Source organism: Rhopalosiphum padi, chromosome 4, assembly GCF_020882245.1.
Source record: "Rhopalosiphum padi isolate XX-2018 chromosome 4, ASM2088224v1, whole genome shotgun sequence".
In the NCBI taxonomy this organism is placed as follows: domain Eukaryota; kingdom Metazoa; phylum Arthropoda; class Insecta; order Hemiptera; family Aphididae; genus Rhopalosiphum; species Rhopalosiphum padi.
The window spans coordinates 11,066,205-11,174,961 of record NC_083600.1 but is presented as its reverse complement, the minus strand read 5'-3'; the positions used below and the strand labels follow the sequence as shown (position 1 = coordinate 11,174,961).

The 108,757-nt window shown below is 27.7% G+C and overlaps 10 protein-coding genes and 1 long non-coding RNA gene across 18 annotated transcripts; 5 read left to right on the top strand and 6 right to left on the bottom strand.

The window, feature by feature from the left end:
- Window positions 1-2,208: 2,208 nt before the first annotated feature.
- LOC132928660 (uncharacterized) lies at window positions 2,209-12,718 on the bottom strand. Of its 2 annotated transcripts, none has more exons than XM_060993474.1 (19): window positions 12,265-12,718; window positions 9,988-10,377; window positions 9,690-9,886; window positions 9,387-9,613; window positions 9,086-9,312; window positions 7,965-9,019; window positions 7,397-7,597; window positions 7,091-7,320; window positions 6,693-7,024; window positions 6,447-6,621; window positions 6,144-6,371; window positions 5,014-5,765; window positions 4,857-4,956; window positions 4,255-4,787; window positions 3,407-3,608; window positions 3,225-3,340; window positions 3,034-3,156; window positions 2,611-2,785; window positions 2,209-2,548 (listed from the first exon to the last, which is right to left on the bottom strand). In XM_060993474.1, exons 2-19 carry the CDS (start codon window positions 10,348-10,350, stop codon window positions 2,433-2,435), a joined length of 5,352 nt encoding a protein of 1,783 aa, XP_060849457.1. In that variant the 5' UTR covers window positions 10,351-10,377; window positions 12,265-12,718; the 3' UTR covers window positions 2,209-2,432. The 2 variants fall into 2 exon arrangements, with proteins under 2 accessions (XP_060849457.1, XP_060849456.1); XM_060993473.1 differs by having other exon boundaries at window positions 12,302-12,718.
- A 2,919-nt stretch (window positions 12,719-15,637) lies between these two features.
- On the bottom strand, window positions 15,638-20,886 carry LOC132928209 (uncharacterized). Of its 2 annotated transcripts, XM_060992722.1 has the most exons (9): window positions 20,652-20,886; window positions 20,407-20,576; window positions 19,355-19,575; window positions 18,943-19,131; window positions 18,620-18,883; window positions 17,583-17,787; window positions 17,359-17,514; window positions 16,782-17,290; window positions 15,638-15,890 (listed from the first exon to the last, which is right to left on the bottom strand). In XM_060992722.1, the coding sequence occupies exons 1-9, from the start codon at window positions 20,757-20,759 to the stop codon at window positions 15,832-15,834; spliced, it is 1,881 nt and encodes a 626-aa protein (XP_060848705.1). In that variant the 5' UTR covers window positions 20,760-20,886; the 3' UTR covers window positions 15,638-15,831. The 2 variants fall into 2 exon arrangements, with proteins under 2 accessions (XP_060848705.1, XP_060848706.1); XM_060992723.1 differs by lacking the exon at window positions 20,652-20,886 and having other exon boundaries at window positions 20,399-20,530.
- Window positions 20,887-22,215: 1,329 nt separating this feature from the next.
- Window positions 22,216-32,247, top strand: LOC132930678 (zinc finger MYM-type protein 1-like). Its single transcript, XM_060996676.1, has 7 exons — window positions 22,216-23,050; window positions 23,203-23,308; window positions 23,919-24,029; window positions 24,111-25,720; window positions 25,824-25,827; window positions 31,382-31,962; window positions 32,034-32,247. Exons 3-7 carry the CDS (start codon window positions 23,954-23,956, stop codon window positions 32,196-32,198), a joined length of 2,436 nt encoding a protein of 811 aa, XP_060852659.1. The 5' UTR covers window positions 22,216-23,050; window positions 23,203-23,308; window positions 23,919-23,953; the 3' UTR covers window positions 32,199-32,247.
- Window positions 25,724-29,348, bottom strand: LOC132930677 (uncharacterized). The gene is made up of 2 exons (XM_060996675.1): window positions 26,742-29,348; window positions 25,724-26,353 (listed from the first exon to the last, which is right to left on the bottom strand). Exons 1-2 carry the CDS (start codon window positions 28,732-28,734, stop codon window positions 26,211-26,213), a joined length of 2,136 nt encoding a protein of 711 aa, XP_060852658.1. The 5' UTR covers window positions 28,735-29,348; the 3' UTR covers window positions 25,724-26,210.
- Window positions 30,298-31,353, bottom strand: LOC132930679 (uncharacterized). The gene is made up of 2 exons (XR_009662266.1): window positions 30,595-31,353; window positions 30,298-30,428 (listed from the first exon to the last, which is right to left on the bottom strand). It is a non-coding gene; the product is annotated as an uncharacterized LOC132930679 (long non-coding RNA).
- Window positions 32,248-37,411: 5,164 nt separating the features above from the next.
- LOC132929620 (uncharacterized) lies at window positions 37,412-48,494 on the top strand. The gene is made up of 6 exons (XM_060995101.1): window positions 37,412-37,774; window positions 38,114-38,216; window positions 45,817-45,884; window positions 46,467-46,647; window positions 46,716-46,981; window positions 47,047-48,494. The coding sequence occupies exons 2-6, from the start codon at window positions 38,157-38,159 to the stop codon at window positions 47,696-47,698; spliced, it is 1,227 nt and encodes a 408-aa protein (XP_060851084.1). The 5' UTR covers window positions 37,412-37,774; window positions 38,114-38,156; the 3' UTR covers window positions 47,699-48,494.
- Window positions 48,495-49,656: 1,162 nt separating this feature from the next.
- LOC132929082 (iron-sulfur clusters transporter ABCB7, mitochondrial) lies at window positions 49,657-62,573 on the top strand. 2 transcript variants are annotated; one of them, XM_060994162.1, is made up of 12 exons: window positions 49,657-49,929; window positions 52,321-52,524; window positions 52,588-52,792; window positions 53,537-53,703; window positions 54,085-54,186; window positions 54,252-54,428; window positions 55,157-55,331; window positions 55,432-55,589; window positions 55,822-55,985; window positions 57,558-57,687; window positions 57,954-58,229; window positions 61,960-62,573. In XM_060994162.1, the coding sequence occupies exons 1-12, from the start codon at window positions 49,855-49,857 to the stop codon at window positions 62,176-62,178; spliced, it is 2,052 nt and encodes a 683-aa protein (XP_060850145.1). In that variant the 5' UTR covers window positions 49,657-49,854; the 3' UTR covers window positions 62,179-62,573. The 2 variants fall into 2 exon arrangements, with proteins under 2 accessions (XP_060850145.1, XP_060850146.1); XM_060994163.1 differs by lacking the exon at window positions 49,657-49,929 and adding an exon at window positions 51,152-51,285.
- Window positions 62,574-67,404: 4,831 nt separating this feature from the next.
- Window positions 67,405-78,857, bottom strand: LOC132930096 (histone acetyltransferase p300). 2 transcript variants are annotated; one of them, XM_060995767.1, is made up of 4 exons: window positions 78,061-78,857; window positions 75,822-75,906; window positions 75,397-75,555; window positions 67,405-74,824 (listed from the first exon to the last, which is right to left on the bottom strand). In XM_060995767.1, the coding sequence occupies exon 4, from the start codon at window positions 74,511-74,513 to the stop codon at window positions 68,301-68,303; it is 6,213 nt and encodes a 2,070-aa protein (XP_060851750.1). In that variant the 5' UTR covers window positions 74,514-74,824; window positions 75,397-75,555; window positions 75,822-75,906; window positions 78,061-78,857; the 3' UTR covers window positions 67,405-68,300. The 2 variants fall into 2 exon arrangements, with proteins under 2 accessions (XP_060851750.1, XP_060851749.1); XM_060995766.1 differs by lacking the exon at window positions 75,397-75,555.
- Window positions 78,858-85,228: 6,371 nt separating this feature from the next.
- On the top strand, window positions 85,229-89,479 carry LOC132930248 (protein odr-4 homolog). 3 transcript variants are annotated; one of them, XM_060996014.1, is made up of 11 exons: window positions 85,229-85,644; window positions 85,809-85,898; window positions 85,975-86,112; window positions 86,208-86,357; window positions 86,459-86,652; window positions 86,900-87,086; window positions 87,177-87,329; window positions 87,415-87,546; window positions 88,454-88,544; window positions 88,618-88,803; window positions 88,982-89,479. In XM_060996014.1, the coding sequence occupies exons 3-11, from the start codon at window positions 86,017-86,019 to the stop codon at window positions 89,134-89,136; spliced, it is 1,344 nt and encodes a 447-aa protein (XP_060851997.1). In that variant the 5' UTR covers window positions 85,229-85,644; window positions 85,809-85,898; window positions 85,975-86,016; the 3' UTR covers window positions 89,137-89,479. The 3 variants fall into 3 exon arrangements, with proteins under 3 accessions (XP_060851997.1, XP_060851996.1, XP_060851995.1); XM_060996013.1 differs by lacking the exon at window positions 85,809-85,898 and having other exon boundaries at window positions 85,960-86,112; XM_060996012.1 differs by lacking the exon at window positions 85,809-85,898 and having other exon boundaries at window positions 85,230-85,644.
- Window positions 89,480-95,200: 5,721 nt separating this feature from the next.
- On the top strand, window positions 95,201-100,159 carry LOC132929289 (coiled-coil domain-containing protein 6). 2 transcript variants are annotated; one of them, XM_060994542.1, is made up of 8 exons: window positions 95,201-95,359; window positions 95,516-95,747; window positions 96,908-97,057; window positions 97,137-97,369; window positions 97,444-97,610; window positions 98,436-98,708; window positions 99,205-99,335; window positions 99,414-100,159. In XM_060994542.1, the coding sequence occupies exons 2-8, from the start codon at window positions 95,532-95,534 to the stop codon at window positions 99,597-99,599; spliced, it is 1,356 nt and encodes a 451-aa protein (XP_060850525.1). In that variant the 5' UTR covers window positions 95,201-95,359; window positions 95,516-95,531; the 3' UTR covers window positions 99,600-100,159. The 2 variants fall into 2 exon arrangements, with proteins under 2 accessions (XP_060850525.1, XP_060850526.1); XM_060994543.1 differs by lacking the exon at window positions 99,414-100,159 and adding an exon at window positions 98,860-98,962.
- Window positions 100,160-101,550: 1,391 nt separating this feature from the next.
- On the bottom strand, window positions 101,551-105,441 carry LOC132929288 (protein downstream neighbor of son homolog). The gene is made up of 9 exons (XM_060994541.1): window positions 105,071-105,441; window positions 104,732-104,966; window positions 104,536-104,672; window positions 104,238-104,481; window positions 102,835-102,985; window positions 102,576-102,742; window positions 102,308-102,511; window positions 102,007-102,193; window positions 101,551-101,941 (listed from the first exon to the last, which is right to left on the bottom strand). Exons 1-9 carry the CDS (start codon window positions 105,265-105,267, stop codon window positions 101,772-101,774), a joined length of 1,692 nt encoding a protein of 563 aa, XP_060850524.1. The 5' UTR covers window positions 105,268-105,441; the 3' UTR covers window positions 101,551-101,771.
- Window positions 105,442-108,757: the final 3,316 nt, after the last annotated feature.

Genomic DNA, 108,757 nt, shown 5'->3' with positions numbered 1-108,757 from the left:
AGTTTATAAAAGTTCTATTTTCTTTTCGTCTTTGAAGAAGCTAACTTTAATTAATAAAATTGTTTAAGGTAGAGATAAACGTATTGTACTCGGCTATTATAAGCACTTATATTAATTTTATTCTTTTAATTAACGAAAACATTTTAAACGGGGCATTAAATAGGCAATTTAAGGGTATTAAAGCATAGAATTCAAATTATACGTATCTTACGGGTGTTGCAAAAATCTAGACTAATGAAATGAAATTTCTAAACTTAAATTTAAGAATATAGATTAGAGAATATATAATGTAGGCGTTTATTTTAAAAGTGATTTGTTAATTTTATATTATGCTGCTATCATTATTAACGTAAACTTCACAACGCATAAGTTCAAATTAATTTTTTGGCGAAAATAACGTTTAACAAATGTTAAAAATTGTCTAACAATAACCTAGAAAAAGATGTTTAGTATTTTATTTTTATATTAGTACCTATATTTACATAACCTGAGCCTTTATTACATAAATGTGTACAGTTTATAATTAAATTAAACAAAAAATGAGCGTAGAACGGTGGTAACACTATTATATAAAATAAATTCGTATAATTTAAAAATCATTAATATTTAAAATTTAATTAACATTGATATTTTACATTAAGTGCCTTAATGACTCATTTGCTAAATAATTATAATGCTATCAAGTGAAACCATTGGTGGTCATCGAGGGGGGCTATCATGTAAATACCTAAAATTATACTACAATATTGATTCATAAACGACAATATAATTATTAATATATTATTTTATATTTATATTTAGTGGATAATGGATGTGTCCAAAGAATATCTTAATCCAGAGATGACAATGGCAAAACATGTTGTAAACTTTCAACTAAAGCCACTAAAGGTCTAAAAAATATAGGACAAGTTTATAATAACTATTGGAGTAATATAATTATATGGTGAACAAAGAATGTTTACTATGCGACGAGCATAACGCGAAACCTTACATTGAACTCGCTCAAGCTGCCATGATTGTTAGTACCTAATGTGGGGATCTCGGACACAACACATGATATAATATACCTAGTCTTTTGCCAATATCATAAAGAAACAGAGTTTTGAACGCATCATAGTATGTATATATATATGTATTAATATTTATGCAGGTTACCTAATACTTAGAAAAAAAATTCAACAAGCTATCCAGTGCCACGGTCGTAGTGCGAGCTAAGTAAAAAAAATATAGTTTCGGCACAACAGTGGTAGGTATATTATCTCGAAGCAGGAAGTTAGTTTAGTTAGGAGTTAAACAATGTAAATTTTGGTTGTTTTATATTTAACCGAACCTAACTAATTATCTACTGTATCAATTAATACCTAATAAATTGGAAAAAAATCAGAAAAATTGTGCAGACGATCCTTTTTCAAAAACCATCTAAATTGTACGGTTAGAAATTAAGTTATTAAAGAAAACGTGCAACATTTTTAATGAGAAATTATAATGAAACTGGAATCACGGCGACCGTATCTCGCGTTGTCGTGCTGACCGTTTCCTCCACTCCATTACAACGCATTTCATCTCTCATATCTCACATTTGCTTATTTATTTTTTATTATTGAATTTTGTTTCATTTTGTTATCGACTATCGCTTCGTTGCGTCCCGCGTTGTTGATGTATACTAAATACTAATAAAGAGAGATGGCCTTGTGGTGATAAAGACGTTTAAATAATAATAAAATAAAATTGGTGAAATCACAATAAATGAATAAAAACAATTTGTCAAACAACGTGTAAAAAACGGCTAAGTAAAAAAAAATAATAGATCTTTAAACACTATAAAGATGTGATATCATAAATAAATGCTAAGTAAATTGATTTAAAGTACACTTATTTTGTGTCAATAATTTATTTACTTGGCAAGATATTCTATTTTTGAGTAGAAATGTCCATTATAATATTTTAAATTATTATGAACTTCTAATGCGTTTTGTTTATTTTGATTGCGTGATTTTGTATGCCATTTCATATAAAGTATTCAATTTCTCGCCAAATAAATAAATTATTGACACAAAATAAATTTACTTTAAATCTATTTATTTAGCATTTATTTATGATATATTTTTACAGTGCTTAAAGATCTGTTTTTTTTTTTTTATACTTAGCTGTGTTTTATACAGTTTGACAAAATGTTTTGTTATATTTATGTTTTTTAACAACAACCAATACTTAAATTAAAGTTTATTGAAATCCTTCAAATAAAGTTTATTGAAGCAAACAAATATAAAACAAAATAGTAGGTAACAATCAGACTACATACACAAAGTAGACATTTAAGTCATATTTAAACCTTATTATGGTTTATAATAAATCATGTCATTATAATATATTGTATAACGAATGTATATAAATAAAAAAATAATTAATAAGGAACTGTTATCCCACAAAGGTTAAGTATTTGATTCATTTGGTCCTTGGCTGCAAGTGTCTTGATTGGACTGTTGGTGAATAAACACAGGTCTCACACTATCAGAATTTAATATTCGAGCAAACATTTGTGATCGTCCTGTAACAATTTTTTATTTTAGTCAAATTTATGCAGTTTGTAACTAATGCAAAAATATAAACCTTTAAGATTGTGTTGTGATATTGGTATAACTTTTAACCCTTGAAAAGATTTTAAAGAACTTGCAGGTACAAGTATTTGTTGAGAACCTTGTTGCACCACAGTATAAGTGTTGGCGGTAGAACTAACTACTGGTGATGATGTTGATATACCCGTAATAGCTGATGAAATCTGTGCCTGTGAAAATGAATTATAATTAATATTTGTATCTAGTTAATGTTTCAATGGTTTTTAATATAATTCCTATCATAGTATCTCGTGAACATAATTTTTATATCATAAACTAAAGAACCAAGTGTGAAGTGTCAGAAAACAAAATTTACCTAAGTTTCATTTTTAAAGAAGAAATATATCCACAATTAGAGGACTATGCAAGAAAATAGTTTTCATCACTAAACTTAATACTTTTAAAAATATAAACTTACTTTATTAGTGACTAATAAAGGTTTTCCACCAATTTGTGATTGAACCACACGTACAGTTTGTGGTTGATTGGTATCACCGGATTTTAAACGATCATTTATAGTTGATATTCGTGTAGGTGTTTTCTATAAGAAAAAAAAACATAAATTTAAGTACATAAAAATACAGTTAAAAATAATTTTAAATTAATAACCTGTCCAATATTTGGTTGATTTGATGGCATAAGTTTTGGTTGAGCAACAGTCACCACTGTATAGTGTGGTTGACCACTTTTAGAAGTTTGTACTCCAGAAATTCGTAATGGAGTGCCTAAATAATAAACATAAAATAATTAATAAATAATAATAAACTAGTATATATTTTTAATTATCTAACCTGGAATACCAGATAATTTTCTATTAGCAAGAACTGAATCAACAGGTAATTGTGCTCTTTGATTAGACATAAACTTGCCAACAAGAGGTTTAGTAATTTTTCGCTGTACATTTGGAGTGGCTTGTCTTGCTTGTACTAACAAATTAGCAGTTTTTGCTGGAGTTTGTTGAATTTTTGTACCACGGAGTGATGTCAATATTGGCTAGATTAGAACAAAATATTACAGCAATTATTAAAAATTCTATAGATGACACATACTTTTAAAAATACATTTTATATATTCTTAGAATTCTCTGATAGAAAACTTTAAGGAACCAAACAAATTTATTTATATTTTGGTATAATCAATATTGAAAAAAATTTACACAAACTTGTTAATTGATTTCAATTTATTATCAATATTATTAAGATAAGAATTAAAACTAACCTAAGGAAAAAAAAATAGTCAAAACTACAAGTGGTCATTCATAGCATCACATCCACATGTATTGTATTAAAATATTAATTATTAATTTTAAATCGATAAAATATTATTACATACAAAAATATATTATGTATGGAAAAGTCAAGATTATTTTCATAAGAAATGTGCTTGTTTTATATTTTCACAGTACTATTATTTTATACTAATGAGAAAATTAAGATGAGGCCACATAAAAATAATATGGACAATTTTCAACAAATTAAAAATACTAAAAATACCCCGCAATCAGTGTAAACCCAGGGTTCTACACACGATCAAAAACTAAATCATAACTTCGCTTATAAATTATAGAAGATAATAATATGTAATGTATGTATTTTAAGATATAAATTTTAATATAAATATAAAGAAAAATACAACAAACCTTAAGTGCAATAGATTTCTGATCATTTCCTTGTTGTTTAACCATGACAACCTGAGCCTGTTGTCCTGCCTGTTGCTGTGGCCTTAACATCAATAACTGTTGTAATTGTTGTTGTGTTATTTGTTGTGCCTCCTGCTGTTGGACATTCCTTGGACCCTGTTTTAAGAATATAACTTGAGGCTGTTCGGTGTCTACTGCTTCTGTTTTATCATCCCCATCAGTCTTTCTGATAATGACTTGCTGTTTATTTTGTTGTAAAGTTTGCTGTTGAATCTGTTTATGTTGCAAGAGTTTCAGTTGCATATTTTGTTGTTGTTTCTGCAACTTTTGTTGATTCTGTAGTTGAATAAAATGTTGAACAGTTTGTGGTTTTATAGTATCAGTTTGGTTAACAACAGTTGTATTTTGTTCAGAACTAGAAATTGAATGATCAGATCGCTTTTGTTTTAAAACTAATATCTGGCGTTGTTGTTCTTTAATTTGAGGTGATTTGGTAATATTAAGATGATGATCATGTTGATAATTTGTAAGTCCTAAAATGAAAAGTAATTATGTAATATATATTATGTAATTTTAAAAGATAAATAACAAATAAAATATACCAGAAGATTGTCCAATAGAAACTGGTTGAGCAATTTGTACATGTTTTGTTTTCTTTCTAGAACCAATTGCTAACAGATCTCCAGATGATAACACTTGTTTCTAAAAATAAATTTTAACTTAAAAATGATGATAAATAAAAAAATAAAAATTACATACATTTGAAGATATATTGTTTACAACCATTTTATTGTTATTGATAAATGTTTGATTATTGCTGTTCATAGTTTGGGAAATGTTGATCATCTGTCCATTATTGGATACAGCTTGACTGCTAACTACTTTTAAGCTGTTAACAGCCTTTGACTGACTTAAAATATTACCAGCAATTGATTGACTACTTATATTATTGGCAATTGATTGACAGGTAAAACTATTAGCAATTGATTGACTATTACTACTTATAATTGAATGGCTAGTAATGTTGCCAGAAAATGATTGATTGGGAATATTATTAGAAGAAATAATTGAGCTATTAGTAGCTGTAACTGTTGAAATATGGTTTGAAACAGGGATGGAAAATATTTGGGAAGAAACTGTACTATTTTGATCAATTAATGTTGGACAATCTATGTTTAGCTCAACTGCGTTATCTGTCATTTGCATGGTTTGTATTGGTACTTTTCGATTCTTAGTAACCCTAGGTGTTTTTATTGATTGTTTTGAATGATCTATCCCAGTCATTTCTTGAGTGACACGCATATCAGGCAATACAGGTGATGTGCTTGAACTTGGCAAAGAGTCTGAAGTTGAACTTGTAGGTAAATCTAACATTGATAAAGATTCTAAAAGAACGTTTGATGTTAATTTTCTAGTTGGTGTACGTTTTGGTTCTAATGGTTTTTTTTGTGCTTTATTTCTTCGCCAGCATTTCATTTTGACTGCCCCTTGTTGTTCCAAATGCAAACGTTCTGAAACATAATACAGATATTTCTAGTAGAAAAAGTTAAACATATTAATTTATAATTTGTTAAAATATATCCTATTTTATATCATTCATATCTTCTACTTAAATATAATTAAACGTATTAAAACCTTGATAAATTCTCATCAACAATTTTTTTAATTTTTTATTTTGTTTTAAACTTTGTAACTATATTTAATGAAAATATAAATACAATTATAGTAGAATATTAATACCATTTTATACGATAAAAATTTTAAAAAGCACATATAAATTACTTTTATTATTTAAGCGTTATTTCTCTACACAATTTCTTTGAAAATACCGTGAAAAAATATGTTATGACATTAATACAAGAATATAATATGTATTGTCGTGTACATACCAAATTCTTCCAATTTTCGTCCTCTGTGTAAATAAATCCATATTTTACGTTTTGGATCATATTTAACACATGGATCATGTTCATAATGCAATCTATCCAATGCTCCACTAACAGCATTATGTAATTCAGTTAGATTTGCTTCCATCAAGTATTGAGAATCTTTAAGTAAGGTACAAATGTCACTACGAGTTCCCATTCCATTTGGTAATCTAGCTGTTGCATCACGTACTGAAATTACATAATAATAATTAATATAATGTATTATTTTATTCTATTACAAGAGCATAAATAATAATAACTTACCTAATACTAATATTGATATGAAATGAGGTCTATTTTCAATCAACAAGGAATGACCACGAGCTGCTTTGTGAATATTAGATGAATTATAAATACCGCGCACAGGACCCACAACCGACTCATAACCATGCATTTGATAAATAAATGAACGATGTGGTTTTAAAAATCGTTGCTTTTCCTAATTTTTAATAAAAATGTTATAGTAATCAAAACATTTTTGTTTTATATTTATTATATAATTGAATTTACTTGAGCCTGAAAAATTGCACGTTCTTCATCACTAGAAGGAGTCACTATCCATGTGTCTAATAACGGTAAAGGTATAGGAATTGTTGAATCAGTTTCAGACATTTCAATTGTTGAAATAATATCTGTTGTAGATGGAATTGGTACATTTTTAATACCAATCACATCATCATTAATACTTTTCAATTTTGAGCTAATATTATTCAAGTTATGTAACCAGCACTTGCATAAATCTCCAAGTCGAGTGTCTGAATCTCTACCAGCACCAATCCATTGATAAATATCTAAACTAGGCTTATATTCAATATAAGGAACAAAATCTTCAGGCTGCCATTCTAAAAAAAACAGTATATTACATGATTTATTATACAATTTATATAAACAAAAAATATCAAATTTACCAGGGAAATGTCCTGCTAAGAAACCTATAGCTGACTGTAGTGATTTTGGCCAAGTTTTTAATGTTAAGCTGTGGTACCAATCTGGATTTGTTCTGTTATTAAATGTTGAAATCACCCAATCATTAACTCGTTCATTCAGTGCAGTCATATCCATACGGTAATCCCAGTTGGCACAGATTATATCCCTTATAAGTGCAAAGAAACTAGAAACCATTTTTCTCATTTGAGGACTAAAATGTAAACATAAAAATAAATAAAATATTTTGTACATAATTTAAATATAATTAAAAATATATTTTAACATACGTTTTCAGATCTAAATCCTCATTGCACATAGTTTTAATATCTAAAACATGAAAACCCTCTAACTCTGATAATGATCCAACATAATTAGAATCTGTTATGACTTTACTAGGAGTAGACACTGGTGATAATGATAGCTGTTTAGAACCATAATCACTAGGAGTTAGAGAGTGTAAACAAGGATGTATTATCCTAGGTGGAGATCTAAATAATTCAAAAAATTTATTAAAATTTCAATAATATAATGCACGGCAAAATTTTAATAATTAGTTACCAAATAATATAACAAGGGATCAGAAGTCATAGGAGCTAAATAGGCAAAATATTCACAAAAAAAAAATATTTTTAGAGTATATCATATATGCTTAATATGTGTGAGAAAATCAAAAAAATATTATGCCCTTTTTCCCTAAAATTGACTAAATATATATTTTAAATTTTCTATTTTTTAACTTACATTTGGATAATTCGGATTTCTAACCTGATCTATCATACATCAAGAGTATATAGAACATTATGTAACTCCTACAACCTCCAAACCTTGATGATAACATAATAAAATAATACTTACTCTGTATTTATGGTTTGCATTGTACTAGTTAACATGTCTTCTGGATGAAACTCTCTCTGAATATAGTTAGGTGGACTGAACTTAGAATCTGAAATATTTTCAGGTAGTGGTGGTGGTGATAGTCTCGATGATGAAGGTGGTGGTGATGATAGAGGTGGTGATGGAGATGGCGATGGTGGAGGTGACGGAAGTGGTGGTGAAGGAATTAATGGTGGATTGTACTTCTCTTCGACATCACTCATTTGTTCTAATAACATAGCTGCAGCAGCTTGACCTTCTTCTGCTTTACGTATTTCTTCAGCTGTTAAACTAATAGGTTCTAGTTTAATAGCATCATTTAAAGTTATTTCTTCTTCCATTTTTAAAAAATCTGTTAGAATAGGAGTACAAGAATCTAATTTAATGGCATTCAAATTAGTCTTGATTGATTCTTCTTCAGCCATATTTGATAAAGAAATCGATGGTGATGATGGTGAAAGAAGTGGAGGTGAAACTACATTTTGGAGTGTCTCTTCTTTAGTATATGAAGTACTACACTTTTCTGATAGAGTCCTCTCTTCTTGTTTTGATAAAATATTGTGCGATTCATCTAACTGCATATTAGGTTGCACATCTAACTGCATAGTAGGTTGTACATCTAACTGCACATGAGGTTGATCATCTAGCTGCACTTGAGATTGTGCATCTATCTGTTTATGAGATTGTACGTCTAACTGTACTTGAGGTTGTACATCTAACTGTACTTGAGGTTGTACATCTAACTGTACTTGAGGTTGTGCATTTAACTGCACAGGAGATTGTGCATCTAATTGGACAGGAAGTTTTGCATCTAGTGGCACAGGAATTTGTACAGGTGATTGTACATCTAACTGCAAAGGAGGTTGTACATCTAATTGAAGTGGTGTTGGAATTGACTGGTTTTGATGTTTGACAGGTTTTGTACGCTTCAACCGAGGCCGATCACTATTTGCTGATTTCTTTTTCTCTGCTGTGCTTAATGACACTACTGGTTTAATATGTTCTTTGATTTGTTCATATTTCATACGTTTATGTTCCTTAAATAAATATAAATATATTATTATTATTATTATAACTACATACATTGTATTAGAATAACATACCTGTTCAATTTTCTTTTTTTTTCTCTTGTGAGATATTAACATTTCTTTATACATTTCATCAGAGGGCTCAAATGGATTACTTAATGGCAAAGCAACTTTACACAAATCTAGTCTATCAGGAAAACTTGACAAGGTAGAAGTAATAATTTCTAGCTCAGGTTCAAGTGAATCTTGTATAATACTTAAATTACGTCGCTGTTTTTTAGCCAAACGAGTAGGTGGTCGTTCTAAATATTTAAAAAAAATAAAATAATTATAATTATAAACTGATAACCAAAAAGTATGTAAGCTTGCTTTTAACCTTGATAATTGCTATCTGAACTATCTTCAGAGGCATCCCCAACTAATTGTTTAATATCAGAAACTTCTTCGAAATATCTTCTTTTAACTTGCTGATGCATATCATTATCATTCATACCGTCATTGTTTGTCATAGATGTAGTAGAACTATTTAAATCATCAATAACCTTTTTACGCCCAGAAATTAATTTTTTTAACATATTGTAATTATATATACGTTGACTTTTTCTAAAATATTGTTAAAAACACATTATTAAAATAAAAATTAAAACTCAAGTAAAAAAGTTTGTTTCAATAATATTACCTATACTCTCTCTTGAGCGATCGTCGTAAAAGTGATTTCATTTTGACAATATCAGGTCGAAAATGTCCATTTTTTAATTTATCATGAAAATCATCGATTGGATTAACACCGAATCGAAAACTTTTTCCACCAAAAAGCATTCTTAAAGTAATTTCTTTTTCCATTAGATCATTTTCAGAAAATGTAGGAAGAAAATTCTATATGACAAAATTGTATTATTTTTTTTATAAATTATTATATATCTAAGCTAAAAATGTTATTATTCTGTATTTGATACAAATTTGTACATATTATTTACCTTTAAATGTTGCTTTTGTAGATCACTAAGGCACACCCAAGAGTTAACAGAAAATAATTGTTTGAAAACTTCTTCATCTTCACACATTCCAGCTGGTAAACTAAGCTCAGTTTTATTGGCTATCACAGTTTCAGTTTTCAATGATATAGTTTCATCTTCATCGGCAGTGCTAGTACTTTCAGAATCTGAACCTGACTGACTGCTACCACTACTACTTGTACCAGAAGTACTAGTACTAGATGTAGATGACTCAGTATCATCATCACTATCGTCCTGCTCAATTTCAGGAGATGACAATTCATCTTCATCTGAATTTGATGTGGACTCTTGGGGCCAATGTTGATAGTCATTATAACTCGACATGGTGATGATTTTAAATCAAAAATGTTACTAAAACAAATATGATTATAAAATCAAAAATTGATACATAAAAAGCTAATACGCTATTTTATTTAATGTCTAAATTATAATTTAAGTTAAAATTGTTAACTTAAACTCATTATTAAAAAATTAGCTTATATTTTAGTTTATATAGAATTTTAATATGAAAATAACTTATTTTTAAATTGGTGACTATAAAATAAACTATATTTACATTCTATAGGGATAAAAACTTGACCAGTTATGTATGATTTATTAAAATAGAATATATAACAACTTCTAAAACATATTTTATTTCCTCTTATTGTTCAACAACAAACACTCAAAATTAAACATTAAATTACTTCTCTATAAATATCTAATAAAACCAATTTGGACCTTGGACCTACGGATTACAGTTATGAGGTAATGCAAAAACCTTCAGTCTAAATAAAATACAAAGATTCCAAAATATTATACTGAAGAAAATAACCAATTTTCCTCCATACTTATTTAATCACACCCTACATAAATACTTGCACATAAACATGAAAAGGCCAAAAGTTACTATAAACAGTTTTACCTACACCTTAACCCTCACCTAAATCCACTCATAAAAAACTTTAGCCATCCCAAGAAATCCTCCTCGTCGCCTTGAGAAAAAATGGTGTAGACACCTGTTAGATAACAATTCTTAACACAAAATAAATAGAATATGAAAACTAAAAATAAATGAATAAAAGACGAAGTATCATCAATAAATGGTTTCTTCAATCAAATTGTTCATGTTTTCTTTTTTTCACATAGCTCATACTCTTATTGTGCCTACTGGTACAGATTGTGTATAAATTGTAACAAATAAAAAAAAATATATTTTTTATTTTTAACTTATATCAAATTTAATTTTTACATTTCCATAAATGCTAAAGTTACTAATAAATGTTAGAAATTATGAGTAAATGTCAAGGTCATCACTCATCAGTTTCAATAATGATGGTTATGGGTACTGAATTTCTGTAACATTTATGTATTATCTACTATTTAAATACAGTAAATAAATTTTACAATAAAATATAATGTTAATACTTGTTATTTGTTAAAAAATAAATTATAGCTACTTGCTTAACCGAATAGATATTTAACAAACATGAAAATCATTTATACCTACACATATTATTTATAAATATATACTTTTATTTGCATTTTATTTCAATCAGCCAAATTGGTTTTTATTCCATTTATTCTAGAAATAATTTTTCATATTAGATAATTATAAAATAATAGTATTTGAAAGTAGGTACATCTAAAGCGTAACTGGTATAGTGACTTACTAGTCGACTAACCACGATATGAAATATTATTAGTGGATAATTTCTTCAATCAAGCCAACCAAGCCCTCTTGTCTAACCTCTATCTATTGCGCTTTTTGTTAATATTTTTTTAAACAGATGGTACAAATTAAAATAAATATGATGAAAAAAAATTTGAAAGTAAAATTAAATTCTATCGGTTGTTAGACATATTATATTTATATACTATAACAAAAAATTATATTTTTATTAAATACAAGTATTGTTAGTTTATTTATGATTAAAAACCACCACTTCAAAACATTTTTGGATACTTAGGTACCCAAATTAAATCATAAAAAATAGGTTTGATTAGGTATTTCTATATCATAAGGGTGTCTTTATCAACTTACATGAATATTGAATTTATAATATTATTTTTATAACTTATCTTAGATCTAATTCTAATTGATTTAAGAAAATCTAGTGAACTTGTGTCTGATAAAACTGTCATCGGGCAAATGGTATTGCATAAATATTCCAAACCACAGTATATCCGTCGCGGACATAGACACATCATAATGAAGTCAAAACACAAAAGTAATGGATAATGCAGTAAGCAACTTACTGTGTAGGTAAGCACACAGTCTAAATGTTATGCTCACCAAAGTTTGATAAGCCTGTAGTCCGAGTAGGAGAACAAATTGGACTGTGGTAGCAACAGGATTTGATTGAATTCGGCCAACGGGCGGCAGACGACCAAGCAGTCAGAATCGCGAAGTTACTGGGCGAAGACAGGTGACAACCGGTTCCGCTCACAGTTCTTGTTGCCGAACGTTAGATAGAGACAAACGACGACGAACGGTCAGTGGGTACGACGGATTGAAGCCGCTGTCGTACCGTGTACACGCATTTCGGACATAACGTTACTATTGTTCGTGTTGTTCCGGCCGACATAATATTAGTAAATAAATCGGAATGGGTAGGTTAGGTGTAGTTGTTGCATTGGATTTCCTCTCGGCGCCGAACGTCACGAGAGGAGCCTGAGCTGTTGTGGTGCTAAGTATAATTTGTTTACAATAATACAAATGTACAAACTATCGTCGTCGCGACACTGATAACGTCGCCCGCCAAACAGCTTGGAAGAACAAACTCGTTTTTCGCTTACGCCATGACACACGAACGTTTATAAAAATAGGTATTCTATATGTTCGACCGGGTAAATACTAAATGTAAATTTACTTAATTCCCCTAAACCAGGAACCTACACAGGGGAGTGTTTTGGGTGTTCAAACACCTAACAAAATACTTGGGTTTTTGTATGATTATTTACTATTATTCAATTTTAATGTTAATTTTGTTATATCAATGTTTGTATTTCAAAAAATTATTTTAAGTATACCTAATTGGTAATTTTCATAAATTTTTTTTGTTTATTTATTAAAAAAAGTTCTACTTTTTAATAACTGATTTTCAAAAACACCCCCCAAAACTTTTTTCTGCGTACGTCACTGTCCTATACGCATATCTAGAGACTAGAATCTGGATGTTAGGTAAATAAACTTCCTTTAAAAGAATAAAGAAGCAATAACTAATAAGGATAATTAAAATGTATTTGTTCATATTTTCTATTCTATAAGATTCATATACTTCAATAAATAATAATAGACAGTTGCCATACATTATTAATTTAAAAAGTGACAACAATTATTATTAAACCGGCTAATACAAAATTATAAAAAAACAATTTCACTACATTTCGTTATATAAAAATAATTTCACATTATTACTCAATCAAAAAATAACCTGCATAACGAAATCAATAATTTTAAAAAATATAAATAAAATATGAATAAAGAAATATAAACATAAATATAAGTGCAATTAAAAAAAGGGTGGGCAAGTGGGTATTGCTTCGCTGTATAGTAGAGATGGAGAGTAGGTCACTATAATGGATGTGTTAAATTTGAATGCAATGACAGGACTGACAGGTATCATACTATCATTGTATACGAAAAACAATTCTGAAGGGACACGATTTGTCAGTTTAGTATAATTCGTAAGATATATTATATTTGGTATAAGATATATTTAAATTTTAATATATCATCGTTATTTTACGCGATTTTGTAAAAAATTAAATTTCATACGCTCATAAATTTTTTTCTATATTAACGTTAGATTTTTTTTTTTTTACAGTTACTTGAAGGAAAACTTTTTTATAACTTTGTATTGAATTTTATAATCTTAGGTATAAATCACAAATTCACAAACATTTTACGAATTTTCAACTTCAAAATTCCTTGCAAATTTTCGCAATTTTGATATATTTCATAAACATTTGAACTTTAAATGCTTATCTATAGGGAACGGATTTTATTGTAATAAAAAAATCAATATGTTATGAACATCAATTTTTCTTAAAATATGGAATGAAAAATCTAAAATATGTAAAAATTGAAAAAATGCGTTAGTATAGAAAATTACAAAAAAATAAATATTTTATAATTATAAATATTAAAAGAAAGTAATACAAATGATATAAGTATATAAAATTATGAATATTATTCCGGAACAAAGCAATGAGAAACAACATATTGTTATAAGTTTGCAAATTTAAAAAATTACGACGGTTTGGTCGGAGAATACTTTTGGCTAAAAGACCGTTTCACATCAACAGATGTGATACATAATATATAATAATTCTTATCCACTATAGCAGAAGGAGTGTATTCAATTTCCAGAAATCTTTGTTGAATTTTTCCTATTAAAATATCTCTGTCAAAAATTATATATCTTGTTATTTTAGACGAAGCAGATGATGTTAAACGTCGGCGAAAATCAATGAAAAAATCAAAAATGACTAATATATACAAAATATGAACTTATTTACCAAATATGCAAAAATATATAAAATAAATTTAGGTTTATTTCAATTAGAACGATCTAAATCGTATATATTATTTATCAGATTTAAAATATCTCATTCCAATAAATATATGTATTTACAATAAAATCCGTTTCCTAGGTAGATTTAGGTAGATTTAGGTTTATAAGTTATAAATTCGTAATAAGTAATAAGTTTTTTACTTTGATGAGTACATACAACTCATAATAAACTTTGTATTACATTTTAAAGATTTTTTTGTTTGCCAAATTTTTTTTATAGTCATTTCAAAAATAAAAACTTAGAAAAATCGAAATTTTAAATTGTCTATAAATAGCTTAAACAAAGTCAAAATATTTTAAAAATTGTATTGTAAATAGATAACGCTATAACATAAACATATGGTAAAAATTTCAAGTATTTACAATGATTCGTTTTTGAGTTACAGCAAAATAAAAAAATCGATTTTGTCAAAAACTGATTATGCGTAAAATTCCCGTTTTTCAGTTACCTTTTTAGGGTTTTTTCTGACGCTTTTGAAATCTTAAATCTAAACTTTTGACGACACAGTTAGTAGCTGGTGTTGAGACAAATATTTGAAGGATAATTTCAATAGTATATTTAATTTATATTTTATAACGTATAGTGTATTGTATCTTTATTCAGATATTGTATAAACAACTACCTAGATAAGCTATGATAAAATACAATCATCGTCATCATCGAAGAGAAGTTTAATTTAGTAACCTGGAGATCATTTTAAAATCAATACATTTATCACTCTGTTCAAAATATTAACTGCATAACTGTCCATTGCCTAAACTATATAATCAAAGATGGTTAAACATAACTATTGTCTATTTCTCAATAATAGCTTTCTTAAACTATTTACTACAGATTCACCAAGTAAGCAAGCAAGTGCCCAATACCAGGTATCAATAGGAATATTTTTAGTTATAATGCATATTTTTCAAATAATACTTTAATAGTTGTTCAATATGATTAGCAAGAAATTGGGAATGTAGCAATTACACTACAATACAGACACACTTCAAAAATGTATGATTGAGAATACAAGTTGTGATAAAATTGTATTTTCACTTTTCAGTCTAGATTATATATTTATCATATTTTATTGTAACATACAAATGACATTTACAGAGTAAAAAAATAATATTATATATCTAACAAAACCAAATATTATGTAAATATAATATTATTAACAATATTTAAAAATAAAATAATAATTGTACAGGTATAAAATTAATCAATCAACACAGTATTTTGTAATTTACATTGATTTGTAACTTAAAATAATAGTTTGTTAGGTACATATTTTCCAAAACACCAAACACAACTTTGATTTTCTGTAAAAATTGTAAAACTTAATTAATATTGCTAATAAATTATATTTTAGGACAAAACATAATATTACTAATTAGTAATTTACTATGTTTTAACAGTAAAACATAGTAAATGTTTGTACAGACAAACGTTACAAATACAATTTTTTTTTTTAATTTATTAGTTATTTTTAAAAATATACTGAATACTTCGTTCTTAAAAAAATTTAAAAAGTATTTTTTGTATAGAGAGACAATTCTATAAGAATACATATACATTATACATACCATTATATAATATAATAATATATGCCTAACAGTACTTAGATAATATACATAGCAATTTTAATACAATTTAAAAAGTGAATGAAGGGTTGACATTTGTTATGGACAATATGAGTATAATAGATTCATTCACCATATAATTTGTGGCAGTGGCAGATAATAGAATGAGAGATAGAACTCAATATACATAATAGGTATACATAAAATCACAAAAGATACTATTCTTCAGGAGGGAGCAATCAGCAAGAACAACTTTAGGAATATAAAGTGTGTGGCTAACAGTCGAGCAGTAATAGATTTAGAACTTCATTACACAATATCATTATACCATGATATACCACTAGTCAGAAACAATTTAATATATAGTTATATAAAGTTTATGTTTTTCAAGTAAAAATTAGGGGTATCAAAATTTGGAAGTAATTTATATTTATAGATTAAGTTTTTAAAAAATATCAAAAAGTATTTAATTTATGGCATAGTTATTTAAAATAATAGGTATTTTTATTACTTATTTATTTTAATTTTTGATTATATGGTCAATCAAAATGTTTACAAATTTTACTATAATAACATTTAAATATAAAACATTTTTCAAAAAATTAAAAAAACTATGAATTAAATGTTTACCTGCATTAATATTAGCCATTGTAAAACACATTGAACACACTAGACTTGGCATACCGAGCGGTCCTAAAGTAACTGGACATCTGAGTTCTTTGTGTTCTTGTTCACAAATAAACATTCTGAAATCTGTAAACGATAGCAAAATTCGTTCACACGTGTTGCAAAAGTATGTATGCTTAGCATCAATAAAATAATGAATCAAATTAGCAGCATCCGCATTAACTTGAACATATTCTATTGGTAGTTTATTCATATAAAATGATAGCATTGTTCGACAATAATATTTGTCTTCATTTCTAAATTCTTTTTTTTTATTGGAAAAATAACTTATCATATGACGCATATGAAGTAACATTTGTAACTCTTGTAAAATATTTTTGTCATATTCGTTTTTTTTAATTTTGAAGGCTACATTCCAATAAGTAAGCTTAAGATGTTGGATGGATAATTTGTCTAATAATTTTCTATCTAACTGGCATACTTTATCTGATTTATCATGCATTCTATTTATTCTGAAAACACAAACCAAATAATATTAATAGGTAAAAATTGTAATAATTTTATATTTTCAGCTTAGTACCTTAAAGTCTCAATACAATCAATAACACTATCATAATCATAATCCTTTATTGATAAAATTTTTTTCTCAAGTTCCACTAAATTTTCAGGAATTGTACAAAATAGTAATTTATTTTTAACATGGCCATCATTTTTACTATACTTGGCTATGTTGCACCTAAAATATAATATAACTTATTATTAAATAAAATTAAATGTTTTTATTATAAAATTGCTTAAACTTACTGAAATGCGAGAACACAAATACACTCATTTTTTGAAAATACTACTGATGTACAAGTATAATTTTGTACTTGTTCACTAAAATTGTTATTTACTATTTTTAAAGTATAAGTTACTTCTGAATTTATAGTAGAAAAATACATACAAATAATTTTACCAACATCTGTCACTAGTAATAACAAATTTTTTTCTAGTACAATTGTAAAACCTAAACATATAAACATGACTATATTAAGTATAGTTGTACGAGTATTCCACTTTAAAAAAAATTTTGAGTTAACTTCAAGAACTAGATTCAATTACACATATTTTCTATTCATAATGTAATTGACTGCTTTAATGGAATAATGAATGAAAAAAACTGTAAACATCTCGAGACTAATGATGTCAAAAATCTAGATTTTCCAAATCCAAAATTTAAAATCCAAATAATTCAAATGTTCACATAAAAATAAGATTAAAATTACATTGCAAAAACGAATTGAATATGTTTGAGATAATATAATATTCTCATCAATAAATAATTGCTTATTATGATAAAATTATAACTTTACTAATATTTTTAAACCAAACAATTATTTTTAAATTTCAAGTCTTACCGATTTAAATAAAACAGACTAAATCCTATAAATTAAATAACATATATTTAAATTTTAAATAATTAAGCGACAAGTTTAAAATATTCAGATCATTCAGATAATTCGGATTTATTCATAGATAACCAAATTATTCTAATAGTATTACAATCCAGATATAAGTGACCACTACTTGAAACCTTGATGTTTCTGATGTGAACACAATTAAATAAAGATTAAAAGTCTGCAATTTTTATATGCAAAAAAACTTTTTAAATACTTGATTGATTTTGAGTTTTTGGATAATTTTCAATAATTGAGAATTAATGAGTACTCGAACAATTTCGTGTAGTTAGTTTGGAACTTGCCAAAAAAATTAATGCTGATTCAACACATTTTCAATAAAATAATACTCGCACAACTCATAATCAGTAAAATTAAATTAATAACAAAAAATTAAATTACCAGGTATAATAGCAGTCTTAGGAATCATTTCTTTTTTTGTTGACAAAATTTGTTTTTTAGTTAGTGAATACAACATCACCAATACAAATGACATTTTTGTAAAAAATATAAGACATTCGTCATTAGAAATACTTTCTACTCTAATGTTTTTCACACAGGCAAAATCTTCATCCGGCCACAAAATAAATGTATTATTTACATTAGGATAGTTCAATATTTCATGAACATAAACTTGGCCATTTGTCAAAGAAACTACTAACCAAACTGATTAAAAAATTCTAATTAAAGAATGTAAAAAATATTATTTATATAAATTTACATACATAATTCATGTGATATATGAAACCATTTAATATGTTTTATAGAAACACTATGAAATTCAAACTCTGTCAATAAAAATGATTTTTCTGACGAAGTTGACCAAAATGTCAACATATTATTTAAATGACAGCATATTGTTCCATAAACTTCTATTTCATTTTCATATTTCAAGGTATCAGTAAAAACAAAATCTGAAATTTAAAAAAATCATTAAGTAAAAATAAATAGAATAAAAAATTCTGATTTGATTATGTCATAATTAATCAAATATAATGTGTGACAATGATATTAAAAAAAAAAAATTTATATACTCATAAAATTAAAATTAATAAAAGTCATATTTATATTTTATAATATATTACCTAATACAAATTTAGTGTTAATAATAAATTTGCTGTTGTAATGAAATCTTACTTTTAATTTGTAGAGACTTTTCTTTTTCACGGCAATAAGAAAGAATTCTGTTTTCAGTTTTAAAAACACTAAGATTTTTTTTATCAATTAAGAAACAAGGTTTCTTAGATACTATAAAAAACCATTTTTGTGGTATGTCACTCAATTTTTCTATCCATTTATTATTATTTTTTTCTAAAAACACTATATTACTGTTGTTTCCCATATAAATGATATTCCAGCTGAAAAATAAAACAATTAATAGATGTAGGTTTTAACATAATTAATTTAATTATTTTAACTATATCATAACATATAATATTATTTAGATAAATATAGGCATATTTAATAATTAATTTGTTTTAAACTACAAATACATTTTAATCTCATGCTTATATAACTTAAGACAAACATTTTAATCCTCTTATTATAAATAATGACTGTTTAACATATTTTTTCTGATTACTAATACTACTTGTTTTTTTAAATAATATTATCTGAACTTAATATAGCTTATAAAAAGATAATAACTATGCATTGTTTGCAGCTTTACATTTTTTATATTATGTAGGAAACACTATTGATTTTTTCAAATAATATTAGATCCTTAAAATTTTATTTTAATTTATTTTTAAAGTATTTTCTAAACTAATGAAAAATCATAAATGGACTTAAATATTTACACACATCTAAAAAATAAAAATAAATAAGAACATAAATCCTTTGATACAGGGGTTACATTTTATGTGAAAAAAAAATTAAAAAAATAATCTATTAAACATTTTAATCCTAAGTTTATGGGATAATCTGATAATATTATTATTGTTAATTTATTCGGTATAAAAAGCCACTAAATTTAATGACACCAGAAAATATATTAATCAACCTTACATTATTTTTTATATCCTATTAATATCTACTTAATACTTATTTTATAACCATAGTTTTCAATAAATCCTTTAAGTTATTAAACTTCATGTGTAGAAAACATTTGTATTTACTGATTTACTTGAATACAACTTTGACAATGCATTAAAACAATTGGAAACAAACCTATCCATATACCTACTTACTTCCTGTTATTGGGGTATATTGTTAAATTGTGTTCTTGACACACTACTGGTCTTTGAAAACGTATTTCTTTGAAATTTTTATCTTCAAATGGTTTTTCCTTTGAGAATGGGATTGACGTTCTAAATACCTTGAGGTCTGCAGACGGTCTGAACAGGTCCGACTGGATATCCTATAAAAAAATATATATTAAACCCAACGTATTGATATCGAAATAATACTAAGTACAAATCGTCGAAACACATACAATGATCAACAGACCATCGTCCGTTGAGAAGACAAACGAATTGTCGACGGATACGCACGAGATGAACTTGCTCGTGTATTCGAACTCCTGGACCAGATTGATGGTCATCTTCCTTTCCAAAAACTGATATTCTATCCACTATAATTTGAATGTTTTGACTTCGATATTGCAGAATTCAAAATTTTCTTTATTTAGTTTATTTTAAAAAGTTATCTTAAATAATATTTGAAATTGTAATCAATCTTATCACGGATTTGCCGGCGCGGCAGCGTTGCCAGTTTGCATTTTATTTTGTTTTAGCTTGCACTTGGCGGCGTTGAATGTTCCGTCAGAGATGGAGTCAATTCTTCCAAAGTATTAATTTGAAATTTATAAGAAGAGTTCTCTCCATGAAGTCTTCATGGTTCTCTCTATAATATAGTATGTAAAAAAAAAAATCTGCTAGAACGTCAAATAAATTTTTTATGAATATGTCATGTTAAAATAATAAAATATTTACGATATTCGACATTTACCGGTAAATCATGATACAATTATTTTTCGTCAAACAATTTTTGAATTTTTTTTGTATTTAAAAAAATAACAATAGATACTTGAAATTTTCACGAAATGTTTATAGTATCATTTTCTCTATACGATAAAAATTAAACATTTTTTAACTGTTTTTAAGTTATTTATAGACGTGAGAAATATTCAAGTTTTTTAAATTTCATTTTAAAAATACCGATTAAATATTATTTTTTAGCGATAGATATGCTTGAAAATTCAATAACAAACCAATATGATATTGAATATTAGAACCATATAATATTTTTTAGATATAATATGTTATATTACTTATATTTCTAAATAAATAATCAAAATATATACCTACTATATTATTATCACAAAAGTACTACAGTAATACTTCAAATTTCCTCTAATTTGAATATAACAGTCAAACTTAATAAAATAATATAACTTAAGTCTAAAAACTCTTTAAATTAATTAATTTCTTTATTAATACTTACATATTTTTAACATTAAATTATAGGGAGGCAAAAGAGAAGCAAAATCAATTTTTTTTAGGAGGGGGCGCCTGTAAATATTAAATAATATTATTGTATTAATTAAATATATTAATAATATAATAATAAATACAATATTTTCGAAAAAAAATTCAACTTATACCGTGTAATATTAAAAGTAAAATATTAAATAGTTAAGCCTTTAATAGCTATATTAAAAAACATATAAAATATAGGCACAGATTGCGGCATCTTTCAAAGCATTTGTGGATTTTATGACATATGTGACATTACCTATTATACTATCGGTTATTTTATTGTGATATGGTATTTAATGTAATGATGATTGGAGTATTTAACCATAGTATTCTATGATTTAACTGTATTGATAATTTTATAGTATTTAATTTATAAGTCCAAATGTCATTTAATAAATATGTAAAATTAAATGTAATTTATATAATAATATATTATTTTAATGCAGTGGCGGGGTGAAGAGGTTTTTGAGAGGCCATGGCCTCTGAATTTTTGTGGGTGGGTGGGTAGTATAGGTAGCCGGTGGTTTAGGACTTTCAATTGTATATAACCCATAATAATTATTCAGGGATTTTAAATGCCTATACGGCTATACGTCATTCCATTTTATCGTTAAAACGGTTTAAATAGACAGTAAAAACTAAGAACAATAAATAGATTAAGTTACTATGAAATATGAATATGATTGTTGTCAGCTAATAAACAACACGAATACCAGAATACACGATAACACTAATAATTATTTTCATACTGGTTTCTCTACTTGGTCATTCTATAAATACATTTTAGGAATAACCCTAGTATCATACTTAATACTACTTACCACCACCCGCAAATCGATAAACACGATAATAATAAGAATTGTTTGCCATTATGGCATTATGTAATATGTATTTATTTAATTCCATGATGCATTCTCGTCGTGGTCTCGTGGAATAATCATTATTTACCATATTATTTCAGTTAATTTAAGTTTCTGTGATTTGTATTTAGTAGTTACGTACTCGAAGTCACTATGGCTTATTCCACTATTGTTTAAGTATGAGTTGTATTTGTGTAAAGTGTAAATTAAATTGTTAAATTTTCATTAGCTAGTTTTTACCTCAATTTATGAAATTATTGTTTCGTTAATATTGTTATATATAATCAAGTTTTTAATTGGACATTTTAAACCATATTTTATTATTAAAATGTCAAATGAAATATGTAATGTATGTAAAAGAAAACGAGAAACCCTAAATGCGACCAATTGGACTCGACATATTATGTCTTGTAAAAAAAAGAGACTTTCATCAGGTCAAAGTATAATGTCATTCTTCAAACAGAAGCCTTCTACGTCTACTGATATAGTTATTGGTAAGTTATAACTGTTAAAATTTTTAAATGTATACTGTAGTGTTAAACTCAGAATTTATTTACTTTTTAGTTTTGTTATAATTATTATTAATTATTGCCTATTATAAATGTTTACAATTATTAAAAGGCAATTTTTAAATTAATTTTTATAGTTGAACAAGAAACATTAAACACCAAATTCCGTGGCATCACCAAATCAAACTTTTGATGAAGTCATTAAAAACATTGAAGTTATACATGATAATTACATAACTGCAGGTGCTTAAAAAAATTGATTTAATTTAATATTTAGTATTATATTATATTGTAAATATAGATTTTAAAAAAACAGAATGAACAAATTATTAAAATTATTTTTTAATATAGACAATATTATAATAAATTGTATCATGATAAAAACTATATTAGCACAGAATATAACAATAGCCTAAAAAATAATATAATAATAATAATATTAGCCTTGTATATCTATGATTAATAGATACTATTTATTATCCACTTTAAATCTAAAGATATTTTTTAATTACCTTAATTTTCCCTTTTTGATTATTTTTTTATGTAGAATATATTATGCATAATATATTGATATGTTACCTAGAGCTGTAAGCATGAACATTTTTTTTTATTGCAGTTTTCAATTTTTTTATTTTTGTATAGGAGTTAGATATACCGTATACGAATAGGTAGTGGTAGGTGTATGCTGTAGCCACGTTTTCAACTTTGTTATTAATCAACATAAACATTCAATTATAGCTTGTGTTTTGTTACATATAACCAATATTAAATTAATATGTTTCATATAAAATTTTAATGTTTTTAAAGTGAAATAATTTAACATAATTTGTTTTTAATATTGTGAAATATTTAGGGTTTAATGAAAAAATTCAAACTGACAACTCAGATATGATGGAAATTGAAAATAATTTATTGCCAAGTTCAAGTATTGCAGTACATGTAGATGATGCACCCAAAACAGAGGGTATTTGTAATATTTTTACTAGTTATTTTATTATAAAAATTGTAAATTAATTGTTGTATATTTATACAATTATTATTTTAGTATTTGCAAATGATCCAGCGTCTATACCATTAGTTATATCGGATGAAATGTTGCATTATTATATGTCCCTTGGTCCTTGTCAGCCAAATGCTAATGATTTATTAAATAATACATTTACCAAGACATATGAAGAAAGTGGTCATATTAGGTCATTTAATGAATGCTATTATTATAAAAAAAATACTGATGGACAGCTTATACATAGGTATTGGCTATCATATTCACCATCTTTAAATCGAATATTTTGTCTAACCTGTAAGCTTTTTGGTTTACCTGATACAAAAAAATTGTTTTTAGTAAAAAATGGATCTAATGATTTTAAAAATATTACACGGACTTTGTCAAACCACGAATCTTCACCAGATCATATGCAAAGTGTAATAGCACATGGATTATATATAAGAAATGACCGAATTGATCTGAAACTCATTGAAAATGCAAATCGTCAGGTGGCTGACAATCGAGAACTTTTAAGACAGATTATTGATGCCCTTATTTATATTGGAAGACAAAATATATCTTTAAGAGGTCATCGTGAAGGCATTGATTCAAATAACAGAGGAAATTTTTTGGAATTAGTTAAACTTTTATCAAACAATCATGGTCCTTTGAAACGCCATATAGAACAAATTGAAGGTAAAAAAAAAAATCGACTAACTTTTTTGTCTAATGTCACCCAAAATCATTTATTAAACATTATATCAGAAGTAATAAGATTTAAAATATTAAATGAAGTTAAAAGATCTGGACAGTTTGCTGTGATAATTGATACAACGACTGATGTTAGTAATTTAGAACAATTCACATTTATTCTTAGGTATGTAAACGAAGAAGGTCTTGTTCAAGAACGACTGGTTTCATTAGTAACTGCATCAGATGCAACTGGACTGGGTATGTTTGAAGTATTTTGTGAAATAACTAACAAATATAATATTGAGTGGAAGACACAATTGATAGCTCAAGCATATGATGGTGCTGCATCTATGCAGGGACAGTATTCTGGTTTGAAAACCAGAATACAAAATGAAAATCCAAATGCCATATATATTTGGTGTTGTGCGCATTTATTCAATCTAGTAGTGGTTGATACATGTGACTGTTGTATTGTCTCAAAACGTTTTTTTGGTGATATTGGATGTTTTGTTGAGTTTATGAGGGCTAGAAAACGAACAGCTATTTTTGTTAAATGGCAAGAACAATTATATCCTAATGATCGTTTACGTCGAATGAAGCGATTTTCCACTACACGATGGACATCTCATGACAGGGTATTAATTGTTATTAATGAAAAATATTCTGCACTATTGGAGACATTAGAAGAAATTTCTGATGCAAATAATTCAGACCGCGAAGCTGCCTCAACTGCTGAAAATCTTTTAAGTAAAATAACATCATTTCAATTTATTTTAATGATGTTATTTTTTAGAAAATTATTTGCCATCACGTCTGAAGTGTCAAGATATCTACAATCAAAGGAAATTGATTTTGTGCAGGCAATTAATTTAATAGATATTGCAAAAAATCGTTTAATAGATATGAGAACAGAACAAGACTGTAAAGATTTAATTGACCAGGCAAAATTATTTTCAAATAAAAATGATCTTAAGGCGGCTCTTAGTGACTATTATTTAAGGGGAAAAATTTAGGCAATTTCTTATTTAATCGTCGCCACTCGTGATCTTTGTGTTAGTCGTAAATGATTATTAGTGTGAGTGTGGTTCTATATATGTACCACCACTTCCGCTCCATTGATCAGGTAGTTCGGACATTCCGATTGCGTCGCGTACTTGCGAGTTGCGTGTCTTATCGTTATCGTAAAACCATTGTTGGGATTTTACAATTATAATTTATCAGATAATGAATTATGATTAATTATGACAATACACAAGTAAACAACCTGGATTTAATTTTATTACATATAGTATAGGAAATAGGTCAAATAGGAATATGTATATACTATATAGAACATATTAAACAGGTTTGTACATTTATTTAAAATCACTTACTTTTTTGTCATGGATATAAATACAGAATATATAACACATAATAATAATACTGTAGTCGTTGTTGTATGTAAAATTATTAAAAAATAGGTAATAACTAATCTCTGATAGGTAAACCACGATGAAAACGGGAGTCTAATATTTCAAGTAACAAATGGTCATGATAAAATGAAATTAATTGTTGCTGCATTCGTTGTTCAAAAAAAGCATCATCTCGTAATATCTTTTGGTACAGCATGCCTGAAAATGTAAATGAGAATGATAAATTAAATATTTAGTAAGGAATGCAATATCGTATTTTTATAAAATTGGTTTCTCGTCGAAATGTGGCGGTAATAATGTAACTAATGTAAGAATTATGTGTAAATTGTAAATCAATAATTGTAGCTTGAAATTTTTTCATAGTTATTAGCTACTTCAGAATACCCAGTACAAAATATAATCATTCTTTTTATCGGAAATACCAATTGTTTTACCAAGTGTAATAAAGAATACCTAATACCAATAATTATTGTTTATTGTACACCATCTATATCGATAACATTAAATTAATATTAAAAAAATATAAATTCCACTTCCACAATATTTTGACGAGATACCTATAAAATTATATACATAATTTACATACCTTTGGATGACCACAAGACGAAATAACAGTAAGATCTTTGTGTTACATATAGTTGTCCTTGTATTTGATAGTAGTAATTATCATTTGTTTTTAAATTTAATTTTCCATCGATGAGTGTCGCAAATTTCAATTTTCCACATTGAATAGCATCTTCGGGTGTAAGATCTTTTATAGTGTATGGACATTTAATTTCTATGATACCATCGTCGTCGATTAACCCATCAGGACTTGCAGCCAAAAAATTATATGTTTTATCAACAAATAAACCAGCGGGTTTAATTTTTAAGTTGATCTCTTTTTCAAAAGAAATTCTTGCTATAGGTTCATTTTCAATACCATAGTTTGTAGATGAGTTACCGGAAAATGCATTATATAATATAGTTTTAACAGTGTTTTTTCTTGAAGTTGTTACTCGTAATTTACAAACCTTTCCAAAATTTGAGGCTGTCAATCGTATACTTCTCTCAGCTTTCCATAGGTCACTTTCCGACTGATTTTTTGTAGATTTTTCTAATATTTTAATTTCTTCATTGGTCTTTGATAAGCGCTCTAAAAATTGTAATTTTTTAATATTAAATTCCTTTGGTTCTATATCTAATATTTGAGATTCTTCTTGAATACATCCATAGTCTCTGTCCGGGCCAATATACGTTTTTTTACTAGGCTTGATATTTCCAAACAATTGTCGTCGTTTTAATTTAGTGTTATTTTTGTTTGAACGTTGTTCTATAAAACGCTTAGTAAATACACCTGGACTTGATTTTGTCATTTTTTTGTGTAATATACTTATATGTGATGGACCTGTATTTAAGGAAGTTAGAGCAATATGACACCGTGTTTGGTAAGACCCTTTTAAAGAAAAATTAATACGCTTTCCACCCACGTATTTGGCGACTACGCTATTATAATTTTCGACACAGTTATTATTAACATTGTGAATTAAACTTGAAGAATGGTGTGCCAACAAATTTCTTGCTGCTAAAATGTCATTCCAAAGACCGGATTTTTCCAAATCGGGCACTAAATTATTTTCACCGTCTTTTGGACCCATACAAAAATACTGGGCACAATGTGTATGGTGTCCAAATACATGGTAAGGTCCATTCAAAATATCTGATTTAAGTAATTTGACTTTTTCGATAATATTTTTTTTCATTTTACTACGAAATTTTATGGCTTCCGTAACAGCATATCGAAGACGGAGTAAATTATTTTTTAAAAAAGTTCTTTGAACACCTGGAACAATATTTCCATTTGTACACTTGCGTCGACTAGCTGTTTCACGAAGTCGGTTTATATAATTTCTGAGTAAATGATTTGTACACTCTATTTTTTTTACATTCAAATCCGGTCCATATGGTTTAGTTAAATTTAAGTTCTTTATCACGCTACTATCACCATCTCCGATTAACTTGTCATATATTAAGTTATGCATTGGAATACTCTCCTTGAATCCTTCCACTATTATACTTGATTCCATCGAAGTAGAGGTACTATCCCAATTCTTATAGCATATGTGAGACCTGGTTTGTTCATTCTGTTGGGAAGCTCGATGACAAATAATACAATATTTATTTTTTACGCCAACAAATAAACATTTTTTTGTATTCCATCCAAATATGGAAGCGACACCAGATAAAGCATTATAATTGCTTTTATATGATCTCTTGGACCACGCACCATCAGCAATTACGGTTATTAACGGACGACCTTGTTCATCTACGTCTCCGTTTTCAATTGCAATTTTCGATTCTTCTTGTCCAGCTTTTTTCATCTCTTCCAAACTTACATTAAATATATTTTGACTTACTTCCTCGTGAATATTTTGATAAGTGGGAAATGACATACAATACATATCAAGTATACCGCAAAATTCTTCCAATTGGGAATACCCTTGTCCCGTGTTTAATACGGCAGAGGTAACTGCTGTATTAATGTTGAATCCTTTTCGTTCAGGATCTTCCGAGTAAATATTTTCCAACGTACCACACATATTACATTTAAAAACAAATGTGCTAAAAAACCCATTTTTTTTTTCATTTATAATTGTTAAGTTAGAAAATGTACAGTCAAACTTGTGTTGAATACTTTGAATGGCCTTGAATAAGTACGCTATATCAACAATTCTTCTGCCTTGTAATATATATCTATTTCAAAAAAATATTATTATTATACGTCACGACGAGAATATTTCGCGCGTAGAGGCGAGTTAAAATTGTGAGTGTAATATCAAAAAATTATTTTAAATTTAAAATCAATTCAAAACTTAAGTATAATTTATATAATTTACAAAATAATGTTTATATTTTTTAGATTTTGTCAAAATTCTAACTTTAAACGACTAAAAAAATATATTGTGACTATAGATTTTTAATATTTTTAATTATCAGTATAAATAGCTCAAAAAAAGTACTTAGAATTTTGAGTTCTCTAAAAGTCTAAAGCACAAACTACTAACTACATACATTTTTTATACAAAACAACCCTCAAAGTTAAAATCGAAGCAAAAAAAAAATGTGTAGTTATTGAAATAAAAACTAAAAAATATTGAACTTATATATATTCTAATAAATATTAAATACTTACTCTTCTGCGTTTTTTTCTTGTTTATCAGATACTACTAATCTGTACGTAGAATGAAATATATTATTATTTATACGTGACATATCTGCGTCGTCCTTATTACTTCTAAATAATAATAGAAATATTAAAAAAAAAAGCTATGGTAGGAAAGTGGGTATCACTCTGTTCTATTATAGAAATGGAAAGAGCAGGTCACTATAATGGATGTGTTAAATTTGAATGCAAAGGCAGATATCATTGTACATAAAAAATGATTCTGAACGGAGATGATTTATCAGTCTAGGATAATTAGTAGGATATATGATATTATTACCTATATTTAAATTGTAATATTTCGTATTTTACGTGATTTCATAAAAAATTAAATTTCATAGGCTCATAAAATGTTTTCTATATTGACGTTATAATTTTTACAGTTATTTGAATAAAGGGTTTTTTAACCTTAGGTAAAAATTACAAAAATGTTATGAATTTTAAACTTCAAAATTCCTTGCAAGTTTTCGCGATTTTGACATATTTTGTAAACATTTGAAGTTTAAATATTTATAAACCAAAATTGTGACCAACGGTTTTTGATTTTTTTTACTATGATAAGTACAACGTATAATAAATCTTGTATTAAATTTTAAAAAATTTTTGGATTGCCAAATTTTTTTTATCGCATTTCAAAAAAAAAAATCGAAAACTTCAATTGCCTATAAATACTCGTAGCTTAAAAAAGTCAAAATATTTTAAAAATTTAACCGTAAATAGTTAACGCTAAAATTTCAAGTATTTACAATGATTCGTTTTTCCGTTATTTTTTTAGGGTTTTCCTGACACTTTTGAAAGCTACTTTTTCTCTTTTGTTTTGACCTTCTAAGTACCAATTAGATTCATTTTCCTTTTAAAGAAGATCTGTAGTCAAAAATTAAAGCAGTATCATACTACTCCAAAACGTGATGGTGACAGACACACACAAAAAAACACATCATATCATTGTAAAATCAATATATTCATATTAATAAATATAAAAGAATAATTACAAATTAGTAATTACCTGCTATCAGTTTCATCATGAGTTTGGTCATCATTTTCATTTGAAACATTAGAATGATCCAAAATCTATTACAAAAAATAATGAATAATATATTATATAATGGTATACCTATCAAGTGCGAACGCAGGAAACATTTCGAGGGGAGGGGAGTAAAAAAATTTATATAAATATTATACTATTCATTTGTAGGTCAGGTAATTTATATAAACAAAATAACTCGTAGATACCTACCTGAATATCGTTGTCCTCTAAAGTTTTAGAATTTTTAGACTGTAAATTTTTCAAATTGTGTCTTAATTTTTTCCGTGGTGCAGTCAATTTTGGACGCATCTTTTTACTATATCGCCAATCACTCATTTTTATAAACTTTTTATTATTTGCAAATGCATAAAATCAACACAAACTGCACTGATGGTAATAACTTACTAATAGCATTGATTTTAAATACTAGTATTTATAATAAATGCAATTACTTTATATAATATAAAATATAAAATTAGTATTTCGAAGAAATTCGAATCGATAACAATAGATTTCATATCGCCCGGATGTGGGCGAACGGAATGATTACGTTCCATAGCATACGTACGCGCATGCACAAGTCATCGTACGAATATTCGAAAAATATTTTTGTACATACACAACAATGAATAATTCTAATAAGCTGGCGAAAAATTAACATACTTCTAGTAATCCTATTTTAATTTTGAAAAATTATTTGAACTTATTACCCTCTACTCTATGTTTTGTAGGAAATAGATTTTGGATATTTTGGATAATTTACGTAGTACGGTTCTAAATAACTAAATTAATTTTTCAAAATTAACATGCACTTTAATGTGCTAACAAAACAAAAAAATAAAAAAGTATTTCCTACAAAACATAGAGAAGAAGGTAACAAGTTCAAAACTTTTTTCAAAATTAAAATTGGACTACTAGAAGTCTATTTATTTTTCGCCAGCTTATTGGTCTAAATGTATGAAAATTGTATTCGCTTAGAGCCGCCTTAATGAAACAGATTTTCCTCAGGTAAGACCGAGGAGAAAAAAAATTATGGCTGGAGAACAAGCTAGAGATGAGCTTTTATCTTCACCTGTAGATAATTTTAGGACTGGGGTTTTTTATAGAATTTTGGATACAGTAATTTCATCTATTGAAAATCGATTTTCTGAATCTAGAAATATACTTAAAGATTTTACATTACTTTCACCTGAACGTTTAAGGTTGATAAAGAATGAAAACGATTTACCTAGTGATGCCTTTAAAGCCATTTCCAACTGGATTTCAATAGATCTCACTCAACTAAAAATTGAATATGTTACATTTAGTAAAAGTTTAGATAAATTGCTTAATGGTATGAATATAAACATGATGTATCAAAACCTTAACAATCATACAAGTGATTTTGATTCGGAGAATGATAGCGAAAACAGTGAAAATGATGTTGAAACTTCAGAAAATAAAATAACTTGCCTGCAAATCCTGAAAATTTTATCCAGTTATGACCTTAGAAATGCATTTCCAAATTTGTTTAAAACATATAAAGCACTTGGAACCATTCCTGTATCTTCAGCATCTGCAGAAAGAAGCTTTTCTAAGGTGAATTATTTGAACTAATTAAAATTCAACAAATTATTCAATAATAAATTATATATTGTGTATTATTTTAGGTAAAGCTTATTAAGACTAGACTTCGGTCAACAACTGGTCAGAATCGGTTGGAAAGTTTGTTAATGTTAAGCATGGAGAGAGATGTGCCAATAAATCACCAAGAAGTTATTGATAAGTTTGCTCAAACATCAACTTTGTTAAAAAAAAATTTAATGTTTAAATAACAAACTTATATACTTTGCTGTTATATATACTTAGATAATTTTCATCTTACATTTTTTTTTTTTTTTTTAAATAATTTATATCCTATATACTTAACCTCATTAATTTTTCTTTAGTTGTATGAATAAAAGCAATTTAGGAAATAATATTAGTGAGGCTGAATATTTCTAAAGAATTTACTATAGAAATTACTTTTACTTAAGTATTAAATTTTGAGTGTCCATGATTTTTTAGATGGGTTTGACACCCCCTCCCCCATCCTGTGATGAGGTTTTTATTTTACAGGTGGTGGGTGTCCCAAATCTTGTTGGCCTCATTGGTAAAAAAAGTTCACCACGCCACTGTTTTAATGTATACTATAGCTGAATGACCCAACTTTGTTCGTGTGTTAAATAATCGATTCGTATATAAATTGATTTTTTTATTATAATTAAACTATTTAAAGCCTAGCCATGTATACATAATATATTTTATAATCTAACTTAATTTATAATATTTATAACTAAAATGACAAATAAAATTAAATTGAAAATAATAAGAGTGATTTACTCGTAGATTCATTTGGTACAACCATGTGAAAAAAATCGTTAAATTATTTAAATAACATGCTAAAAATTTGTAATTTTTAAATATAAACCCCCTCTCCCTCCCCTCAGACAAAAAATAATGAAAAATTGGGTGACGTAGTGGAACTCAGAAGTGTATTTATTTCTGTAAAAAAAAATTGGTAAAAAGTTAAATACCTAATTAGTTTATTTTCTTTTTTATTTTTGGTAGTATTATATTTACAGTGTGTGCCCCCCTGAAAAAATTCTGGATACGCCACTGATTAAGCAAATAATATTTTATCGTCATTCACTGTCTTGCAGAAAAAAATAAAAGTTTCAAATTTTAAATTGTTAAATACTTATAAATAGCTCAAAAAGAGTCAATTTATTGAGAAAATTATAGTACACCTATAATGTGTAAGAAATGTTAATTTATACATTTCAACATTTGATAAAAGTTCTAAATATCTACGGTTATTAACGTTTTTTAATTACAACAAAATATACATAAATAGTTAAAAGGGTGAATTACCAATTATTATGTCGTAAAGATTTTATTTTAAGACAATTAAATACTGTTTTTACTTAAAAATTCACGTATTTCTTGATTTTTTTTCTGTTATTCCCGGTTACTTTGAAAAGTATTTGGAATTTTTTACTTTTGACTCCCCGATGTACTAACTAAATCTTATTTGATACCATGAGCCATCCCCAAAGTTAAAATCCAAAGCATATTTATTGCCCTAAAAGTTGATGACAAACACAAAAATAACACATTTTAAGATGAATATACATTCATCGTTACGCTCAAAATCTGAAATATAAAATACAATAAAAATAAAATTAAAAATGGATGATATTTTTAACAAAGAAACGTTATAACTTTTTTTTATAAAGTACATGATAACAAATGTTGTCAAGGTCAAGGAAATATTACTTTGGTTCAATCACGATGTAATCGATGATGTATTATGAGTTATGACTATTATGTATATAAAATAAGATATATCGTGATTTCAATTGAACATAATATGACCAATATTACAATAATATAACATTATAACAAATAACAATGATGATATAAAAAGTATTATTTGAACTACAATATATAATAATTAATGATTCGGATGGTTTATGGCGGCATATAAAAATATATAATGTTGAATGACACTGAAAGGTATTGCCATAATATGTTGGCGTAGTACTTATTTAATATATCAAATACTTTATTAATACTTAATACCTAATAGTATAATCTTAAGAAAACAATATATGCTATATGTATTATTATACATTTTAGTAAATTGTATTTGTGTTGCAAACAAATAACAATTGGCACATTCAATTCAATTAATATGTTAAATTTACAAAATAATAATAGTTTTAAAATGGTCTTCCTTCCCCTTTTATAAAATGCAATTATTTTACAGTATTCGAAAATCAAAAAGTTGTTAAAAACATTTTTAAACAAATAAATAAATGATTAAATTACAAAATTGTTTTGCTAAAACTAAAATTGAATTTGATATCTGAAAGTAATTTAGACTAATTATCAGAATGTTTAGGGATATTAAAAGATTAATTCAACATTTTTAAAATCACCCATAAATCCAGAAATATAAGATATAATATGCATAATATTATAGTGTCTGCTAGGGAATATTGGATATTAAATTAAGTATTTATTTATGAATGTATGATATTTATTTAATACTTAAACTACAAATTTATGAATACAAATATAGGTAGGTACATACCTAATTCTACTCATTAAAGCAAAATATTTTACTGCTACTTTGTGTACCTAATTAGTAATTACGATATAAAATTACTTGTTAATAGTTAAAATTAGTTGTATAGTATAATGGTTTCGATAAACAAATTATTAAACTATTATAAGTTATAACCAAGAAAAAATTAATTAAGAAACTTATAAGTTATAAGTAGTTGTTCTAGTTTTAGATGAAATTTTCCTCAGAGAAACCCTTGGCGTCAATTCTAGGTCATTGATATACTTAGGAATTATGATTAAAGGATTTTGAAAATGCAAACAATTATGATTCAGTTCTTAATTCTTATGATTCTAAGTCTAGCTGATAACATTTATCAATCAGCCCACAGCAGTATTCCTATTTCCTTATTGAAAAGACCTGCAGCGAAAGATAATATTACTAAAAATATAAATCCTGTTAAATAATTTGATATTCATGATGTTCAATTTGTATAGAAAATTACTTACTATGGGCTTAAGGTATTATTAAATAGTTTTTATAACTTGAAAACTGTGGCATAAATGTAATAAATAATAAATATAACAAACAAGCCACAAGGGTGGATTTAGCTATTAAGTTGGTCCTTGGACGGGGTATATTATGGAACTCCAAATAAATAAAGACATAAAACAATACATTTATGGATTATAAAATAATTTTTCCATTTGCAAATTTGTAGAAACCCGATAACACTATTCACTAAATAATAATAACAGTTATATAATATAATTTTTACTAACAACCTGTATAGTGTGCAAGTCCGGATTAAGGTGGCAGGGGGGTATGGTCTCGGGCCCACAACGGATAACAAACCTGGCGAATGGTGCGTTTTTTTTTTTATTAAATCAGAAATATTTAGATATAATAATAATAAAATTGTAGTATATTTTGTATATCAAAAGAAACACGTACAATTATTTATACAAATAAATTTTTTATTTTGTGTTTAAAAAAGTAAGAAATAAATTTATAAATATCATTTTTTTTTTTTTAAATATTTTTATTTGTGGATCACCAATATTTTGATTATGATTTATGGTTATGGGCTCCTAAAATTCTTTAGCTCCGGGCCTAAAATGATCTTAATTTGGGCTTGGTAGTGTGTACTTTTAACTTTGTAAGGTGTAAACATTCATTTTTGATTGTACTGTACCAATACGTTTGAACAGTGACGTAGCGGAATAAAAATTTTCCAGAGGCAAGTTACAAATACCCCAAGTACCCACCCATAATTATTAATATTATTATAATAGCAAGTAGCAGAGGAGGGGGGCCTTCAAAAAAACCCTGTAAAGCATCCTTTAAATGTTTAAGTTACTATTTCATTAATACATAAATGCATTATAAATTAATATAATACAACTAATTATATCTTATATGATTTCAGATCATTATTGACTACCTATTGGCTATTTAGTATATTCAGGCGGTCTGAACATAATATTACCTATTATGGTTGATAATTGTTTTTGAAATAGAATTCATCGTTGACCGTCATATTAATATATAATTTTGTAAATAGAAAAAAACTTTTTATACAAAAAGCGTTTAAAAAATAAATAATCTATCCGAATATGTAAAAAAAATTGGTGTTTCCATTTAAAAAAATGTAAATTGTATTGCGCATGCGCACACCAAACGTGTAAAAAAATTGAAAATCATACATAAATGTGTATTTAGGTACCCCTTAGGCCCTCTAAAATATTTACTTTAATACAAGGTCATCCACCTGAGATATTTAATGGTACCTTAAATCGTGATTACACTATATATTTTAAATATTTTAATACGTGTAAATTTAAGATTATTTAAATCCAATTTTCAGTTAAATAATTAAAAAACTATGAGGACCATTGGTCTACAGCTCAATCAATCTCACTTAAATCCGACTTTGATGCAAGTTATAGAAGGCACTTCAACAAAAATTTAAATGTGAAATAGGTATGTTAGAAATAAGTGCAAAACTAAAAGAAAGTTTTAAAAATTATTTTGTAAACCCTTTTGAAAGTGAATACTGAAGACTGAAGTTATATTTTTGTGTGTTCCGACAAGTCAAAATGCCATATTATATTTACATAATTAGCATTTTGGTCTTTTTCATTTGTGTATTTTTCTTTTGTTGTATAATTATAATACTCTTAATATCATATTTTATCTTTGTTCTTATAATAATTTCATATATTTTTTGTATATTTTTCTTTTTTTTTGTAATCCATATTAACACCTGTTATTCTTACGTTCGTTGTAAAAAAAATATTATTTTTTTTTTGTATTTATTATTTATTATTATTATTATTATTTAATGCTGATGCCTGAAAATTTCAGACAGGAATGTTAATAACATAGTTATTAGTTTTAATTTAATACCTATAGATGATGAATTTATGATTTATTTACAATAGTTAATAGTTATTTGGCTCTGAATGCTAGATGGCGCAAGTTGGCAGACAATTGTTGATTGCATTTTAAAGTCCATAATATTAATTAAAAACAAAATATTGATATTATTAAACTTTTTATAATATACCATTAAATCGTATAGATAATACCATGATGGCATGATATAATTGGTATCAATCGGTCAAGACCGCGGATAATAAATTTTATTATTAATTATATCCGACTATAATATCACAGACATATAATACAAATTAAAAATTAAAAAATTAACAATAAATTATTGTTTTTTTTTACCCGCGGTGTTAATAGTACTTAATACTTAATATCGACTTAAAGTCCGTGTTTACAAAGTTTACATATTATAATCTAAGTTTTTTATACTCTACCGACGACAAGAACGCGGCACAGTGACGTCAACCACAACTATATGTCTACATCACGGAGAGATGGTTGGTACGGTGCCGCAGCCCCGGCCCGCGATGCCGCGGCACCTCGCGAGTTGCGACTCGGTCGCCGCTCAGTCGTGCTTGCTCGGCCGCTCTCGCTGCCGTAGTGCCGTCTATTCGCTGCGGCCGTTCCATCATTATTTCCCGTTTTTGTTCGATATCGATATACGATTTCTTTGTGTGGCAGTGCTGCGTGTCGTGTTGTGCGCGCGCCACGAACTTTGTTCCTCGGCGCTCAGCGACCGCATTGCCACCGCTCCACACGGCACACGCTCTTGGGTCTAGCGCGCTGACAGGATACGTTGAACCTGTCGGAAGACGGCGACATGAGCATTGCGATCTTCGTGGCGTTGCGGTCGTCGTCCGGACAGAACGTCGTGTCTGCGACTTGTATCTGGGCCAGTGCACTCGGGTATGTACCCTTGTACGCCGTCGATCGTTGTTTGATGGTTTTTTGTTCGCCGCTGTTACACGTAGTTCTTTGTACTTATAATAATCATATACGTAGTTGTGGCGTCAAACACTATTAATAATATTATTTATGAAATATGAATACAAATGTATTGCCCATCATCGGTATTACGGTTTACAAATTATTATTACCACTGTTATTGTTGTTAATTGTTATTCCACTCGAGAAGGACACTATTAGTTATGTGTACCTAGTGTACCTAGTGTAGATTACACGGTTTTCTTTCTCATTACTATGCATTTGGTACTGCTCAACAATTTGTTGTTTTTTTTTTTACAGTAGTCAGTAATCAATTGGAGACCTATGAGTTAACGTCTCAGTCATGCAAGAAAAATTACCCATATCTGACCCTACAGATGTGCAAGTCGTTTCGCAGTATCCAGTAAGCATTTTATTTTTAGTTTGTCCTTTTAATAACAGATAATGTATTATGTTACATATTATAATGTGTTCAATTTTTATGACTTTATGACATGTCCATACTTTGTTTTAAAAGAAAACTTTCATTTTCTACACATCACAACTAACAACTTGTTAAAACTTTGCGCTAACTTGCTCAAAGTGTTAAGACAACAAAACAAATTTGTTTGATTTGTTACTAGACACCGGGTCACCAGTGAGAGATGTAAAATGTAAAGTACCGTTTGAATACTAGTCGGGCAATCTGGGTAATCTCTTTTTAATAGTATAGACCAGAGGTCTCCAATTTTTTTCAAACAAGTGAGCTATATTTTAAGTCCCTGGTGATCGATATCTAGGAGAATTTAGGTCTTTCTTTAGAAAGAGATTTGTTTAATGTTAAAATAAAATAAAGATCTAAGCTTCAAAGAATAATTATTTGAGAATATTCCACATTATCTGATTTTTTATTATGCGACTGACCGATAATGGTAAAATTAATTTTTATAACGATCGACCTATATTCCTATAAAGATCGACTGCTTGGCAACCCTTGGTATAGACAGTATTATGAGTTTTTATGTGCGCTGAACCCTCTAGTGAAGTTGACAATTATAATTAACAAATGATGTACATTTTTTTTATATTTTAAACAAATTAATTTGTATTAAAAAAAAAATTTTAAATGTGAATAATACACATTATTGAATACTTTAATTACAGCTAATTATTTATTCAAGCTTATTAATAATTAAAAATAGGAATCTCAATATAATTTATAAAGAAATTAGTATTTATACATTTTTGTTTTAAAGAGTATTTTTTCTTGTAGGTTATCTTATTTTTTAAATGATTACCTACAACTTTTATAAAAGTATAAATGTTGCATGATTTAAAATTGTAATTTAAGTTTGTCAATTTCCTGACTAGCCATAGCATTTCTGTAATATTTTATAAATTAAACAATGGTGGTTTATTATAATATAATTGTATCATTAGGTATACTTCTAAAAGTTTCCTAGAAATTAAGAATGACAAGATTAATGTTTATTGTGTATTATTTTTACTAACATATGATTAAATAAGATATTTTAAAAATTCAACTTCAAGCCAATAGTCTCCAGTTTACATAAACTCATAGCTCCATGTCTTATCTCCTACTTCAAAGGAATCAATTTAAATTACCGGTATCTCCATTGATTTCTCTTCTCGCAACCAACACCAGAACCCAATTTATGGAGTGGGGCTAGTTGGGTTGCAGCCCGGGCCCCTATTGATAATTATAAATATTAAAGTGGCACTGTGAAATTTTATGATATTATTGCTTTCGTTAGACATTTACATGATGTATAACAGTGAACATTAATTAATATTTTTCATTTGTACTTTATTATAACAATCTATAGATACTTAGTTAATAATTATATTTAAATATTTTACAAGTATTAGAAATTTATTTATGTTCTGTAAATAAATATTTTGTACGCTAATACAATTATGTTATTTTAATGTTCACTATCTTTTTTAAATTACATTTAACAAATAGGTATTAAATTCTCCAAAAGTTATATTTCCTAAATTGGGCTCTGACCAATACTTACAAACAAAATATTCAGTCTTAAAGAAAAAGCAACCATAAAAGACCTTATCAATAGTCTCATTAAAAAATGGTTGTTAATCTATTAAGATGCCTGGAAGTTAACTGGTGCAGGACAAAGAACCTTAAAAAATTTCATTTAAGGATGTTTTCACCAGGTAACTTTTCTTCTCTGGTTCAGATTAATCCAACATTCCACACACATCATACTTATATCTATTGTACCGATTCTAAATATTATTTATATTTAAAAACTATATACAGGGATAGGTAATTGTACAGATAACCTGTATATTATAATATTTATAAAATTAAAAATTTTATACTTACGCCAATTGAATGTAATATTTTGTACAATTTGTGTAATGTAAATTTTGGGAGTTTGTAGTTTGTATTCATTATACTTAATTGATATAAATTGATATTTTAATAATAAAAATATTTAATCCATTTAATTACTAAAGAGAGGTATATTTATTTAACTTATATAGTAATATCTATTATGAATTTTTTATTTAAAATTCAAAAGCTGACACATTGTCTTGTAATTTATCCATGAAAAATTTAAATTATGTAATATTACCTAGGAAAAGTTTAAAAAAAAAGAATGATAATATAGCTTACAAATTACATTTAGTGATAAACAAACGAGTTTCATTACATGAGTATATTTTGTGTATAACCATTTTTACTTATATATACTGTCTTATTTTTCATTTTTTGTATACCTAATACAATATCTAGGTCATTTTAAGGTCATTGTGTCTTTAGCCCTACTAATAATTAATAACTGAACACTGACAATGACTTTAATCTAAGTTAAATATTATAGTGACTTTATGTCTACTTATTGGTTAATACTTTTTTGATGTTATGCGGTTACTATACCAGTTTTGGTAAACTAATACCTATAATTATTACTTGATCAAACATTCATGACATAATTTTCTCATTTACCTCTTTTTTATAAAGTATGTAAATAGTATGTCATACATGTATATTAGTATATTAAAATTTAAGCATATAGTTTTTTTTATTACCTAATAGTTTTTTAGTGTTTGCGTACAACTAGTATATAGTATATACTAATATTAAATAAGTAGAATTAGTTTAAAAATAAAATATGAATGCCTGAATGATTTTAACTTAAACTAGTATAAAACAATCATACTATGAACTTAATCTATATGTTGGTTCATAGACATTTATTTTCTGTATTTAAATTACATTGTCAGTTTAGTAAAATTCTTACTGTTCAAAATTATTAATATTTGTATTTTGAGCACATAAATATATTTGAGAGCAATAAAAAAGTATTATGTAGGTATTTTACATAGTTTTTATATTGTGCAATGGTTATTAAATAAAAGTTATTAGTATATTTATAAAAAATACATCAATTTGCAATTAATCACTTTAACAATATTCTAACTTAAATTTGTACACCCATATCCCTGTATAATATACATAAAGACAATATACAATTTCTTGCATTATTTATCATAAGTTTTTTTTTTTTATCAAGAACTGAAGGTTAATAAACTTAGATTAAACTTAGATTTGTAATAAGTATTAACTGTATATCAAAAAAATAAAAATCTATGAAACCAACCTTATCATTCTTGATTTATTACCTACACTTTAAATTATTTATTTGTATTTAGTAACCTCTATGACCTAAAAAAAATTGAATACATAATAACAACTCAATTTTAAATATAAAAATATAAATTTTATAACTATTAAAATTATTTCTTTATAATTTCTATTAAAACAAGTTAAAAATATATATATTTATTTAGTGAAAGTAACATATTTGGGAGCTATATTTATGTGATAAACAATGAATGGAATAATAAAAGATGAAAAAAATATGGGAGTATAGAAGTTATTACTTACATATTTTATATGATCTATATATTTATATATTTACAAGAATAAATGCTATTCTATTATTTAATATAAGAATTAAATATACTTACATTTTTTCTATAAATTGACTATTATATTGTTCTAAGCCTATTTTTTTTCAAACTAATTTTTTATCTCAAAACACCTTATTAAAAAATGACAGCAAAATTATTAGGTAGGTTCACAGCCTTTTATTTATTAACTTCAGTCATTACATTTTCAGAAAATTTTCGTCTTTTATTTTTAATTTGTTATATATAATACTACCCATGTTATTTTAACAATATCTTTCTTTTTACTGCAAATCATATATTTCACCATTTAGGTACTTACTTATTCTGAAATAAAGACATTTTAATGAAAAGTTGATTTATAAAAATTGAATATTACACTATTTAAATCTCTATTATTAAGAAAACATTAATTTGGGAAGTATTAAACTTTGCAGTGTTATTCTCTGTGTCCTCTCTTCTTATCTAAACGTTAAAAATGATTTTTAATACTTAATTAACTTTGCATTGATTCAATATTTATACATTAAAATATTCTGTCTGAATGTATGAACATTGCTATTTAAAAAAGTTAAAGTAATTTTAAAAATAAATAATACTAATTTTATAAAATTGTTTCTTTCTAAAATAAAATTGTATGTTTTGAAATCATATTTTGATTATATGATTTTTGAATATAAGTATGTTAATAATACATATTTAATTAAACTAATATATTTTTTTTTCGTTAAATCAGCTTGCATTAATATAAGTATTAATTATGGTACTGTATATAGCTAATCGTATATAACCTATAACTTACCTCAAAAATAAAAAAATAAAATCTTAACTTAGATTTTCCAAAATTTTATAAATAAGTTAACAATTAAAATTGTTATTACAATTATTTTAATTGTCTTATGAAAGAAAAAATGATGTATCAGCATAAAACAAAGTTGTTTTGGTTCACAGTATAATAAATATCTATAATGAAACAAATATTAAATGTGTAATACCTACTCATATATAAATTAAATTCCACAGAATGTTGATTTTATTATAATAAAAAAATATATACTAAGCATTATTAATTAAAAATACATTTAAATAAAAAAATATTATGAATTACAGTATTTAGCAAACATTTATTCATCTATACATATAACATAACAACTTTTTTAAATGTTACATAAAAAATAATATATATTTATGAACTGATTCATAATAATTGTATATTATTATTAATTTAGACCAGCGATTCCCAATTTATAGTTTGAAAAGGTCTTAGAAAAAAATGACTCACTGCCAAGTTTTTAGGTTGAAACAATATATTTTATGTAATTTATAAATTTCCATTATTGGTGACTTGCTCAAATTAAACAGGACAAAAATATGTAAAGTGTCTTACATAAAAAAGTTAGGACACCATAATTTAGATCTTGTCTTTTGGTTTTAATTATTTATTTATTATTTTTCCGTGTACAACTAGTTACTAAAACAAACCTTTGTCACACTTTACTAATAATGTCAATAATTTACAACAAAATAAATTAATAAATGATTCTGCTTTTTGATTTTCTAGTTGGTATTTTTACTTTATTTAATTACTAAATTGTTATAATAACTCATTAAATATCTAGTTATTATTTACTGTTCTAACACATTTATTAATTAATAAAAGTGTTTATTGATAACTGATTATCTTTATGATATATACTTAATATGATTTATTTATCAACTATAACATAGCATATTTGTAATTGACGCATATTTTCTTTGTTTGCCTATTTAATAATCATATGTTATATGATATTAGTTATGTGCAATATTATTTCTTTTTACTTATCCTAAATAATCTATTATTTTTCACACTAGTTTTTTTTTTTTTTATCATCAATTGGATTTTCATTGGATTATTATTTTGTATAAACTCTATAGATAACTTAGAGCTGCGTATAGTGTTAAAAAATAATAACCCATAAGTTAGTGTTTCAATTATTGATTAGGCTAATGATTTATTACTCTACAATATGACGTTAGGTCAGTATTTTATTAAATATTGTTTATAATTCTACATTTTTGTCTAGGGAACTTGCATAATTTATCATAAAAAATTTTATGTGTACAAACTAACAATTTCATAAGTAATAACATTATTTGTAATATAACATTTATTAATTTTTAAGTTTTATTTCTATAATATTCTATTATTGAGTCGTTATCACATAAAATAAAATCATAATTTCATAAAATTTAAAGTTTTCCACTATTTATTTGTAAATTACTTCATGAATGTATTTATTTATTTATATATTATTTATAAATATATATTATACACACTTATTTTAAATTTGAGTTTAAATTACTTAATAAGGCTAATTAGTTATAACCAAGGCCGTACCTGGGGGTTCAACCCCCCCCCCCCCTCAAAAATTGTTCGTGTTATATTATGTGGTAGTAAAATAACTATTTTAATCTCTGTTTTAATCTAAACACAATTTTTTTAACTCCCCCCCCTAAATTAATTTCCAGTTACGGCCTTGGTTATAACCATTCAAAAAGTGGTATATCATCATAATTAATTTTAAATTCTGAATGAAACGGTGAATATATTAATTTTACAAAGATGTATATTTATTTTTTATTTATTTTAAAGGTAATAAGTAGTTGGAGAATGCCTTGACCATTTTAAAAAAATGAAAAAATGTCAATTTTAAAAAAAAGTAATAAAAAAAAAAATTAAAGAATAACTGCAAATTGTATAAAAAACTAATTTTTGACTATATTTTTTAGTATAACTCAAAAACAAATATGTTTATATCAACATTTTGTATACACGTTAAAATTTTCAATTATTTTGACTTTTTTTAGATATTTATTGATATGAGCAATGTTTGATATATTTTATACATTAATTAAATATTATTTGCTGAGTAAAAATTCTCAAAAATTGATTATAAGATTTCTTATAACCTGCTTAAATTATGTTAATTAAAAACTATCAAAAAGACATAGTCGTGACAATACTTTTTTATAAGTTTTGATGTTAAAACTTTTCCAATATCTTGAAAATTTGCAAATTATATTGCAGTTACAATTTATAAAAATGTTCAATTTTTATAGCTAGGATTTGAAAATTTAGTATAATATATACTCTATTTAAAATGAGATTGTGACTTGGCGGCGACCAATTTTCGTCAAGCGGGGAGTCAGGCAACACTCGTTTGTCAACCTCACCGAGTCAACTATCTGTACGCCCGCTGTGTAGTAAAGCCACACCCATGCGCACAAGTGGGTCGCCAAGTCACAATCTCATTTTGAACAGAGTATAGGTAGCTTACTAAAAAATCTTAAACATATATATAAACAATTTTTTCTATAGACATTTGAAGTTAAAATTTGAAAAAAAATTCATATTTAAACAAAGAATAACAACTTTTATTATATTTACAATTTCAAAAATGTTATTTGTTTGAATTTAAATCTGTTACGTATACATTTTACTATATGCAATGATATTGTCAAAACATGTAGATTAATTTTAATTTATTACCTATATATACCATGAACATATTCACACTGTTTTATGGTATTGTCGACTTAAAAGTTAATAACAATAATATAATATGCTAAATGTGTTTATGCTATTATAATAATTAAATATTAATAATACAATAAATTTAATGTTTTTTGCAAAAATGTAATCAAACTACCATAATATTTGTAGTAAAATAAATTACTTTAATAGCAATATCATAAAATATACTTAATAATATAGACTGACTATCTCTCCTCAGAATCGTTTTACTTGTATAATGATATATCATTGGATTCAAATTTTATGCATTCATTACAGTAACTCTCTCAATACCTACCTAGTGTACAATATCATATTTTTACTATAAATAAAATATAGATATAGGTTCTCATTTTTTATATTACATAATATGTATATTATATATTGTAATATATAAAATAGTTATAAGTTATAACTAATTTAATTATTTTCTGTAAGTTCTGACCTAAATTCGTGTCAAATTGTTTTGGTCTATATAGTTAAATGATTTTATCAATTTTTTTTTCAGAAGATGAAGAATGATGAAGGATTTTCTAGAAACACAAGTTTTTCATCCATGAATTTTGACATTTGCAGGTATATATTTAAAGTAAACTACATTTTATTTACTCAGAAAATTTAGTTATATATTATATAATAATATATCCAGTTGTCAATTTTTGTGATCTTTTAAAAAAAAATTGTATTTCTAAATAGGGATTGCTTATTATATCTTTTCTTCCCAATTTAGTGTTAATACTAGTTAATAATATGATGACTTTCATGATTAATCACTACAATATTAAATATTAAATGAATCAATAGTTAGCCCTTTAAGTATGATTGATTTGTTATATTTTAGTGAACCATTAAATTAATCAATTGATTATGCAACTCGACATTAATGTGGTAGATATACATAGATTGACAATGATAATACTACCTATAGAACAAAATAATACTACAAACTGGTAATAGTGGTAATTGTAGTAATCATAATCTTTTGTACTGCTTGCTACCTATCAAATTGTTTGAAATGTTTACAAATCGATCAACATTTAAAATAAAATATACCAACAATACTGCATAAAAACAAAAACTTTAAAACTAAGTATAAATTGTTTAAGAAAAACAAAAATAATTGCATTGATGCTTATATTTTGATTATGTTTTATTTAGAATATGTCACTGTGAAGGTGACATTGACACACCCTTAATAGCACCATGTTATTGTGCTGGTTCTTTACGATTCGTGCATCAATTGTGTTTACAACAATGGATTAAATCATCTAATATACGATGCTGTGAACTTTGTAAATTTCAATTCATTATGCAAACCAGAACCAAACCTTTTAGTCAAGTAAATTTGTTTTGTCATAAATTATGTAATTGAATTAAAGTTATGTATCTTAAATTTTGTATTTTCAGTGGGAACATTTAGAAATGTCTGGCATGGAGCGTAAAAAGTTGGTATGTGCAATGCTGTTTCATATAATTGCCATGACGTGTGTTTGCTGGTCACTCTATGTCCTTATGGATCGAACATTAGAGGAAGTTGAACGTGGACAATTGGACTGGCCATTTTGGACAAAACTTATTGTTGTGGGCATCGGCTTTACAGGTGGTGTTGTTTTCATGTACATACAGTGCAAGTCATATTTTATGCTTTGCCAAAGATGGAAAGCATATAATAGGTAACTTATTAATACAAATATTTGCATTTCAAATGTGTATTTTCAAATTTATTACTATATTTTAGGGTAATATATGTACAAAATGCACCAGAAAAACCACGAAAAAATCAAACTATACTTATTGATGTTGCTGAGAGTAGTTCAGTTGAAACTAATGCAGTTGCATCAATTGTGCCTTTTAAACCACCTATTGACCAAAATGATGAAACCAGTATCGATCTCAAAGGTGTTCGTAATGTTCATATATTTTTTAATAATGAAGATAATCCCATTAGATTTCAAGAGGTTGACAATCGAGAACAAGAAGATGTTGAAAAACCGATTTCAAGTGATACTGGAACCTCATGGCATATACAGATAGGAAAAACTCAAGGGGAAAATCCTGAAGGTGAATGTAACCAGGCAGCTGTATGTCAAAGTAATCAGTCAGATCCATCTTTTTTAAAATTGCAAATTAAAACAGCAGAAATAGTAATCAAATTTGGACAAAATGAAACGATTCCTAACGAGAACGAGTTTGACAACAAAAACGTTAACATTCAAATTGAAGAATCAAAATCTAAAAATGACGTGCCTGATACTACCAATCCAGTTCAAATACGATTGGATTTTGGAAGAGATAAGAATTACGAAGACATAGAAGAAGCCCATGGGTCTCCTTCTCAATCGCCATTATTATCATCTAGAAGACTCTCTAACTATAGAGATGATAAATAACAACTTTATACACTTATAATAAGCTAATCTGTGATTTAACAGAAAATAAAACATCATAGAATTTATTTTCTTCCCACTTAGTTTAATACAATATTTTTTTTTGAGCATTTATTTCAAATATATTCATTCATAGTTTATTTTAACACTGACAACAAATATAATTTCTTCTTTTTGTAAACCTATTTTGTGTTAATATTTAAGTTTTTATGGATTTATTTATGTTTAGAAGCTCAATATGTATTAAGTGTGGTTATTATTAGGATATATTATTTTTTATTCACAATTATTAATAATTACTTTTTGATGATGAATGATAATGATTATGTAAATTTTTGACCCGGCAAAGACTGAGTTACAAATATGTAATGTTGATAAATTTCAAACTTTTTTTTTTGTATTTCATTTTTGAACCAATATATTATATATTATATATATACCAATGTCTTATTAAAATCATTATTGATGTTATACATAAAAAATATTAAATGTTTTTTCAAGTCATTTTTGATTTTTTTTTTTTAATTTTAATGTTAAATAATTCTGTTTTAATTTTTTTTTCTTTAATTATTATTAATAACTGTATATGATGCTAATGAATGTGATTCGTTATACAGAAAAAATTAAAACATGTAATGCCACTTAACATAGAGTTATTGCTTATTGTAGATGTATGTAAAAGATTGAATGATATATTATATATTACATTAGTAATTAATAATTACACATATTGTTCATACTTGATTCTGTTTCTGATAAACATAAGGTATACATTAAAATAAAGTTATGTTTTATTTTATTTTATGTTAAATACACTATACAACTGTTTTACTCCTTAAACAATGATATTGATTAAAATATATTATAGTCTATATTTACAAATAAACTATTATTTTTCTGTGTTAAACGATCAAATCTAAGGTAAGTATGATTCCATTTTACCTACAGGTGTCAGATGTTTATTGCAGGGAAAAGACAAAATTAAAAATAATGATTTTCATTATAGCTAATGCGAGTGTTGTGACTACCAATAATTCAGATTGTATTGTATTTTCTACTTGTAAAATATGATATGCTAGTTGTTTTTGCTAGAATATATTCTAAAACTATGTTAGTTGCTTATAGAGACATCAAAGTTAATCATCAAAATGTAGTGGATGATATTTCAAAAGACAAGGCCAAGGAAAAACTAGATCCAAGTTATAGAAACTTAGATGTCAATTTCACATTGTATTATATTATTAACGTATTAATATCTTTAGCAATACAGTGCTCTATTTGTTTTCTCTGTATAGCCCACACAATCATATAAAATCATTTTTTTAAATTTATCTTGGTAATCTAAGAGTAAAATCACCCTTTAAAAAATTATAAATTATAATATTTAAGTTCAAAACATTTGATGCAAAAGATGATAATTGATGACAGACACACGCAAATAAAAATATTGAATCTTAACTTGTTAGGTTTATTATATAAAACACGTTAACAAATAACAGATTAATTTTAACAAATCATTACTTAATTGTTCAAGCTTGTTGAAAATTAATTCATAAAATTATAACATACAAATATTAAATGTATTAATGAATAACAATAAAACAAAATTTACATTTATTAATTTTTTTTTGAATTTTGAATAATTTGACCTAGACAAGATCTTTTATCATGACCGTGGTCCATGCTTACAGTATAAATAGTATAATAAATATTAAATAGGTATATAAATGTGTAACATGAATTAAGATAAATTGATTAATTTCAAAAATAATTAATTATCTTAATATTCATGATGTATAATGTTCATGGTCTACCAAGGTTTATACTTTTATAGATAATCTATAAACCTTGCCTTGTCTATTCCTTAGAGTAATTTTAGTAAAGATCTACTCTAATTTCTAATATCATCACAGACCAATATAGAACATAAAAGTGATATCATAGATAAAATTTAATGTGTGATAATAATTTGGCGACATTGCTGATTAAACGAATTATATTATTGTACATAGAAAAAATATAGAATACCTATTATACATATTATTTTTGATTTTGATAAAAGATCAAGTGTCAATAGTGTCATCGTTGTTAAACATGTTAATCTGAGTGTCTGTTTTATTATTTTAAATAGTTTTTCGAACCACGCAACATTCAAAGGCATGGCGATTGTTTTTGGCCTGCCGAAATTGTGTAGCCGACACGTTGCGCTCTGTTTGCTGAGAAACCATTACAAGGTGAGTCCTGAGTAAAGTCTACCGATTCTCCGTACTTACCAATGGGTCGCACGGCCCGCCGCCGCTGCAAACCCACTTCTGACCGCCCTTCCACCGGCTACCAGTTCGAAGTCGTCTCGTTGACTACATGGATGAAATCTTATGGATGGAAGCCTACCTGCCGGTTAGCGCCTGCCTGTTTTTCTGACACAGGACGAGGGCTGATGGCGGCCCAAAATATTGAAGCAGGACAACCACTTGCCATTGTACCCGGTCGTCTGGTGATCACTGTCGACTCTGTGTCTGTATCACCATTTGGCAAACATTTTACCACTGTGTACAAGACACAACAAGTGTTAGCCACATACTTGATGTTTGAACAACACAAAGGATCTGAATCATTTTGGTATAACTATATTATCTCGTTGCCCACAGTTCTGTCAAATTCAGCATACTGCCCTGCTGAACATTTGCCCAAAGATCTGTCAATCAAAGTACTAGATCATCAAAACACAATATTGACAACTTTCAATCAAATCATGTACGAAATGTCTTCTGTTGTATGTCCACACTGTTTAGACACTTGCAAAAATATATTTACATTTGAAGTTTATAAATGGGCATGGTCGATTGTAAATACTAGAGCTGTTTATATGAGTCCAGACTGTAGTTTAAAAAATAAAATAAAATTGTCAGATGTCAACAATCTAGCACTTACTCCATATATTGATATGTTTAACCACTCTCCTTTGGCTTGCGTTCGAGCCACAGTCAATCATTTAAATGGCGCATACACTATTATTACTGAAAAATTATTTAAAAAACATTCTGAAGTGTTTATTAACTACGGACCACATTCCAACACTAAATTATTTTTAGAATATGGATTCATTGTTCCATCAAATCCACAAGATTCTGTTCATTTGTCAGCTAATGAGATCATTTCAAAAACAGGCAAAGGTTTAAATAAAAATCGAATGGATAAACTTAAAACTTATGATTTATTAGATGGTCATTATTGTACATCTGAAGGCTTATCTTGGTCAACAAGAGTCTTAACATACCTATTAATTTATTCTGATCGATTTAATGATGAAGAATTAAAAAACCGAGTGTTTGCAAATTTATTTGACCAAAGTGAGATTGAAGCTGTATCTAAAATTGGAGCAATAGTTGTTAAAACCAAGCTAGAAGAGGTAAAACAATGGGAATCAAATATGTTGACTATATTAGAAAGCAATCAGGCTGAGAAGACAACTGGTTTTGTGGTTGCTACGGAGCTGGTAAAGGAGAATCGGAGATTACTTGAGAAATGTTTGCAATCATTAATTGTTAAATAATAATCTATTAATCTGTTGGAAATAAATATATGTTAAGGTAAATTTGTTGATTTTTTTTTAGTTGGTTTCTTTACTTAGTCTATTTTAGAGATAGTGAGCCTATGACATGCATAACTGTATAAAAAAATATTATTTGTAGGGATTTTCTAGGTTTAATAAGAAAAAAATTGAATTAGTTGACATGCAAAAAAAATAAAATCTAACCAAAACTTTTTATATGACAAAAGGTTCATCATTCCTAGACTATTAAATACAAAATATTAAAATGTTCTTTAAATAAAATAAAATAAATCTTATGAACATAATAATATGAGTACCTGAAACATATTTCAATATCTACCTATTAAAAGACAAAGATTACATATTAACTATCATTATTCATTACAAATTAATCACATTAAAAAATGTATTTTTCATTATTATAACTGATAAATTATTTTTGCACTGAACAGCCATGAATTCTGAATTATTATATATGAATTTCATACTTTTATTTTAGTTCTAACAGAAGTATAACCTTGATTTAAATACCTTATTCAAATTATTAACAATAATTTGTATAAAATTAAAGTAGTTACTAATCTGTATTTATGACTATAATATTTAAAGATAAATTAAGTATGCATTTGTATGTAATAATTAAATCTGGTGGTTCATTATTATTTCCTATTTTTAATTATATTTTATTTAAATATAATTAGATGTACCACCTTAATAATAATATATATTTAAGTTATTATGTTATAAGTTATAACATTTGCATAGATTAAAATATAAATGCGTTTTATAGAGATATTTTTAAACACAATTTCAGTTCTTAATAAAAGTATAATTTACAAACTATTAAAATATTTAATTAGGATCAGAAATATTTTTTCAAATCAACAATAGGTATATTTATATAAATAATATTATTAATATATAACATAATATTTGTATGTATTATCTTATAAAATATAGTCAAAATATGTACTAATTAATAGACAATCACTATAATAAAAAAAAAGTTTTTGCAAGGTCTAATACTTTTTCCAAATTTTTCAAAAGTTTTATATCATAATAATTTTTTCAGGCTATTTCTACTTATACTGTACATCATAACAATGTCCTCTGCAATCGCCATAAAAAGTTACAAATTTCAAACAGACTAGCAACACTTCCAACATGTTATCATATTGGCGGGGCTCATGTTAAAGAAAACTTGTCCGTAATAGAAGCCAACACTATTACAGGCAAAGATATGATTTTGGGTATGTTGCAGTACATTTGGCCAAAGGTTGGTTTTCATATTAATTAGTAGTTAATTAAAGTATAGTTACAAAATTTAAGAAATATATAGGATGATGTGACTATTCGAAAACGAGTTACATTGGCACTCGGATTATTGGCTGCTGCCAAAATGTTAAATGTTTCTGTCCCATTCTTGCTTAAATATGCAATTGACGATCTCAATGAAAAACTTGGTACTAGTGGGGATGCATTGTTAACTATGGATTCAGCACCCGAAACTGTGTTAACTGTTGCGGCGACACTGTTAATATCGTGTGAGTATGAGTAAGTTTCAAGTAGATTATAAGTATGACTTGATATTTTAAATACATATTATAATCGGCATAATTGTAAGGGGGAAATTTGTCTCCATCACTGGAATTTTTGAGAAAGGTATCAAACTATCAACTCTCCTCTAGATATACCAATAGTAGATATTTTTAAAACATTTTTTTAATTATAAAAAGAATACAATATACTTATTGCAGAATAAAAATATTTTTTCCTCAAATTATTGCATTAAGGCAATTAAGGCACATTTATCTTAGTTTCTCCTGTTGTAATGTTATATATTATATTGCTAATTGTATTGCATTACCTAAATTACAAAAAAAAAAAACTTATTTATTTGTATTAAGCGCTTACCTTAGAATATAATAAATTGTATTTTCTTGATATCAATTAGATTATAGCTAGTGATTTTTGTAGTATTTTAGTAAATATACTAATTTTGTTTGTTTATGTCAACTGTAGTAGTACTGCACTATTTACTGTATAAAAAATGCTAATATTATATTCAAGTTCTCTTAAATATTCAAAAATATATAAATAACATTTTGTGTCATAAATATTTTCACATCATATTTTCATTCCAATTCTATTAGTTGTGTTAACAAATAATGTTAGTATGTAGAATAAATAAATAGAAAATTAAATTTTAAATCAAATTATTGTTTCTATAATAATAATACTAAATTTAATAACTAAAAACCAATACTAATGATTTGTCATATTTTTAGATGGTGTTTGTAGAACTGCTGCTGCTGGTATGAATGAACTACGAAATGCAGTATTTGCTAGTGTGGCACAACAATCTATAAGAAAAATTGCCAGAAATGTGTTCTTACATCTTCACAGTTTAGATCTTAGTTTCCATTTATCCAGACAAACTGGTGCATTATCTAAGGTATGATTTTATACTTCTATTAGTTATTGATCAAAAAGGCTCAATAATATCAATTTTTAAAGAGTTACATTCTTTTAGAGTCAATTATGTTAAAATTTAAAAATAAAAATATCTTGTGAAGTATTTAATAGTAGTTTAAGTTTTATTATTTATTTTCACTTTAAATGTTTAGCTTTGTTTTAGAAAGTTAATTAATGAAGTCAGATGTAGTATATTTTAAAGTGTGGCATACCTATGTGAAATTCGTTACTTATTTACAAATTTTGTTACCACTGTGGCTTCTACTATGAAATCTATAAAAATATATATCGAACATCCAGTAATAGTGATTATACCAATTAGATAAAACTTGTTTTGAATAATTTATTTTTTTTTTTCTAGGTTATAGATCGTGGAAGCAGGGGAATAAATTTTGTACTTACTGCTATGGTATTTAATATTGTACCTACTGTATTTGAATTGGCACTAGTTAGCACTATTTTGGTATGTTTATATAAATAAAAAGTTAACAAATTTTTTATGGTTATTACTTATTAATATATTTTTAGGGATTAAATTGTGGTTATAAATTTGCTGCTTTATCCTTTGGTTGCGTTTCCATTTATACAGCTTATACATTATTGATAACCCAATGGAGGACAAAATTCCGAATTTTTATGAATCAAGCTGAAAATGAAGCTGGAAATAAAGCTATGGACTCATTAATAAATTATGAAACTGTTAAGGTATATGTTTAATGATAAAATTATTATTTTAACTCAAAAAGGTAAATTATTAATTACTTTTAAATAATTTTTTGTACTAAGCAGTACCAATATTGCATTTAATACTTATTTATCGTTTATATTTTGGTAGCTAATTTTTGGTTATCAATTTTAAACATTCTTAATTTAACCATTTTTTAAATATTTTATGATATTTCATCTTCTTCTTTTATAAAAGCGGAATAGTGACATTTTGCAGGGTTTCTTTGTGCCACTCCTATCTGATCATCTAAACTTTAAATACTTAAAATACATATTAAGTTAAAACTAGTTGACCTCTAATTCAAAATTTAGTATTTATATTATATCAAAATATATTAATATATATTATTTACTTATTCTAAATAAGATGTTTCTAAATTAATTTCTATCTTCATCTATGAATAGATAAGTTAAACATTAAAACTAATAATCAAGAGTTATATTATACACTTTTTTTATACTAAACTTTATTATATATCTAGATTGTTTAATAGACAAGAAATAAATAATTTAAATAAAATCATTCAAATATATTATGAATCTTTTAGTATATACATAATTGACATTTTAATATTTGAGAGATTGAATAATATTTTAATTTTAAGTAAAATTGTAATTGTATACCTATGTTTGATATTTTACCCTTTTTAATTAGTTCAGCTTTACAGAACTTAAAACATTCAAATATTTTTTTTCCTCAATTATAGTATTTCAACAACGAATTGTACGAAGCTAACAGATATGACCGTGTCTTACAAAAATTTGAACTGGCTTCACTTAAGACTAGCTCAAGTTTAGCACTTTTGAATTTTGGTCAAAATGCCATTTTCAGTGTAACAATGAGCGCAGCAATGATATTAGCTGCAAAACAAATAGTTGAAGGTAATATAAATAGATTAGATTTTTATTTATTGGTTTTATGTTATGTATAATTAAGCAATAACACATCAAAAAATCAGATATAAATATAAATAAACATTAGGTAACATGACAATTGGTGATCTGGCGATGGTGAATGGTCTCCTTTTCCAGCTGGCCATGCCACTAGGATTCCTAGGATCTGTTTACCGTGAAGTTCGACAAGCATTGCTTGACATGCAGTCCATGTTTGCAATCATGGCATGTGACCCGTCTGTTAAGGTATGCATCTATTATACAAAGCAATTCTTTAATCAATGAACTCTATCAATTGGTCAAAACTTCAAATATTTTTAACTCAAATTTTTAAAAATGTAATCACATTTTTACAATTTTCTATGTTTTTTATATCATAAGCTATTAAGCTAAAGTAGTAAATTGTTATTCTATTCTAAAAATGACTATACTCTGTTCTATTTATGTTTTGTATTTTATTTTTGCCAATCTTAATTAGAACCGATCTGATGCTGTCCCCTTGTCAATCAGTAAAGAAAACGCGTCCATCGAATTCAGAAATGTTAACTTCGGATATCAAAACGGCAAACCTATTTTGAATGACCTGTCCTTTATTGTTCCAGCTGGCAAGAAGGTCGCAATTGTTGGAGGTTCTGGTAGTGGGTAAGCATATCAGCCAAATATTATAAAAAATGTTATCTATGCGTTGGCAACATGATTGTCCTCATTGTTATTTTTTTCAGTATATTTTCCTACTGACTCTTTTTTTTTAAATTGTACTAAAATATAAAAACAAAACTTATGTTTTGGTACTTATCTGTACATGAATATACCACTTGATTTTTTTATTTGATTTATGTTGATAAAAATTGTCTTATTTATTAATATTATTTTGGAATTAAACAACTAAAAATTTAAATGCTTGATAATGGAAAAATGTCACTTAGGACAGTTAGAAGTTAGAAGCTGTGAACAAAAGGTTCACAAATATTCTGATCCAGAGATGTGACAACATCCGAGTTTCTTATAATAATAAAAATAGTATTATAACTTCGTAAACAAAAAATATATATTATAACCAGGCCTGTGATTTGTAATATACTATAAAAAAAAAACTGTAAAATAAACATTTTAAAATTTTAAATTACCTTCTTTTTTTAAAAGTAAAATTACAATTATTATTGAATAAAAAATATAGTGTATTCTTTCTACAATGCCATATAAAATTAATTTGCATAGGTAATAGTATTAGTATATATATTATATACTAAACTATTTATTATAATTTATTGAATTTGTATTATAAACTTATTTAAGATTAACGATACAGATGTTTATTTTAGATTTTGAGCAACTAAGAGGAGTGATGAATGTATTGATTTTACAATGTTGTTGTTTTTTTTTTGTTATCATTTTTTAATTTTTATGGCATTAAAAATATTTGATGTTTAATTATGATTTCTGGTGGCAAATTAGATATAATTAGTAAATAGTACACTAGGATCAAAATTATAAAATGTTCAGTACTTTTCAAAAACTACAAAAAAAAAAATGAAAATCAATATATACACAAAACAAGATTTTCAATAAAATTGATTTCTTTATTTTATCATATTCTAAAGACAAATAATTATAGAAACTTTTAATTGTTGGCAATTGTTTATATTATCATTTTCTTTATAAAATATTTTGAATTTTTTTGAATTATAATTGAAATATCAATAGAGTATTTATGGTTGGTCTGCCAAAAGTTTGAAAGTTTAATATAAGATTCCTGACAACTTGTTATTATACAAAAACATTACAAAAAATGTATTGGAAATTCACAAAAAAAAAAAAAATTGTTCAAGCATTTAAACTTCTTATTATTTTGTAATTAAAATTTCATAAATTTTTTAATATTAATACCTAAAATTTAAAAATTTAACTCAATAAATTTTTTATACTGAAACTGATAAATCTAAAAAATATACTAAACAATTAATTTGTATAGACATTTTAAGTTCAAATTCAGACGAAACTATTTATTTCAATGACAATTAACGTTAATTCTTTTGTTATGATTAAGAAATATTATTAGTGGGAACAAAGCTTTTTAGTTTATTATTATGAATTTTATTTTATAAAATAAATTTATTATTAATATTTTCAAACACTATGAAATTTATTTAATTATAAATTAAACCCTAAAAATAATAATAATAATTAAATGGTGTTGATACATGAATGTTTCAGCAAATCAACAATAATCAGATTGCTATTCAGGTTTTTTGAACCGACGTCGGGCGAAATACTCATTGGAGGCAAGAACATTAAGGATGTTGATATCGATAGTCTTCGGAAATGCATGGCTGTAGTTCCTCAGGTACCTATAATTAATTATTGCAATATAATAAATTATCTTACATGGATTAGGAGTTAGGACGATTAGGTAATGATCAGTAGTGTCAGTTTAAGTAAGCCTATTTTTGTAGATTGTAGATAATTTTTATTTTTACGCTGCGGTATTTCTTTAAAAAACAACTTACATTTATTTATATGTTTTAGGGTAGGTGTGTTAAGAAATTGTTTAAATTATCTCTAGGGTGAGAAATTATAGTAATATTATTTTGTTTTATCCCGTCTATGTAGGATTCGGTTTTGTTTCACGACACGATCATGTACAACCTTCACTACGGCGACATGAGCAAGTCCGAGTCCGAAGTCGTCGAGGCGGCAAAGCTCGCGGAACTTCACAACTCTGTATCCAAGCTTCCCAACGGGTATTTGACTCAAGTTGGTGAACGAGGCCTAATGATATCTGGCGGTGAAAAGCAACGGGTGTCTATTGCCAGGGCTATACTCAAGGGCAGTCCCATTCTGATATTCGACGAAGCGACGTCATCTTTGGACTCGATAACTGAACAGGTATATATATATCCTATAATCTTTAACAATATGACTAGATATTTATTTTACTCCGGGTCAACTATTCCATTATATCAAATCCTCGGACAAAGTGGTAAATATCTGAATTTAATATATCATTATATTATATTAACTATTAAGTACTTTTATAATATGTATTCTTAAAAGTATATTATAATATAACATTTTATGGTCTATAATTGCAATAGATTTTGCATATTTTAGAAACCAGTAAATGACCATACTTTAAGTTACTAAAGTTACGTATATTATTCAGCCACCAATAAAAATATATAATTTTACTTTTAGATGACATAAACTTAAAAATAAAATAAACATTCCCTGTTGTGTTGTTTTATGACCGTATTATACGAGCGCATAATGTTATACATATAAATAGTAGTATTTTTGTCTACAGGCAGTTATATAGAGCAAACCCTAAGTACATAATTTTATTTAAATATGTAAATATGTTCAACGTTTCTACATTCGTACGATGACTGTCAACCAGATGAAATTACGATCCAAGTCGGTTATAAGACGTGTCGGTAAAATATATTAGTAATGTTATAATTATAAATATTATATAAAAATAAAAGATAAAACACTCGCGTTACGGAATGCAGTGAATTTACATTAACGCAATTTACAATATACCCGTATAGAATTACAGTATGTATAGCCGAATAAATAATATAAAGTATAATGAAGATATTATCATGTGCATGGCGGCAAACACGTCGTTTATTTAATAATAATTTCACTTTCACGACCTGTATCAATCTTAAAATCAAATAGAAACCTATAGAAAATCGTCATCTCATCATCACCTCTTTATATCGGGAATCAGGATGGTACTAATACATGAATATTGAGATTGGCGCCAATAAATCTGTTCTTCATAGTATCGTATTCGTATAACTAGTGGTGACTAGGTTTTTCAGTAGCTATAGTAAATTTTTCTGGACCCCTTTTCAATAAGTAAATATACAATAAAATAATATTAATTTAAAAGTTATAATATTTTACGCCCATACATACATAAAATAATAAAATAGTATTTTATGCATTGTTTTTTTTTTTTTACCTTGATAACTAAATTTTGGCTTCGACAATTAGAGGCCATTAGCCAGAAATGCCTAACCAAGTTAGATAGAGAGTAATAGTCTTACTGTTGCTCAGGCTTTCTAAAACTGCTCTGCTAAACTATGAAAATAATGACTTAAAAAAAATCTATTTAGGCATTGTAAAATATACTCATAAAATGATTATAAATGTGAGTTGTCACAAATTAACAATAATGAAAATATAAATTAAATCAACCCGTCACGATTCTTTACAACTTTTCATAAACAAGATTATAAGGATGATTTCACTGAGAGGGGGCGAGGTAATAATAGTTTTATATGAGCCAAGCCCCCTCCATGATATAATTTAATTATATTAATTGCATCATGTCCCCTCCAGTCCACCTCTAGGCTCTAGTTGACCCCGTAACCCTGCAGCTTTCCAACCGGACCGGACACCTATAGATTGTCTCTAGCCGTTAGCCTTACATAGGTATACATTTTCTTAAATTGTTAAAGTTATTATCATCATGTTTGTCTTGTATAACCTACAAAATACAATCGTTAAGACTAAAATAGATATACATATATAATGCAAATGATTTTTTCTATAATAAAATTGTAATTGTTTCATTACACAAAAAATAATGAAACTTGCATAGGTAAATCAATGTTCAACGCAAATTTCGTTACAGTTCAAAAGCGGTTTAACTGCTCAAGATTTGGCTGTGGTTAACAACTCAAATGATAGTTGATAGGTGTTAAGTGTAAGTGTGTAACCAATATAGGTTCCCATTAAACAGGTATTATAGGTAGACTTAAAAACCGAACCCCGCTTTTGCGATTCGGTGACGGCACGTGATTTAACACAGCCACCCTAAATTTTTTTATTTTTTTTCTATTTTTTACGTGATTTTTTTAAAATTAAAAATTATTTTGAATCATCATTGTAATTGTTACAATAAATACATATTTAAATGTACTTAGAGCAAAGCCTCCCACGACTATATGTTTACCCAATAAATTATATATCCCCACAGGCCACAGAATAGAATCATAACCACTACTACTGTGAGGTTTAGTTTCATTTAAATTAATTTTCACCGGTCATCACTATAACTACACTTAACACACAAATGCAGCATTAAACTTTGACCTTTTTTGCGTACAAAACAGCTTTGGGCGGCTATCAACGATAGGAGTTATGGCGATTGGCCGTAGGTAGATCGTCCAGCCGGGTATCGATTTACACCACGTGACGACTGCAGGTGGCTATTGACACGCAATTACCATTTTTATTTGTTTACATAAAAAAAAGCACCAGAAAAGCGAAAGGACAAAGTATTACTGGGTGATGACTGATTGGTAGACACTCAAACATGGCAATCGGCTTTATCCTATTGTTTTTTTACAAACAAAAAAAACAAACCCAAAAAGGCTTGCAAACGCCGGGATTGGGTTATACCAGCTCCTATTAATAATAATAATTTTATTTATAACGTATTGGTTAAAGTAAATCAAATATTTGGATTTAATTAAAAAATTTGGTGGTATATATACATTTCTTAGATTTAGCCCTAAACTCGTCATAAATTATATGACTTCATTTGAATTTTTCTCTGTCAGAGATTCATTCCTCTAAAATGTATATTTAATTTTAAAATTGGTGATACATGGACATATAGTTGACATATACTAGAGAGTAATTTTAAGCCTTCAAAAGTCCATAGATTTGTATGAGTCAATTTTATATGTCTAATTTTGACCCGATTCCATTCTTTTAACGTTTGAGATTATGCTTGGATTACAAGAGTCTAAATTGTTGTTTTAACTAATTGTTTTATTTGATTTAATTGATGTTTATTGTGTTGTATACGGGGAATATTGTTTCTTATGCATATTATGTGAACAATATATATATTACATAGCTACGAATGTGTTGACTCGGGGAAGTGTCGGGAAGGCGCATGTGAGAACCATCCGGTTCGGGTGACGATACAGCTATAGAACTTGTTTAGTTTGTTTATCTGCAATATTATTGTTAGTTTGCCAATGTATCTAGGTATCTAAATTAGAAATATATTTTTTGCTATTTTTTTTTATCGTTTCTTCCAGTTTATTTTGAATTTGTATTAATTATATCACAAGGAATTTTGTTTTAACTTATAAGTGAGCACAGCGAGTCCTTTAAAATAATAGATTTATGGATGTATTTTTTGTTTATACATTTAATAGCCAGATAGCCAGTAAAATATAGCAGTTGCATCAACTGAATTGTCTGAATATATTGAGTATGTTTATTGTTTATATAAGTTTGTAACTAATCAATTTAATATTATAATATATTATCTATTATAGGTATTATAATGGAAACCTATTGCCTTAGTATTTAGTATAATTAATAATTATATTTTATAAGGATCACGTCGATAATAATGTTCAAAAAAATTACTATTTAGTGTTTCATTATAGATTAGTAAAAAATAAACTTATAAAGTTATAAAATTTCTTTAAAAAAATAATAATATCAATAAAAACCAAATAAAATTGGAAATACTTTATCAAATTTTAAAACCAGTTATACTTTTTATTATTACAATATTAGTAATATTACCTATTGAGCCGGGGTTTAGATTTTCATTTTTTCATTTTCTTATTTATAGAACATACTGAAGGCATTGCGACGAGCTACTAAGGATAAGACGAGTGTGTGCATTGCCCATCGGTTGTCGACCATTAAAGATGCTGACGACATATTGATATTGCGTAACGGGAAAGTCGTTGAACGCGGCAGTCACCAATTCTTGATGGAAAAAGGCGCATCCGAGTATTCCGAGATGTGGAACATTCAACAAGACACTACTACAGAAAAGGACCCGTAAACTCACGACGATCTACATTATAATATATTATTATTATTATTATTAGTTTCGTTTTTATTCACATGGTATTTACATCGAAAGTTACGTTTCCGCGTTTGTTGTACACCGATTTATGCGATTTATGTACAAATTATTATAATTACTATGTCCACGTTTAAGAGATGTTATTATAATATTAGGCTATACCTAGCTAAATATTATGTGTAGGCTCCTGCAAAATGTTACAAATGACGACATTTTTCGAAATTAATGAAAAAATATGTATTTAGGCGTCTGCTGTTACCTGTTATACAGTTAGGTAATTTATATACGTGAATAACATTATATGTAATCGTACCCGCTGTACTGTTGTACATTATTTGTTTTCTTAATAAATTTAATTGTTTTTTTCGGAACACCTTTGGTTTTATTTCAAAAAAGTCCTAGTAAATATTGTAGGCGGCCGGTGGCCGCTGACTGTTTTATTTTTAATTTTTAATGAATATAAGTTTATATTATACCTATAAATAGCTATACTAGCTCGAATAGTTCAATATTTCATGGGTAAGAACAATATATAATAACCTTAATAAAATAGATTAATGGGAAAATATCAAAAAACGATTTTGAACGAAAACTGTCTATTAGCCAACATTACTAAGTATTAAAGCTCTTAAAATATACTAAATATACATGCATTTTTTCTGATTAAAAATATAGAAAAGTACAATCAAGCCCACATAGTTTAAATTCTTAGGAAAGTTATGTATACATGATATAAATATGGTTGTGTTTTTTAGCCAGCAGAGACCAGTAATTTATTATCGTTCAGACTAAGCTATTGTCTATATACTTTGTGAACTTTTTTTTAGTTGTATGCTTCAACGCTTCTACAGTTGTGCATAAGCATAATATGGTTAATAAATTTAAGGTGTAATAAGTAAAAATAATCTATTAAGTATAAACGTATAATATACCCTAAATTTTATAAGTGTTGTACTTGTAAATTAGGTATGTACTTTAGTCTTTATATATACTAAATAATTAATAAACCGATATAACGTTTGATTTAAAAAAAGGAATTTATAATTTAAAAAATCGGCTAAATGAAATTTGTCTCGTCTATATTTTCTAACTAGTCTTTTCACTAGTCAGGAAAAAAATGCAGATTAAAGAAAAAGTATAAAAACTTTATTTATTAATCGAACCCCATTCCGAGTACGCCATCGAAAATAGACTTTACTATCAGTGTATACGGCTATTTAAGCTATTATAAAACCAATTTGGACTAATAGCATTGTACTGTGACCTGTGGCAATGTACTTAAGTTACGCGCTGTCAAAACATGTTTTTTCGACTTTTTAGTCCATCACTGCAGCCTAGTGGTTCGAAAGAAACAACGCATTTCGCCGTGATATTAATATATTATTATAATGATATATAGGTACCTAGAACCTAGTATCTACAATAGTAGATGAAAGTTCAAAAGTTTATTCACGAACACGGAAGAAAGCTAGATTACAATGTCAATCCATTGGCTTTCGAATTATTAGTCAACTCATACTACTCCAAGGACATCAGATACTCAAACGTACGCAGTGGCGCTGAACCCTATGTCCAAATGTTGTGACCGCAACACATGCTTTGTGGCATATTTTTAATGTTGTACTTTAAGATAATACCTAGGTCCAAATAAAGTATTTTTTTAATTCAAGCTATCATAAATACATGAATACATTACACTTATATAAATGGCTTAACTCTCCAAAATCTAAAGCAATAATATCATGCAATCCAAGGTCAACAGTTTTAGCTTGTCCGTCTAGCTATAATTTGTAAATATATGAAGATGTTGTATATATGTAGGTCTATAAAACAAATTTAGGTGGTAAGTGTCTATAATGTGTCTATATAAAAATGTATAATTTCGCAACATGATTTGAAATTTTGAAATGAATATCGATAACAATTAACAAATTTTTATACTGTATAGTATCAGCTAGCCACCTACCTATATAGGTATAGTATCTATTACCTTCCACCCCAGCCCACCAGATTCATTAACTTCCATTTTATAAATAATTATAAGCACATTTTCGAGTCTCTGGTGACATGGTAGTTCGAAACCTAGTTTTTACAAATTTCAAGCCCGAGATGTCTACAAACCCATTTAAGTCTTAAAATTTAAATTACTTACAACACATTTGTTACAGTTGCAGAATCATAAGATCGACGCTATTTGGGTATGTGAGTGTGATAAATCGCAAATAGTTTAGTGATCGACTACCATCACTCATGCTTTAACTATATAATAATCCGACTTCCCTAATTGATGTATCATACTATCATGTAATTCATAAATTTGCAGTAATGCATTTATATTTAATTATTATAAATTATAATAGGTATACAATTAATATATTTATCATAGACAGTGGCGGATCTAGGATTTTTTTATGGTGGGTGCTATTTTGTTAATAATAATAGTCATAAAGTACTTATTATATACAATTTGGGGAAAAAAATTAATAATTTGGTACTTAAACATATTTAAGCAATATAAAAATTGCAAACAATTTAACATACCTATATTATTTTTTTTAAATTGGCGATTTATTAGTAATTTTTAATAAAAATACGCGGAACGGAGGGTGCTTCAGCTCTCAAGCACCTCCCCTAAATCCGCCACTGATCATAGACGGCTAGATACATGTGTCATCTTACCTACATTCATTCTGCATGTATTGATATATATTATCACAGAGTCCGACCAATGACCAAATAGGTATAACTATATTTATTAGTTAATACAAAATGTATAATAACATAATCTTCTTCGGACCGCGGCTGCTACATATATTCATACGCCGAAGTAGTCTTGATGTTTCATCGCGCGCTTGCTTCGTGTAATGCTATCAAGCTATCGGCAAAGAAAAATATTTTATATTTCAATATACGCTAAATGACTATAAAGTGTCTTGTCTGATATAATTAGCATCTAAATTCTCTCATATTTTCCCGTTTGCAGTGGCGTGTTTATGGAGGGGGGGGGGCAATCGCCCCAGACGCCAAATAGTAAGTATCTTAAAGTGGCGCCACGCTTTTTTTTAGGGGGAAAAAGAGCGCCAAAATCGAAAATACGTCTCTGCCCGTTTGGTATTAATCTGTCTCTGCAGTTAGAGATCGTACCAGGAATAGATGATAGATATGTTTTTTTAATTGTTACATACCACGTAACAATTCCTTTCTTGACATTTCCCCGAATGGCTGTTGGAAACTTGGAACAAAACTAATAGGTAAGTTAGAAGTGTTAACGTGATCTACTATCAATGAATATACTGGTCGTCCGACTCTGCTGCAGAATGTAGATCGTCCGCTAGTTCTCTATTTGTATATTTTATGCGAATATAAATATTAAATATAGTACGTAAATAATACCTGGATACTATTGACTGTCGAGTATTTTAGTAAAATTATCAAATTTTTTTTCAAATCAAGAAGGTATACGTATACCTTACATATATCATATATGTAAGTAAATTAATTAATTAATAGAAGTTAGTATTGAGTTTTTTCTGAGCGGAGCAATAACTATATATTGGTTTACACCAGCTAGGGCTCAGGCCGCTCAGTAGTTGTAACACTAAAAATTGGTAAGTATCCAAAATAAAATAAATTGTCATTTTTTTTAACAATACAAATATATTTTTTTTTTATAAATTAACTTAAGTATTTGACCAGCTTTGGAGCTTAAATAGGTATGATAAATCCGATAATTGAAGTACAATGCGTCTATCAAACATTTTAAAAATACATAAATTATTGGAAATTAATAAAATAATTAAAATAATTATATAAATTGTCCGATGTCATTGATGATAATCGATAACGTACCTACTTATTTATTTTATTTTCACACATTTTTATACTTGAATGGAGTCTATTATACATAACATCAGAAAAGTGTGAAACAAATTTGTATTTTACTTTCAATAGTCTATGAATTAAAAAAAAATATTGGTTTGCTAGAACCTCTGAGCCTGATTTTTACAATGTATTTTTTTTTAATTTTGTAACTGCGTATATTTCTATTTCGATTTTCAACTTAGATACTTAGATGCTTATTAATGGTAACAAACTGGACATATTTAACGCTTTAAAGAGGTCAAAAATGAAAATGTTCAATACTTTTCATAGAAATAGGAAAAACATAAAAATAGGGAAATGGAATATTATTTGTTGTCTATACATACACAATAAGTATAGCAAATAGAATGTTTCAATTTTTAACTCTGAAGGTGGTTTTGGAAAGTAAATTGGATCTAGTTTATATACCTACTTTTAATTCAAAATTACCATTATATTTTTTAATAATCGGGAAAAATAATACAAAAATGAGGAAAACCGGAAATCTGCTTCTTATTGACAAAATTAATTTGTTATTTTGGGGTAATTCAAAAACATAATAGCTGTAGATAAATGAAATTTTCACAAAATACAAAAGCATAGTTTTTTTCTTATAAACATTTTAAGTTGAAATTTGGATGAAATTATAATTACTATTTACTATTAATAACGAAATTCATTATTTTATTCTATACACAATGCCACAATGGTATTTTCAAATGCAACAGTTTTAGCAAAAATTAATTCAACCTACTGTATTACTATTTAGTATTTACTAATGAATAATAATAAATGTATTACTATACCTACACTAGCAATATTAAAAAACATAAAATAAAGTATAGTTAGTGATTTAGACTGATAGATCGTCTCTGCTCAAATCATTTTACGTATACCTATTTACAATGAATCATTATAAAAGATATATCATTAAATTCACAATTAACACATTCATCACAGTAATCCACTAGACACCTACTGCACAACATATCGGTATCCACTTACTCATCTTTATAATATGAAACTGAAAAATATTATTTGAGGTGTTTCAAATGTACTTTCTTAGGTATTCTTTTATATACTGAATACCTTTAGTATTAAAAGTACCAACGAACATTTCATATTCAAATTTATATTTTTCAATAAATAATTAAATATTTTTTTTCATGTTTCAAATAATTTATGTGGTTAATTAGGCTGAATTTTTCAAAAATGCCCACTTGGTACTTATACTTAAATCATTCAATAACGACACCACCAGCACTTGTTACATGTGAACATTATAATTATAAATGTCACAATGAGTTTAGAGGATAGTAAGTGAAATGAAAACAATAAGGGTTAAAATCAATTTGTATAATAATTGTCTTACTTTATGGTTTCAATTTATTTACAAAGTCAATAATATATGTATATGTTTTTTCTTTTCATTTTTATGCAACTATGTATAACATATTTATATCAATTTCTTACATTTATTTATTACAGTATCGATTCTAAATTAATAAACATTATATGCAGTCTGACTAAGCAGACACATTCCGTACATAAATAAATATATACCTATATATTTATAATTTTTAATTGGACACAAATGTCCCTCAATGTCTTTAAATGTATAACTTACATTATATAATATAATAAAAAAACTTAAGTTACATTATTTAAAGACTAAGGACAAACAAGAAGCCTTACACGGCTATCTTATAAAAAGCTGTTAAGGATTAAATTATTATGTGTATAAAAAAAATTGAATAAATAAGTTGGATAAGACCATCTAGTTGTCAACTCCCCATTTTATAAATTATATAATATATCCCTTAAAAATAATATTTCTATATAATAATAATAATAATAATAATAATAATAATAATAATTATAATAATATAATAACAGAATGTCTAGGAGTAAAAAATTGTAAATAAAATATTACACATTAATATTATTATTATTCCTGTACAGAAGGAAAAATCAACAAATATTATTTTACTAAAGTAGGAAATTATAAATGATTTTCTTATGGTTAATGTTAAGGAGGACATCCTTAATTACATTTCTCTAACTAAATAACAACAACGAATAGCAAAACAAATGTACACAAGTCATATAAGTCAACACGGCCGTTCAAATTCCTATACAAAATTATTATTTTGTACTTTAAGCTGCCATATTTACATTCATAAATGTACACAACAGAAACAATACCAAAATATTAAATAAGCTCAAAAATGTTCACTTTATAAGTGCATTCGGTTTTGCATATTTGATTGAGGCTGGTTAGGACCCTGTGGTCCTGGTTGCGGTTGCCCTTGCATCTGTTGAGGATACATTGGAGGAGCAATGGCACCGCCCTGTTGCTGTTGCTGTTGTTGGAACATTTGCCTTTGTCGTTGATTCCTGATGAATTGGGCTAACAGCTGTGGATTGCTCCTCAGAATCTCTCTTAGGCGTTGCTGCTGTTCAGGTGGACTGTCAGTGTTGGTGCGCAATGCATTTAATAACTGTTGTAATGATTGATTCGGTACTTGATTAGGATTTTGTTGATAACCTTGAGGCCTAGAGGCCATAACTTGTTGCTGTTGAAGCATTGGATTTTGTTGGTTATTGAGTATCATTTGTTGTTGTTGAGGTTGTATGTTCATCTGCCTTTGCTGCTGCTGTTGAACTTGTTGTTGCTGCTGCTGTTGTTGTTGCTGTTGCTGTTGAACTTGTTGTTGTTGTTGCTGCTGCTGCTGCTGCTGCTGTTGTTGCTGCTGCTGTTGCTGCATCATCATTTGATTGTAATTAGGTTCAGAAACCCATTGATTAACTTGTTGTTGAACAGGAGGGGCAATCTGCATATGTGGTCGCTGCATCTGTTGTTGAGGGCCACCTTTTCCGTAGCCCACATTATCATGTTGACGCGCTGCTTCTTCTTGTACTTGCTTAACTACTTGTAACACATTTGCAGGTGGTGTTTGTTTCCCTGGGACCATAACTGGTCCTTTGTGAGGTATCATTTTAGGTTGATTAGACATATGTTGTGTTGCTACAACAGGAGCGGTATTTTCTGTACCTAAAGTACCGGTATTCATAATGGCCATACGTCTTCTTAATAGTTGTGCTTGTTGCAGTCTTTGTTGTAGTTGTTGCTGTTTGATCTTGTGTTTCATATTTGGACAGAACAAAACTGGACACTTGGCTTCAGTACAATACTTGGCATGATGGAAGCAAAGTGCAATATATTGTTTACAAATCGGACAGTTGCCATTAGATTTGACTTTACATAATTTAACATGTTGAACCACCCTTTTCATACGTTGACAACTTGCCAAACGACAATTTGCATCTCTACACTGGCAAGCGTGTACAAGTGACAATATACACCGCCGGATGGACAATTTTCTAGCTTCTTGAGGATCTGCTTGTTTTTGGTCACCAGGAGATGATCCATCATCCAAATCAAGACCCAGTTTCTCCATAGTGTGTGGATGTTTTTCTTTTTCGTAACAGGTAATACATAAATCAAAGTCATCACAAACAGTACAGTGGTATCTGGTTTCCACATGTGACTTACAACTGTTACATGTGTAAACAAATTTGTCTTGTCCTTGATTATGAAGTTCATACAACATTGCCATTGAAGAAAACTTAGCTCGCCTAAGTGATGAAAATTCATAATGCTTTTCTCGAGCCATAGTTAAAAATGCATCTCTACCGTCCATTAAATCACAACTGATTAAAGGATCTGGGTCTTGTATAGCTCCTAATGCAGCCGCTGATTGTACACTATGCAATCTAATTACAAAAAATACTTCTTTATGTTTATCCATGTTGTCAAAAATTTTAGCAGAAAGATCACTGCTAGTTTGAGGTAACATTGTTTTCTTCGAACTGCTTTTTCTCTGGCTAGACTTAGATTTGTTTGATTTTTTGGCCTTTTGCAGGCCTTTCTTCTTTCCGTCAGGCCCAATTTCAACTTCATCACTTACACACATTTCAACAGATTCTTCAGCTTCAGCTAATTTTCGTTTCTGTTCTTCTTCTTGGTCAAGTTCTTTAATACTATCCTCTAAAGCATTTGGCCAAAAATCACCTTCAAAATAGGGTAATTCTGCGGCTGAACTTAATTTGTCTTCAACAGCTTGCTTTAAAATATCTTTATAGTCTAGAATAATACGTTCAATAATACCTTTATCTAGCATTTTCTTATACCATTCTTGTAATCGTTTTGGTTTTGGTATTTTTTGTTCAGGTGGATGACAATGAAATATATAATCGTCACCTTCAGATGGAGGGCATGCCCAGATATGAGCCATAGTATATCCTAATTGTTTTACATAATCAAGATAACCCAATAATATTTCATGATAAACATATGTTCTGTACTGTTTAGGTCTGAAAAAGTTGACAGAATCTAAATACGCAATATAAACTCTTCTTGTGTTTGGTGACGGAGATTCAGACCCATATTCTTGGACATGCATACCAAAGAAACAAACATCAGTTCCATCAATTTCTTCAAATGCATAAAGTGCTTTAGCTCTGTAAGGAAATTCACCTATCATTTCTCCACTTTCGACAAAACGATTTCGCATTCCAGGTTTCACTTCAACTATTTTATCTGAACTGGACACAACACGTATAGCAACTTCACCAGCACCGGCTTCTTTTTTCTTAAGGAAATTGTTCACTCTTGTTTCAATGTATGTGCCTAATTTTGTAATAGCCAATTTTTTAGCATTGAATTTATGATCTTTTCGTTTTTCACCCCGCTTCTTCAAACAGTTATCACAAACATATCCTTGTGGATTAATATTCTCATTATGGAGCACACAGATTTGATGGAGTTTTCTTCCACAGTGTGTACACATTATGAACGGTTCTAATTCTAGATGATCATTTTTCATTTCCATAAATTGTTCTTTTTTAATTACTTGTTGGGCTTGGGTAGGGTCTTCACCTAATGTTACAGCATCTCCAGGTATATCATTAAAACATTTAACACAATAAATATATCTATTTTCAAAACTGAAATATTTGGCATCTCTTGGAATAGTACACAATTGTTTTCCAAAGCAACAAAGCACTTGTGGATTAAATGTATACTTACGACCACAACAGTAACCAAGACTTCTCATAACAGGATAAATTTCTTGTTCAAAAACTTCTGAAAGTTTTGTACAAGATTTATAAACTTTTGTAGACTTTTTATTATAATGCCAAGCATTTTCAAACATCAACCAAACATCATCAACGTAACTCCAAGGGTCAGTAAATTGACCTGTATTCAGTTTTTCTCGAATAGTTGATAAATCCATCGGTTTTTTTATGATAATAAAATAATCTGGTATATTAAGCGCTTGAGGATCAACAGGCTGTTTAAACGGATCTGATTCAGGTTCTTGTTTGTATAATTTTTCAAGAGTAGGCATTAATGCTTGTCTAAGTTCATCAGGCCTAAATATACATTTCTTAATGGCTGTTTTACTGTCAGATGTAGTTGGTTCAAATGGTTTAATATCTGTAGTGATATTTGGTTTAGGACTCATAGGTTCATCTTTAATTTTAACTTCCATTTTCTTTGAACTTGAAGCATCATCACGTTCTTGTTTAATTTCAGTTTTTACAGACACTGACGGTGTTTCGGAATTCATTTTACCTTTTCCATATGCACCTTTTCCATCATTACTATCATCATATTCATCTTTTACCTCCCCTTTAATATCCTTAGGAGAGTCATCTTGTGCTAAAGCAGAAGCAATAGCATTCATCTGACTTGAATGACTAATTGATGAAGGTTCTGATCTAGGATAACCTTTACCCATACTGTTGGGCATCATTGATGGAACACTTGTAGTTGATGGTACAGTGTTATTGGCTATCAAACTAGGTCCATTAACCATTTTTTCCATATTCATTTGATTAAGTCTGTTTGGTTGTAACATTTGATTGTTTAAGTGTTGTTGTTGTTGTTGTTGTTGTTGAACTTGTTGTACTTGTTGTACTTGCTGCTGCTGTTGCACTTGTTGTTGTTGCACTTGTTGTTGCTGTTGAACTTGTTGTTGTTGCTGTTGTACTTGCTGTTGTAAATGTATTTGTTGTGGTATTTGATTCATTGATTGATTTGGAAATTGAGGTTGAGCGAACGAACCTTGAGATATGTTTGGCATCATAGGCGAGTTAGATGGGAACTGACTAGTATTGATTGGACTTTGGGCAGGTGGCTGTGTTAAACCAAAAGTAGTTTGAGGTAAATTTGTATTTGGACTTGGTCCAGGCACAGGTGAAGTAATTGGAAAATGCACCCTGTCTGGCATTTGTGTTTTCATAATACCAGATGTTGTTACTACTTGTTGTGGCAAATTTTGCTGATTGGGCTGAATTGAAGTATGATGTAAAGGTGGTTGCTGTTGCTGTTGCTGTTGTGGTTGTGGTGCTTGCTGTTGAGTAGGTAATCCTTGTGTAGACGCAGTTGGGAAGCATTGGGCATTGATATTATTAGTTGGTTGCGGAGTCCCCATTTGCTGCTGTTGCATTTGTTGTTGTTCTTTTCGCTTTTGCATTTTTTCTTCCAACTCTTTCTGGATTTTATAAAATGTTTGGGCTAACCTATGATAATATTCTGACCTAGAGTTAGCAACATTGTACATATCACCTTCAACTTTTCTAGCATAAGCCACTAAATTATTCATACGTTTATCAAGCATTGCTTTAGGATCATATGTTGGGAAAATTGCTTGTACTAACTTATGCACTAAATGATTTCGTAGTTCAGGTGTAATAGACTCATGCCATTCTTTACTTTCAATATGATTTCCTGGCATTGATTGACTTGGTTGTGCTTGATTGTTCATCTGAGTAGTCATTGTATCAGTACTAGTTGTCATTATGAAAGAATTAGGTATATTTGTCACAGATTGTTGAATGCTAGACGGAACTGGTACAGTTGTGTTCGAAACAGACTGCAGCATTTCATTTACAGAACTTGTACTAGGATCTGCTGCACTCATTGTAGTTGTTACCTGAGGTTGTGAATGTGGAACTAATACTCTTGTGTTTTGATTAGGCGTCAGCACATTATTATTAGGAGGATGTGGCATTTGAGATTGCAAAGCCGTTCGTATACCAACATTGTTAGGGACTCCCTGTACTTGGTTTACTTGATTATTAACAGTGTTATAACAATTCATATCGTTCATTCCGGTAGTATTTTGAGTAGTATTATTTGCTAAAGCATTGCGATTATTTGATGCTTTTAATGGTTGACAAATAGGACAATCTGGTCTAGTGCATTGTTTCCAATGTGATATTATTTGTCTAGATGACGAACAGTGAGCTACATTACAATTTCGTCCAGCTAAGCAATTTGTCATATGAGCTAAAACCCCTTTCATTGTATTACAGTGTTGCAAACGACATTGTCTCACTTCACCATTAGCTTGTTGATTATCTCGTCTTTGACATTGATGTGCATGTAATAATAGCACAAGCTGTTGGGTTATCATTTTTCGTTTTTCTGGATTTGCTTGACTACGGTCGGCAGGGACTCCTTGAGGTGGTACAACCACATTTTGATTGACCATACTAACTTGCTGTGGTCCAAGACGGACATTTGCTTGAGACTGGGGAGGAACCGGAGTATCCACTAACATTCCATTAGTGTTGGTATTAAATCTCGGTACTTGCTGTCGTACAATACCAATAGGTTGTTGTTGGACAACATTAATTTGTTGATTATTTTGGTTGTATGCATTGAAATTATTCACTGGACTCATTGCACCCATTGGAGCTTGTAACCTATGAGAATTAATTGGCAAATTATGAAGTTGATGAGGAGTTTGGTTGCGAATTTGCTGTTGATGATGCATTGCTATGTTCCTTCCCATCATAGGTCCATTTTGTTGTTGCTGGGGAATCCCATGATGAGGATTGTGCATTGAATTACTAACCAAATTATTCCCCATCATAATATTCACATTTGCCACATTTATTCCACTAATACTGTTTTGTAATTGATTGGAATTAATGCCTGCATTTCCCATATTTACAACCATTGGTTCTCCAGTTTTACTAACCAAAACATTTGGTGATGGCATATTTGGATTAATTGGTTTATTATTCATAGATATTCCAGCCCCAGACACAAGATGTTTAGTAGAACCCATAAAATGATGGGCTAACTGATGTTGACTGACTACTAATCGTTGTTGAATTGGTTGCTGAAGCTGTTGAGGGTTATTTTGCTGAACAATCATACCATTTTGCAATGGTACTTGAGGACCAAGATTTGGCTTGATATCAGGTTGCTGGTTCCAAGGCGTAGCGCTAATAAGCTCATCGGGGAGATCATTCTCGAGATCAAACATCTCATTACTAGAATAGACACCAGATGAGTCAGAAGACCCTTGAAATGGATCTTCCAACTTTGGCCTCTTGTTCGGAGGGCTATCCACCAATAGGTCTGACATATTTAGTTTTAAAATTCAAAACAGATAAGACCTAGTATAAAGTTACTAGTATCAATAATCACATATTAAAATTGCACAATGACCTAAACCTATTTTACATATGTCAAATTTTTAAAAACTCAAATTGAGAAAAAAAATAGTTAAACATAGTTAAGTCACATAATTAAGCAGTATGTGATATCACCATACAGTAATATGGGCCATTTTATGCTATGTCGAAGGCTGATAATTGAAGATTTCATTTGTAGTTATCTATTTTCAGTTTGATTCTTGCATGTTTGAAATTCTTTATGATTGATTAATGGTTCAACCTAAAATAAATATTATCAATTAATAATTAATATATATTATAGTTAAGGTAAGTGTTATTTGTATGTTTATAATATAAAAATTATTGCTCAATATAACCTAACCTAATATGAACAAGAAGTATTTATCATAAACAATAAGTCAGTACAATAGCAATAGCCATATTTGAATATTATTTTATGATAACAATAATCTTAGAAACTTGCAATTCAACTCCAGGTTTAACTTAATGGTAAATAACAAAACTAATTTTTTATTCAAATAAAATATGATTGGTGTCAACTTAATTTTAAATTTTTAAATCATTGATGCTTTATTTTTATAAAAATATATGAATAAATATTTAGAAAGATTTATTTTATTAGAATTAGTGTTCAAAATAATTATCAACGTTAAAACGTATAAATTAATTAATACACTTTATTAAGAAATTAGACAAGTTTTTAAACTATTTTCTTTATAACATTATACAATACATAATTATTATTTATTAGTACTACAACTAATTTATAATAATAAATAATAGTTATGTACTGATCAAAAATTATAAGTTCCTAAATATAGATTTATATACCTGGGTCACAAAAGAAGTTACTCATATCGAACATCCAGACTGATGGTAGCGAATGATGTCAACTGGCACCAACATAATTGGTATATAAAATGGAGGGGACATCAACTCGGATATACTTTGATACTTTATTTCAATAGTGGACCGGAGTATAGCATGTACCTATATTGTATATATTTATATAATATGTTAGCCATTTTGAATAATGGTAATCATAAACAATATAAATGATGATCATGGATATTTTTAAATAGAAATTTGAAGAAATATAGGTATTATAATATACAGTGAACATGTAAGAAACATAACGAGACATATTAATATTTTATCATTTATAAAACAGGTTGTACATGTTTTATAAGAAATATTTACCATTAAAAATAATTTTCTCAAATATTAAAGGTATAAAAATATCCTAGGTTACTTACAATAAATAATATTTGAAGCTGGATAGTAAATTCAAGTCATAACAAAGTTGTATGAATAACATGGGCAGCCATAAGCAGAACCGACCTAAAAATAGTAATTTATATAATTAAAAATCTTATTAAATTTGTAAAACAAACAAAACAGTTTAATTAAATAAATAATTATTTTAAAATAAATGAATAAAAAAATGTTGAATGTTAATAATATTTTAGTTAGGAGTTTTATGTTTATAATATGTACATATTTTAATAAAAGTAAGGTTAAAAGGAAAATCTTTAATTATTTAAGAAAATATAACTTTTGTTAGATACCTAAGCGATCAAAACTCCAATAAAAATTATGTACTAAACGAAATTAATGTTATTGTAAAATTTGAAACAATAATTTGTTTAAATACTAAAAGGGATAGACGTTTGACAAATAAATTGGTAATAATACCTTTAAACATAATTTTTGAAATAAATTAAAATCAATTTAGATGGGTAGTAAACACATATAACAAATAAATGTAAAAATAATTTAACTTGAGTACTTATAATGTAATTTGTGTACAAATGTACAATTTAAAAAAAAAAATTCATTAAGTACCTTAATTATTGTATTAGGATTTAGGACCATAGTCAATTTTAACATAATTTAGTAAATTACTATGTTTTGGGATGTATAATATTTTTAACCCATAGTAGATATCTCAAGCCAATAATATCCCAATAACAATATCAATATTAAAATACATGTAATAAGTACCTAACCTATTTTTATAATAAAAATAAATTTTTTTTTTTTTATTTAATTAGATTTTATAATCAATCAAAATAGTTTAAATGTAAATAATACGATGGTTAATATATATGTGTTAATCTACATTAAGGCAGTTAAAAATTAGCTCACTTTTTTTTTAATTAAGTTAATTTATTTTTATTGTTAAAATTATTATTAATCTTCATTTTAAGTTCATTTCAATTGTGATACTATAATTAATATAAAAAAATAAAGTAAATATAAATAAATAAATAAATAAACTTTAATAAGAATATTAATAGATTATATTTTTAATAATACAACTAATAACGATAAGACTATAAAACAGTGTATCACATTAAAATCCACTAATAATAAAATTACTAAAATATTTTTTTAGAAATCAGTATAAACACTACAAACGGTAACAAAAATTTGTTGAACTTTAAAAATTTAAAAATAGATAAAATCTAAAAATTAATAGGTAATTCATACTAATTATTAAGACAAATAAAATTAAGTGAACTTAACAATTAATACAAAATTATTATACTATACATGTCATAATGTCAAAATGTTGTAAACAAAATAGGTACTGATCAAGCATGAAAGCATATACAAAAACCAATGTGCGTGAACATACATTGTTATTATTATTGTTTACATTAATATATTATATTGCTATATGTATTTATTAAAACCTAATCAAAATGTTCTATATACCTAATACATTCAATCATCTTATAATAAATGACTTGTTGAAAATAGATAAACCATAGATCTATTATCATTCACCAAAATTTTTTTTTTTTTGTTGTTTTACTAACAGAATTACTTGTAGTATACAATTTCATATACTTAAGAAATAGTATAGATAGTAAATGTTTTTAATGTGAAACTAAATTGTAGTATTTGAGTAGTATCATAACAAAATTGTAAGATCTTTAAGCAAACTAGTTGATAAAGACAAAAAATCGACGAATTTCAAAGACAAAATTAAAAAGCAAATTGTTTTGAAGGATATTTAGTGTATGAGAAGGCATTAAAAATATTTAAAATCAACAAAAAAATTAAGAAAACTTGGGACAATGAACACTATCAGAATGAAGTGATAGTGGGAAAATTAAGAAAAACTTCGAAATTAACATAAAAAGGTGTTTTAACGATGGGTGCAGCGTAAATACTTGCAATTCAAGCAAAGGGGGGCCTAACCCGGGGTTCGGAACCAGAGGGGTACAATTTAGACGTTGATAATTGATTTCGGGGGCGCCACGGCAAAGGTGATAAATACCAGTGGGGACCGCGAAAAAACGGTCGGGCCGTGTAAAAATACGACGGAAAACGTCGAAAACGAGCCGGAAAAGCCGGCGGCGGCGGTAGTACAACCGCCGTTGCGGTGGGGTCAAAGGAAAAAAAATTTCGGTACGCAATGTAAACACGGGCCGTCGACGAGATTGTTAAAAAGTAGGCTGCCGCGGCCGCTGACCGTGTACTCACCGTGTCCGAGATTGACGTGATCCGAGCCGATGATTGCGGCCGATAAGCGCCGTCGCTATGGACCTCGGCGGTCCGTCTGAAAGCGTTCCTGGACACGTTGCGCGGTACGCCGACGATCTGCGACGGTTCGATGCGGTAAACGCGACGGATTAACAACGAATTCGGACACTGGAAATATATTTTTCGACAACAAAACTAGATGTAAATAAAGCACTCACGGGACATGATAGACATACGGGGAACGGGGGCAGCCATCGGCAGTCGGGTCAACGATTGTTCGGAGCGCTCAACTATCGATAGTTGAGCCGGGCTGTCACCGTTGACGCGAAATCGGTAAAAAAACTCGTCGGACGTCGGGAATTACTGAAATTCGTTCGGCCAACGGCTTTATGCAATTTTTTGTCAAAAATTCATCGCGAAACGCACAAAAAAACTAAATTTTTGCAAAGAATTTTATCAAAAATTTCGGTCCTTTATCGACGTAACGCACCCAGTGTGACCGGCGTCCGGGGAATTCACGGTCCAAGGTCGGCCTGGGTCGGTGTTGCCAACACGATTGCCGTCGGCGCTCGCGGTCTACCGTCAAATGTAACGAGCGCGCCAGCGCAAAACGCAGAAACAATAACAATAATAATAATAATCGCGACGCGTACTACAATTCCGTGTGTGTGCTGCGTACGTACCCCGCGCGCCCGTCGTAACTGTAACGCCGACACGCCGTGCGTGCACTGTACTCGACGTGTGTACTGCGTACAACGTTACGCTCGCGTTGCGCAGAGGCGGCCGTCGTTGTCGTCGACGTGACGTCTCGACGCGGGTGACTCGCGTACGCGCACGCACCCGTCCGATTTCGAGCGAGTGAACGACACCGCGGCGGCAGCGGCGATGATAGCTACTGCCGCGGCCTGAGCACCCCCCCTACCCCACCGACCGTTCGACCGTTGTAATATCGCTGCACCCTGGACTCGCGATTACTATAACGTCTAATAATAATATTGTCGTATACTCGTAAATTGTAATCTATAATATTATAATATATTATTAAGATTATCGTGTGACCATTAATACGGGCACGTGTGTGAGATGCGACACCGACACGACCGCGTGTACGTTCATTTTCCCGCGGAGAGGAGAACACGCTCCCCTCCCCTTAATGACCGCCTAAAACCAGGCCCCCTCCAAACAAGACTTTCGAAAGTCTCCTTCGTCGGCTGTCGGATCACTACTGACGGATGTTGTTAATGTTATATTTCGGGCATGAAAATACAGATATGGCCAAAAACCAGCTATTTCTGTATTATGTCCACGAATATAACACAACATTGTGATATTATTATTATGTCGTCATAATATTTTCGTACGTCTCTGGGTGATCGATGGCAGGGCGGCGGTCTGTCGGTTGTCTATATATTCGTTATTCCGTCGCCCCGTTCGTGGACTCTAATTAAAGTATTAAATTGTCGGACCGCTTCGGCCGCTGGAACTGTCGCGGAAACCGACGAGAATATCCACAATATAGACAATTCTGTATGGTCGGGACTTTTTGACGGTCAGATCCTTCGGTACGCGCGTGACGTAGCGCAAAGCATATAGTAATAATAATACAACGACAATGTATGATAATATGGGCGAGTAAGTGACGTGTTGCGCAGACTTGAACCAAATCTGAACCTTTTCGATCGTACCACGCCGCTATACCACGAGAAAATCGTATTATTATTATTATTATTTCGTCCGCCGCGGGCGGGCCCACGATTACTCCGCGGCCTCCAACAGCGGGGTGACCAATGCGCGCGCCCGTAACTTTATACATAATATATTATTATTTACAATTTTACTGATATTATTATTCTCGTTCGCCGTGTCACTACGAACTGCGTGCACCGCGAACGTTCTGTATAATATTATACGCGGCGGCCGGCCGCTGGTACGATGTTGTTATTATTATTATTATTATTATTATTGTATCGGCGGAGAATATTATATTCTAATATTATATACGTGTGTAGGTACGTTGTAGGTGCTCTGCGCGCGAGCGTTTCGATCGACGTCCCGAATCTCCCTCCCCGAGTGAACACGCACACCCACACGGCAGCGCGTCACCGTATAATAATAACGAATAACGATAATATCATAAATGATATTATGTATAGTACCTACGTGCGCAACGCTCGTACGTATATTGCATTGTTACATTCACAATATTCTCATACGAGACCGTATATTACACTATATTGTGTATGGATATTATTATGTACGTAAACGGCATGACAAATAACATGGCACATATTTTATAATATACTTAATATATTTATAATAAAATATACGGATGTTATAGTGTGTATATTTCTTATATCTATATTCTGTATTACACTGTACACAGGTAATAAATATAAATACATAATATCATTATTATACATCTGTGGAGTTATTGACAATGTTGCTCTAAATTTAAATTTAAACACACATCGTCTTAGAAATATGTCACTTACGTCATTTCTACAATATCATAATCAAACTTAATATGTCATAGTACGTACAATGTACCACAGATGCACCCTGTATGGTTCTGTAATAATATATATAATAATGTGAATTTGTGCGTAGCTGACGCGGGATTTGCCGCAGGTTATCTCCCAAATATCGGATGACACGTTTACGTGCGAGTATTGTGTATTATACAATAAAATACCAAAAGATCGAATACATTTATAAACACCACAAAGTGTTCTTTATCGGGGTGGTGAACAGGTGAAGGGGGTCTTGGACCAGCCCTGATTTCCGATAAAATACATATACCTCATTGACGACTTTACGAGAAATTTTCGTTAACGTTCGTATTTTTTCGTTTTTCCGTCCTCGGTTACCACGTTTCACGTCGTTAAAACTTTTATACTTTTATAGGCATCAATTATGACAAAAACCTCACCACCCACGGAGAGCGAACATTAAGTATAATGTTTAAATAGGTACTTAGAATTACAAAAAAAAACTAACGTAGTAACATATTATATACTTTTTATTTCACACATAATAATAAATATTATATAACATAACAAATTAAAAAAATTGTATTCATGATCAATATGTATCAATATTATAAATATTATTATATATAATTTTCGTGTGCGTCACTTTGAATATAATACTATTTTAATTACTGTTGAGTTATCAGCTATAATACTAATGCGTTTTAAAAATAATCGCTATTGGCAACAAAATGCTTTCATTATATTATATTATATTTTTATGTATTATGTATTATAATGGGTGGCATATAGTTAAAATAAAATATGTTTCCATTATGGTACTATACGTTTAAACGATAATAAGTACAGATAAAGTATATAAAATATTCTATGATCTGTAAAATAATATATTCAAATGTACAATTATTATTTAGGTAATATTAAGTGAAAATATCAAATTAACTTATAATTTCATATATATAAAAAAATTACAACTGTCGTTATAGAATACATTTTAAACATCCATTACAGTATTATACAAAAATATGTACTCACTGTTGTACAAAATATGTACTATAATTCGAAACATTATTATTATTATTATTATTATTATTAGTTGATACTAAATTAAGATTTACCCAACTACCGTAGATATAGATTTTAAATTTTTTCATCTGTTCTGACAACTTATTATTTATTCTGCCACAAAATGTAAAACACAAATATTACACTGTCTCCGTACAGCATTCTCGATATTCATAAAACTTGTTCTTAGTTCTTACTAATTGAGTATGGAAATAAAATAAAACCTTAGTGTTGAATTAACTATTATTAATTAATGTACAATCACTTCCTCTTTCAAGAAAACCACGACCAAGTATAGTCTATACATTTCAACTACTAGTACTATATTCTTAATGTACTATTTAACAAGCATCTAATTTTTAGGGAATCATCTTCTAAGATAAACAGTGTTTCAAAATATCTGTATTCAAATTTTAAACTACATACCTAATACTTAAAATAATAAATATAAATTTAAATATTTTGGAGTTATTGTCTATGGATTATAGTGCTATCTAGTGGTTTTTATAAACTAAATTTCTTTATGCTAATAATAGGTATTTGTGATAAATTCACAAGTCTTTTTATTTAGATTCAAATCTAAATATATTTATATATGATCTAATAGATTTCGATCACTATTTACAAAACATTCCTTAAAATTTGGCTTTCTTTAAAAATAATCTGCACAATAATTTATCTAATTATACTTACTACGTACAACATACAAAATAATTGAATTAAAAATGTTCATTATTATATTATACTTAAAAAAAAAAAATTCTGCCTAAGTTATAGAATTTAAAAAAACAATACGGATGCTCGGAGCAGAGACAAAAAATATCACAGTAACAATTTGTCGTTAACAGTGTTATGTTTGCAGATTACATTATTAACTGTAATTTTCTGTTTAACAAAACCACACTTACAGCTCCTTTGTCCCATTACTCTGCAGTACAGACTCAGTATGTAGGTACCTTTATTTTTGTGGTAGTTCTAAACTTAGAAAATATTTAACAGTTATTCAACTTAGATGAGTATCACAACTATGAACTATCACACTATTGTCTATTCACACTATCGTAAATCACAAATCACAATAGTATCAATATATACTAATATACTATACTTTATTAAATTCGAGCAGAACTGTAAATGTATTGATTTTACAATGATGTGTGTTTTTTTTTGTGACTGTCATCACATTTTTCGGAGGAGTAACATATAGACATAGAATTGTGAGGTTTAAAAAGGCTATAGTCCTCTCGTAATTCTGTTCAGTCCCTTGTGTAAAAATGTACCCGAATCATTATTATGGTAGAGCCATAAGCTATACCTATAACCCCCCCTCCTTCATATAAATTCAACATGCCTATAACTTATAAACAGTAAAAATGCTTCGATTTTATATAATTTAAAGTATTGTATCTGATAGCAAATTAGATCAAAAACTTTAAGTTTAAAAATAATAATTTCATCAAACTTGGGTTTTTAAAAAAAGGAAAATGGAAATTTTAATGCAGAACCAATTTCTGATAAAATTGATTTTTTTTTTTTTTTTTGGCATACTCAAAAACAATAATCGTAGTCCGTAGATAATTGGAATTACACCATCACTAAATATTGGCTTATATCAGTGTTTTATGCATATTCATTTTTTTTTTTTATCTTTTGACCATTTTTGGAGTATTTATACTTTATAGGCATGAGAAAATTTCAATTTCTATTGTTAAACAAAATAGAGCAGTTTAAAGACATTTAAAAATCAAGTTTTTTAGTTTTGAATTTTTTTTTCTTTAAATGTCGTTAAAAAAACTTGATCAAGAATTATAAGAATTGACTAGATAAATATAATATGTAAAAAGTAATAAACTATAATAAATTAATAACCCTAGATCAAAAAACAAATACATAGTTACAATGATAAATGATCTAAGGTAATAACAGTAGCCAGAAGGCGTAGCGTGTAGGTCTGTAGGTATGTGTCTAACCACTCTAACCCCTATTTTTCAGTAAATTCTGATACAACGTGTAGTGTAGTAGTCCGAAATTGAGAAGATTATACTAATTAATAAGACTTTTTATTTTTTTTTATTAAAAAAATTTATATAATAAATGTGATTTTTATCATAATATATTGTGAAAACTTGCAGAAGTTCATCATTATTACCAGAAACTAAAAACTTCACTTTATATTAAATTAAATATTATGAATATGTGTAAATTTATAATCTTTCCAGTTTTAATCCTCATCCAGCTATTATAAAATAATTATCTGTTAAAAAGCATAATAAAGTTCATTCGTTTCCATACAACAACCATAATATAAAAGTATTTTCCAGAAAACATGACCAAGCAAGATAGCTAATGAGAAATCAAGTATATCAATTCAATTTTAGATGATATATCCCACATAATATAAATAAAGTATTATTATTAATAATAGTATCTATTATTTTCAGATTTTTATTTCATATTCAATTATATTTTCTTAATCTCTAAAATAAAAATAGATTGATAGTTTTTAAACAATAATAAGCATTCAATTTGCAATTTAATTTAAAAAAAGAATTATTACCTAAAAAATTGTTTATATTATAATTAGATATATTTTATTAACAAATATTTTAATGTTATGTAAGTTGTGTAAAGGGGGTAGTGAGGGCTTTGCTTCCAGTTTCACTGTATCATTTTAATGTACATAATGTCATAATGAAATGTGCAGTAAGAATTTTTATGAAAAATGGGGAATTGGGACTGATTAAAACCACATAATAGATTAAATTTAATATTCTATTATCAGCTACTTACGTATGACATTTAATACAGAACAACTTTACGATAGTTGATAACGAAAAAACCTGTGGCGCGAAGAAATATTTTCAACAACTATAGAATAAGTAATTAATGACAACATCAAGACATCAAGTTATATTATACAGACTATTAGTTAAATATTCGTTATTTACACATCGAAATATTTTTATAAATATTTCTTAATAATAAAAAATTTAATTTTAGTCATCATTGAAAAAAATAAAAATTATCACGATATAATATTAAATAATCAACAATTAAAATATAATAAGTTATAAGTAACATACTAATAATTATTAACCATTAGGTACATCTTAGTTAGTTTGTTTTATAACTTATAATAATTGATAGGTTACAAATTATGTAATATTTTTTTTTAATCACAAAAATTTACCGGGATAACAAATGGTTCTATATTTCTATATGATTATTAGGATGGATAAAATATGTAATGATTCTTGAAATTTGAAAGAATCTTTTGGGCCACTAACCAGTTATTATCAGTACCTAATGACTAATGAGTATTTAATGACTATATAGTAGCCAGTAGTAAAGTTGTAGGTAAACATTTTGAATGTTTCATTTCATCTTTGGTGAGTATAAACACTATTAACTATAAATTATGAACAAATTACAAAGATAGTTAATCTAAGATTTTATAGTTTGTGATATATAAAATATAAATAATAAATATATAACATTACGTATATTGTATATAGCGTATACCATCATATCACAAACTAAATTAATTCATCTTGCTCATAGATCTTGCTATATATCATAATATTATTGATTTGTGATTATATTTTTTTATCAATTTTACGTAAATCCGTATAATGGTAAATTAATGTAATAATTATTATTGATATAAGATATTATATTTATCTATTTATGCATAACTCAAACTCTTATCAATTTCTTTTATTTACGTGTTCTGTTATTATACCACGGACCAGAAAAATTTAAAGATCTAATCCACGATCCACGGTTGATTATCTTGCCCATGTCACTATCACCTATCATACTTGGCACTTGCATATTTTATTATTATTCACATTTTACGTTATAATTTTACTTTCTCAATTCCCTATAGATGTTATTACTTATTCAGCATTAGTATTTACTACCAGCTGTCCAGACGTCCAGCGCTTAGCTACACAACTATCACCACGACACTACATTAGCACAAAGAAATAGTTAGTGAAATGTGAATAGATAATAAAATAGACTATAGGTATGTTATTACTTTTTATTGTAAGGTAAACCCATCTTAAATCGTTTTACTTACTATATTGATTATGAAATAAACATTTTATTATATATTAGAGTATGCTCAAACATAGAATATTATGTAGATCCAAAATTTCCCAAATGTAATTATATTTTTTTTTTTACAAGATTAAAATTACATTCATCATTACCCAACTGTTACCAACTATTATCAACCCATTATACTTGTGTTCATTTTTATATACCTTATTCAACATAGTAAGCGTTTGTTAAATATAGATATTATACTACTATAACAGTTAATGATTTTAATATTTAGTAAACATTGGTTTAGAACTTTGAAGAATTACAACTAATTGTATTTATCAGTTGCAAAATGATGACCAAAGTATTTATTGAAGAACATTTAGATAAATATCTAAAAAGCTTAGTTAAAGGAAAGTTGTTTATTCCAGGAGTAATTATTGGACAAGTGAGTAATAAAATATTAAATTTGTAGTTTTATCAATTGCATTTACCTATACTTACCAAGTCATTTATTCATAATGTCATAATTTTTTTAATTAGGTCATAGGTAACAACTATCATATAGTGCATTTATCAGCAATGACTGTATGGAATGATGACATACAAAATAATAAAATTGATGTTCTGGCCTTCAAAACTCTTTCTGATCTTTTAGCCAATAGTGATACAATATTTCAAAAGTCATTAGAAGTAATCTAATAAAGCTTCTAAATATTATTGAAAGATTCAAAATTAGTATTTACTGTTAAGTAAATAAAATATATTTTATGTATTTATGAATTATAATGTAGGTAGCGACTTTATTACCTGGAGGTTCACATGTACTTGGTTTATTTTTTATTGTTCCACAAGATTTAAAAAGTATCCAACCAATAGATATTGATTTTTATGCATTTCACAGTGAATTAAATGAAAATTTATTGTTTAAAAAACCCAATGAAACGTGGAATTACTTAATATTAAACTATTCAACTGTCAACAAAAAGTAAATTAATTTTTTTAAATTCAATAGCTATTTGTTTATACTCCGGCCCACGAGAGATCAGTACCGCTATTCGACCAAAACGTGTCCGATTTCGCGCATCTCCCACTCAATCGTGTGGAAATCAGGTTCCGCGCCGTCACTGCTGGTCATTCTGCATGCGCGTGACGGTACTGATCTCTCGTGGGCCGGAGTATACATACATATTTATGTATAATGTTATTATAGTATAATATATGTTTATGTGCAGATCGTATTGTTATTCAGTTGATTTTAACCGTGTAAGTGGTCCTGAAAAAACAACTTATAAAGCAGTAGATTCAGTTTGTGGATCATTTAATAATGATTGGATTACTTTTATTGGAACATTTAACTTTGGAACATTAGATAGACTAAATGTAGGTGGTGGACCAAAAGCTTTATTTTCTATTCGTGACGTATGTATTTATTTATTTTATTTTTTTACACATTTTAATGATGTTACAGTATTAAGCTATTATATTTAAATGTTTTGATAATTTTTCTAGAGTTTATTAGATAAATTTGAATCTGTTTTAAATGAATCAGTCTGTACTTTTAACGGACATGTATGTGACGAAAATAAAACCTTTAAAGATTTTGAATGTGATGAAATTGATAATGTATTGAAAAATGTTGTGAAGATTGAATTTTACAGAGAGGTTTGTTTAATTCTTAATATATTTTATACATTATAAATGTGCTTAGCTTATTTACAATTTTTAACAAGTCTTTATAATATTTTAGGTTGATTTGGGTAATGAATGTAAAAATGCTTCACTTACTGTAAAAAGAGGAAAAGGAAAAATTTCAATGTCTGGTTTATGCAGTATAGTGGTACCATTTAATCGAAATGGTACAATCAAAGATGCCTTAAAGGTATGGTAATTTTCTATATTTATTATTTTCCAATAACTTAATCAACATTTGATGTAATATTATTTTGTGTTATTAATGTTTGAATAATGAAGAATTATTATTTGTACTTGTTCACAATATAATGTTTTCAATATACAAGATTTTAGATTGTATAACAAATTCAAAGCAGAATGTTGAAAAAAATACTTTTGTACAATTAAGTTTATAAGGTTTATTAGCTATAAAATCATTTTAATTATTATCCAACTGGAAGTACTAAAGCATATTTTTTGAATGTCTTAAGAGTGTCAATAAAATAAATTTTAACTAAAACTTAAATGTTGAATAATCATTGTCACAAATAGAGGATACTTTGTTCACCCAATTTTTTGCCAAGTCCCCCAATTTTAAGTTTAGTACTTTGTACTATGCGTATATTATGTTTAAAAATTAATAAGTTTTTTTCCCAAACTTCAGTTTCAACAAAAATTTTGACTATTTGCGCCTAATGTTAATTTAGACAAAATTATTAATTTATTATTTAATACAGTTTCAAATTATTAATATATATTTTTAATTTATTTTGTGTGTTAGTAATAATCATGATTAACTAACTAGGTATGTCAGCAATCAAATGATACGCATCGTGCTATGTCATCCGCCAAGGATTTGTTATCAGTATTCAGTATATTCCACACTCCCGCAATCCCGCCAAAAATAAAATCCTTGGCGGCTGACTTCACATTCTATTAGAATAATCTGGCTGCGCGTATTAATACTAGAATCGGTAAAGTTGCTGACATACCTAGTTAGTTAATCATGGTAATAATAATTAAGCTTGTAAATAAAATAATTCAATAGTTTGTTATGTGTGATGGGTATCAATTCTTCATAATTTTAAGTTTTTATAAAAAATGTATTGTTGTAGGCTATTCATGAAGATGCCATGCAGACATTTGCAACTCGTTTAAAAATGCATTTGGAATCAATGGTCGAAGAGGAATCTCTTGAAGAAGAAGGTTCTAATAGATACATCTTTAAAAATAATTTAAAATATTGTGTCTAATGAATATTAATATTTTTAAATTTCAGATGGAGATGCAAATATATTACACGAAACTCCGCGTCGAATATTAATTTTAAAAACTGAAGGTTCTAAATTTGCATTTAGTGATTATGTATTTCCTGGTGAAACTTCTCAAGAAGCATTATGTGTAGCTGGAGAAATATTGAATCTTGCTGAAGACAAAATGGAATTATATGATATGTTGGAAAAAGGTAATTGTTTCATAAAATATTGTAAGTTCTGTTAATAACAATTTTTTTTAAATTCTTTTATTAAAGAAAATCAACATCTGTGCTTTTCTTGGCACATTGGTAATTTTGTGTAATATAATTTATCCTATTTATAATTTGAAACACAATAATTTTTAATATTACATTTATATGTTTAAAGGACGACATTCATATTATGAAACACTGCCAGACATTGATAGTAGTCCACCCCAAGACGCAAGTACTTCATCGTCAAATAATATGTTAATTTATTTCACTTGGGCAGCTTTAATATTGGCTATCTTTGCATATGTTATGAAACAGATTTTCATGTAAATTAAATTAATGTGAAGCTAAATTAACTTTAATAAATAACATTCCTTAATTTATTATTATTACTATTGTTATTTTTTTTTTATTGTTTATTATAAAATTATTTAAAATAATATTAAAATTAAAGTGATTGTTTTAACAAAATAAATGTGTATTCTAAACATTAAGTTTGACTGAAAAAATAATTAATATAAGGTGTTTCATTAATCATTCACTCAATTTATAATAGTAAAAAGGTTCTTTATACTTTCTAATATATATTTCTATAATTATTGAATAAAAATGTATGAATTATTCTATGTTCAACAGATTTTAATGCAATACAATATTTAAAATCAATTTTAAATCATGTTTGGTTTGTTGTTCTATTTTTCATAATTATATTTTTTGAGTACTTAAAACTCTGGATAACATTAATAAAATGCAGCAGTTTGTTTATTGTTATTGATTAAAATATAGTTTAAAATAAAATGAAGAAATTATATAGCAAAAAAAATCAAGATGACTCTTTGATTTCTTCATCTATCTTAATCATGTATATTAAACACAACCATTGATTAAATTTAACGTTATATTTATTTTGTCATTAATAGTGTGGTAAAATATTTTCTCACCTTGTTATTATTAAATGATCATTACTTAACATATTGGTTTATTGCTTTAAGCATCCATACAACTTATCAGTAACATACAATTTAGAATTAATTGTACATCAATAGACATTTTAATTGACTACTAAGTATTTATTATCAGTAGGGTTAGAATTTTTATGCACAAAAAACAACTAAGTATGTATGACAAATTTAAAAAATATGCAAAAAAATAAAGAAATATGGACAAAAAAAAATGCAATAAAGCATAGAGACAAATTTAATTATTACTATTACTATTATTAGTACTATTTTTATATGCTCGTTATATTAACTATTTTCTATCACATTTTTAAATTTTCTTATTTACTATATAAAATTATATTATTATAAATATATTTTATTAGAGTTACATTGAATAATTATTGTTTGTTTCAAATGTTCCGTTGTAAATATTTGTCTATTTGGTGCTATACGTATGTATATATATTTAAGTAGGTATCTTTACTCCATATAACCATATTGAATTCTCAAAAATAAATTAGTGATAGTTTGTAAATTACAGATAATCAAACTTATTTCAGATTCGGTTAATAAATTAATATAAAATTATGGTATTTTTCAACATTTTGCATCGAAACCCGTCAAATATGCGTTTAAAAACAGAATAAAAACACTAATAATGCATTTATAAATAAAAAATGTTAAAATACGCAATTATATGCAAAATAACATTTTGATATTTTGAATATAGATATGATGATGAAACACATTTCTATATAAGAATGGAAGTTATTGGACAACCTAAAAAAAATATGGAAAATTATACACAGCCTAACACTAATTATTAGTATTTGTTTAATGTAATTCATACTTACAAAGCTAGACAAATTCTCTATGAGTGACATTTAATTATAGTAAAATTATAATGCTCAATCATAAATAACTCAATTTTTTATGTCTTACTGTCTTAGTTTTATGTAAATTACGTAATAAATATTCAAATACATGAATTTTAAATGTTATCGTAAACAACACTAATTGCATAAAAAATAAAATATATTGTGGATTTAAAACATTTAAAAACGATAAGAGAAATTTTAATCAGACGACTTATTACTTTATTAGGTATAAAAAATAGACACTACAGGTTAATGAAAGTTCTATTTAGTATTTAGTATTTCATAAATATAATATTTTGTATTGGTTATTAGTTATTAGTATTTAGTGTTATTACTGCTAGTAGTGTACTAGTGCGCATTATTCATACATGAATTTGTTTAGAATTTAGTAGATTATATTAATCTTGGAAACTATTTTCATGTTATTTTTTGTGGCCCCTTGGCTCCAATACTTTAGGAATATAACTGATTTTAATAAATGTAATGTTAAAACTTTAAAAACAAAATATTGTGAATACACCATTTTAAGTATAGAATATTTAACTCTTTAAAAAAGAGACGTAATTTGTATAATGATTAATGATCTATTCATATGATTAATTTAATGAATGAGTTATGTGAGTTGCAAAGGCGTATATCATCAAAATAATACATGTTGCTGCGAGGGCATTTCTACAGATCCCCACGGCCCCACCTACCTACAAAGGACGGCTTATTTAGTTGAAAATATAAGAGTAGTCCCCCATGTTATCCACTAGGACTAGATACTACAAAATGTATTAAATATACATAATATATATAGTCACATACATAGGTACTTCAAAGATATAACTAAGTGAAAAATACTGATAACATAAATCATAATGATATGGTTATTGGAGAATCAAGTTGTTAATACCACTAGGAATAATGCATTTAATTAAATTTTATTTTGAGCCTGTGACAGCGTGACGGAGCCAAAGGCGAGCCCGAGCGATCCATAACCCCCTTGACAATTTAAGACTCACCAATTTCCGTAGTTGGCCTGCCTTGGAATTTTAATTCAACTCAAAAGTTTTATTTTGAATTTTTAAACATCATTATGTAAATAGTTTTAAAAAGATAAGTGTAATGCTGAAGTCTTGTTTTTTAATACCATACGCAGGGCCGCCGTCTTTAACCTTTTTGAAGCCCTGGACAGTGGTATAATGGGGCCCCTACGTAGCTGAGACAGAGTAATATTTTATTAAAACAGGTAAATAGGGTGGTGGTAGATAAGAAAAAGTCTAGATTAATTTAGCTATAAATATTTTTTATTTTTTATTATTATTATAATTATTACTAGGGCCCGGATTTATATGCTCTAAAGACCTTAAAAATATGCCCTTATTTTGTAGAAATATATCTTTAAAGCTGAAAATATGCTAAAAAAAATCTTTGATTTAATTATTTTTAATAACTTTACATACAATTATTTTATATTATAAAAAATTTTCAATGGTGATGTCGTATTTATTATAATTTTAATCTGAAAAAGAAATAACCAAAATATCTCTATTTTTTTTATAAATTCGGTATGTGGCCAAATGAAAATAAATATATACCAAAAGCAAATTGTATTGGCTGTAAATATTATAACTATAAACATGTTATTTAATTAATATAATCAAAATATTACATATTATGCATTTAAAAACCGTCTATATGGCAGTATATGCAAAGAAAAATCTTAAAATACAGAAATATGCAGTAACGTGTCATATGGCTACTCGATCACCCATTAATTTGTTTATACCATATTTTCAGGAAAGAATTGCTAAAAATTCATTGAGTATAATATGTTATATTTATAAATAAATAATCAAAAAATATACCCAGTATATTATCAACATAATTCACAAAATATGTACTATACAGCTAGTATAACTTCAAAATTCTTCCGTTTTCTTTTATTTGTATGTAACAATACGTCAATACATAACTTTTTATTTTTAATGTATGAGATTTTAAAAAGTCTGCACACTTTTAGCTATATATTTTACTATTAACTTTATTGAGTATTTTTATTTCTAAATGTGCAAAAAAAGCATATTTAATTATTTTATTTGAATATAATAGTCAAACTTAAAATAATATAACTTAAGTCTAAAAACTATTTAAATTAATTAATGCTATTTTATATATTAATAATGATTTACAATTTCTTTATTTACTTACATATTTTTAACATTAAATTGTAGTGAGGGGGCAATGGAGAGGCAAAATCAAATTTTGGGGAGAGGCACTTGCCCACTCTTGACTTCGTGTAGCGCCGTAACTGAGAGTGCCGTTGGCTTAAATGGATTAGATAGGAATATTATAATGGTATAAATCTAATTTTTGGCCATTCTAAAAAAATATGACCATATAAATATAAATATATAAGCACATGTCATGTAGAATCTAGCGACTAAGTAATAGTAAATCTACGATCGGCTACGTTTAGCTTCGTTAGTTTTAATATTAAAGTGAAGCGACCTATTATGAAACTTAATGTTAAGAACTTAATTTGAGTTCGTAGGTTTTTTACAATAATTCAATTTTTAACTAAGTTATGACTATTTTTAAACTGCACTACCTATATTGGCTATATTCAATATTGTATAGGTTCCTACGTAAAACTCGATAAAAAATTTAAATACCTATCGAAAAAATCCTTCATGCGAACACAGATAAAGTTTTTACCATTATGCATTAAGTTTCGTAATAGGTTGATTCACTCTAATGCTAATGAAGTTAAACGTGAACTGCTGATTGCTTCTCTTTAGCCCGCCCTGGAAAAAAGACCTGGCACACTGCTAATATATATTTACTCCCACTAAAAATGTTATATATGGGCGCCCATGACCATTGACTATTATATGTACTTAGATCTATACCGGAAGGGCGGAAGCAGGTATATCAATGTGAAATATTAAGTTTAACAAATAAATGAGACTGTGATGATGGACGATGGTTATTAGCAGTATACCAAACTTAGTCACAAACTCATAAATCATAATAATATAGACAAAAATTGAACGACAGTTTTCAAATTACTGAATACTGATCATGTAATGCTTATGAGTTATGACTTAGTTATGCCGGCATGCCGCTAAAATTTTGAATATAGAAGTTAGTAATATTGAAAAAAAATAGGTTATTTGGATCAAAACCAAACCATCTGTAGATATATCAATATCTTCTATTCAATTTGACCAATCAATAAAATTCTGAAATATGTCTAAAAAGAAACTATTAAAACTCTTGATTTAAGACTTCGAGAGTAGATAAAGAAATTAACAATATTGAAATTCAAACTTTAAATAGTATAACTTTTAAACACACAGATGCCGTTAATTAAACGTTCGTTTTGTCAATTACTAAAATATACTACAAACTACAATTACAATAAACTTTCATATTTTGAAACACGGAATCACAATGAATATTGATTACTTACATATCTAATTTGAAGAGTAAGGATTGTTTAAAATTGACAATGATTTAATGATGTTATAAGTGGTACCACCTACCTTCTACGTGTCTGTCATTGGCGTAATTTCATTAAATTTCAGCAGGTGCAAATTAGGTGCGGCTCCAGCCCCCTTCCCCCTAAGAACGTATTATACATACCTATTATATTTTTTGTTATACAGTTTTGTGAAAAGTATGAGTTAGTTCCCATCCCCAACTATGTCTTGGAGCCCCCCCCCCTGGGTGCAAAGTATAAACATAACATAACAATAACAATTCAATAAAACAATGAAATAGAATTATATTTTTATAGAATTTTGATTTTTGAGTTCAGTTTATTTCAGCAGGTGCAATGTGCAAATGCATATCTGTGCGGCTGTGCATCACCTGCTATGTATTACCAGGGGGTACTGCACCGTTGTGGCGTCGTGCACTCCCGTAAGTATGCCACTGGTGTATAGTAGTGTCTGTGGTTGTAAATAAAGTATTATTATTTATTACATGGTGTGGGTGCTTTATATTTTCACCACTTCTTTGAAGTTCCTATACCTAATAATAATTTATCAGATCTGTACTCAATTAAAACGAGGATAATGTATGGTCTTTTGTTGACGTTCAATTTTTTTATATTACTATTATATTATAATATAATAATATATAGCCATACAGATACAATAGGTGTTAGTTATTAGGTGACTGCTAAATTGAATCAGCTGGTAAATGTTCTATGAAAATTTTAATAACGCTTTTGGTGGATTAATCGTCAAATCAATAAATTTCAAAATTCTGATGTGAATATATAAATTTATTAAAATCAAATTGTCTTAATTCCTAGTTTATACATCGACTGTTTTTCAAATTTTCCCACCATATGACTCATATGAGGGTAACTTGAAACAACCTCCACACCTAGACTAATTAGTAATTAATAAATAAACCTATTGAGTTATGCTCCATACGGCATACACTACATTGAGTACTCCTCCAAAGTAACGTCACTGGAAGAAAATTGCAGTGCAGCCACACAATGAGCGTTTTCTGACGATTTAAGGTTATGTACAGATCTTCGAATTTGACTATACTGTTAAAAGTTCTTTTTATTATTTTCGTTTTGTACAGAGTTCCGAGTTAGGTATTCATATTTCGTGTTATTACTAGTTTTTTCTCGATATTTTTCATCAAAAATTCCCAAAAATTCGGTGTTCATCGCCGATTGTTGTCGTAGATTCGGGCAGCCCGACATAATTCCTAGCATTTCCGGTATGTTAATATGAAACGTTTGAGTTTAAAATCTTTGTAAGAGGGTGTCGTCCGTGCGGTACGCGCGGTAGTCGCATTCGAACTTAGCAATTTGGTTGTTCAACTGCAAGTTGGTGATTGAAATTTACATTTTTTTTTTGTTTCCAATACTCCTAGGTTTGTTTTCGCGACGATGGCGGACAGTGCCAGCGAAAGTGATTCATCGTCCATCGACGGTGGACCCATCATGATGCCTCCATCACCGATCACAAGGGAACAGATGCAAAAACGAATCGATTCCTTGCAGCAGCAAAATCGGGTACTAAAGGTAGAGTTGGAAACCTACAAGTTAAAAATGAAAGCAATGGACGAAGAATGCAAACGACTGCGTGAAACATCGGTTTATATTGTGAGTACCTACTTCCTAGTACCAAACTATTTTTTTTCTAACAGAGAAATAAAAAATTAATGTTTAAATTCAGTACATGCCTGATTTGTCATTTTTAGTATTTTTAAATTATTATGAAAATATCTATTAAATTAAATTTTACATCTTCTACTCTGGTTTTCAATAATTAATTTAATTATGTAGTAAGTGTTAGAAATATAATTTAAATTAAAAACAGATTGAAAATCATTTTATTATGTCTGATATTACAATATTAAAAATCAATTTCAAAATTTTTCATTCATTTTTTCTTCTATCAATCAATGTTGTATTTTGAGATTTCAATATTGACCATTTTCATGTTAGGTATAATATATTCAAAGACTTTATTAATAATTATTCGTTAATTGTGTTAAGGATTATAGTTAGCAGTTTAAAACTTATTTAAAAAAGTACTAGCTGACTCGACAAATATTGTTTTGAGTGGTAGAGTGGTTCAGAGTATTATTGTTATCAGTATACTATTTGTATACCAAATTTCAAAATCCCATTGAAAAAGCACTTAGTGTTTTCCAAATTTTTCAATTTTCCATACAAATTTTCCAATAGTACTTTTTGTAATAATTTTATTTGAACTATTATGAGTATTAAAAAAATAAATAAAATGAGCCCAATTAGTCCATCCGTTTTCAAGTTATGCACTTACTAACGAACAACATTTTGCTTGTATGTTTATTGATAATGTTATATTTAATTTAAAAGATAAGATTATGTCTTAAACATCAATTTTGGTGTACATAACTGAATCATCAGAGTATAAATTATTAAATTGGAAAATGTGAAATGGTTAGGTGGTGCTAGCCTCATATACATGTTTATTTTAATATTAATTTATAATATTTTTGCATTGTTTCAACAATTTTAATGCATTTTGTTGGACAATCACCTTAATTTTTTATGAAAAATACTCTGATATTATTTGAATGGATTTTTATATTTACTGTTATTTTATTTTTATTAAAAAAAAATACTGAGTATTATATCATTTAATTTTGTAAAATTATTTTACAAAATAATAATTATATTAATTGAGTGTGTTAGAGAATTTGAATTATACTAATTCAATAAAATAGTTAAATAGCTTGTATACTTAAAATCAAGAAATTATTTTTTTTTTTTAGCAAGTTAGAGCAGAACAAGAAGAAGAGTTTATTAGTAATACCCTTCTGAAAAAAATTCAAGCTTTAAAAAAAGAAAAGGAAACTTTAGCTCATCATTATGAACAAGAAGAAGAATGTTTGACAAATGATCTGTCACGAAAATTAACTCAGGTTAGTATGATCAATAAAAAACATTAATTTTTCTATATAATTAATTTCTCATATTAATATATTGTTAAATTGGTTACAGTTACGACAAGAGAAATGTAAATTAGAACAGACTCTAGAACAGGAACAAGAATGTTTAGTTAATAGGCTAATGCGTAAAATTGAAAAACTAGAAGCAGAAACTCTTACAAAGCAAACAACCTTAGAGCAATTACGGCGTGAAAAGGTTGACTTAGAAAATACATTGGAACAAGAACAAGAAGCTTTGGTAAATAAACTATGGAAACGTATGGATAAATTAGAAGCAGAAAAAAGGTAAACTATTTATTCTTATACTTATTTAAGTTAAATTACTCTTTTTTAATTATCTGAACTTGAATTTTTATTAGACAATTACAAATAAAACTGGATCAGCCTGTTTCTGATCCAGTATTACCTAGAGATCAAGTAGGACCCAACAAAGGTGAAATGGCTACAAATATAAGTGCACATTTACAACATTTGCGTGGAGAAGTTACCAGATTGCGACACCAGCTTGATGTTTCTAAAAAAGAAAGCAAGTACATAAAAATAGATGTTGTTCTGTTCTTAACATCTAAAGTTTGGATTTTAAAGATTAAAAGGACGTTATATCCGCATGTGTTATCTCTATCTTATTAATGTAGATCATAGCAAATTTTCGTTCAGCAGAACACATTTTGTGATGTTAGCTAATATTAGAGTAAACTTACCTATTATCAAATTTAAAGATAAGAATATTATCTAGAAAATGACATATGCTTTTATTGATGTTATCATTTTAAAGTTGTAATATTTTACATAGCTATAACTCACTTTAAAATGATAATAAAAGCACATGACATATTTTAGATAATATTCTTACCTTTAAATTTGATATTAGGTAAATTTACTCTAATATTAAAGCTAACACCACAAAATGTGTTCTGCTGAACAAAAATTTGCTATGATCTACATTAGTAAGACAGACAACACATGCAGGTATAACGTTCTCTTCAAATAATCCGTTGACTGTGTTTTGATGCTATTAGTTGTTGTCCTTAGGCTCATTGAACACTATTTGGTGTCAGATTTATATTTGAAGTAAATTGTTTATTATTTGGTCATTGGATATTTAATAGATAGATATTTTTTGTTATATATTTACTCATTATTTGGAAGTATGACCACATGAAAGCAGTCTCTATTTATTAGAATTCATATATATATATACAGAAGTAACTACAAAAAGACATACACAGTCAACGTGTTAATGATTGAAAAGTAACCAGAATTAATTTGTTTGATGTTGTTTATGTAATATACATTTATCTTTTTATAAATGTTGTTACTTATATTTTAATTGAAATGATGTACTTTTTAGATTCCAAGAAAATGGAAAAAATGGCTAAAGAAGAGCGTCAAGTGCGTGAAGACAATTTACGATTACAAAGAAAGTTACAACTTGAAGTGGAAAGACGTACAGCTTTATGCCGTCATTTATCAGAGTCTGAGAGTAGTTTAGAAATGGAAGAAGAACGTCAGTACAATGAAATGGCATCAAATCGATGCCGAACGTCATCAAGTCCACTTCCATTTCCTCCATCTCCTAGCCAATCTAGGCCTCTTAGTCCTGGATCCACTGCTGGAACGCCAGGTAATAAAATATTTCATACATTAAATAAATCATTTAAAACATTAAATTAAATTTGTTTAAATATTTATGTAATAAGTGAATGCCTACTGTTTATGTTACTGGGTTCTGATGTATGCTCAAATGTTGTTACTTGTTTTGTATTGTACGATAGATACGACTGAAGCGGGTAGTGTATCTGCATCACCGGAACAGAAAAAAAGGAAGTGCGGTGGTGGAGGTGTAGACGATAAGTGTTTTGTCCATCCGTGAGTTGTGTAAGTAGAGGGCAGATAGCTTTTTGATTAAAAACAAAACCAATAGTGCAGAGATTGTTTATAATGAGATAGAAATATTTATATATTACATACATTTCAATAGGCATTTACTTAATACTATTACTACTCAATTAAAGTTAATGTGTCAAAGCTATTCTCAGTATCAATTTTGTATATGCGTTTTACTAATTTATTTTATTTTTACAAAGTAAATTACATACAATTGTATTATATTATTTTAGGAGTGTTTCGTGGCGAAATTGGTGTATTGGGCTATGCCAATATGAATCGATGTTATGTTTGTGGTCAAGCTGTACCATCGAATCTCGTCATAGGAGCACCATCAACACCTTTATGTCCTACTACTCAAGTGGTAAGTAAATATAGTTCTGTTTTTTCATTGAGTTTTAAAAATGAAAAATATACTTATTACTTATATTATTGTATGCAGATTAATCAATCTCGAACCCTATCATTGGGACGTCCAGTCAGTGAACGTTTTGTTAAGCCAATAGTGCCACTGTCATCTAATGTAGTTAATAGTGGTAGTATACCATCCGGATCACAAATTCCCTTGCCCAATCCAACGTCACCGTCAACATTGCCTGCAACACTGATGGATTCAGCCAAGTACTAATTTAATCTTATTTATGTACATACAAAAAGAGCATATATTATAATATTATCTATGTATGTATAATTTTACTTTTATTGCTTTAATAAGTTGTAAAGTTCAATATATAATACATTTTCAAAAAAATAATATCAGTTATATAATAACATTAAGTTTGTAATTTATACATGAATGAAATCATTTCAAATTAAAAAAAATCAACTAACAATTAAATAGTAATGGAGAGATCCTTAACAATAAGTTGTATATTGTGCATACTATGCCATTGTATTTTTTTTTTTATTATTAATTTATTATTTATGAAAGTTTATTATCATATTTAACTATAGTTTTTGGTTGGGTAACATTTGGTAAGAAAATAGTAAACCTAGTTCAATGTGATTTGCCTCTTATTGTACCTAAGCAAATGTTTTGTGTAAAGCAATAGTTGAATTTTTTTTTCATTTGTAAACTATGTAAAAGTTAAGTTATTTTTGATGTATGATTAATGTTTGGTAAAAGTAAATTATTACCTATTTACATTAATATTTGTTAAATACACTGTTGTCCATTTTCTTTCAACAGTTCTGGAAACAACTATTTTTTTTTTAAATCACAATTGTTTGTAATGAACATAGTGTTTATAATTATTAATAAGTCCTATAATTTTATAAGTATTTATATAATGACTAATTTTTCAATTAATGATAATTTCTTATAAATATCTTAATCATCTTTTTTCTATATTGCCTGTTTATATTTCAATTACCAATACTATTCACCTGTAAATAATAAAAATTAAAAGTATTAACTGTGAAGTCAATTGACCATGTGTCTGTATAAGCTATTTAAATTATATTTTTATTTATTTGACACAAAATTTAATTTGTATGGTAATCAATTATTTTCAGTATTTCATGTTTCAATTTTTATATAATCATTGGCAATTGTAAAAAATGCCAAGTAGGTATGAAACTAATATAATTTTTTTTGATAAGATTTGAGAATTTGAAATTATGTTATGTATATAATTTAGTCTAAAACATCATGTTGAATTTTAAAGTTGCAAGAGTTATGAATACTCATCTTTTAATAAAACATTTTGTACTTATAAACACAAATCATGACTAGGTGTCATAAAGTAGAGTCTTGACTTGTTTTACTTTGGGTTACACACTTACACATCACTTAATATTAATTACTCACTAAGGATAGAACTGTATTTTTGCTCAATATTTATTTTGAAAATTTCATTTGATCTTATAATGACTATTTTATTTGTATTTTTGTAATTCTGGCCATAAATGGGTATTTATGATGGCCATATATGGGGTTTGTTGGCCATAAAAGGGGGAAATTGATACTTTTATTACCAACATTTTTTTTGCCCCTAAATTGTTGTAAACAAACTATAACTGTCAATCTATAGGTTCTCAAATGGCCATTGCTTAGCTATTAACTGGCAATGTGTTAACATTTAATTTGTGCGCATAAATTGTTAAAGTGGCCATAGCTGGTGACTCCACCCTAATACCTAAGAAATAAATCCCATTAATTCTATTTCTTCACCCATACACGAAAAACATGATAATAATACATACTGTCTATATAAGAAAACAATTTTAATTTTTATATTTTTGTTGAATCTAACCTATTAAGAAGATACATCATTATCATGTTATTGGTTTCTTGATGTGACATTGTAGTAAAACAATTTTACATCATATCTTTTTAAAGAAATATTTGTCTTTCTACCTTAAATATAAGTACTCATTAAGTTTAATAATTAATTTTTTAATCAGAAAATAATTATAAAATCTATAAATATCTTGAAAATGTATACTTCTGATTACCAATTAAAAGGGGGTTGGAAGTTACTATAATATTTGTGTATGCAGGAAATGTTTAAATTTTCAAACACTTACACAATTACGAGTATGAATCAAAAAAGAAAAAAAAACAATAAACACAAAAATAATAGATATGAAAATAAAAATATAAATTTTAAACAAATATTATACAGTCAATAATGGTTTATAAAATTCAATTTTAATAAATAATAATTTGTTTATGTATAAATAATACAGGGTACATTAATTAAAAACAAATAATGCCCAAATATTTTAAAATTAAGAAAAAATATGCATATAAATCAAAGTAATATTCAATTTATAAAAGTTTTGTAAATAAAATTGTTTATGAGATGAAATATCCATCGTCTTTAGTGTATTTTACACTGTCAAATGCTTTGGTGGTTGCTGCACAGAATTTTTTTAGAACTGAGTTTCTTAGGCCACAGTCACTAAGGTTTTGTTGACCAAATAAGTGTATAGCTTTGTCTTCTGATTTTTGACTACTACAAAATTCTAATATAAATGAAAAAATAATATTAATTTCAGTATATAGTTTTGAATCTGTTAGCAATTTATACCTTTTTTTGACTCTGAAGCTAACGTAAAAGGTTTAGTGCTTTCTAAATTGGCAAATGTAGCAGTAAATTTCTTTAACGAACTTGATAATAAATCACAAAAATTGTAGACTGCATCTGGCAATACAGGTCCTTTTACTTCTATTGAGTTGTAGCTTTGACCATCCACTTTAACTGTACTTTGTCTCACCTAAAATATTTATTAAAAATTGTATTTACTTATTCATATATATATATATATATATACCATTTGAAACAATGTTTATTTTAAGATGAATCATAATAAAAATAATGGAATCCTTACTTTGAGTGGTGTTAAAGTAGCTCCAGTAAAAGCTACTGGTGCTAGAAGTGTAGGCGGTATACCTGCATGAGGTCCTGTATTTGATACTGTTGAACGACAATTTATTAGCCAATTAAATAGGGCTTGTGCTTCAACACCAGTTACAACTACCAAAGACTCTTTAGTACTATCAATTTTTCGTTGACGACTTGACACTAGTTCATTCTAGAAATACATTTTGAAATATATTTACAAATTCTACACTATTAATGAAATCCTGTAAAAGTACCTGTGAACTTTGCAAGCGTTTAATTTCAGATTTTTCAGCACCCATTGTTTCCAACCAACGTTCAGGTTCTTCATCATCTCCAATTTTGGTGTCTTCTAATGTTTTTTTAGTAAATAGTTCACTGCTGTGTTCATTCTCATCAAGTAATGGCATTGTGAACTCTATATCTGTTAAATAATTGAACAATAAGTATGATGAATAATCAGTAACAATTACAATATATTATAGTACTATAATATACACAAAGAGTGAAATATACCTTCACGTTTAAGAACATCTCGAAGTCCTTGTGTTGTTGGATATATCATTGCATTCAGCTCTTCATAACCACCAATGCTCGATGCTCGAAAAGTACATGTAAATGCATTGGCCAAAACATAGAAGTATGGGCATTGGTTAGCTCGAACAAGCTAGTGAAAAATTATTATTAATACAAGCACAAAATAAAGAAGTGAAAAAGGAATTGGGTGTCCCCATCAGTTGTGTTGAGTACTTAAAAAAATAAAAAAATAAAACTTTAATAAATATAATATTCAAGTACATAGGCAAATGTATAACTCAGAACAATGAAAAACAAGAGAAAAACTAAAAAGAATAAATACAGTATAAAATATAAATATATTAAATGGATATTATGTAATATATATCATGAATATATTTTAGTTCTATACTTAATTTATATTTCAATTATTTTTGTTTAATAAAATCTAATATTATTTCAGTACTTTCATGTTATACGAGACTACCATGATTTTTGACAACAAAACAATCTTGTTATTTAAGACTACTAAAATGGTTTTCGCGACTACCACCCAAGACTACCACAATTAGCTGTACAATATCCACGCACTGCGTTCTAGCGTAGCAATTCACAATTGTTATATTAATATTATATTATTATATATTTATACAGGGTGATTCAAAATTTATGTTACAGCCATTTTAACACATCTCTATTCAAAATAGAGAACAATTTATGATAATAAAGTTTTTTGATGTAGAAACATCTAAAATGATTATACGACACTAATATTATTACATTTTCATTATTTATTATTTTAATTGTGGATTTACCATTTTTTACCACTATTATTTTTGTATTTATTATAATTATTATTTTATTGTTTTTAGTGACCGTACGCCACATATGTAGCGTGTGTTGTGTAATACATACAAATGATTATTGGGTATTTAAATCCTTTTTTTATATATATAATTAGAATATAGCCATCCCAATCTACTGATTAAAAAAGTATCAAAGAATTAAATATGGAGGTGCACTGTACAAATATAAATTTTAAATAAAACTAAGGTAGTCTGTGATAATAGGAAAGTGTGCAAAATTTGGTAGTCTTAGATAACGGGATTGTGGTGTTTCATAAAACAACCGCGGTAGTCTTGGGAGATAGTCGCGAAAATAGCCGTAGTCTCGTATAACAGGAAAGTACCATTATTTCTAATGATTATAATTTTTTCTTACTAACTACAGCTATAGATACTATCTAAAGTATCTGATTTTATTAGTTCACCGATATAAATTTGTTTAATTAATGTGGATATCAGGAAAAGTAGTTAAATCTAGGTTTAATGAGTATACATAATATTGACTAATATATTTATATTTATGTATGTATAATAATTTTTTAAATTTTGAAGTATTACCTGAAATAAAGATCGGAAACTATCAATCCAGTGAGTAAACAGAGACTCTCTAAAAAATGGATTTGCATTAACAGAAGGTACAGAACTGCCTGAATCCTTAATTGCAACACGAGGACCTCTGTGAATGAGATCAACCCAAGGTAAAGATGGATGTTGCCAAGCCATACAACATTGGTGGAATCGACTATTAGGACTAGTATCTAATGAGTTTTCAATGTTCTCAGTGTCTAGACATCTTACAAACCTAAATGTATAAAATTAGAACTTTAATATCACACACTATCAAAAATAGACTTGCCCAGTTGTAGCCGATGCTTCTTCACATGTTTTGATTTTTTGGCTCCATGGAAATGGGTTTGGAGATAAAAAACGTACTTTGGTTCTTAATGTCCAATCAATTGGTAATTGCTCTTCGCCTTTTATCACATCAACATCCTAAAATGAATAACATGAGTGAGATACAGAAACACTTAATATTCAATTGTATTCAATACATCTTCAACAACTGCCACCGGATTAACTTTACGAAGAACATCTACAAATGAGATGACACTTTCATCAAGAACAGGAAACTGCGAATAGCCGGTCACAGATGGAATGGATTCACAGTCACGTATCAGCTTAGATAGATTTGATGTGCATGCATTGTCATCATCATATTCAACCCTAGCTCTTTTCAATGTCTCTCGTGCATCCACTTGTTTCTTGTTCTTGACAGGAGTTTTCCGTCTACAAACAAAAATACGTGAAAATTACATAATGGTAATATTATTGTAGTTGTAACCCCAACAATAACTGCTGTCTGCTGATAGTAACAATAGACCTGCTCTTACCTGAACGGATTTTTAGCTGGTGACCTCTGTGAAATTGCTAACCGACCAGTTGATACCTCTCCTGCAGTGGCTGTGTCCATAGATTTGACAAATCTGGATTGCAATGCACGTTTTTTCATCTTCATTCGGTGCATCTTCATCACGTCTTCTGGCCGCTTCCATTTTGGCGGCGTACAACCGTTGTCTAACTCCAACATTTGATCCGATGCCAATACGAAGTACTAATATTATTTAAGGGACGAGTACTGTGCAAACGATGATTTTTTTGTAATTTTACTTCCTTATTTAAGTAATTACATAAAAATTTGAATGTGATGGCAAAGTGCAACTGCAGCTGTTGCTGCTCGTCTTTATCTCGTTCTTGCTTACCGTTGACGGTTGTTATCAATATATATTATATATATATATGCATGCTTATCAATGCTTAAAAAAAAGATAAGTATATTATCATAGAAAAGAGTTGAAGGTATGATGTAACCTATGACGTACCTAATCTAACCTGATTATACACCATGCCCATTATAATATCACGGAACATTAATATTGTTGATTTGTAATATTGTATAATATAATACAACGAGGTATAATAATCGCGAGGTTTATAGATGATTATCTATCTTGGTCCGAGCTATAAACTTACTAGGTATTTGTTCTGTGGTATAACCGGACTTATTTAACAGTCAGGTCGTTTGAAAGGCACGAGTGCACGTGACATGACGTAGGTAGAGTATATTATAATAATATGATGATATGGGTAAGTAACGAAACAAGTGACGTGATGCTGCGTAGACTATAACCGAATCTGGATCTTTCTGATCATACCACATGTTGCTTATATCACAGTATGATCATATTTTTAGTGATACGCATACCCCTCACCGAATCTCATCAAATACTCAGTTCTTGGCTTCTTATTGGTCATCCAAATTATCAACGTAAATATTATTTTCAAACGGGAGAAGTACTACTACAGACTACGCAGTAGAGTAGACGTGGTTGACGTACTCCGAGCCGGATTAGCACTCGTGTAACGTGCAAAACGAGCTTTTACTTCAGAGCGGTATATATTTCACGTATTTATACAGTAACAGTATTAAACATGAAGTATATTATGTAGTTTTAATGACTCCTGGTTATTAAGGAATAAGGGGTACTTAATATTTATTGCTCTAGGGCGGCTCTGATACTTATTCCGGCTGTGCGCGTACTGATGTGATCATAACTATATAATGTTTAATATATAAATATACAACTATATATTTAGCATGATCGGTCATCTATCTACAACCGTGCACTATATACATTCAAAGGATGCATAAAGAACAAAAATTGTAGACATTAATTTATTATAATGATCCTATAATGCGCATTACTGTGATGCTATATAGGTACATTTCAAAATACTCAGTCTTGTTGTGTGTGATAGATACCTATATAGTATATATAAATATATATATTTAGTTTATAACTACGTCTAAAAACAGAGTTTTAATAGAGAAAACGGAGTCCAATGCGATCTGAAACCTGGATAATCATAAAAAAAAAAATATTTTCGAAATCCGACTATACAAGGTAACTAATCTAACGCAGTGGCGTATTTGAGATAATTTTTCAGGGGGGCAAAATACGAAAATCTATTAGTTGTTAAAATATAAGGAAATTTGAATACAATAGTTTATTTTTTTTTATTTGGTTAGGGTTTTAGACACTGGTTCAAACTTATTCAGTTATAATCCAAAATAAATTTAACACAATAAAAAGCATCTTATTTATGCTCAAAAGTTTTAATTTTAATATCATATAGTCTGAAGTCATAGGTAGTCATAAAATAATTATATTATAAGGTTTATATTTTTTTTTCGTGGCTGCAGCAAACATATTAATGACCTCATCTATTTGAATGCCCCTGTGTCTATGAATATTTAGTAAAGCCACGTCCTAGTCATAATACTCATCATAATAATGGAATTTACCTTATAATTACAGCTTCTGAAAAACAGTAAAAAAAACAAGTCTAGATCCTCGGGGGTGGCAAATGCCCCTATTGCCCCCTCAAATACGCCACTGATCTAACGAGGCGTTGAAGTTTTTCCCGTGATACAAGTTTTTTCACTATAATATATAGGTACGCGTGTAAGTACCTGATACATAAATAGATTGAAAGGTAATAACAAATTACAACTTTCGTATCAATTAACCTAACCTTAGATAAAAAATAAAGATTTGTTCTTTTGCGTATACATATAGGCGATACAGAAATCGCGCAGCACGACTAGATATAATAATACATTATCATTATAATATTAATATAGTATTATACGCGGGCACGTAATCAGAATTTTTCTTATGGGGCGTTATAATTTTATATTTAAATATAACTTTAGGGGAAGAGGGGTTAACACACTACGGTGAAGTAATCAATCTTCATAACAATTATATCAAGTATATGAAACACTAGAAACAGAACCATATATAACATATATTTTAGATAAAATCTAAAATATTTATATTATACTAAATATTTTTTTTTACATAAATACGATTTACGGGGAGTGTTACAAGTTGATTGAACGTATTTTGTTATCAATTATAAAGTTATAACACCAAAAACACTCTCCTGGTTACGCCATCGAGCCACTGATATCTCTATAGGTAAAGGTAATATAATAAATAATAGTATAGACACTTAATATTTCTACATTTCATTTTTGTTTAACAATTATACTAATAGGAATTAATTTGTCTAACATTTTAGTTAAGGGCTTATTTAGGTGTATTATAAATTTAAAAATATGTATTTAGTGTTCAAAATATTTTTTAAAATTATTTAAAAAAAGTTGTTTTAAACACTTTACGTTTAAAACATAAATTTATAACATTTCAAAAAGTATTCGATAATTGTTTTAAGTTACTTACTGCCAAGTATTTAAAAACTAAAAGATTTTAATATTCCAAAATGTTTTTGAGATAATGGATGTTGGATGTATATAATTTATCTATAGCACTGTTTCTTAAATTGCGTATTTCACGGAACTCTGCCGGGGTTCCGTGGAGATCACTTAAGGGTTCTGTAAAATTTAAGTGTTTTTTTCAAAATATTCAATATTAACTATTTTAAAAAATCTAACTAATCAATGAGAAAAAATTGTGTTGGTTGTACTCGTTTATAAAATATATTATATTATTTAATAGTAGTCAATTACAGTAAAAAATGTCGTACAATAAAAACCATGTTTGGACTTTTACCTTTTGCAAAACTACAATTAGGTGTATGTGTAAAACGGGATTCTCAGCTTATGTATATATTGATAAAAATAAAATACTGCAACAGACTAATGTAAACTTGATATAAGAATTCAACTTTCATCAATAAAGCCCAATATTAAGTATAATAAAAAGCAATTTAACTCATCTCATTAAAATTAGTGTTTTGTTTGTTATTTTAAGAACTTTTGGATAATTCTGGAAATATTTTTTGAATTAATTAATTAATATTATATAAAATAATTGTCATTTTTGTTGCAATAATACTTATATAACTTTTTGCGTTATTAAAACTATTGAAACAAAGTAGGGATTCCACGATAAAAGTGGACATAAAAAAAGGTTCCAAGGATAAAATATATTGTGAAACGCTGATCTACAGTAATAATGTATCTATAAAGTAATTTAAATTCACCTGATAAA

Coding starts and splice junctions, on each gene's coding strand:
- LOC132928660 (XM_060993474.1), bottom strand. CDS start 10,350: ATGTCGAGTTATAATGACTATCAACATTGGCCCCAAGAGTCCACATCA. Junction 6,622..6,692: donor GTGCAATTTTTCAGGCTCAA/GTAAATTCAATT, acceptor ATTAAAAATTAG/GAAAAGCAACGATTTTTAAA. Junction 4,957..5,013: donor TAAACAATATATCTTCAAAT/GTATGTAATTTT, acceptor ATTTATTTTTAG/AAACAAGTGTTATCATCTGG.
- LOC132928209 (XM_060992722.1), bottom strand. CDS start 20,759: ATGACCATCAATCTGGTCCAGGAGTTCGAATACACGAGCAAGTTCATC. Junction 20,577..20,651: donor ACGATGGTCTGTTGATCATT/GTATGTGTTTCG, acceptor ATTTTTTTATAG/GATATCCAGTCGGACCTGTT. Junction 17,515..17,582: donor ATTTGTGTTCTCGCATTTCA/GTAAGTTTAAGC, acceptor ATTATATTTTAG/GTGCAACATAGCCAAGTATA.
- LOC132930678 (XM_060996676.1), top strand. CDS start 23,954: ATGATGGAAATTGAAAATAATTTATTGCCAAGTTCAAGTATTGCAGTA. Junction 24,030..24,110: donor TGATGCACCCAAAACAGAGG/GTATTTGTAATA, acceptor TTATTATTTTAG/TATTTGCAAATGATCCAGCG. Junction 31,963..32,033: donor CAGAAAGAAGCTTTTCTAAG/GTGAATTATTTG, acceptor GTATTATTTTAG/GTAAAGCTTATTAAGACTAG.
- LOC132930677 (XM_060996675.1), bottom strand. CDS start 28,734: ATGTGTGGTACGTTGGAAAATATTTACTCGGAAGATCCTGAACGAAAA. Junction 26,354..26,741: donor CGTCTTGTGGTCATCCAAAG/GTATGTAAATTA, acceptor TTACATTTTCAG/GCATGCTGTACCAAAAGATA.
- LOC132929620 (XM_060995101.1), top strand. CDS start 38,157: ATGCAAGAAAAATTACCCATATCTGACCCTACAGATGTGCAAGTCGTT. Junction 45,885..46,466: donor ATGAATTTTGACATTTGCAG/GTATATATTTAA, acceptor TGTTTTATTTAG/AATATGTCACTGTGAAGGTG. Junction 46,648..46,715: donor GAACCAAACCTTTTAGTCAA/GTAAATTTGTTT, acceptor TTGTATTTTCAG/TGGGAACATTTAGAAATGTC.
- LOC132929082 (XM_060994162.1), top strand. CDS start 49,855: ATGGCGATTGTTTTTGGCCTGCCGAAATTGTGTAGCCGACACGTTGCG. Junction 57,688..57,953: donor GCATGGCTGTAGTTCCTCAG/GTACCTATAATT, acceptor CCGTCTATGTAG/GATTCGGTTTTGTTTCACGA. Junction 58,230..61,959: donor TGGACTCGATAACTGAACAG/GTATATATATAT, acceptor TCTTATTTATAG/AACATACTGAAGGCATTGCG.
- LOC132930096 (XM_060995767.1), bottom strand. CDS start 74,513: ATGTCAGACCTATTGGTGGATAGCCCTCCGAACAAGAGGCCAAAGTTG.
- LOC132930248 (XM_060996013.1), top strand. CDS start 86,017: ATGATGACCAAAGTATTTATTGAAGAACATTTAGATAAATATCTAAAA. Junction 86,113..86,207: donor CAGGAGTAATTATTGGACAA/GTGAGTAATAAA, acceptor TTTTTTAATTAG/GTCATAGGTAACAACTATCA. Junction 87,330..87,414: donor AGATTGAATTTTACAGAGAG/GTTTGTTTAATT, acceptor ATAATATTTTAG/GTTGATTTGGGTAATGAATG.
- LOC132929289 (XM_060994542.1), top strand. CDS start 95,532: ATGGCGGACAGTGCCAGCGAAAGTGATTCATCGTCCATCGACGGTGGA. Junction 98,709..99,204: donor ATCCACTGCTGGAACGCCAG/GTAATAAAATAT, acceptor ATATTATTTTAG/GAGTGTTTCGTGGCGAAATT. Junction 99,336..99,413: donor TATGTCCTACTACTCAAGTG/GTAAGTAAATAT, acceptor TATTGTATGCAG/ATTAATCAATCTCGAACCCT.
- LOC132929288 (XM_060994541.1), bottom strand. CDS start 105,267: ATGTTGGAGTTAGACAACGGTTGTACGCCGCCAAAATGGAAGCGGCCA. Junction 104,482..104,535: donor GAAGCATCGGCTACAACTGG/GCAAGTCTATTT, acceptor TTATACATTTAG/GTTTGTAAGATGTCTAGACA. Junction 102,512..102,575: donor AACGCTTGCAAAGTTCACAG/GTACTTTTACAG, acceptor ATGTATTTCTAG/AATGAACTAGTGTCAAGTCG.